This window comes from Anastrepha ludens, chromosome 6 (genome assembly GCF_028408465.1).
Source record: "Anastrepha ludens isolate Willacy chromosome 6, idAnaLude1.1, whole genome shotgun sequence".
NCBI classification, from domain to species: Eukaryota; Metazoa; Arthropoda; class Insecta; order Diptera; family Tephritidae; genus Anastrepha; species Anastrepha ludens.
Genome location: NC_071502.1, coordinates 183,285 through 310,974, shown reverse-complemented (window position 1 = coordinate 310,974; position 127,690 = coordinate 183,285). Strand labels below are relative to the sequence as shown.

At 35.8% G+C, this 127,690-nt stretch overlaps 6 protein-coding genes across 9 annotated transcripts in view; 4 read left to right on the top strand and 2 right to left on the bottom strand.

The window, feature by feature from the left end:
- Positions 1–6,348: 6,348 nt before the first annotated feature.
- LOC128867712 (uncharacterized) lies at positions 6,349–59,206 on the top strand. 4 transcript variants are annotated; one of them, XR_008455010.1, is made up of 5 exons: positions 6,349–6,584; positions 55,624–55,886; positions 57,948–58,329; positions 58,481–58,604; positions 58,668–59,206. XR_008455010.1 is itself a non-coding variant. In XM_054109163.1 (4 exons), the coding sequence occupies exons 2-4, from the start codon at positions 55,733–55,735 to the stop codon at positions 58,542–58,544; spliced, it is 600 nt and encodes a 199-aa protein (XP_053965138.1). In that variant the 5' UTR covers positions 6,349–6,584; positions 55,624–55,732; the 3' UTR covers positions 58,545–59,206. The 4 variants fall into 4 exon arrangements, 1 of the variants encoding a protein (XP_053965138.1); XR_008455009.1 differs by having other exon boundaries at positions 58,665–59,206; XR_008455008.1 differs by having other exon boundaries at positions 58,658–59,205.
- Positions 59,207–60,820: 1,614 nt separating this feature from the next.
- LOC128868720 (probable methyltransferase-like protein 25) lies at positions 60,821–67,078 on the bottom strand. Its single transcript, XM_054111145.1, has 3 exons — positions 67,030–67,078; positions 65,311–66,344; positions 60,821–60,976 (listed from the first exon to the last, which is right to left on the bottom strand). The coding sequence occupies exons 1-3, from the start codon at positions 67,076–67,078 to the stop codon at positions 60,821–60,823; spliced, it is 1,239 nt and encodes a 412-aa protein (XP_053967120.1).
- A 7,777-nt stretch (positions 67,079–74,855) lies between these two features.
- LOC128867711 (presequence protease, mitochondrial) lies at positions 74,856–78,981 on the bottom strand. The gene is made up of 3 exons (XM_054109162.1): positions 78,842–78,981; positions 77,946–78,605; positions 74,856–77,885 (listed from the first exon to the last, which is right to left on the bottom strand). Exons 2-3 carry the CDS (start codon positions 78,515–78,517, stop codon positions 75,353–75,355), a joined length of 3,105 nt encoding a protein of 1,034 aa, XP_053965137.1. The 5' UTR covers positions 78,518–78,605; positions 78,842–78,981; the 3' UTR covers positions 74,856–75,352.
- Positions 78,982–80,015: 1,034 nt separating this feature from the next.
- LOC128867713 (anaphase-promoting complex subunit 13) lies at positions 80,016–85,738 on the top strand. The gene is made up of 3 exons (XM_054109164.1): positions 80,016–80,254; positions 85,419–85,565; positions 85,648–85,738. Exons 1-3 carry the CDS (start codon positions 80,243–80,245, stop codon positions 85,729–85,731), a joined length of 243 nt encoding a protein of 80 aa, XP_053965139.1. The 5' UTR covers positions 80,016–80,242; the 3' UTR covers positions 85,732–85,738.
- A 56-nt stretch (positions 85,739–85,794) lies between these two features.
- Positions 85,795–92,972, top strand: LOC128867710 (putative 1-phosphatidylinositol 3-phosphate 5-kinase). Its single transcript, XM_054109160.1, has 12 exons — positions 85,795–86,283; positions 86,344–86,533; positions 86,600–87,104; positions 87,169–88,110; positions 88,185–88,843; positions 88,922–89,201; positions 89,273–90,574; positions 90,646–91,130; positions 91,192–91,354; positions 91,407–91,564; positions 92,505–92,666; positions 92,726–92,972. The coding sequence occupies exons 1-12, from the start codon at positions 85,795–85,797 to the stop codon at positions 92,911–92,913; spliced, it is 5,523 nt and encodes a 1,840-aa protein (XP_053965135.1). The 3' UTR covers positions 92,914–92,972.
- Positions 92,973–124,610: 31,638 nt separating this feature from the next.
- LOC128868719 (uncharacterized) overlaps positions 124,611–127,690 on the top strand; it is a gene marked incomplete at its 5' end in the record, with an annotated part of 5,249 nt that continues 2,169 nt past the window's right edge. The window contains 2 exons of the mRNA XM_054111143.1: positions 124,611–124,713; positions 124,873–124,971. Coding sequence (XP_053967118.1) covers positions 124,611–124,713; positions 124,873–124,971 — 202 coding nt within the window. The remainder of the gene's footprint in view (positions 124,714–124,872; positions 124,972–127,690) is intronic.

The following is a 127,690-nucleotide window of genomic DNA, read 5'->3' as shown; positions in this document are numbered from 1 at the left end:
GCCCCTCTATTTTGGGAACAATATCAAGACGCACACCACAAATAGGAGGAGGAGCCAGCCAAACTCCTAACAGAAGTGTACGCACCAATTATTTATTTTTTATTTTTATTGATTATTACTTATATTAAACAAATTATCTAAGTATACGCATTTGAAAAGTAATGTGTCCCGATTTTTATGTTCCCGACTGTATTTACCGCTCAAAGGAGGAGCAAATAATGAACGCAATGTAGATAATTAGATGCGACTAATTAGCAGGATGTGTGCGCGTCATGGAGAATGTTGCCTTGCAAAACTTGCATACATACATACGAATTTTTAAGTGTTGGTTGATATTATTGCATAGGCAATAAAAAATTGTTTAAACAAGTTCACCATAAACTCAAATTGAGTTCGAAATATTTTCTCCTTTCCCAAGGATGATACTAGATTGCGCCTTCCCAAGTTCCGTGGCGTCAGTAAGTAAACAAAAATAAGAGGAAGAAACATCGACACTGATTGGAAGGAATTATGCGCACATACATTTGTAGACAAAGGCTTACTTATTTTCCATACTATTGTCACGCAAACGTCGAATTCGCCATCTTCTTTAATCCCCCATTTCCGATGTGATCGAGCTTCAATTATTGCTTTTCATGAGAAAGCACCACGATCTATTCCAACAACAATAAATAAATTAAATATGGTCGAAACCCTTGAACTATATAATACAGAATTGCGCCCTCCGAATTCGCTGTGACGTCATCTCTTCAAATAACCAAATCAAACAAAATGGAAAAAAAATTACTTGTCTGTGAAGAGGAAGAGTAAAAGCAATGGAAACTGCCAAATACAAGAAATTATACGTCGCCTTCGATTAGAAAAAAACGCAAGTTAAAGCTACGATCTTACACAAAGGTGGCACCCTCCGAAAACCGCTGCTTTGCATTTCGCGATTTTGAAAACGGCTAACGTCATGCAGGACAATAATACAAAACAAATAAAAGGAGGAGAAATTATTTGTAAATATTCAGTGAATGGCTTGTCAATATTGTGATATGAAGATTAAAATTAAACGAACTAATGCAATTGAAGTACCGCGTGATAAATTGTTAAAGCACAAACGAATATAATGCCTCCATATGCAGTTTTTTTGCCTTTTTATGCCGATGGCGTCGTGGCAAGAAAGAAATGTATAATTTCTAGGTTTCAAAAAAAAAAAAAAAAAAAAAAATACACATCTTCGAATAAAATGGGGTTACTCTTAAGGGTTTTCCGTTTTTTGTAGTAATAATTGGCCAGCTATGAAACCAGATCGTTCCGGTAACGTAGAATCGACTGCCGTAATAGTTTAAGCCTAAGCCGTACTATTAAAATTTTCAGCTAAAAATCTCATTCAACGGAAAATTGTTCACGGAAATAAAATAATAATTTAGTTCGTATCATTTCATCTTTCGGTAAATATTCGAAAAACAAAACAAAGGAACAGATGACGAGATGTCGGAAGAAAAATGAATACTCCGGGATTTTTGGGATTGCTGATTACAATTGGTAGATGCAATATCAAACAATTGCGATAATGTCATCAAATAAAACACTCTGAGATTTTTGGACTCGCTTATTATAGCACATATGATGTGCAGGTACCAACATTTTTTTAAATGATAAAACTACGGGGAACGTGTTTTAACAGCTGAAAGCAAATAATGGAAAAATTGAAAACGGCTCTGATTGATTTATCGAAAATAGAGCTACAGAAGTGTTTCGGGAGCTTGATCGATCACTAGCATAAGTGCGTTGCAATTGATAAGGAGTACTTTGAAGGCGATAATATCACTTTTGAGGAATAAACTTGTATTTTGAATTTTCGGAATATATTCCGGGAACTTTTTGATCAAGGTGCGAATCGCTGTTAGTGCGAATCTTCTGTTGGTTCCGTCTTTAAGCCGTGGAAGCAAGTTTCCATTAACTTTTATGTTTGAAATAATTTCTGTCATTTAATCATTTTGGTATTTTGGACGTAATCCTATAAGTATAGCACCGTCCCGTGAATCTGAACTAGCCAATCTAACATTCAGGGAGCGTGAAAACCGCTTGGTCTCCATTTTATCTTATGCCTCTGTGCTCTTGTAAAATCTCTGGTAGAAATTTTGTGAGTTTAGCTGAGTCTGCTTAGGGACAACCCGGTACCTCCAATGGAAAACCTTTTATATATTTTTTATCTTTCCGTTAAGGAACTGCAAAAACCGTTTTTTGTTTTTGTTTTCCTCACCCAATCTACTTATTCCTTATTACAGATCGCCACTACACACATCGTCATTAAAAATAACCATTTTTTTGTTTAAAATAATTATAACTTCGCATACTAACGGGTGATTTTTTAGCTATTATCTTTTTAAACAGTTGGTTTAAACAGCTGTCGCACGTTTCGTGATACGTCACGTTTGGTCTATAATTTAACCATGAATCATCTTGCAAATCATTGAATTTTATTATAAAAATGCGTGTTGTATTAATAAAGTTTATCGCGCGCTTCTTCCATTTTATGGTCAGTTTAATCAACCCACGCCGTAGTGGAATGAGTTGGTGTGTGATTACCATTCGGAATTCACAGATAGAACGTTGGTTCGAATCTCGGTGAAACCAAAATTAATAAAAACATTTTTCCAATAGCGGTCGCCCCTCGGCAGGCAATGGCAAACCTCCGAGTGTATTTCTGCCATGAAAAAGTTCCTCATAAAAATATCTGCCGTTCGGAGTCGGCTTAAAACTGTAGGTCCCTCCATTTGTGGAACAACATCAAGACGCACACCACAAATAGGAGGAGGAGCTCGGCCAAACACCCAAAAAGGGTGTACGCGCCAATTATATATATATAATATATATAATCAACCCACTGAAGCGGCTATTCGAGCTTTTGTGACTAAATTTAGAACCAAATTTACATTATTGGACATCAAACCACCAACACGCTTACGTAGAGTGCGAACTGAAGAAAATATCGCAGCTGTATCGGCCAGTATTAATGATCAATTACCGATTCGTCGCCGTTCACAGCAACTGGGCCTCTCTTACTCAACAACGTGGAAAATTTTGCGAAAGAATTGAAGCCGAACGACCTACCGCAACGCAGAATTTTTGGTGAATGGGCTCTTGGAAAGTTGGCCGAAGATCCACTTTTTTAACGAAAAATTGTGCTCAGCGACGAAGCTCATTTTTAAATCAATGGGTACGTATGTAAATAAGCAGAATTGTCGATTTTGGAGTGAAGATCAGCTAGAAGTTTGGTGCGGTTTGTGGGCTGGAGGTATCATTGCACCGTACTTCTTCAAAGATGCTGCGAATCGTAACGAAACTGTGAATGGTGAGCGCTATGGTGAAATGATATCCAACTTTTGCCCAAAATGCAAGAGCTTGACTTGCCAGAAGAATTGCAAGGTCACAGTTTGGTGCGGTTTGTGGGCTGGAAGTACAAAATGCAAGAGCTTGACTTGCATGACATGTGGTTTCAGCAAGACGGTGCCACATGCCACACAGCACGCGTAACAATGGACTTGTTGAGAGGCGAGTTCGGTGAACATTTTATTTCACGTTCGCGGCCTGTCAATTGTCCACCCAGATCGTGCGATATAACGCCTTTAGATTATTTTTTGTGGCGCTATGTTAAAGCTCATGTCTATTCAGACAAGCCTGCTTCAATTAACGCATTGGAAGACAACATTAAAGCATTTAAATGTGAGATACCGGCCTAAACATTGGAAAGAGTATGCCATATGAAATAATCTTCAAACATTAAATTATATGGACTGTACTATCGATTTAAATAAAAATGTCATGCACTTTTCTGAATTTTACGTGTGTTTTTTTTAACTTTCCTATAGCTTTTGAAAAATCAACCTTTATATAAATATCATTTGCTGGTGTAGAAGGATTTGTTATAAAATAAAAATAAAATACAATGAACAAAATAAATCAAGCAAATCCGAAACCTTCAGGCGGTGGTGGTAATCGGAGTAGAACTACAATATCGTCTGACTTCAGAAAAGAACTTTGTCGTTTTTGAATACCTGGTTCGACTTAGGGCTGTGGACTTAGGGTGGATCAACCCATTTTCATTATCGTTTAGATTTTTAATCGATTGATTTAACTGATTTTAATCATGATTACATTAATTACTATGGCAATCGCAATTACAATTAAGAAAAGTAATTTGTAATCGTAATGTCTAATTTGATTAACCTTATTGCACGTTTAAGGGGTCTTTCATAACAAACGAAATTCAATTAAGATTTTATCAAATACGCCTATCTGTATCCAAGCAAATTAACTACACCCTCACAGGTCTTCCCTATTTGCTTAGGAAAGAGGTTTTTGAGCTCATCGCACTCTCTCCCTTGGGGTCGTAAACATACATATATGTATATGTTTTCTCAATTCTAGAGAATTTCCTCTTTCATTTGATATCTTTCGTTATTCAAAATAAAACTTTTTTTCTTACAGCTGCCACCCTTCGAACTTTGGCGGAAAATTACTTAAATGTTTTTGTACAAAACGTTGATCAACTTTTGTTGAAAACATTAAGACGCATATCACAACTAGGAGGGCGAGCTTGGCCAAATACTCACAAATGGTGTAAGCACCAATTACATATACATAAATATATAATGATACTAGTTTTAACCCGCGGCCCCGCTCGCGTAGGAGTAGTTTTGAGGGATTTAGGATATGTATTGTATATAAAAGAATTACAAACAATAATTTCATAGAAAATAATTTTTTATTAATAACCATAATATTACAATACATCCGTTGCTATGCCTCGTTGAATAAAATTAAAACAACCAATCAGAAAAATATCAAGCAAAATTATTTTTATTAATTTTCTATCTCAAACCGTGTAGAGTGTGCTATAGGAAAAACTAAGATTTTTTAAATTAAATTTAAGCAAATATTCGATTATTAGTGACGAATGAGAGTGGTGGCGCGGCCTGGGGGCTGTGGGAAGGGAGTTCCATCATAAAAACATGCCTATCATTGGGAGAAAATATGAATGTATAAAAATTTATAAAAACTCTGTACAAAAATATGCAATATTTCATGTGATTTTTATTGAATTTATTAGAAATCCTGTAAGAGGAATGCTATAGTTTTGGCCAAGGGTTTACTCATTCGGGTTCATTTCGCTATAAACCTGGACCTATATAATTGTGCGAAAGCTTCTAATAATTTATTGATGATTGTATAGTAAATTCATTTTTAATGTCTTTTATTAATGGCCACTTGAATTTCAATACAGGTGGAAAGTGTAAATAAAGGTATTCATAAATTAACATATGCCACTTCACACAAAGTTCATACGTAAAGTACATGCATACCAATCCGTTATATTGGATAAAATTTCGGTTATGAATAATTGGGTAAGATTAGATAAGGGTTTAAGTTTTCCAGATGGCATGACGTGTTCAAACATTACAAAAGTGTTATCAATTAAATTCCTATTTAGATTTGTACATGTATTGCATTTTATTGTTTTCGTTGTGTAATTGATGCAATATATGTATTTTAATGGAGCTGCAAACATTATACACGCTAGAGTGTGTACTGCGAAACACAAATTATTGTTAATGATGCTAGAAATTTTTCGGAGTCTTCTTTACTAATCCAAATCTTCATACACGGAGACATATTTCTTCAAAATAAATCTAACCACATACAAACGTTATTCATCGTCACTATCGACAATGTCAGTTTTGAAGCGCCTTATATGCACGAGTGGCCGACAAGACTATTCAATTCATCATTAACAGCTAGCAAAATTGCTGCTAGATAGAAAGCATACGTCTATCCATACATATGTACATGTATGCGTATTTATCTATGTGTTTATACTGGTTCGAGACACGTCCCCTAACTTTCGCTCAGGTACCAGCGAACATCAACTAGCCTTAAATCAGGAATCAAGCAACAACCACCCAAAAAACGTCAGTCGGCCTTAGTCAATACAGAAATATGGAAATGCATATACGTAAATATGTATGTGTGTGTGGAAGTCCGCGAAACGGTTTGACACGACGAACACCTTCGTTTGTCAGCACACCATATTTCGTCTGCTACGCAACTCGATGCCAGTGCTTGGACACTGCGCCAATGGCGACTGTTTCTGTTGTAAATATTGTTCCTGCTATTTTATGTTGCTGTAGTTGTAATTGCTGCTTGCTGTTTGCTGACAGAGTTACGCTACTTCGGGTTCTTCATCGATGTTGTTTTTGTGTTATTGTCCCTTTGTTGTCGACACAACGATTTACACGTTGTGGTAATATAAAAGCAAACCCTGACAGTCAACAGTTTTCATTCCGTTTAGTGCAGTGCAGTCGCGTAGTACGAAGGAATCAGCACTCCAACAGGTGTTCCTTCTTCCAATTCAATCTTTCAAATACGGGTAACAACAATTTAATTCGCCAGGAGCGCTCAAGCCGCCAAGAAAAAGAATTACAAAAGTTTATGTTTTTATTTCAAAAATATTTTGTGCAAAAATAAATTTTTTCCAAAGGAAGTAGGAGTGACGAAAAAAATCACACCTTTAACAAGCGGAAGTAAAACTAGATGTGAGTTTCATTAAAACTATAGACTTTTTATATATTTTTTAGTGAAGAAGGCCATATGTATGTACAGTTGGTGCATCGAGTAAATGCATTGAGAAGTAACATGAATACATTTGTGTGTGTGTTTTTTTAATTTTAATCATTTCATCGTGGTATATAAAATATCACCCATCGGCGACTATCGCAATCAGTGTAATCAAATAGTTTGTTTTAACAGCGCTTCTTCTTCAGCATGCAACCACGAATTTCCGGATGCATTTTTAGCATTAAAAAATCATCTGCTGCTCAAGATTCATTATTATGACAAATAAGTAGTATGATTGCGTTCTTGCATTTTAATATAGATTTATGCTGTTCATATTAAGTATTTTGATGGATTCTTTTAATTTCACTTGAAGGTTAAAAGGCTAGAAGTAAAAATAAAACGCAGTTATGAAAAACGAAACAGAAATTTCTCAAAATCACTCAAATACTTGCACTGTGAGTTACAAATTTCTCCTTAAACAATTCATTTTTTCCGAAATCAAAATAGCAAATGAAATCAATGAGCTATCAAAGCATGTAGAGGTTTATTCCATATAGTCCGCTTCTGAAACTAACGAAGTAACTTATAAATTAAACAAACTTATAATATTAGAGGGGCGAACGAAAATTGGATCTATTTGAGGCGAGGAGCAATAATATATGCATTAAGATTTGGCGACTTGTATTAGGCCGTTATCGAGATATCCGAATTTTTCCAAAAGTGACTGTGCCACGGTCCCTTTTTCAAAATTTTACTACCATTGTATTTATTTATTTGGGTTCATCATTTTTGCAAATTTTAATAATTGTTATTCATTTGTCCTTTTTGAAAATTGCTTTTATGTGACAAGTGGGCGTGGTTGTTAACCGATTTCGCCTATTTTCAATACCAAACTACCATGAACGTAGTGCTAGAAGGGTATCTAGTTTCATTGAGCTTTTATTTCAGCGCTGCCATGCTTCTGGGCAGTGTGTTCACAGTTAATAATTATTTGAGAAGCTACGGCAGAGGAAAATTAGTAAAAATTGAAAATAACGTACATACGTATGAATTTTCTTTTATTCGGATTTGAAACAATCGAGAACATAACTCATTATGTAAAAAGGCTTAAAGATGTGCCAATGTCACTAATTTTCAACCAAAACTAGGTGAAATGTGAAAAATGAAAGAAATGAAAAGTATGGTATAATTTTAGAAGACATTTTGTTTTACTTGAATTTGAATTGATTTCAAAATTTAGCTAAATTTTTTATAAGTTATCTTGTGCTATATTTGTGTGCCTACATCAATAATTTCTAGCTCGAGAAAGGTGATTGGCAGAAAAATTAAGACAAGTCAAAAAATATTTATGAAAATTAGTGTAAAAGTGCTGAGACCTATGTACTTATACAAACATATACAAAATGCAAATATATATATTACTAAATAAGTGAGGTTTTATGAAAACATTCAATATGCTTACAATGATGCCAAAAAGATAACTTATCATTTGTAAGCATGGCTCTTAATTGAACAAACTGATTTTTAGAGCAATGTTAATACAGTCGAACTTCCATATAGTGAATTCGCACGGGACCTGAAAATCACTTCACTATATAGAAACTTCATTATAAAGAAACATTGATTTTTTATGTAACTTTATTTAAAATAATCAGTGAGTTTGGTTTGAATTACAGTCTTCCATTTTTCATTTTCAATAAAAGCTTCCAAATCATGTAGAGAGTTGAAAACATTAATCGGCACGTCACTCCTCATTTCCACAAAGGTTCTAATTACGCTAATGGATGAAGCAGCTTGTATCAACGTAGGTAATGCCTCCTCAGTTTCTGCCAATTCTTCAACGGTCAAATCGTGTTCATCGTTATCTGAAATAATATTTACACATTAAATTTTTATTTGACTATAAAAAGATAAATGCTTACCAGGTTCAGCTGGACTTTCAAAAATGCTGTTGAGAATATCTTTTTCGGATGGGTTGTCCCAAGTCTGCACACCATTATCAACATTTACGTAGTCATCAAACGATGCTTCGATATTTGCTACTTTTTTAAATGAAGACTGTAAAGCAGCCAAATCCGATATTGAAAGAAGGTCCTTTTCATCCCAATGCTCAAATGGAATCTGCATAGCATCTTTTGAAAATCCAGCCTTTTTAAAACAGTTGGCAATTGTTTCTGGTTTAACATAGACATTCCATACATTGCTAAGATTTCGAACTGCTTGCAGCAAGTCTATGGCCATAACAGAATTTCCCTCATCCACTTGAGTCAATATATTCGTTAAAATTCGTTTTCTGTAATGTGGTTTCATGTTGTAGATAATGCCTTGGTCTATTAGTTGCAGTAACGAAGTCATGTTGGGAGGAAAATAAGCGAGATGAATGTTTCTCAACTTGTCTCTTACATCTTTAGGGTGGACAGTGCAGTTATCAACAAAAAACAACACCTTTCTGTTTTGATCACAAAATTTTTTGTCGAGTTTTACAATCCATTTCGTAAAAATCTCACTGGTCATCCATGCTTTTTTGTTAAACTCATAATCGACACCTAAAGATTTTATCCCCTTGAAGTACCTCGGATTTTTGGCCTTTCCGATTACCAGCAATTTTATCTTTTCTGATCCTGTCATATTGCTTCCCACCAGGACAGTTATTCTCTCCTTGCTTTGCTTCCCACCAAAGCATTTTTCATTTTTGAATGCCAGTGTTTTAGTTGGCAAGCATTTGAAAAACAAAGCAGTCTCGTCGGCATTAAAAATGTCGTTAATGTTGTAATTTTCAATTAATTTCGGTAAGACGTTCGTTACCCATTCATCATGGTTTTCTATGTTGGCGTCAGCACTTTCCCCACATAATGTCTTTTGAATAACGCCATGCCGACTTTTGAACTTGTCTAACCAACCTGTACTTGCCTCAAATTCGTGGTGTCCTAGTGCTTCCGCAAAATCTTTGGCCTTTTGCTTCAATAATGGTCCAGATAAAGGGAGATTCTTACCACGTGCAACGACTAACCATTTCAGCATTGCTTCATCAATATCCTCAAAATGACAAGGTCGAAGTCTTTTGCGTTTGGTATTTACTGCCAAATCCTCCGCATTTTTTAAAATCACTTCCTTATTTTTTAAAATATTTGATAAAGTGCTGGGAAGAACTCCGAATTCATTGGCAATATCTTTTTTTTTTTTTTTTCCTTCATTAACTTTGTTAATCATTAAAAACTTTTTTTCAAGCGAAATGCTGCTTCGATGCGTCATTTTAACTTCAATCACTGAATAAAACTGTAATAGCTCAGCTCTTTCTGTTTTAATTTTGGGATTCCCCTCATTACAGATTGTCCACATCTAACCGTAATTTTTTTCAACAGAAAACTTTTGAAAAAATTCACTATATGGAGACAAAAACTTAGGACGCTTGAATTTCCAGCTGTAAAATTTGTTCATTATATAGAAAACTTCACTATATAGAAATTCATTATAAGGAGACAAAAATACACCGAAAGTAGAACGAAAAAGCAGTGTCTTCGAAACCAGTTCATTATAAGGAGAGCTTCATTATATGGAAGTTCACTGTAGAGAAGTTCGACTGTAATATCTTTTCTAGTTTGCCTCCGTTTGTATATAATCTTTGTAATATGAGGAAATTTACTTATATTTATTACTCTGTTATTTTGCTTGTTTGCTTGCTTGTTTGTTTGCTTGTTATTTGTTTGTTTGCTACCGTCATAGCCGTAGTGATAACTTTTTCTAATAACGGTCGCCTCTCGGCAGGTAATGTTAAGGCTCCGAGTGTATTTCTGTCATGGATATGCTTCTCATAAAAATCCATCTGCAGTACAGAGGCAACATAAAAATATAGGCCACTCCATTTGTGGACCATTATGATATGAAGTACACCACAAATTGGAGGAGGAACTTGATCCAACACCCAATAAAGGGTGTATGCGCCAATTATATAAATTGCAAAAAAACCTAATCACGCTTGGTTGTACAATTTTTGTCTCCAAACACAGCGGCAGTAAGCCATCCCCTTAATCAAGGCATAGTTTAAAACTTACTTTTACAACATTCGCTTCGCTACACAGTCTCAGGTGTTGTCAAAATATATCAATGTACTTGAGGCTGCCTATATTTAAACATTTTGGGAAGAAGTAAAATAAACAACAATCCAAAACTTCTTCCGTAAAGCACGATTTTTGAAAATTGATGAGAGTCAGAAGATGATTTTGCTCCTGGTATTTGCTTAAATTCGGTAAGGTCTCGATTTGGCAAATAATTTCAACGGGTGTTTCCAAGTCGATCAAAATGTTTGCACTGAAAGCAACAAATAAAAAAGAAGAACAAAACGACAATATGGCCATAATTGATTCAACAGAAGAATCGTGCAACGAGACGTTAAAACCGGTTGAGTGTTTGAAACAACTGTCAAAAATGATTTTTTAGTTTTTCAACATATCAAAAATATCGGGAATCATCAATGATAAGCCACAAACTATTAAAAAAAATTTCAAAGTAGTATTATATATATTAAATAATAATATATATAAGGTCGGGTCGATTTGTGGGGAGGCAAAAAAATCGTCCATTGCTCTGTGAAAATCATATTCTAGGGATCAAAATAAGAAACTTTGCCGAAGGAACCATACCTCTAAAACGAATTCTAATGTCCCCCAATTTGGGTCGAACTTTTCAGTTTCTTTTCTATAACTCACTTAAATTAATTTTTTCATTTACATATGTTCTGACTAAATAAATTTCTTAAGAGAAAAAATAGATATTATTATAAATAAATAATAAATATTATTATGAATAAATAAAAATAAAGAAAAAACATAGCCATTTAGCTGATCTTTTCATGTAAAGGCCAAAAATGGTGATATTTTAAAATTCGTTTTAGAGGTATGGTTCCTTCGGCAAAGTTTCTTATTTTGATCCATAGAACACGATTTTCACAGAGCAAAGAGCGATTTTTAAATCGACTCGCCCTAATATATATATATAATTGGTGCGTACACCCGTTTTGGGTGTTTGGCCCCGCTCCACCATCTATTTGTGGCGTGCGTCTTGATATTGTTCCACAAATGGAGGGACCTACAGTTTCAAGCCGACTCCGAACGCAGATATTTTTATGAGGAACATTTTCATGGCAGAAATACACTCGGAGGTTTGTCATTGCCTGCAGAGGGGCGATCGTTAGCAGAAAAAACTTGTTTGCTGTTAAAACTTCAAAACTTAATCTGGAGATACACTTTTTGAATTGTGGCTAATGTATCCCACAGTATTGTTTACCATATATTATATTTAAGCTTTAGCATTAGTAATGTATTTGAGTTGTACTTTAATTGATGAAAGAATGAATAAATAAATAAAACACCTTTCCCGTAAAGTTCAAATAGAAAAAAATAACAGGGAGCCATACCACTTGAATTCAATGGTTGTTGGATGGTATTCGTTTCGTTCTTGGTCGACATTTCTCGGATAATGATGACACTGTGCGACGTTGTGTTATCATGATACAAAAAGAAACAGGTTTTCCCACAAATCCGTTCTCGTTTGGCGAATTGCTTCACGTAAACGTCTGATAACGCCCAAATAATAGTCCTTATTAATGTCTGACTTTCTAGCAAAAATTCGTGGTGTACAATATATGATAGTTGAAATCCATAAAAACCATTAACATATCTTTGAAAATGAGGTTTTTTTTTATTTGGTTCATTAGGAGCTCTCCACTCACTCGCCTGATGTCTGGATTGCGTGTCCTAGTCATAAACTTACATTTCGTCTCCATGTCTGTAGCGAAAACAACGCTTCCTTTTTTTGCATAAAATTCAGGTTCTTTGGGGCCAACTTTTCAGCAACACGGCGTTAACCCAATCATTAACTACAATGTCCACAATGGATCCATAAGTAATTTATCAGGTCCTCTGCCAGCTCTCTTATGGTTATTTAGCGGTTATTGATCAACTTTTCTTTCACCTTATTGAAGTTTTCATTAGTTGCCGATATCAATGGCCTGCCACTACGTAACGACTGTTATTTTTAGAGTATTATTACCGAAACAGTTTCCCAATATTTCTAAGGTTTTCGCACCATTGAATCCATTTTCCCGCAAAATTTTATACAAACTCGTTGTTGCAAATTCAAATCCACTTTTAAAACTGTAAAAATCGAAACACGTTCATAGGTAGATTTACTCAAGACGGCGTAACGTTTGCAAATGTCAAGCAATGGATATAGATGTGGCAACTTAAACAGAAATCAGTTGACTTAGAGCTTCACCTGGCGGTTGTTTCTGGAACTTTTTGATCAAGGCATGTTCTACGGTATGTGATAGTTGACATACTTTTATTTAACATAACTTGCTGGAAAAATATTTGATTGAACTGATGTGGAATATTAATGGAATGCTAAAGAAAAAAGAAAAGAAGTACTAAATTTGGTCCGAACCGAATTTATATACCCGCACTTATTTTAATACAAGTTTTTAAATTTAATTTAATAATAATTGGCGCTTACAACCTGTATTGGGTGTTTGGCTAAGCTCCTCCTCAAATTTGTGGTGTGCATGTTGATGCTGTTCTTAATTGAGGAACCTACAGTTTTACGTTGCCTTCGAACGGCAGATGGCTTCTTGTGAAGAGACTTTAGTGTGCTCTTAAATATAATAGCGCATAATCATAGTCATGATAGCGCCAGCTCTAAATAAGTTGGATCGTACCTCAATAAAAAGTGTACTTTATCTTAGTCATAATCGAGTTAGTGTCGGTTTTTCGGTTAGAGCCACCTCTAATCTAATTATTTGAGGAAATTGAAATTACGGCAAATTTATAAAATTTGAGTTTATTAGCTATTGAAGTGCGCCGATTTTCAGTCAAAATATCGTTTGTTTTTAATATGGTCTTTCATCTTCTATTAATGTTTCACTTCAATGCTGTCATGTTCGAGCCAGTTATAATTATTTTAACGTTTGAGTCCAAGTCTGTTTTTTGTCTTGAAATGAAATGATCGTCTAGATCTCGTTTTAAGTATCCGGAATGTATCTTTGACAACAACTTTTGTGGAAGAATGTAAGAAATTGTTTGTGTTTCTTCGTACTACTAAAACCGAAGTTTTATATCAGTGAGGCTAACACACATAAAAATGATGTGGATAATTCCAGTGAGAATTGATCGTGAAACTGAGCTGTATGATCCAAGGAAATAGGCTAAACGATATCCTTAGAAATAAAGAGGAGTTTGTCTATTTAGTATTATATATACATATATAGAATTGGCGCGTATACCCTTTTTGGGTGTTTGGCCGAGCTCCTCCTCCTATTTGTGGCTTGCGTCTTGATGTCGTTCCGCAAATGGAGGGACCTACAGTTTCAAGCCCACTCCGAACGGCATATATTTTTATGAGGAGCTTTTCCATGGCAGAAATACACTCGGAGGTTTGCCATTGCCTGCCGAGGGGCGACCGCTATTAGTATTACTCTATCTAAATTGTGCTCTAACTTAGGACTATGACTATGTGTTGGGCTACTTACATCACTCGGTGTGTTGAGCGCGGATTTTCGAGTCGAGATTGAGTATAGAATTAAGTACAGCTGCAACTTCGTTACCAGAAGCACAATCAAAACCTTTGCATATTTTAAATAATTAGATAAGACGTGTGGAAGGAGAGGGTCAAAAAATGAGCTGAACAAAAAACATAAGAATAAACATGTGCTGGCAGTATAAATATGTCCATGTGTACATTTTCCCGCATGTAAAATACATATCAGTATACAATAAATATGCATGCATGTGTGCATATATGTACATAGGTGGTACACACTTCTACCAAAGCAATAAAACGTTGGACCGTTTGTAACGTGCTCTCCTGTTTTCTTTCAATTCCCCTAAACGGCCAACAACTCTCGGATATTGTAACAAGACGTGATGCAAATCTTCTTCCGTGGGTGCCAGCCAACTGAAAGCTATAAAATGTGATTTAATTAAAGATTTAAAACCTAATGAAAAATATCCATATATGCGAATATGTCTTACATATGTATTATCTAACGTATCTTATATACATATAAATGTGAAAGTGTGTTTGTTTATTTGTAGTTTATCGACTCCTAAATCGTTCGTTTGATTGCGGTGAAATTTTGGTGAATTGAATTGTAGAAGGTTTTCAAATTTATTTGGACCCGTCTACATAAGTCGTGGTGAAGACATTTATAGTCTAATTAGTTTCACAACAGAAATATGTCTTAATTGCCTATCCAAATATGTTCCTAGGAACAATGGGAGCATATATATGTATAACTGAGGAGGGTTTTCAATTAATGCTACCAAATTAGAAATTTTCAAGTTTACCGTGTAAATTTAAATGAATATAAAAAATCCATTAAATATGCGAAACCTAACTCTTGGAGAGAGTTCTGCGAATCAATTGAATCCGTGAAGGATTCTGCCATACTAAGCAAGATCTCTTCCAGGAATCTTTTTTCACGACCATTCCTGTAGAACTCTTATAAAAAGTAAAGATGGGGAGTGGGCTGAATATGCAGAAGAATTCTTATATATCCTTGAATATACTCATTTTCTGGAAAATTCTATTGCCCCATTTGACATTGTTACTCGATGTTTCCCTGAAACCTATCCTATTTTTCACAGAATCACCTGAGCAATCAATCCGGTTTAAATCTCCTGGTTCTGACGATATCATGTCTATGTTGCTTCAGAAAATAAGAACCTTGGTGGTTCCTATCCTGCATGAAATACACATGGCGTGTATCGCTCTTAATTACGTCCCCGCCAACTCGAAAAAACAGAGGTGGTTTTCATACCCAAGACAGGTCATTTATCCTAAAGGTGATTGAAAGATTGATCGGTTATCACATCCGATAGGACATTGGATTCAAGTTATCAGCTCAGCATGCTTACCTGAAGGAAGCACCGAAACAGCCTTACGTGAGGTGGTAGGGACCTGTGGAAAAATCTCTGGAAAGCAACTTTCTTTGGCGGCCTTTATAGATATACAGGTTATTTTTAATAATGTTAGGGCAGATTGAATTGTCACTGCGTCCCCACTTTGCTGTAAAGAAGTTAATGCGCTTTTCTGTTGCTGTTTACGAAGTTCTCAGTAAGTTAAATAAGGGTGGGGTTAAGGTAGTACCATACACCGATAACTTGGTCCTAATGGTATTGGGACCGTTTCACTCAGTCTGGGCGGAGACCTTGGAAGGTTCATTCGTTGTATTCAGTCGTTGGGCTACCAGTTGCAGCATCAGTGTCAACTCTGATAAAATGGAGCTGATGCTATTTATCACTTTCTTCCATCGGATGTTAAGTATCTTGGAGTGATACTTGACTTCAAACTCCATTGGCAGCTACACATTGAAAATCGGGTGAAGAAGGCCAGCATAGCTTTCTACTCCTACAAATTGGTTAAAAATCGGGACTCAAGCCACAGGTCGCTCTTCGGATGTACTACGTAGTGAGTCTACCAATTTTTACGTACGGATGCCTGGTTTATTGGGAAGCTCTTCGGATAGGCTATGATATCACTAAACTGGGGAGGGTGCAAAGGACTGCTTGTATTGGTATCACCGGAGCGCCTAAAACTTGTTCAACTGCTGCCTTTAATGTCGCTTTGCACTTATTTCCCATCGACTTTTACGTTATTTCCATCGCTGCTCAAAGTGCAATCAGTTTAGAGGAGACTGGTCTCTGGAGGCAATCTCTCAAAGGACATGATAGAATTTTTAGACGGTTAACACCGCTTTTCTTTGAACTTCGTACTGATCTCTCTATCCGCAAACTGGAGTTTGAGGGTCGTGCCAGGACAATATTTTCAAGTAGGCAGGATTGGAACGAGGGTAAAACCTGTACCGATGCTGGTACTTCTGTCTTTACTGACAGTTCCAAGATGGAGTCGGCGCATGGATTTTCTCTAAATCGGTCATCGGCATCCCCCTGACTGTTGTTAAAGGGGAATTGCACAATTTATTTCTCAGAAAACTAAAGAACAGATGGAGCTCCATTTCCTGGCGTCCTATTTCGAAAAGCCTTTGGTCCCAGTATAATATACACAGGACGCAGACAATTCTGGGGACTCATCGCCATTCGATTTCCAAACTTGCAGCTGTGTTTCCCAGACATTGGACTTGTCGATCGTCGAAAAGCTAACTTAATTCCTATTGAAGAAGCTGTGGGGACTTTTCAGAGAAGGAGGCTGTTGCGTACTTTCTTCATAAATGTCTGGGTTTGGCAGCTAGCCGATAAGGCCACTGCGTCCTCCTTTCATTGACAGCCTGGGGCAGTGCTCCATCCTAAATCCCATCAACCTTCTCCATTACATCCATAGTTTTGATCGGCTGGTAATATCTGCCCATTGGAGGTCTCAAAATGGGCTTTAGTGCTGCTTGGGGAGTGCCAGACTGGCATTCACCTATTTTACCTCTGTATATAACTGATACTAACATTCTTTGTTGAATGGAGCAGAAATACAATCGGAGGTTTGGCATTGCATACCGAGAGGCAATCGCTACTAGAGAAATGCTTTTCCACTATTTGGTTGTAAACCTAATTTGACTACGATAAATTTGAAATGTTCTGTTGAAATATATTTATTAGGATAATATTCAGGATAAAAATTAGCATGATGTTTACCCCATGTAATATGGCGAAATAAGCTTAAAAGGCAAAGTCCGAATTTATAAAACATGCGTTCGACCAGTACTCATCTATGCAACTGAAAGCCCAGCAGATGTAAGTGTAACATAACAGGCAACGATTACGGTTTAGATTGCAATCAATCACAGGACATATTCGCAGAGATCGTATGCGAAACAAAGAGATTAGAGAGATATGTGACACGCAAGACATTGTCAGGTGGAGTCGAAGACGAAGAAGGGAAGGGAAAAACCACGTACTACGCATGCCTGTCAATATACATATATATAATTGGCGGGTACACCCTTTTTGGATGTTTGGCCGAGCTCCTCCTCCTATTTGTGGCGTGCGTCTTGATGTTGTTCCACAAATGGAGGGACCTACAGGTTCAAGCCGACTCTGAACGGCAATATTTTTATGAGGAGCTTTTCCGTGGCAGAAATACACTCGGAGGTTTGCCATTGCCTGCCGAGGGGTGACCGCTATTAAAAAAAAATTTTATTAATTTTGGTGTTTCACCGAGATTCGAACCTACGTTCTCTCTGCGAATTCCGAATGGTAGTCACGCACCAACCACCAATGCACCAATAGGTTTGCCAAATCTCTATTACGGGAAAACCGAGGACTACGATGCCACCCGGACACCCTCTCCGAACGGCAGATATTTTTTATGAGGAGCTTTTTTCATGACAGAAATGCACTCGGAGGTTTGCCATTACCTGCCGAGGGGCGACCGCTATTAGAAAAAACTTTTTCTTAATTTTGGTGTTTCACCGAGATTCGAACCTACATTCTCTCTGCGAATTCCGAATAGTAGTCACGCACCAACCACCAATGCACCAATAGGTTTGCTAAATCTGCAATTACGGGAAAACCGACGACTACGAGGCCCCCGCACACCCTCTCAAACGCTGGAATGAATGATGGACATTCAGCACAATCAATAATTCATTTTTATGTATATTACTTATTTTTACCTATTTTTTATTTATAACCGAAGAAATTCTATTTATTGTACAAAATTTTTGATGAACAGGATTTAATTCTATAATAAAGAAGGAGATATTCAGTATAGATATACATTCATATGTAGGTGGGACGGTGGTTGAGATGTTGCGATAAATCTGCCAAATGCGAAACAGCCTACGTTGCTGTAGCAAAAAGAATATTACAGAAACTTTGCACCTGATAGAAGTTAAAATCAAATGTTTATTCTGAGAGGGACAATTCTAAATTTTTATTCTGCCCATAAATTTTACCCTAAGATTATGGTTGAACTCAATTTTAGTTTTTTTTATATTATGGATAACATTTCATTGCTCCCGTTTAAATAATAAAATTTTAAATGTTTTGCTTAAGAGGTGCATAATGGGGGTTAGCAAGAGAAGAAGCTGACATTAAACAGAGAAGACCAAGAACGAATTGATTTCATGTGTTTTAGACTTGCGTTATACTAACTACAAGGCGGAGTTACCTATGATTGTCTAGTAAAAAATAAGCTCACGTGCTCAAATATTAAAAAAAAAAAAAAAAAATGAACGATAACGTAAAGGGATGAAAGTATTTATAATTGCATAATATACAATTCCTATGTACAATGCCAAATGCTGGTAGAAAAGCTCACCATCTGCTATAGTTCTTTTACTAACATATGCAACATGAAGTTTGTTATCATTATTTTGCATGAGGGCATCTCCATACCTAATCGAGCTTGCATTGAAGTGCAGCTCAACCATTATTTGAAAAAATTTTGGGACGAATTGTAGAAACCCTATAAATTATCGCAATTTTTAATAGACTTTGGTGGAAGTAAAACAATCAATGCTTCAATTTTCTTTGGGTTTGGGCTGATTTCCCCACTGCTTACTTCAAATTCTAGATACTCAACCTTTCGCTTCATAAAAAAATACTTCTTACTGTTGAGAGAAAAACCAGCCTTCCAAAGCATGTTCAAGGTAATATCCATACTTTCTAATTTTTCATCAACGACTGTTAGGGACTTCCCCAAGAACTTCTATTTTCTACTTTGGAATACAGCGGGAGCATTGCGTTACCTAAATGGCATAGCGAAATATTCGAAATAAACCCGAAGCGTTAGTTCTCGATAACCAACGCACATACGATCTGTTCTAAGAGGGCTTGAAAATGGTGAGCAACTAGGTCAACTCACATTGGTCTTTAAATGTTCTCCTCTATGTTCAGCCTGCAAAGTCGTCTGCCAACTGTTTTGTTTGGGGCTTCATCTTTGAATTTATTTAAACTTTTTTCCCATTTAGGTTTGAATTTACTGGGAATTTCAGTTTGAACTTCAATAAAATATAGGCCTTCGGTTTTAATCTCACGTATGTTTACTTTAGCACAATCGACTTTATAAAACTGAAAACTTTTCCAATTAATTTTCGCACATACAATTGTGTCAAAATTTCACACCCAATCATAATTTCATACTCAAAAACCTGTCAGGTAAAATATGAAAAGGTATTTATAATTTAATAAATTTATATCAACAATATTCAAAATTTGTAAAGTTGTATTAATGGTAGTTTGCTCAATAACGGTCATCGAAACTACGTTATGAAATTGTTTACCATTCAATTTGGAACTTATGGACTCCTTCAATAATGATCACTCTGTACTGGAGTCATAACAAAATAGCATTGGCATTGTGAAGCTGCTCGTAATGTCGATCCTTCCATTTTCGATATGCAACGATTCACCGGTGGCTACTCTATTCTGCACTTCACTTCGTTACTGACACACGCTTTTATTTCAATCAAGCTCCACAAAACTCCAATGATACCAAATGTGCTTTGGAATAATAATTTATCAGACGCCTTTTACTTTTCTAACTTACTTCTTACATTTCGCTTTTCATAGCCTTCTATGTTTTTACTTTCCGTAATTTCACAAGTGTTTTTTTAACAAGTAGTAAGTAGTTCAGCAGCGGCATAAAACTGAAGGCCCTCCATTTGTGGATTAAAATCAAGATGCTAACTTGATGAGAAATGGAACTCGGCCGAACGAGCAACAAAAGATGTAAGCGCCAATTACACACATATAATATATGTATATATATATTTATTTTCATATTTTTTTGCCCACATTCACAAATTTATATATGTAAGTAATGAAACAAATAAAACTTTAATACTCATAAAACTGGTAACAATACTTGTAGATCTTATTTTATATGCACGATTTTGAACATACTCGTATGAGCAATCCTGCATTTGTTGAAATGGAAAAAAGAAACGGCGAGTTAATGTAGATGTGAAAGAGTTCCACTAATAATTAAGATTTCTTTGAATAGAGTACAATGTACACAGATATAAAATGTTCTGTCGGCGATATTATATGATTTATACAGACACTTAAGTAACTGAATCATAACGAACATACAAGTAAAAGTCAACGCGTTGAATGCATTTGCTATTAGCGGTAAAACTCGTTAAGCTTCATTCAAGATATTTTCTTTGTTTTCTGCTTTGTAGTTACAATGTAACTCCAAGCAATTATTGATAATAAAAACTTTTGAAGCAACTTCAATATCTAAAAATACTTTCCTAATTGTTCAAATATATGAATATAAGAAGGATTCGAATTGTACACTACTCTGCAAGCCTGTGTTTTATTGAAAAAGGCTGAGAAAAGAAGCTTATAAGCATGTGAGGCAAATCGATATTCGTATTGACGAGGGGTTCTGAAAAAAAACCAATAAAGAGGAATTATTAAGCTCCAAGATGGGATTCCATACGTAACTTACCCGGGAAATGCTTAATAAATATGAGAAATATAATAAAAAATGTTGAAATTGACTTTCTGAAGTACTCGCGAAATTAGCAAATTTGAGCGAATGTACCAAGTGAACGAGGTAGCAAAAAATTTAATTGGGCAAACAATTGTTAGGGGAGACCAAAGCCACATCTAAATGCCAAAAACCTAAATTGTGCTGGTACGTAATAAATATTTAAAATAAATATGAATACTCACAATACCCCACCACCGGGTTGTGCAAATATAGAAGAAATGCTAAAACTCCAAATTGAAAACGAAGACTTAATACATGTATACCCTATAAGTATACGAGATAACTGCGCTAAAAGAAAACTTAAGATCATCTAAAAAAGTACAGAAAATAACCCATGAGGACGAACTTGCCAGAGAAGCCGACTGGATACTCAAAAAGAAAAGGCCAACACAGTGGGTTGGTTAAAGCGAACTCTTGGATTCTAATGTAAAAGAAAAAACTTTGCTAGGCCACCTCCAATTCTTATCAATGATGGAAATGAGTTTAAAAAATTGCATTCCCAACTTATCGCAACTATAAAAAGTTTTTGTAAAGATTATAAATAATGGTTCAGATATATCAACTGCCTTTGATGCTCTTGATTAACGCTCTGTTACAAAAATCGTATCTAATGGTTCCCTGGTTCAGTTATGAAGGCAAACAAACAAGGCTAATAGAAGTGATAGTAAAAAACCTTCATCACTCATGTGATCAAGATTCAATTGTAAATGATAGCAAAAATCAAGGTGTAAAAGCCGTTAGCGCAATCACCAAACTTAAATGGAAGTCCAAAAAACCGCTTGATGTGCTTCTTTTTAACATTTGATCCATCTGGAGATGTGAAAAAAGTTTATGAAATAAAAATTATTCTTAACACAACTATTAAGATCAAACCAATAAAATATTCTAATTAAACTCCCCAGTGTATAAAATGTCATTCCTTTGGTCATCCAAAAAATTTCTGTAGAAAATCCACGATGTGTGAAATGCGCTTGCAAACATGTGATGAATGATTTCCAAAAAGAGCTAGAAGATAAACCAAAATACTGCAAATGGGGCCAGCCACACCAAGCTAACTATCGCGATTGCGTCATTACAAAAGTATTGTCAAAGATTAGATCTAGAAAATCATCTCTAGCTGATAAATGAAAGATGAACGGAAAACTTGCACTGCTGAAGATAAAGCTATCAAATTCTTACCAATTTCTACTAGAGCAGTAATCTAAGCATCCAAATTACGAAAACACCCGCTCAAAATGTTACCCCAGAAAAGTCAGATGCATTGACATTGACTTGATTAAAACTAAATAAACTGGAAGAGGTCTTCAAAGCTTTTAAACTGCGCTTGGTCGCCTTGGAACATGCAAATTCAGATTATTACTAAATATCTTAAACGTATTCGATGGAATGCAAACGATTGATCGAAGCATAAAAATGAGCTAGAAGTGGTATTTCATTACGAAAATAGCGACATTGCTATAATCGCTGAAACTAACTTCATAAATAAACGTGTCTGAATTTCAAAAACTACACCCTGTACCATAGCATACATCCTAAATATTGCGCAAGGCATGGAATCGCTGTTTTAACAATAAATACAATAAAACCGTGTTTAGATGAAGAAATTTGCACAACAAAATTCCAAGCTACATCCGTTCCTGTTGAAATTTTAAAACAGCTACTGATGTTAATTGCTCTTTGCAGTCCACCCAGACACCTGCTAAGATCTGTAGACTATTTTGCCTTTTTAAATCGTTAAAGTCAATATTACAATCATTCTATTGGCAACTACCTATGTACAGAGGGTTATGAAAGGGAAGCAAAATGCATCCCACGCTTTTAACTCTAATTTGAATTACTCTATTTGTATCTTAATTTTTGTTATAATTCTGTTCTGAGGTAGTTGACTATGACTGATCGTTCGATTTGCTATTACTTCATTATAGGTCCTTTTGTCATTAAAATTTAGTTTCTACTTTTTAGTTCGATTAGCAATAAAAGCGAGTTTTTTAGTTTTTTTAAACTATTTTTTATTTTCTACTTTTTAGTTCGATTAGCAATAAAAGCGTGTTTTTTAGTTTTTTTTTAACTATTTTTCATTTTTAGTATATGTAGTAAATACTAACCTCAATGGTGGTGTTGAAACTAAAAATTCCCAATTTTTGTTTAAAAAAATACCCAATTCATGTTTCTACCGGTGTGGCAATATTGGCAAATGTTATAAAAAATGCACATTTTTCAGCGCTCTCACGAGAAAAAGAGTTTCCCGTCTAGTCATCTATGTTGTGTGTTCCGAATCGATCAGATTTTTAGAAGTCAGTGAAAATTAAGCTCAAAGATTCTGTTACATTCATTCATACATACAACCCGAGCTAATAAAAGTGTGTTAAAAAAAGAAAATATTAATCCTGGCAATCTTAATAAGGATAATGGAAAACTTTTATCAAATTATTGCATTGTCATCGGTCCTTGATAGGTGTGCAAAATTCCAAGTGGATCAGATTTTTAGAAGCCAGTGAAAATTAAGCTCAAAGATTCCGTTACATACATACCTACATACAACCCGAGCTAATAAAAGTGTGTTAATAAACAGCTGCACACTGCTGCACATTCACTCGATTTCCGTCTGTGCTCACAGCTGATAAAAGCATAGAATATTCCTTGTGGAAAGTGACTGTTAAAATTGACGAGAGAAATTGGGCCGAGAAAAGTAAGCAAAAAGCGAATATTTGGGAAAATCCTTTAGCCCTAATGAAGGCACTGATGAAGTAGAACCTATTGGGGGTTGAGTGATATGAGAGTTGTTGTTATTGTTGTTGTAGCAGCATAAAAATTCTCCCACATGTACAGGGAATGCTGATGGAGTGACAATCCTTGGTCGGATATAATCCACCAGAAAAAGTTGCAAGGAAATAAACAAAAAAAAAAAGAGCGGGCTGGAGTTATAGTTGTACAGTACTTTTAAAAACTGAATAAGAATGGTCAATAAAAAAAAAATAAAAAAATGTGAATGTAAGTTCTGTGCGCTACATATCCGAGCTAAGGATTGAATCTGTTGAAATATACTATACTAAATATACTAACTATAATAAATTATGCAATGTTAACTCGCGTATGGTGCAATAAACGTTTATTGCCATACGTTTCAGTAGCTGCTTTTCTCAATTTTTCGTAAATTTCATAAGAATTTGAGGCTCTTGTTGGTTATACTGATTGTTACACTTAACATTTTTCCGAGAAACATTGAAACATTGCTCAAATCGAATTTCATTTATTATAGTCTGTTCAATCCAAATTTGTTTGACATAGTGACACTTTGGTTTTTATACCATCAAATCTTATCTTTGCAAAGAAATTTTGATGCAACGCAGTCTGGAAAAGGCAGTGTTACTTCTTTGCTGATAATATCTGGATACAGTTGCAAATATAACCATAAGAAGGGTGATCTTGCAATATGTGCCAATTACCGTGGATTAAATAAAATAAATAAATAATTGGCGCGTACACTTCTGTTAGGTGCTTGGCCGAGCTCCTCCTCCTATTTGTGGTGTGCGTGTTGATGTTGTTCAACAAATGGAATTACCGTGGATTAGTCTTCTAAATATCGCCTATAAGGTTCTAGCGAGCGTATTGAGTGAAATGCTGAAGCCCACCGTCAACCAATTGATTGGACAGTGTGGACCTATCCTGGAAAGTCTACTATCGACCAAATATTCACAATACGCCAATTCTTGGAAAATACCCATGAAAGGAGAATCGACACACACCATTTTTTCGTCGATTTCAAAGCTGCATTCGACAGTATGAAAAGGAGTTATCTGTATGCCGCGATGCCTGAATTTGGTATCCCCACAAAACTAATACGGTTTTGCAAGATCACGTTGCTCAACACCAGCAGCGCCGTCAGAATTGGGGAGAGGTCCTCCGAGCAGTTTGATACCAAACGAGGTTTCAGACAAGGTGACTCGCTGTCGTGTGACTTCTTTAACCTGATGTTGGAGAGCATCGTACGAGCCGCAGAACATAATCGCTCAAGCACAATATTTTATAAGAGCGTACAGTTGTTGGCGTATGCCGATGATATTGACATCATCGACCTTAACAACCGCGCTGTTAGCTCTGCCTTCTTCAAACTGGATAAAGAGGCAAAGCGAATGGGTCTGGTGGTGATCGAGGACAAAACGAAGTACCTCCTGTCTTTAAACAAATAGTCGGTGCACTCGCGTATCGGCACCCACGTCACTGTTGACAGTTATAATTTCGAGGTTGTAAAAGACTTCGTTTATTTAGGAACCAGCATTAACACCGATAACAATGTCAGCTTTGAAATCAAATGTAGAATCTCTCTTGCCAAGAAGTGCTACTTTGGCAACTGAGCAGTAAAGTCCTCTCTTGACGAACAAAACTAACACTCTACAAGGCTCTCATTATTCCCGTCCTAACGTATAGCGCAGAAGCTTGGACGATGACAACATCCGATGAAGCGACGCTTGGAGTGTTTGAGAGAAAGATTCTGCGTAAGATTTTTTGATATTTGCACGTTGGTCACTGCAAATATCGCAGGCGATGGAACGATGAGCTGTATGAGCTTTACGACGACATAGACATAGCGCAGCGAATAAAGATCCAGCGGCTACGTTGGCTGGGTCATGTCGTCCGAATGGATACAAACGCTCCGGTTCTGAAAGTATTTGCTGTGGTACCGGTACCAGCTGGTGGTAGCAGAGGAAGAGGAAGGCCTCCTTTGCGTTGGAAAGGTCAGGTGGGGAAGGACTTGACTTCACTTGGTGTGTCCAACTGGCGCCGGTTAGCACGAGAAAAAACGACTGGCGCGCTTTGTTAAACTCGGCCAAAATCGTGTAAGCGTTATCGCACCAATTAAGAAGAAGAACAAGTTGTAAATATTGATTTGTATTATATGTATTCTCAGCGCATTTAATAATGCCTTTAAGATTCGACTACACTCAATGTTGCCAATGCCACAACTATTTTAATAAAGTTTTTGTTTTTTGTTTTTTTAATCGTGTATGCTCATTGTCATAATATTTTACTCCATCCTCGGATGCTTCCCAGACAAATATTCTAATATTCAAATAAACCACTGTTGTTTGTTATATTGATAATAAATTTGATAATTGTTGATATTATTACAAATTACCACCATAAATTGGAAGAGGAGCTCGACCAAACACACATATGTTCGTACATCCATGTGCATGTAGCATATGGATTTAAAACAATGTATGTAGCTGTACGCCTGATAACTGAAATACTTCCTACTTTAGGCCCTCACTTGCGACATCTGACTTGGTCCATCAGGTAAGCGGGCGTTTCAATCGGTCCAAGTCGAGAAGACCGCAAGAGCTTTCCATATCTACAAAAAAATGTTTTCATCAAAACTACTGCACAAGAAAGTCAAAATATTAATGTATCAATCCCTGGTATGACCGATACTCACATATGATTTGGTACAACATTTCACCCTCATATATGGAACGGCTAAGAAAGCTTGAGAGAAGAATACTACGATTATGTACTTTCTTATGCAGATCCCAAACAAGTAACTATACCAAATACATCTCGAATTCAAAACTTTATTACACGGCGAAAGTGCCCAGCATTGATTGTCATGTTATAAATTTAATAAGAAAACATATCCGGCGTTGCCTATACAATACCTATAACATAATAAGAGCGTTTTACTACGAAAGCGACGATTATTTCTCACTAGCTATTTCTAATGGATTTACACCTCCTGAATCCTTCTTATACCTCCACAAAAAAGGCTTTATACAAAACGAAAACCACACGCCAATAATATATCACATATTCAGAAGAGCGAACAATAAAATAGTCATATCAAAAGCACTTAAGGGCCAGATACCTGTAAACGGCCATATTTATTTAAAATGAAGAAGTCAATATATTTTTTTCAAAATTGGCATTCAGTTTATTTATACATTCAAATAATATAATTTTTTTTTATATTAATCATTTAAAATGGCGGATGTAAACTCAATTCTTCCAGGAAGGCCGCAGCGGGGCTTCTCAATCAGCAGACATTGTAGCACCGGCGTCAGTGACCTGAATACAAAAAACCAAAAATTTGTTTGGTCATTAATGTCATAATTTCTATATGAATTAAAAACAAATCGAAAAAAAAAATTCGCGGAATAAAATGCTACAAAAAAAAAAAAATGAATTTTGGGGCGAATTTTCCTACTATTTTTGTAAATTCACATAGACTGTAATATCAAAAAAAAGATGTATGCAAAATCTCAGGTCAATAACTTTTCGAGTTATCGTGTACGCCAATTCGAAAAATATAGTTTTGAGAAAAACGCGTCTAAAGTCGACAACGTAAATATACCTCTCCCAGCGCTCGAACGCAAAGAATAGAGTCAGTCGTCACGGTTGACGATCTATAATATAAGAAATACTTAAATTTACGTTCTAAAAATTATTTGACAATTCTTAAAGGATTATTTTAACATTTTATGAAAATTTATATTTTTCGAAATTTTACAGGTATCTGTCCCCTTAACGCAAATAATCAACGCTTTGATAGATACATATGTATATTTCAAGCTGCGAAAATATCGAATCCACTCTTACCATTAAAAACTGGTGGTGGTTAAGAAATGACTCGTAACACTAACTCACACCACTTTTCTAGTCTGACTACCTTCTTTTACTACTTTTAATCCTTTTATTATAAATAATCATCTATGCATCGTTTTTGTTCCCTTTTTCCCTGCATCAAAGATATAAAATATTTTAATAACTTCTAAGTTAAAACAAAACTAATTTCATTATTAAGGAAAAGTTACTCGACATCAGATAATATATGTACTTGAGAGCTTGTTTAGAGACATTGTACGACACATCATTACTATACTAATACTATTGTTTATTGCAGTACGTAATATTTTTAACTGGAAATAAATAAACAAATATAAAAAAAAAACAAAAAAAAAGGCTTTTCAAGCGGGTGAAGATCGTCAGTCACAGTTCGCGTTGTATGCTTAGCTATGTATGTTCAAACTCACCAATTAGCTGAAGGATTTAAGCTTTAAATTGCATCATTAAGTTCGGTGTTCATACACCTTCAATTTAGTTTACGCAATTAGTATTTGACAGCTGAAAGTATTTTGATTTTGTTGGTGGAAAATTCGGTGTGAAGAAAAAGAAGAAAAATTTAATAGTATAACAAATATATAACTTTCCCGGTCAATATAATCGAATTTTTTTTTCATCCCACTTTTGTTCAGAAAAAAGAGGGATAACTTGCTAATTTTTTAAAGTTTAAGTAGGCAGCTGCTATTGCTTCTTGGATCATTGGAACAAAATGTAACTCAAAGGTCTCTATTTGAATTATAATACAATATTGTGTTTGAAAATAAATTTGCAATATTTCCTAACATTATTCGAGCTTAAAACGATTCATTTTGTTCCACGATATGGGCTGACTTTCTGTCAACATTTCCCGCGGAAAAGAGTTGCCACTGTCAAAATAACATATGGCTCACAATAAAAAATAAATAAAAAGTTTATTTGTGGACATATACATACATATTTTAAATGCACTGAGAATTTTTGTATTTTTGTTTCGCCATTATTAAATAGGTATAAATAATAAGAGTGAACGGTTTCTATTCACGCGTTCTTGGTTTGCTTTTGCTGAAATACAGATAAGGAAGAAATGTTGTTGTTGTTGTCTGTTATAAATTCTATCTTTAACTCTCATATCGGATATCTTCAATCCGATGATAAGTTATTACAGTCGTCCGCCTAAATCATCATCAAATCAAACATCAAAATATTAACAAATTGGGAGGAGTCATTTAAAAAAATTAAAGACTTAAGTTTTTACACTCATCTTGCCTGCATTGAACATGGTTTATTCATCTACTTACTTATTTATTTATTTACTTACGAAGAATATAGATTTTCACTGCACAAATGCAAATTTCAAATTTCAAACTTAAACCATTGAGTAAGTAACGAGATAGAGTCCTAATCAATACATTTTTGGCAAACGGGCATATTGATGCAGTCAGTCGGGTGAAAAGACCAGGAAGCGAAAACATCGTGACGATGTCTTACCTCGCATACAGATAAAGAATGCGACACGAAGCAAGTGCATTGTCGATTTTTCTTTGCATGCACGCACAAATACAATTCAACAAAAACTATTTCATTCAAAAACGCTTGCGCATATTTCTCAAAGCAAGACTCGTTAAATTATCCAGTTAATAAAAAATGCACGAACTATGTTTTATAGTCGTGAAGTTGACAATTTGCTTTGAGCCAGATTGTTGCATCAGTGTTTATTTATCTATGTTTATATATACATACATGTTGCTTATAACAACGAATTCGAGCATTTTCAGCGAATCGCCTGCCATTTCTGTGCGCTCGGCGCAGAACGTGCTTGGCTGCATCGCACAGTGCTTTCTGAACGAGCATAAATCAAAAATATTGTTGAAATGATTCAGCAGAATCAAATTTAATTTTCATTTTAGATTTAACTTCATCGAGAATATAAAAGCTATTAAAAACCGAAAAAACTAACCCGAATATCGAGGGATCAGCCCACTAAGGAACACATTTTTAGCACAATTCATCCATTTGGCCATTTTTGCCTACTGTTTATATTGAGCAGCAGCACTCTGCGTCGTTTACTTATGTGTGTACGACTTTATTGATCGCCTTTATAACTCGACACGATGATTTGTCTATTCTATTATTTTCTTTACAGAAAGCAGCGCGACAACATAATTTTTATTAGATATTATGACTCTTAGTTATTATTTACTCAATGGTTTAATTGGCAATCTAGTTCGTAATTAGATCATGGATTCCAGCTGAGAATACAGTTAGCGAAATTTGCATTTCTCTCATAATATTTTGTTTATTACTGCAATATGACAGTTTCCTTTGGCATAACCTATTTGTTTATATTAATTACAGATTAGTTAATTCAATTGCTAAAGAGAAAGTATGGATAAATCTTACAACTTAGTCAATATTATATGGTAGAGTTAAAGAATTCGTTCATTCGGAAACCTAGTTGGAAGAATATAATGAAATTTTTTATTTCTATTAAGAATTATCAATTTAGAATGTGATATATTTCGGTAATGTCTAGTAAAATGATAGATGATAAGGCAGTAATCATTTTATAAGATATGAACAATGAGTTCTACAAATTGTCTTACCTACTGCTGTATTAAATTTTTCAAATACATATCGTTTACCATTCAAATTATGGATAGTTTGATCCGCACACAAAGAAATGGGTTTTCGGACCAAAACCCGCATCCAGAATGATTTTAAAGTGAAAAAAGGTCTTGTAGTTGATTAAGTAAAACAAGATTTTGGAACAAAAATTATGACAGCGAAATAGTTCATTGTCCATTATTTTCTCGGTAGATGGCTGTAGTGATCGATATTTCGCCGAAATTGTGAGTGGTGTTTATGCCGATACTGTGACAGCTAATTATGTACAATTTTCGTTTGGTCGATTTCGCTTAGGTATTTTTGATATTAAAGAAAATGTCGAAAAAAGCACAGAAATAAGCTAATAGTCCAGTCATCTGGTAGTTTGACCTGGAAAGTTTTGCGGGAGTTTTGAAACTGGATAATTTTTATAGATTTTGGGATGCTCTTTTCGAATTTCAACTTTGCCACCTCGTATCTGCGACGCTAGCGCAAAAATAGTGTTTTTACAATATCTCCATTCCGACGCATTTTATGAGAAAAACATATGTATATAAAATTAAACTAGAGATAATTTCCTACATTTTATGTTATTACGAGTTTTTTGTAAAATCAATAGTTTTTGGCGTATGAGCGCCGCAAAGTACATTTTAATATGCGTTTTCGAAAAAAACAAAACATACCACCTGGAAGTAGAGTAAGCGACCAATTTTTGTTTGTGTTAATATATACATCTATTAGTCGCCGAGATCCATACTTATGAAATAAAAATGCAGCTAGTCCAATCTGCACTGTTGATATAAAAGATTTTGGCCTTGCTGCTGCAATTATAGAATGGGCGAGAGCAATGCTTTTTTTCTTCCATTTCTCAAGGGACTCTCGTTTGTTTTTTAAAATCACTCCATCTAAGAAAATGCGTAGAGTTTCAGGTATATCAGACTCAGAGTCTTGAAAAAAATTATCTGATGGAGGATAATGCTTTGGCTCATAGATTGTAAAGCGAATATCTTCTATAACAATTTATGCAGCTGTCTTTACAATACGCCGACGTGCTTCTGCTTTGTCATCACTTTTTTGATTGTACCAGGCTTCCGTTAATAGCTTAAGTCCTGTATTTCGGAAACAAACCACTGGAGCCTTATTGGCAGTGATGACAATTAAAATATCATCACCGTATTTTTTTAGAAGTTGTGCTTTGACTGTTTTTATGTGTGGGCGGTAATCACCTTCAATTTTGGCTACCAATTCGTCCATGGACTGACACTCATCAGGATTCTGCTCAAGATAAGAATGAATGATCTGCATCGCAGTATCTATCTCATTCGCATACGGACCTTGTTTTTTATATTTTCAGTTGGTGGTGCTTGATAAATTTTTTTCATGCAGGAATTATGGTACTGTGCATCGGCTGCGACCAAATCATTCACATGTTGAAGACGCTCAACAATTGCTCGACCCCAATCATCATTACGAGCTCTAGCAAGTTCAGAAATACTATTTTTCACAATGGTCTTTGAAAGAAAATGTTGGGTGCGAGGATCGCAGTGGTAGTTGAGGTGTCGTAACATCACTTCCTCTACGCAATGATGCAGCGATTAACTTTTCATTGTTTTATCGTTTTCGACATACATCATGAACCACTATCGATTTTATTCCCGCCAAAAGTTTAACTTTATTGTCATTTCTTTTAACACTTGATTTACGAAAAGTCTCCAATTCTTTTTCCTTCACTTCAATTGTTTCATTTTCTAATAATGGATTATCACAAATAAAACAATTTCTTTCATCAGAAGCCATGACTCTAAAAACACAAACTACACTGTAAAAGAATAGACGTATACTGATGACTCAGTCTAAATTAAATACTTCTCTTCAGTTCTACCGACAAAAATTTCGTTGAAGGGACGGCAAATTACCCTTATAATTGCTTTTCTAAAACCTGTAGATTATTGTAGAGAAATATACGAAAAAACGTGGTGGTGTAGGTGAATATTACTTTGTGGCGCTCGTACGCCATTTTATAAAAAAATAATAACATAAAATGTAGGAAATTATCTCTAGTTTAATTTTGTATACATATATTTTTCTCATAAAATGCGTCGGAAGTGAGATATTGTAAAAAACTGTTTTTAGGCACCCTTTTTTCAATATGGCGGCGCTAGCGTCGCAGATACGAGGCGGCAAAGTTGAAATTCGAAAAGAGCATGCCAAAATCTATAAAAATTACCTAGTTTGAAAACTCCCGCAAAACTTTCCAGATAACTCCCTTTTTTTACCAAATGACTGGACTATATTTTAATAGTTGTAGCATCGCCCAGGAGCTAAAGATCAATCATAAAACACTTTTAAACCATTTGCGCAAACATTTTATGCGAAAATAATGCATTTCCTACGTCCGACATGAAGGAAAAACGTGGCGCACTGACAGAATAAGTATATATGCTTATCGCGTGATACACGGATCCTGATACGGAATATTTTTAAATATTTATTGATATGTTTCGTTTCATCTTCGCGTAAAAATATTCTTACTTAATTACTATTTTCAGATTGGTGGCAAAGCTATAGCAAAATAAATCTAGATTAAAACTTCTTTTGTTGTTATTATATAATAACGAATAATAAAAAAAAAATTTTTAATTTTAGTTTTGAAAGGCTGGTCCAAGCCAATGCAATTAAAGTGGTTGTCCAAACATACACATATGATCATCACGTTTATCCGGAAAAGGCAATTTTTTTAAATTAATTATAATATAAATATTATTATAATTATTAATTATAATATAAATAAAAATTAAAGGATCTTTTCAAACTTAAACCAGTGAAAGTGGGAACAAAATGAAATATTCATGTATTCATTAAAATAAGTGCGAAATTGAAATAGATACGACACAAAAAGAACTGATTTTACTAAAAATACTGTTTAAATTAGTGATGTTTAATCAATAACCACTGCGTCCGCCAGTGTCAATGTCAATGACTTTTGTATTCGATTTGGCATAGAATTGATAATCCTATGGCAGGTTTTTGTGGGAGTCGAACTCCAGCTCTTTGGTTTATTGACATGAGTCTTTCTTATTTTTGAATGTTTCCTTCCCGATTCACTTCCTAAAGGCTCTCAATCAGATTTATGTCATTCATTTATTTCGTTTCCAAATAAATTTATTTTTCACGTCACGTTAACGTATGTTATACCATTTTTTTCATACCCTCGTGCTCGTGAGCTAAATTTTTCCTCTTCTTTTCATTTAAATTTGCTTGTTTCAAAATAAGAACTTTATGAGCTATTCGATGCCGTACAGTTCTCGCTGATACCTTAGGGATTTTACGAAGAACTTATTAGTTACTTATTTTATTTTTCCCCCAATCTGGTGAACAGCTTTTCTTGCTTCCTCTTTTGTTGCGAACTTCTTGAGTGAAGCAGTTGACTGTAGTAACCTCCTGAAAACAATTGCCTTTAACCTGTTAAGTGATTATGTCGTATATATGCGTCAATTTCAAAAGTTCATTTTTTAGTTAATGTCGCATATATGCGTCCTGCCGAGTTCAGGTGGAAGGAAGCAAAAGACTCTTAAGAGAAATCATATCAAGCATCGTAAAGGCGAAAAACATGGTAAGGCTGATTCACTATCTCGGCGACTTGGTTATATAAAATGTGATGACTGTCATAAGATCGTGAGATCCAAGCGGATTGTTGACATTAGATCAATGCACCTGCAACCCGATGAAGAGTGAGAACCAAGTGCAATAAGAAGAAGTCAATTGAATCCAATCCAATGCCAACGAAATTGGGGCAAATACATCTGAAATTTGCTGTTGGTCTATCGCTCAGCTGTACATGAAACTACCGGCCAATCGTCTGCAAGGACTATCTTTGGAAGCGATTAAAGGCTTTCGGGAGATTTGGCGTTAGGAAGAGGGTCCACTCCTGCAACGGACGAAGGTTGTCGTTGGGAAACACTGTAGGGTGACCCTGATGTGAGACAACATACTCAGCTAATGAGTTATAAGTTGAAGGATTGGTTTGACCGGCCTGATATTGTGTATTACACAGGAAATCAAGACTGGACAGGGGAAAGTCAAAGTAGTTCATCTGGAGAGATTGGTTTCATTTGGATCGAAGAATTTGGTGTCCAATCGAAACGATCAGACTTAAGTGGAGGGCGCAAAACTGCCGGCAATCACTGAACATACCGAGTGAATGAGATACGAAAACGAAAACTTGAATGCTAGATGACAAGACAGAAGTTACCAGAAGAAACGAATTGCCACATATGGAAATTACGATATTTATTAATCACAAGTATGTGTATAAGCAGAAGTGCATGCGCCCAAGGTAATCAATCTTAAGTTGAGCGTGTGAACGTGTAAACGTCAGGTAAAGTGATTCAGTGTTGAAATTATATAAAGCGAGCGAGTTGTGTTGCCATTAGTTTGTGACTTTTATTTAGCAATCCAGTGATCGTACTAAGAGGACTTATAGAGAGATTTATATATTGGTATTACCATTTGTGAAACTAAAAATATAGTGTACAAAGAAGCATTTCAAATAAAAAAGTTTTTTATTTAACGTTTACTATATATAAGTACATATGTACATATTTAATTTTACATGGCGGATATCAGCTGGTATACTCTTAGATATGCATATATATATCTTCATATTTGTGTTCCAAGATTTGGCATATCACAGTTTGACACCGACTGAGGCGTCCCACCTGTCGTTAGCTCCGTTATGAATTTGGATGAATTTGTACAAACTTCATGTGACATTTCAATTTGACAGATAGACCATTTTCCGAAAACTGTGTTTTATTAATGAAATAATAGAGGTGTTCACTAATAAAAAAATATAAAATCTCAATACGGGTAAAGAATAATGAGAATATACAATAAACGAAATATTTGTGGAAAATTCACCGAAAAAATATATGCAAGAAATTTATCCTGGAAAATCGGTGTTATGACAGTGTATGAATTATATCGAGATCGAGCCAATATTCAAATTAAATGGTATGTACCAGAAATTTGTTGTGAAATGAGTGTCAATAGTTGGCAAAATAAGTCTTCATCTGAACAACAATTACATTTGGCGTTTGGTCTACCAATAATATGATTTGAATCTGACAGTCATAACAGTGTATCGTGTTATTTCTGCTTGAAAAATATTAAAACCATTTTAAAACAAGGTTTTGTGTACCTGTATGATAGATTCCTACCGAGCCATATATATAAATATATGCATATAATTGGCGCGTACACCCTTATTGGGTGTTTGGCCGATCTCCTCCTCCTATTTGTGGTGTGCGTCTTGATGTTGTTCCACAAATGGTGGGACCTACAGTTTCAAGCCGACTCCGAACGGCATATATTTTTATGAGGAGCTTTTTCATGGCAGAAATACACTCGGAGGTTTGCCATTGCCTGCCGAGGGGCGACCGGTATTAGAAAAATGTTTTTCTTAATTTTGGTGTTTCATCCAGATTCGAACCTACTTTCTCACTGTCAATTCCGAATGGTAGTCACGCACCCACTCATTTGGCTACGGCGGCCACCGAACCATGACATTCCTTTAAAACTTCTATTCGCAGATGCTCATTTCAAATTCTTCCCAGATGTTAGTGATGAACATGGCGAAAGGATCGATCGGAACATAATGCAACGTTATCTGGGAAAAAACAAACTCATGAGGATTACTGTTGGCATTTACAAGGAATAACTTATTACGGCGAACATAAAAGCCAAAAACCCATTTTTTAATATATTGTAAAATAAATACAAATAAATAAATAAAATAATTAATTTTTAAAGTTGTTTTTAAAATTAAAGATTACAAAGAAGAAAATAATATATATGCATTAAAATATATATTGGTACTATTTTATTCATAGAAATAACAAAATTTTTACAGTTTAAAGGTTTTCTATAGCTCTAATTAAGTATATAAGAAAGATTTGAAAATAAGATTTATAAAAATTTAAAATAGTTTTGGGAAATTTCAGGTAGGGTTTCATATAAAATTAAAAGTGTAAACATTGAGGCGGCAGAAAATTAAAAAAATTACTGATACAAATATTTTGTGAACAGGTGTTTTTTTTATTTTCCATAACCTCAGAAAAATTGTATGAGACCCCAGCAATTAAAATTGGTTGCACTGTGTATCTAAGCATTTATCCGCAGGTGAGCGCTAAATCTTCGTACGTTTTACTTAAAACTAATAATTGTTTGATGAAAATTGATTGAATAACTAAAAATAAAAAATAAAATTAGAATGGTATGTATGTATGAATGTATTTATGTAGATTTTTAAATAAAAATTATGTGTGTATGTATATGGTTTTTGTAAGACAAATACCAAAACTAAATAAGAAACAAATAAATTGTCAAAACTTATCAGTATCCCTGTGCTTTAATTATTAAACGCAATGTATGTATATATTATATATAAAACTAGTTGTATTTTCCCAACTACCCTTAGTTTCTGACACTATCAAGCTGTCAGTGAAACGCACATTTTTTCACTTCAAAATCTGGATATTTGGCATTGAATCTTGAGTGCGGTTAAATATCACCGGTTCGAGTGTACTTGACTTTGTTTGGCGCAAACTCCCATACCAAAATAAAAACGGTTTATAATTGCACACTTTATATATAAAAGCATGCATACGCATATACACATATAAGCAGAGGCGTTAATATCTTTTAAAATGTAGACGAACTACGTACATACATATATATTCACATTTAACTCGCGCTAAATTATCGTGACGCTGACACATTTCATTAAAAGTTCCCACGCTTATATGTATTTTTATCCTTTTCTCTACACATTAAAGATACACTAATGATAGCACGAATTAAAACAGGACGAAAGTGAGCATTACCGTTTATAGAATTTTATACATATAAATAAATGTACGAGTACTCTTTCCCTGCAGTAAGCACAAGGCAAGTGCAGCCAAATAAACACTTTCGTATACATTTGGTATCCACATTCATGACCACAAACCAATTAGCTAACGGTCTAGTTTCACCATCTTCTTTATTCGCTCAATATAAAATCTTGATAGATTGTTGACAGGTAAAAGGATAAACATCTTTACGTGTAACATTACATTTTGTTGTGCTGACGTTGTTTTTTTATTTATTTGGATTTTGTTCGCTTTCAACAGTTTCAATTAAAATGTTCTACAACTTTTTAACAATTTAATATGATTATTAACTTCATCTCATTTTCCATCACTAATTTTACCTTCGGTCTTACCCACGAGCATGAAAAGGCTGCACATATTGACAGCTGTGTATGTATGTGAAAGTTAGAAGGCATTAGCAATTCTCTAACGTTTCGTGAGATAAAATTTATTTGGAGAGTAGTCGATTTTCTTTATTTGGGCTATTGCGGAACAGTTTTACAATAAACCGTAAGCTTAAAGTAGAAGTACATACATACAAGTTTTTAATAAAAGCTACACACTTTTCAACAAACCATTTACAAACGTTTTATAATTCTATATCAAGAAGATCAGCATGAAGAGACTGAAAAACAGACAGACATCTTTCTAATACTTTAAAAACTCCTCTACTTTTAAATTTTCCATAAGTATTTTATTTTTACCTTGGGGATATAGGTATGTATATATGCATATTGATAACGGCAGAACATTAAAACTATGAATATACTGATGTACAGTATTTCCCGGATATACGCACCCGCTTGTACTTACTTTTGTGTATATTTTAATGGGTGATATTATCTTATGGTATAAACACATTGTCGACATTGTTAAGTTCTGCATATTAATAGATTACTAACAATTTTAAAGACATATTTGAAACTTAGAACTGTATAAATGAAGTAATGTGCAGTTGTCCACTGAAAAAATCTTTCTTCAGGAAGGAGATGAGGAAAAGAAGTTCTCTCATTTGATATTTCATGTACTATACACTATGTTTTGTGAGCCCGGTGTATGTACAGTGGCCGCAAGAGTAAGATAAAATCGGGTGAAAGAGGTGATTTTCCACAGTGTAATCAAATTGGGGATTCTGCTGAAACATTTACAACTCATACGCCCAAAAAATTATTTTGATTTACAATTTTTTTTATGATAAATGAGATTTCATGGTAACATAAAAATCGTCATACGTATATGTGTATATATGCATAAGGTTAGCCGCTGTAACACAAAGAAAAAGTAGCTACTAACAAAAGCAAACGCAATTTCTAATCAGTTATCGAAGGATATATGGATATACATACATATTTATGGCAGTGATACTCTCCCGATTACATGCTTTTTAACGAGGATTATTATTGGCTTAGGCCATTTTTCGGAGGCGTACGTGCGGCTTTCTATTTTTTACTGTTCTGATTATCTCTGCTATGAGTGTACGGTAATGCAATACATATTTACGCAAGTAGATAATTTAGTGGGAGTGCCGATTTGTACGTGTACACATGCACACATATGCAATAGCGGCGCATTAGTAAGTAATGTTGATGAAGTAACATATTTATAATAAATAAATTGAGCTGCAACAGAAATTTCATTATCTACCAAATTATTATATTTCAATGATGATATATCTACATATAAGTACATATGTGTGTTTATGCTTATGCTCGGGCATTCCTTAAGTAAATGCATTCTCACATATTTACAGCCTAAAAATGGTCGTAAATACGTTAGGTGCCTTCCAATTTAGTTCGATTTGAAAATTTTCGTAAAAGTATTGAGCTCGTTCTACAAATCAATAACGTTTCTCCTATACATAATATGTGGTCCTTAAAAATTAGTCAGGTTATCTAACATCCATAGAAAGTAGAAGAAACGCAATTGGATTCACTTTCAAGCCAAAAACAAAGACGTAAGAATTATATTGTCAATGGGTTTTGCTCATCCATTCATACTTTGACTGATGCAGCATCAAAGGAAATTTGTTAGTAGGGAGTAAGATTGTTTGTATGAATGTTTGTTACTGAAATGATTTTCCTAATTGGAATTTAGTGATTTAATTGTATTGACTAACCGTCACTAAGGGATACGTGCTATTAGAATTTATTATATTTGCCAAACATCAACTAACGCCCATGGCGGCAATTATTCACACTTTGTTCGTACTTATTTGGTGTCTTACAGATTTAGTGGTCGGTCAGTATTAAGAAGGCAAGCGACTCTGGTATTCGTTTTGAAAGCTTTGCGCGAAAATAATGAATGAAAATTAAAATTAATGACATACTCGTAGACCAAAATGAATTGCAAAACAAATAATCATATCGTCAAAAATGAAATATATGTAATTGGCGCTTACACCCTTTTTGGGTGTTTGGCCAAACTCCTTCTCCTATTTGTGGCGTACGTCTTTATATTTGTTCACAAATGGAGGGACCTACAGTAGCGTGGCAGTTATTTGACCTGTTTTTTTTATATACAATATTTTTTCGCGGGCTACCCTTCAGTTTGGTTCCATTCTATATAAAAGTGACCTCTGTGAAATTTGGTGCCAATCGGATAGGGGAAAGGTGTGCCCCCGAGCCTTTCAATATGAAAAAGTTACCCCAAAATGACAAAAATTTTAATTTCATTAAAAGTGTGTTTTTTATTTTACATGAGTATATATACAGCGTAAATAAGTAGTAACAGAATTTAATTGGTAAAGTATATTAAATTATACATATATAAATTGAAGAAGGAAATTATTATCCATACAGTATTTAGCATATATAGTTCCATATGACGCTTACTTCATTGCAATTTAGTTTAATAACAATATATAAAAAAAAACTAAAAAAAAAGAAATAACTCATTGAAGAAAAAAAAATAAAAATGAATTAAAACTCTTTATTTTTAGATATAGTTTGTTTATTGCTGTCTGGGAACTTCTGTCGATAGTCACTTACAACTTGGAGCACGTACTGCATTTGTCGCTCGTTTTTTGTATATAACTTATTAAAATCCTCTACTAGTTTAACACCTCTCTCCGCCATATCATTTGTTACTTTAAGTTTATTAACTACTTTTAAAGCTTGGACGAAATCTTCATGTTTGTGCCACCGGGCAGGATCTATGCATAGGAATTCGTCATTTATGTTAAATCTTGCAAAGAATCGTTTTGTTTTGGAGACAAATTGTTCAAGTCCTTGGTTTAATAATTCAGGAACTTGGCTTGTTTCCACGGTTATCCTTTTAATACTTTTTTCACATTCAGCATCAGTTTCACGGTTCAACGCCTTTACCATTTTAATTTTTGATTCTGCCGTCACATTTGGGTCAAAGCAGGCCGAGGCGATGGATTCAGCTGATAAATACCACAAATGATTTTTGATTTTTTGTAAAGCCACACGAGAGATGTCTTCGTCAACTGCCCGGTATTTATAAATTTTGGAAAGAACACTGAAATCCAAAAATGGTGCTTTGGCTGCAGAAGGTGTACAAAACTACGCTTCGATATATATACTGATAAGGAAAATGCAAATATCACAAATTGCATCGCGAAACATGAGTATCTTAAAGCAATAAATAGCCTTAGCCATCCACCTTGCGTGATGGATAGCTCCTGGAGCACGGAAGGATACTCCACGAGATGGTATTTCGCCAAGAAAAATAGCAGCCAATTGTAAAAATTCTCGATAATCCTCTCTCGGTTGTTGTTCTTGCAACGTGCTTCGTATAAAATCAAGAACTCGGGAAACATCGACCGGATCCAAATGTTTTCTGATCTTTTTATTCACGATTCCGGTTTTAAAATTATTTACATTTATTTTAGGCCAAGCAGTTTGGAACCTTTTTAAGATTAGTGCGGTTGGGCCGGTAGTTTTACCCATCTTCTCCTCGAAAACGGCTTTTAAAATGATTTCGTATATGTGATGGCGGCAAGGCAAATATAAGAGATCTTTTTCTAGAAAGCTTTCAATCAAAACACACGCACCATTAAAAGCGCCCGTATTAGAGGCAGTAGGGTCAAAAACCAATGCTTTTACGTAGTCCTGAAGGCCCCATTCCGCAAGGGTTTCGCAAACAGCTGTTGCCTGTTCTTTTCCACTCCCTGATTGCAATGCAGGTACACCAAAAAGTTGATCAGCACCGCAATTTGAAAGAATAACAGGAAGTCGGTCTACTGTCTCTTTACCTGTTAGTGATGGCAGTAATTTACTATCCCAATGTATCGTAGCGGCAGGCAATTCCTTATCCTTAAAGATATTTTTGATTGCGGTAGCTTTCTTTTCGCGGAGTTTCTCACGAGAATTGTTAATAGATCACCTGTTGATCGCAAAAGTCTCCACATCTTGAGTGTAGCTATAAGAATATGAACTGCATTCCTGTCATTGATCTTGCAATTATCCAAAGCAGCAGCAAGCTTAGGAGTTATTATTATTTGTCGTCTTCTTTTTTGTTTTGTTGGTACAGACAAATGCATTGAGCATTGCGGAATTTCCTCTGAAGCACGCGCTTCTAAATCTTCTCCGCTGCTTGATCATCAGTATATCAGATTGAGCTAGAAATAGTATTAACAATATAAGTACGATTTAGTTCTATATACATAAATATTCATGTGAAATAGGTAGCTAAAGAAGATGAAAATAAATACTTACTCAATTGAAGAACTTCATTATTGCTTCGTTCTTTTCTCTTCTCCTCTCGTAATTTTCGCTCAGAAACTCGAGTCTCTTTCGCACTTAGCTGGTAATCAATTCCATACATAAGCCCCGGGCATCCTTTCAATGCATTGGCGTGAGCAATATCGAAGAGATCCTCGAATTTTTCAACGAAATCTTTTTCTTTTTTCTTATGATCCATCGACGTTCTTGCAGCATGCTTTTGAAGTTGCCGCCACTGCTGATAGAGACCTTCTAACTTTGGTATACAGTTCTTTAGTTTTTGCGTCGGAATTCGGGCTTTCTCCCAATATATCATCACTTCCCGCACAGCTAGTGAAGCACTGCCTCGTATTGTTAACTTATACACCCGTAAATTCAAAAAAAAACTTGTAACGTTTGTTTTACAGATGGAAGTTTGTTTCCAAATTTTTCAAATTTTCCAAAAATTTCATTTGAATAATACCTGAGCAGATAAACTTTTTCTCGTAATCGAGATCGCGACATTGTACTACCGAATGTCTTCACTTCAAATGTTGTACGCAACTACTGGTTTTTTTTTTTAAACTTTAATACAACACTTTTTTAGCCATAGAACTTTGAATTACCGTTGTTATTTCAGAAACGAAATGCTCGACTACTTTATTTGATACTAGTACTAGTTTTTGATATTGATATTATCCAAGAAACGATGTGTACGTTAGTCAAAATGCGAACACAATTTTTTATGCGCGGAAATCTGTTTGAAGAAATCTATTTTTATTTCAAATTTCAAAATGTGATCAACATATTTTAACTTCCGTTTTGTTTTTGTAATTCAGAAATTGAAGAAAAATGGAAAATTTTTGACAGAGTTATCAAAAAGCAAGGGTCGAACGACTTGGTAGATTCTGCATTGAATAAATTTTTTTTAAGCGTAATAATTTGAATTATCATTGTAATGTGATAAACTAAGTGCGCGGCTACTTTACTTACTACTAGTACTTATGCTACGAATTTTCGGGTTTTTTGAAACTTTGAAGGCCCGGGGGCACACTTTCCACTTACCAGATTTACTTCAAACTTTTTTCCACCATTTTTATATATAAAGGAACCAATCCGGGGGGTAGCACCAATAAAAAAATAATCTTGCAAAATAACTGCCACCCTAACCTACAGTTTTAAGCCGACTACGAACGGTAAATACTTTTTATGAGGAGCTTTTGCTTCCGCTGAGGTAAATTTGATGGAAAAATAACATTACTAGCCGCACTTTCGTCTTACATTGTGCTGTACACAATAAAATTACTTTGTCCTCTATGCCGCTTTGGATACTAAAACAAAAAAAACAGTATATAGATCTCTTAGTAAAGGATCTTTTAAAAGACGTGCCTAGATGTTGTTTTAAAATACTTATAATATATCATGTAAATTGTAACATGTATTTTTTTCAAAATACGACTACTCACAATTATATGTGAAAACTGGCATAATTTAAATGTCCAACACGAGCATACCTACAGGTAAAATTCGCCAAGGACTCAATTCATGAATGTCTAATCCATGGGAACGTCAAGATATCGTTGTTGAAGATTGTTCGGCAATACAGACAAAGCAGTATTATTCTCAAAAGAACTTCCAGTTTTTGGTCTGCCAGCCCTTTCCTCGACAGAACCCGTTTCTTGATATTTTTTCACCAACCTTTGAATTGTCGACTCATTCGTACGATTATTTCTATCAAATAGATCACGAATTGTTGTTCTTAAAGATCGACCATTTTCATAATAAGTTTCAACGCAAGTTTCGTGTAAAATTGTACATCTATCTACTTGTCAAATGTCAAAGATGACATAAAACAACGTATAGGAATTATTTACTACTGAAATCTAGGCGCCACTTTTAAAATCCCCTTTATTACATGCAAGGAAGGATGCTGCGTTGTTTCCTATAATGTCAGATAACAAATTCAATCTTTAAAGTAAGTAAATGACACTTTGGACTGAATATGCAATTCAGCAGTAAAGTCTGCAGAAAATGTAAGGGACTGTGTATGTTGACGACCCCGAATATCGCCGATGATGGGATGAGATGCTGCATTATCTTTACGCAATTTAGATAAATATAAAGTTCCATCGGCTCTGCTAACTACTTCATGCAGTATATATAGATACAAATACTAAACTTTTGTAAACTTCCGAGACGATTACTTCTAGTGGTAGAAAGAGAAGTCTTGGCTTCACTTGCTGCCTTTGATTAACATAATTTAGCACGGCCGAAATCGCTTAGGCGGTTTCTTTACGGCTAATAAGACTAAGAAGAAGATAATTTATGATTTTGTAATAATATAATGAAGAAAGCCAAAAACTTGTATTATAATTTAAAAAAAATGAAGTATTAGGTATTTAACTTAACGGAAAAATCATCATCATTCTTTGTCTTTAGCTTTGAATATGTATGTAATGAATAATGGATGTACGTAAAATTAAAATAAAACTAAGCAAACACATTTGCAGCTATGTATACCGTCTCATATGAGGCATAACGACACTCACGTAAGGACGACTTTCAATGGCCAATTAATTACAACGAATGTATCAAGTCAAAAAGGCCATTCATGTTCGTCAATCCGACAGATGGAGTGCGTTACATATAGAAAGCTTTGTGCGAGTGGTTGAAGGGATCGAAACGCATTTGTGCATTTGTCATATGAACCGCGTTATCCGGTTACTCACTGCAGCGAAGGTTTGGTTGTTTTTCAATTTTCCTATGTTGGAGCCATAATAGAGGAAGAAAATGTTTTCTTTGTGGTTGAATTTGTAAAATGGAAAACCGAAAAACACTCACAACAAACGGAAATAACAAAGGTCTACGAAAAGTTCGAATTGCACGCATGCACGAACGATTTGATAACATTCTCATAAACCACTCCTCCATCCTGTCAGCCTGCCAATTTCATGTAAATTTCCTTCCAATGAATAAGCCATGTTTGCTTGCAAATGCGATAAAAATAGACCCAAAACTAGGCTATCTGCAATATGTGATAAACAAATCTTTTCCCAGGTGAAAAATTCCTTTAAACTACATATGTACATCCATACACAGTTGTATCTACAAACCTCAAATGACTGTTGTGACTGCCATGCAACCTCCTGCCCAATTGTCCAGTCGCATAACTTGTTGACTTAACGCCTTTACATCGACCAGGTGCCAGTTTAAAAATTTCCAATGAGTATATGTATGTTTATGTTAGTTGAAAAATGTTTAGGCGTGCCCATATTTTCTGACATTCGCCAAAGAGTATTCCCACGTGTGTAGGTGTTGAGCGAAAGTACGAATACCAACAAATGTAAGTTTTTAAATATATGGTGCATTTAACACGTCCCAGTTGACTACGGGGACGAAAAAAAGTAAGTAAATAAAAGTAGAAATAAATATGCATATGGATATGTAACAGACCATGTTCCTCAAAACAAAAGCAAGTTCACAGGAACATAGTACGTACACGGCATGTACGCGATACGCTCCAAGTTTCGACCTTGTCTTGCTCATTTGGGTATTTCCGCAGCAAAATAGTGTATACAACATACATTCACTTGTAAGAATACACGTAAGTCACCCATACCCAATATTCCATTAGTTTGTTAACACAACTATTTGTAATTTAATTAATTCAAAAACTTTGTAAAGGTGTAATCTTGGTAATAGAGGAGCGACCAATTTGCTACTGGCTTCAAAAATTTACACTGTGATATGTTTTTGAAAAATTTAGTATACTGGTAATAGAATAATCTAATTAGGTTAATAAGAGTGCAACTATTTAGTTTGTACTAAGATTCAGGATCCTCGAGTCAACGAGCACAATTACTTAGTTGACTGGTTAGGGTTAGTAGTAGCCAACTGAAATATGAAACTGATCCTTGACTCCTAATAGCATTTGTCATGTAACTTTGCAAAAAAAAAGTTATATTCTATTTAAATAGGTGGTTCAGGTGGATTTTTACAATTACTAACTTCGAATGCCTATGTTTCGATTTCGACTAACTTCGAAAATCGGAGAAACTCCTTTATACTTATAACTCAATCCGGTTAAAAAAATTAGCGGGCGCTGTACGGTGTTGAATTGTCGATCGCCTTTCTCGAAATAACAAGCACTCAAGACTTCTTAGGGCTAAGAATTAGAGCATTGTTGGATGCCCATTTGTTGATACGGCACAAGTTGCATAGTAAAATTGCGATTGGTCTGAATTCACCGTCGGCTTTAGTTATGGGCAAGATTTTAATGGTTTTCCAACATTTTGGACGTCAGATTGATCAACACACGAAAAACTTAAACTTAGAACATTTTGTAGATGGCAAGATAAATTTATGTTAGTGCTCGCGAATTGAGGTGCAGAAATATTAACAATTCTTTCATTTATAGAGTCAAGATCTACCAAGCGTTGACAATTTTTCACTTTCGAAAGTAGTAATAATAAATTCTTCTTCAAAACCATCAACTGATTGACAAAATCGCTTGTTTCGCATCTTTTCGAACGATCATACATTTCATTCCGCTTCTCTATAGCTTTTTAAATTTCCCAATTGATCCAAGCGTTATCTCGTTTAACCATTGTCTTGATGGGAACATGAGTGCAAAATAGGTACTAAATAAAATCTCAAAATATTGCATTTGGTCGTTAGTAGATATCAAGTTCTTTACACAGTGTTAATCAATTTTATTTACGTCAATTTTAATTATATCATCTTGACTTCATCAAGAGTCGGAGTTACTGAGTTCGAATGGGTTGGTACGTGACTACCATTTGGAATTCAGAGAGAACGTAGGTTCGAATCTCCGTGAAACACCAAAATGAAGGAAGTGTTTTCTAATAGCGGGCAAAAGGAAATCTCCGAGTGTATTTCTGCCATGAAAAAGCTCCTCATAAGAAACCATTTGCCGTTCGGAATCGGCTTAAAACTGTTAAAACCGTTAAAACCAAACACCCGAAAAAGGGTGTAAGTGCCACTTATAAATATATATATATATAGAATTAATATATGTATATATATATAATATATATGTATAAGTATATTAAGATGCGTTTAAAAATATACTCGTAGCAGGGTATCAAATTCCAGAACTTTTACTAAAGAATTACAAAGCCAGCCTGCATTAGGTCTGAACCACCCAAAAAGATGGTAAACGCCAGTTATATACACCCCGTTTCATAATTATAATCGCACAACAATATTACTTAATTTTGTATTGTGTTTGAGAGAAAAAATTTTTACATGTATTGTTTGGACAAGTGTGTTGAGAGAAACAAGTTCACATAACAAGCAACATAAACAACTAGCGAATGGATACAAACGCTCCGGCTCTGAAAGTATTCGATGCGGTACCACCTGGTGGTAGCAGAGGAATAGAAAGGCCTCCTCTGCGTTGGAAAGATCAGGTGAAGAAGGACTTGGCTTCACTTGGTATGCCAAACTGGCGCCGGTTAGCACAAGAAAGAAACGACTGGCGCGCTTTGTTAAGAATATAACAAATATAACTGTTGCAATATTGTACATGCACTTTGGGGATTCTTTAAAAATATTTTTTTTGCTCACCCTAGTAACGTATTATTTTCAATAACTTTAAAGACACTGAATCACACGACATTGAATCAAATAACTTTTGCACCAGTTCAATTTATACTTCGTCGTCTCCACTTCTTTCCATCAGACGACTTATTTCCCATTTCTGTAAGTTGTATATCATGTGGCACTTTGATATAAATGGCAAAACATGGCAAATTATGTCTTTTTATTTGCTTGTAATGTGAATTTCCTACTCATAAGGGGAAAGATGCCAGTAAACGGTCGTATTTTCCCTGATTTTCATTAAAATTATTTAAAATGAAGAAGTCAATATATTTTTTTCAAAATTGGCATACAGTTTATTTATAATATACATTAAAATAATATATTTTTTTTTTTATTTTAATCATTTAAAATGGCGGATGCGCACTCAATTCTTCCAGGAAGGTCGCAGCGGGGCTTCTCAATCGGCGGCCATTGTAGCATTGGCATCAGTGACTTGAAAACAAAAAACCAAAAACGTTTTTGCTTATTAATATCATAATTTCTATATGAATGAAACAAAAATGAAAGGAAAAAATTTGCGCAATAAAATGCTTAAAAAAATTAATTTTGGGGCGAATTTTCCTATTATTTTTGCATCGAAAAAATTATTTTTTTTGCAAAATTTTCGAAATTGTAAATTCACATAAAAAGTAATATCATAAAAAAGATGTGTGCAAAATTTCAGGGAGATCGTTTTTGCTTATTAATATCATAATTTCTATATGAATGAAACAAAAATGAAAGGAAAAAATTCGCGCAATAAAATGCTTAAAAAAATTAATTTTGGGGCGAATTTTCCTATTATTTTTGCATCGAAAAAATTATTTTTTTTGCAAAATTTTCGAAATTGTAAATTCACATAAAAAGTAATATCATAAAAAAGATGTGTGCAAAAATTTCAGGGAGATCGTTTTTGCTTATTAATATCATAATTTCTATATGAATGAAACAAAAATGAAAGAAAAAAATTCGCGCAATAAAATGCTTAAAAAGATTAATTTTGGGGCGAATTTTCCTATTTCAGGGAGATCGTTTTTGCTTATTAATATAATTTCTATATGAATGAAACAAAAATGAAAGAAAAAAATTCGCGCAATAAAATGCTTAAAAAAATTAATTTTGGGGCGAATTTTCCTATTATTTTTGCTTCGAAAAAATTATTTTTTTTGCAAAATTTTCGAAGTTGTAAATTCACATAGAAAGTAATATCATAAAAAAGATGTGTGCAAAATTTCAGGGAGATCGGTCAATAACTTTTCGAGTTATCGTGTACGCCAGTTAGAAAAATATAGTTTTGAGAAAAACGCGTATAAAGTTTGAATACATAACTATACCTCTCCCAGCGCTCGAACGCAAAAAGAAGTATAGGAAATACTTAAATTTACGTTTAAAATTTTTTTAACATATTCTTAAAGGATTATATTAACATTTTATGAAAAAACAAAAAAAATTGTTTCGAAATTTTACAGGTATCTGTCCCCTTAACATACTTTCCCAAACATTGCATGTAAAAATATTTTCTCTTAAATACAATAAAAAAATTAAGTAATATTATTGTCAGCTCATAATTATGCAACGGCGTATATACATACACAGTCACTCACACCTTATTTGATACAGATACGATTTTTTGTAAAGTATTCTACATTTCACAGTATTTTGCAAAAATGGAAAAATAGAGTATGCATACATCTTTTTTATTTTGCTTTATTTCATTTCTCAACATAAAATACACAAGAGTGTCCATTCGTTTCATTTTAATACAATACAAAAAAAATATAGAAAAATCCAACCGCCGCTTAAATGATACAGTTAAAAACGAGCAACTATTTATTTCTAATATTTTAAATGTTGTACTTTGTTGGGTACCCTTTATTAACAATTACGCCTTGGAATCTACGTGGCATGGAGTAAACCAGTTTTTTTATATTCTGGACTAATTGGGTTCCACTCTTCAAGTATCGGCTGCGAAACTCCACAAATATTGTATGGAGATTTTTAAAAACATTGGAATTGTAAAACATTAATAATCCTGTTGTGGAATAACAAATACGTGACGTCATATTTTCACTTTTTTACACTTCAATCTGCGCAATTTTGTATTTTATCATTCTTTTATCAAACAAAAAATGCGAAAAGTTGCGAGACGCGAATTTAAAACTCCCTTCCATCAGCAGTACCTCCGCGTCGCTGGCCTCAAAGAACATGTAAGTGCGCATATACAATTTCATTTCAGGACGTATGATTTAATTGAGGTCTATTCAAGCCGACAGCATGTCACTCATATGCCACATGTTCAAAGGTATGGTTTTTCCGACCACCGTGGTACTATGCGACGCTTTGTGGCCACAAACTATCAATTTGGTTTATTTTAATATTCTCTCTGCAGAATTCCAGTAGCCATGCGAAAACAAAAACAACTATGTGCACATTCTACATGTACCTACATAGTTTCCGTGTTTTTACTTCTTTGTCGTTTCAATTGACTTTTTGTCTGCGCCCTGATTGCATAGCACTTGGGTGGTAATTGAATTACACCAGTCATAATTGCTACATTAACGACAACGCTGCAGCTTCTCCGTGTAGTGTTTTTTTCACCGGAGTTCAATTGAAAAGTTGCACGGCGCAAGATAGCGGCAAACACCTGCCACATGTTGCACACTTTGCGATAGATTTCAACGCATCGAAGCTCGCGCAAACATTCAACAAAACTAGGTATTTTATACGCTTTCGATTATGTACGATAAAACAGTACTTTGAGCAGAAGAAAATGCGGCGCTGCGGCAATAAAATTTTATGCTGGCTGAATTGTTGATAATGGTCGTGGGCCACAAGTACAGTCGGGACACGTGAAATAGTCTTGAAACAACTTTTTTTTATTAATAATTCGTATTACGAAAAAATAAAAATACTTCACAAAACTAAAATTGGAAATATAGATATATACAATATGTAAATATATAATATATACTAGCAAACCCGGCCCGCTTCGCTGGGCACACTAAAATAGAATAGATATGGTTTAGAACAGAAAATATATGGTTTTCATATTATTTATTTCTTTATTCTTTATTCAAGCGCTTTGGCATAAACAATATTTTTTGTTTTTCTATTTGTTTTTGAGTAAATATAAAATATAAATTGAAAATCAGGAAAAAAGAAGATTGCTTTTAAATTTCAAATCAACACAAATGAATAACTAAGAAACAATCATCTTTTTTCCTGATCATCCATGAATTTTTCGTTTCAATTCATATGTTTTATTAAGCATTGGAGCCTTTTTAACCATTATCCATTTATATTTTTCAAAAAAAAAAACGAAAAAATTTTTTTTTTCCACGAACACATAATTTCATTTGAACATTCGGATTTCACATTAAATTCTCAAATTTCGTAAGAAATTATTCACTGTTCCAAAATCCACTCCAAAAAAATTCACAAAAAATTTTTACACTTTCAATACTTACTTAACAATGTGTGTAAGTTTGGTTTAATTCGGTGCAAAGACACGGCGGGTCCACGTTTTGGCATATATTTCGAGACCCTAGTCATCAATAGGTATGAAAATTACCCCGTATTAAAGCACTTATCAACAGCTTTCATTTGATACCCATATTGTACATACACAACCAAAGGTTACCTGGGTCCACGTTTTGACCTATATCTCGAGACCCCAGTCACGGAACGGCATGAAAAATACTCTGTACTAAAGCATTCACCAACAGCTTCAATTTTATATCCATATTGTACAAACACATTCTAGGTTCCACGTTTTGGTCTCTATATCGAGACCCTAGTCACGGAGCGGCATGAAGAATACTCTGAACTAAAGCATTTACCAACAGCTTCCATTTGATACCCATATTGTATATACACATCCGAAGTTTACCCGGGTCCACGTTTTGACCTATATCTCGAACCCTATCCACCAATAGGTATCCAAACTATACGGAAACCATCTTCAATACCTTCTTAACAATGTGTGTAAGTTTGGTTTAATTGGGTGCAAAGACACGGCCGGTTAGCGAACACACACAAAAAGTTGACTTTATTTTATATATAAGATATATATGTATTATGGTAAATAAAAATATACCAAACAAAAATGGAATAGAAACATGGAAAGAAATAGTTTGTAAACCTAGCAATACTTAATTACAACGTGTTATTGGTTACTTGCATACAGTGGCTCAAACGCTTACCCCTTTAAGCGTTTTCTTTTATTTTGAAAAGGTGCAAGGCTGTGCTTAAAATTTTTAGGCGATGGCGAGTTTTCACGACGAAAACGTTTTCAGATAGTTAAAATGAATTTAATTGAGTGATTTAATTAAGTTTATTCGATTGCGTATTTAATGTATTCTAAACTGTGTTAAAATAAAGTAATTAAATATTCAAATAATTAACAAAGCGAAGTTATTTTTCTTAATGTCGAGTATACTCGAAGTTTTAGGGCTTCCCTTGGTCCATTTGTGTTTCGATTCACTTCCCATTCTACTTACTTGAATTAAATTGTTTTTAGTTGTGAATAATACCTTGAAACAATAAAATAAGTACAAAAAGTAGTGATTAGGTTATATTTTACCGTTTTCCAGCAGTCTATATTCTTACATCTATATTCCAACGGACATTATTTAAATTTCTTCTCTTGGCCTATTTGCAATCGAAGAGTCACTTTTGTATCCATAAATTATGTATTGCACTATAGAATAGGTCCTGCTCATTAAATTTCCAATTTCTCTAAAAGTTGTTTCCTCTTTATGCAATTTAACATTCCGCCGGCATTCCTCTTAAGTGGAAATAAAAACGTCATTTTATGAACACGTAGCAGCCCATTATTAAATTCGTTATTTATTACAAGTATAAGGCATTGTTACAGTTAAGAGCCGTTTTCTCAAGTAGTTAAAAATGTATCTGCATTTTAAAAAGGTTTTTCAGAACAAAAAAATTGGTGTTCATCATAAAATTGTTTACATACTCATACATACATACATATACATATGGGCATTTTCACAAAAAGGTCAACCACGAGTGCAAAACTCGAACTGTTCCTGAGAACTTTTTGTTGATGAATAATAAATCTCAAATGTGTTTACTTTATAAATATAAAATAATTTTTCTTTTCTTTTAATTTTGAGCCGAAATATACAACGAATATACAAAATTTACAAAAATCTATATTACAATAACTCTTTTGACCAAATATACAAACTTTTTTCCTTGTAATATTCCCTTATTCAAAGCAATACTATGATGTTTTTATAATTTAAAAATCTTCTACTGATAGTAACATAATGTTTAACAAGCAGAGAGACTTAGTGGAGATCGAATAACGGTAGTTTTTTTTTTTTGATTACTTCTGCTTATATTCGTATGTCGCGCCCGTTACCGAAAAATAGCATTTATTGTTCTCATTCGTGCAAAAGCAAATAACTTATTTCACTTAAGAAAAGTAGCCATTGACTCTCGACAAAAACGATTAATAAAATTTATTGGTGTTTGAAATTCGTCGCGTCCGTTACCGCGAACCTTAAATTTTAAATAAAGTCGTAGAGATTGCACAAGATTAAAATTTTATAGATGGCAAAAACGGCAAAAGAAACAAGAAAAGCAATAACAACGAAATATAGAGAGAAAATGAAAGAAAACGTCGAGAAATGGCAGGAAGACAAGAAGAAAGAAGCTAAACGAAAGCAAGAGTACCGAAAAATATTATCGCAAAAAATGAAAAGTGATAGCAATTTATTATATTAGAAAAGAAGAAAGAAAAGGACCGTGTTAGGCAGCAAGTTTTGCGGCAAAAAAAGAGCGTCAATAATATTGTTAGTTTGAATTGCGAAATTTACAGCTGTAAGCAAACGATGGGAAAAGCAATAAAAAAAGTTGAGCGTGCGTTACCTAAAAACCTGAATAGAAAAATAGCTATCCTCAAATCTTTATGCAATAAATATCTTAGGCCAACAGAAACGATGGATGAAAATACTACGAAGTCATCAAAAAACCTGATGCGTGAAAAATTAATTAAAAATTCTTTTTGCAAGATGGAATCAGCGTTCAAGCTCCTGGGAGAAAGGATACAATGCTAGTCAATGGGGAAGTAGTCTCAAAACGTTTTATTCTTATGACCTTAACAGAAGCATATCAACTCTTCAAAGCCGAATATACCGAGGAAAAAGTCTGCAAAACTATTTTTATTCGTTCTAAGCCAACTTATGTACATTCAGTTAATCAATAATTTACGACACAATATTGTATCTGTAAGTACCATGCAAATTTTATTTTTTTACTAGAAGGCTGTGCAAAGATTATACCGCAGATTCCTGCCAAAGCTGATTTATTTCTTACATCAGTTTGCTGCGAGGTTATGAATGAAAAGTGCATGGCTAATACTTGTGACAGCTGTGTACGCGATATTAAAGACGATCTAGTTCCAATACAGTTTAATAATCAATTTGATACGCAAATCAAATGGAAACAGTGGAGAAAAGTAGACGATCGCATAACTTTAAACTATTGGTCTTTAAGCGACTTAATTCATGATGTAGAGATTCAGCTACCAGCTTTTAAAATGCGTTGTTTTATTAAACGTCACCAACAAAATTACTTTGAAATTAAAAAGAAAAATTTAGCAGCTAATGAAATTGTTATTCAAGTTGATTTTGCTGAAAATTATCGCTTGACATGCCAATACGAAATTCAAGATGCCCACTTTAGTTATAACCAATCAACAGTGTTTACGTGCACAGCTTGGGTTCTTGGTGAAACCAAGTCCTTTGCTGTTATCAGTGATAGATTGACTCACAGTAAATTCGACGTTTACTGCTTTATTTCCAAAATTATCAATATCTTACAAAACCAGTACAAAGGAGTTACCAGCATTTATATTTTCTCTGATGGAAGCACTTCCCAATTCAAAAATAAATTTATTCTTTCTAGTATTCCAAGACTTGCAGCTGAATTTCATTGCGGAATTTTAGAGTGGAATTTTTTCGCCACTTCACATGGCAAAGGTGCTGTAGACGGAATAGGTGCCGTAGTTAAACGAAAAGTCTGGCAAATCGTTAAAGCAAATCGGTGATGCCTTATGCTTCTATGAATGTGCTAAAAACAACATTGATGGAGTTAAAATTTTGTATATCTCTGGAACACAAATTGATAGTTTTTCTAATCAACTGTCAGAGTTATGGCAAAATGTTCCAAATATCAAAGGAGTTAAAAGTATGCATTGGTTTTCATATTTCGACAGTAAATGTATTGAAGTTGCTCGGACGGCCTATTCATTAAAGAAAATAATTAAAATAGACCATCCTAAAAACTAATAACTTTCTTCTTAATTTTTTAAGTCGTTTTTACTGTAATATTACTTGAGTTTTTATTTTCAATAAAATTGAAGTGTTATAATGACAAAAATTCTGTTTCCTAGCTCATGGAAAATTTTGTCGCGTCCGCTATGTCGCGTCCGTATTTCTTCTATACTCAATTAAAAAAAAACGAAGAGAAAATTATCATATTTCATAAACCTACGAATAACAGTCATCTGTTCGCATTTATTAACATATATATTGTATATATATAAAAATCCTTAATTTGCTGAATTTTGTATATTTCTGAATGCGCCTCAAAAAAACTTCTATTTTTTGTCGCGTCCGTATCACTTTATAATTGCTTATAACTACGTACTTATTTGTAAAAGATCTTTCCCGTATATATTAAAATCTAGCACTCCGTCAGCCCTTTAAAACAATATCAATATATATAAACTTTTACTTTGTCTTCATTGTTTTGGACGCACTTAAAAGCGTACAAATGTCGCGTCCGTTACCGTGAAAATGCCCATATATATTGTAGAAGTATATTGCATAGAAATAGCATTACTTACAATTTTGTAGCTAACGGGTGTATCCACTAGAGGAAAGTACTTTACACTTTCATATATTTTACCTTGCTAGTGAAACCAAAGGAAAAACACCTACGGCTATCAATTGTTTGTCTTGCTTTTCGCGCACCAAAATCCTTCGCCCAATTGAATTTTTCAATACGCTCATCTTTATTGTTATTTAATTTACATCTTCTTTAAATTTTGTATTATTGTGTTGCATTATTCTATAAGATCTAAACGCAAAACATAATAGCACATTTATTTATATTTTATTCACACATTCTATATCTTGCGTCATATTCTTCGATTACAGTGCTTGATAACAGCGGCAAGGAGGCGAGGCTTACGATTGAATCTACTATAACTAAGTAGTTGGCTTTCACCCCTTTTGGCTTCTCACCATTACAGCAAACACGATTAAAATGTCTCATCCGGCCGCCTGCTACAAGGGTATCATTTTGTTGGCCACATTCACTGTACTGGCGCATTACGCATTCGGACCAGTATTCGCTGGTAGTGGCGGAAGAGACGAGCCTAAACAATCAGAATATAATGTGCTGGATGAAAATAACTACGGTTCGTATATTTAAGGTTTCTTATATACTTACATACATATAAGTCGAAATAAATAAAAAACCAATTTAAATCCCTGAAAATGTGAGGAAATCGCTAATTTAATCCATAAGGTCATGCATCTGCAAACAACTTTTATGAGAATAACGTGTTGACTAAAGTGTACTTTCCGTCAAATAGTTTCAAAAGAAAAACTTATATGTACATATATAACTTATCGCGCGAAAAACGGTGTTCGTCCGTATTTAATCCACACGAAGAAAGGTAACCACACAGGATAATGTACACTTTTTTCCATGATGTTCTTCTTCAGCTTCTTTACCTCTTATTGTGTACTTACATATGTCTCACTTCCGTCGAGATATTTTAAAATACATATATTTGACTGTTTCGAAAATTCAAATCTTTTCCCTATATTATCATGGTGTCAAATATAGCGGCCGTTGTTGCCGAATGGGTTGTTTCGGGAAGTGTACGGTTTCGAAACCCCGATCACGAAACATTAAGTGACAGGAAAAGACATACCAGTTTCCGTTCGGAGACGGTATAAAACTGTATGTTCCTCCATATGTGGAAAAATATCAAGACTCACATCATCGGATTTTTGAGAAAATCAAGATAAACAAACCTATCCATATTGCTACTTATTCTCCGATTGGTCCAACTACATACTAGGAAAATGATCCCCAAACTTTCAAGTTATCCCGCCGTACTTTACGGTCTTTGTTGTCTACCGGGGCTTGAACTATAGTTATCTCCAGGGTTATCGCTCGAGAGGACTTAAAATTGTCACGCTTGCTTTACTTAACCTTGGTCTTCTCCTGCTGAATTGTGGCCTTTCGCGAAGGCGTCTTTCGAACTTTAATTCTTTTCAGCATATTTTGAACTGTAGTATCACATTTAATGCTATTGTGTAAAGGACCCAATAATGTTTTTTTTTCAAGTGAGGTCCTCTTATCATTTTCGTGCCCAATAAAGATTTTACAGGAAACAATTAAATTGAGCAAAAAAACGTAAAAATATCAATGAACTATGGCTAGGAGTATAAGAAGCGCTAATAGAAAGTTTACCTCGTAGGTATAACGCAGTTCTAAAAAATAATAATAACAAAATACTTAAAAAAAATAAATAAAACAAAAAATTTAATTATTATTAATTTTGTGTTTTCCGGTAATACTTAAATAATAAAATAACGTTTTTACTAGGCCATGCAGTAAAAATAATCATCAGTACGAGGTGTGTTCAAACAGTATCGCGAATTTTGTGTTTTTGTGTTTTTTTGTTTTAATTATTTATTTATTCATTAATATCTATTTTGCCCCCTTCAAAGTAATCCCCATGAGATGTTATGCCCTTGTGCCAACGTTTTTTCCATTCTTCGAAGCACTTCAAAAAATAATCTTTTTTTATCTTGTTCAACTCCTCCTTGGATGCCGTCTTTATCTTGTCAAATATGCTGGCTGTGGCATCATTAGTGTGTTGTTTTTGGCCAAAAAGTCGCGCACAATCGAAGAAAACGGTAAGCAAAACTTTTACGTTCGACCGAACTTGGCGAGCTTTTTTCGGTCTTGGTTCGTGCGGCAGCTTCCATTGAGATGATTGAGCTTTGGTTTTCACGTCATAACCATAAACCCACGATTCGTCACCAGTTATGACCTTCTGAAGCAAATTGGGGTCGTCGCGGACAGAGTCCAACATCTCATTAGCAATGTTCGTGCGATGCTGCTTTTGGTCGAAATTGAGCAGTTTTGGTAAGAATTTTGCGGCGACCCAACATATTGTCGCAAAAAAGTCGAAATTCGAATATACGTAACCTGCGAAAATTAAAAATTCGCGATACTTTTTGAACACACCTCGTATAAGCTGTAACTATCATTGACCATGAGTTTGTCTGATTCTGAAAATTAACAGTTAGCCTAAATTAAATTTATTATAATGTGCGAGGGTATATGAATCTCGATCTGGGCCTAATTGGCCTGCCTTACTTGTTTATTTTAGATACACTGTCATAAGTAATTAAGAAGTTAAAAAAATGTAAATGTCCCTTAATTCGTTACTTCACAGAACACCTAACACCACACAAGCGTCCTTCCTTTTTTGTGGGCAGCCGATATGGACGATCCGGCGGCGGTATAGGACTTAGCTCTTCAAAGATCCGTCGACTCAGTGTAGTCCCACGCAACGATCGCTTCTTCTTGGGCTCACGCTATGGTAAGCGAGCTGAAGGCAACTCGGCCGCTAAACTCTTTTCTCCCTACGAAAAACAAACCGCCGATGACAATGTAGATGGTTTTGCTTTGCAACATATGGGGGATAACAAACTAGCATACAGTGAACACGAAAATTTCTCAGAGAAGCAACAGCAACAACAACCCCAATTGCAATCATCTTCCATGATATCCTGTGTGTATACTGGTTTTAGAAACTACTATCGATGCCGCAATATGTGAGTAAATCAATCATTACATTCTCAAAGCGCAATGTATTGATTTCTTCATAAACTATAAACTATAAATTCTTATTTCCGAATACAATATCATAGTACAAAACTATTCATATTTCAACTCATTCCATTTTTGATTTACTTTTTGTTTTAGTGATGAGATTAACAACATCATCAACCAGTTGACGGTTGCGCATAGCATTGAGGAAGGAAAGTAAGCGATACGATTTATAGCAACAGCTTCAGTCTCAACTAACAATATCGCAAAACCAACAACGGTAACTAGATTCATAGAAGGCATGATATCAGTAGTAAAAAAAAACATTCATAGTTTACAGCAGAAAAAATACACCTTCTTGTGAAACGAAAATAAAAGCTGAGATACAAGAAAATGATGCGGGCAATCGGAAAAAACTACAAAAGGAAACGCTTGAAAATAAAGAAACATTTAACTAACAAAAAAAATAGCATATTTACACCGAAAGGTGAAATTAAAATTTAAAAAAGGGCTGGATAAATTTTAATTCTCACTACATACACAAACATAACCAAAAGACCAAGCTTACACAAGTATGTATATTTATACAGATATTTAATTTAAAAGGAGGAAATGTTATATATGTATGTATGTATATGTGTGCATATATATATGCATATATATACAATATTTATATTTTCCACATGGAATTGTAAAAAATAATAATATAAAAAGTACATATGTAATTATATTTATTATTATAAAAATATAGAAAAGCGAAAATCAATTAACAAAATGAAATTTAATTTTTAATTGAGTGATATATGTATGTGTAAAAACGTTATTTAACTATTAAACCAACTTTGTAATTTCGTTAAGTTAGAGCATACAAATATATATATAAATATTAAATGAAATATTTTCATTGATTGCCTTCTCGTTTTTATTTCAGTTAGATACATGACAATGCAATTATTTGAGTTTATACAGAAAAAACATAGTTCTGCGATTTAATGTTAATGTATGCTTAAATCTTTTATGCTGAGTGACGTGCTTTCAAAATAAATTATTGTTTTTTTGCTTATACAGAAAATAATAAAACTTAAGCGAAAATCGCAGCCAAAAGGAAATACATACATATATGTTAGTACTTGGCCTTTAAACGCAGAAAGTACTCCCAGCATTTTTTAGGAAGTTGACGCACAAATCTAGTAAAACATTAATTGATGCAATAGCAAAGTTTCATAGAGACATCTCGTGCAATTTCCTGTGCAGTTTCCTGTGCTCATAGAAATACATATACTCAAAACATATACAGGTGACCTTATGAAGCAGGTGAAAGGTGGAAGGTTTAATTTTTAAATCATAATTGAGTTTAAATCACATTTATTGTTAACAATATGTAGTAAAATGTAAAAAATATTTTGAATTCTTTGTAAGCCTTATGAATTGTTGGTATTCTAGGATATCAAACAAACAATCGTCGCACTCACATATCGGCACCCACGTCACTGTTGACAGTTATGATTTCGAGGTTGTAAAAGTCTTTGTTTATTTAGAAACCAACATTAACACCGATAACAATATCAGCCTGGAAATCCAACGTATTCTACGTATTCTCTCTTGCCAAGAAGTGCTACTTTGGACTAAGTAGGCAATTGAGTAGTAAAGTCCTCTCTTGGCGAACAAAACTAACACTCTACAAGGCTCTCATCATGCCAGTCCTAATGTATGACGTGGACGATGACAATATCCGATGGAGATTTTTAGACCTTTGCACGTTGGCCACGGCGAATATTGCAGGCGATGGAACGATGAACTGTATGAGCTTTACGACGACATAGACATAGCGCAGCGAATAAAGATCCAGCGGCTACGTTGACTGGGTCATTTCGTCCGAATGGATATAAACGCTCCGGCTCTGAAAGTATTTGCTGTGGTACCGGTACCAGCTGGTGGTAGCAGAGGAAGAGGAAAGCCTCCTTTGTGTTGGAAAGATCAGGTGGAGAAGGACTTGGCTTCACTTGGTGTGTCCAACTGGCGCCGGTTAGCACGAGAAAGAAACGACTGGCGCACTTTGTTAAACTCGGCCAAAATCGCGTTAGTGGTTATTCGCGCCAGGCAAGAAGAAGAAGAGAATAATCAGGAATGTCGCAGAACCCTACACGGTATTGATTTTAGTCGGGAATAAAAAAAATAAGCAAAAAAATATTCGAGTCAGTTGATTATATTTTCTTTTAACTTTCTATTGTCTTTAAAAATACGATAGGTTTTTACTTTAATAAACAACTTTCAAAGTTAAAAAAGCGGTCATTGTTTTCTAAGCGTCCTACTTAAATTAATTTGCACACAAGTAAAACACCGTAACATAAAAGCACACACATAAATGTTTTTTATACATCCTCTTGAATTTCGCTTAAAATGTGAATAAATGTACACTCTAAGCTTTTAACTTACAAACAAACACACATACAATGGTACATTCGGCCATTATTTTCACTTTCGCCGTCATTAATGCTATAATTTTTCCGCGATTAAGGCATAGCAGCGTGGTGATAACTTCTCATCCAAAATCTTTTGAATTTGTACATTTAGTTTTAAATTTGGTCGCTCCTCTGCGTATTCTTGCATATAACACAAACGATCGTAAAGCACAATATTCTCGCAGAGTTTCTGAAAATAAAAATTAAGTAATTATCCAATAAATTGGGATTAAGCTTTTTTAATTTTTGTAAATAAATATTAATCTTCAAATTATGTTAAGAGGTGCCAGCACTTGCGTTTAAGAAACGAGTAGCAGATGTTCTTGTTTTTTTAGTTTTCGGAACACAAAAAAAAAAAATTCTTGGCCTGAAGTTTTAGAAAAACTTAAAATAAACATTTTGTCAAGTCAAAATTCCCAACTTATTTCTTAAAGCTTAAAACATGAAATAATAAGCTGATGTAAATTGTCACAGGTAGAGTAAACACGTTTCTCAAAATTCAAAATATGGCTTGAAGTAAATTTTATGGCCACAAGCATCATTCAATTATTTGAATCACTTGTGACATTCGACTTTTGACACTCCCTAACAAAAGGTTGCATTTAAGATAGGTGAGGAAAGTGGAAAAATTAAATTTCTTTTGGTAAAAATGGTAGCAAAAAGTATTTTTTTTACTTAATTGGTTAAATGGGAACAAACTGCGAACGGTTTAAAAAAATATATTAAATTTGAAAGCAAATAATACAATATATTTTATGGGCAAGGTAAATTTATTTTATATACACATGTGTATAAATAAATATATGGTACCAATAGAAGTTATTAGTAGAACTTGTGAAGTGTGATATCAACAACAAGTGGTTTAACTTAATCCAAGAATTTTATTTTGTAAATTAATTTGAATTTTAATTTAAATCGATCCCGAAGTTGCGAAGTTTAGCTAATATGACGCTATTATGTTACCTAAGCATTATGACCCTAATTAATTCTTTCACAGAAGAAGCGGGTTCATTGTAAATTTAGTTTGCTATCGCTATCGTGTAATTTCTTTAACCTGATGCTAGAAAAGATCGTGGGAGCCGCAGATCTCATCATGCTCATCCTATGCTATGGCGCAGAAGCTTGGACGATGACATGAGCGTTTGTACCCACTCGGACGACGTAACCCAGCTAACGGAGCCGCTGTATCTTTATTTGTCGCACTATGTCTAGGTCGCTGTAAAGCTCATACAGCTCATTGTTCCGTCGCCTACGATATTCGCCATCGTCAAGGTGCAAAGATTGAAAAATTTTCCGCACAATCTTTCTCTCAAACACTCGAAGGGACGCCTCATCGGATATTGTCATCGTCCAAATTTCTCTGCCATACGATAGGGCGGGTATGATAAAAGACTTTTCCATTGGATTTCAAGGCTGATATTATTATCGGTATTAATCCTGGTTCCTAAATAAACGAAGTCTCTTACAACCTCGAAATCATAACTATCAACAGTGACGTGGGTGCCGATATGTGAGTGCGGCGACTGTTTGTTTCATGACAGGAGATACTTAGTCTTGTCCTTGTTTACCACCAGAACCATTCGTTTTGCTTCGTTATCTAATTTGGAAAAGGCAGAACTAACATCGCGGTTGTTGAGACCGATAATGTCAATATCTTCGGCATACGCCAGCAATTTTACGCTCTTATAATAAACTGTGCCTAAACTTAATATCTGCGGCTCGCACAATCAGATTAAAGAAGTCACAGTGGGTCATCCTGATGAAAACCTTGTTTGGTATCAAAAAGCTCGGAGAGGTTTTTCACAATTCTGACGGCGCTGCTGGTATTATTCAATGTCATATTGCACAGCCATATTAGTTTTACATTGTAACATAATGCAACTCCTTTTCATACTGTCGAATGCCGCTTTAAAATCGGTAAAGATGGTGTGTAGATTCATGGGCCTTTCATGGGCCTTTTCCAAGACTTGAAGGCAGTTAATTTGTCGAGGCGTACCACTTTTAACCAACCGGCACTTCCTATCTTTATATACTTATATTTAAAGAGTGATCAATTCATAGATATCGGATTTTAAATTGAAATAAAACAACGAAAATTCAAATTGATTGGATAATCTTTATTATTTTTGTGTAGGACCATTCATGACATTTATTTTTTAAAGATAATCCCTTTCAAATGTTGGCCGCATCTGCCCCATAATTCGGTCCTCCGTAAACACCAATTTTTAATGACTCGCTGGAGGACTTCCGTCGGTATCTCGTGAATAACTTTAGTAAGCACAAAGCATTTAAACCCACATAAATAATAGTCCAACGGGGTGATGTTTTCAATAGATGTAATGGCTGTTCTTGAATGGTTTCGCGTTACTCTCCAGGCCAAGTACGACAGTTTTAATTATTGGCGTAGCCATTAAACCAAAAATGGGCCTCATCGCTGAACAAAATTCGGGTCCCCTCGGCGAGTTTTTCAAGAACTCAACAACAGAAATTATGACTCTTTGGAAGATCGGCTGGCTTCAAATCTTGGACTAGCTGTATTTTAGACGCTTTCAAGCCAAGATTTTTGCGTAAAATCTCCCAAATAATGCCATAAGATAGGCCAAATTTTTGAGATCGGTGCGGCATCGATTATTCTGGGTCTTCGGCAAAACTCTAATTTACAGTCATAATATTATCTTCAATTCGGGCTGTACGTGGTCTAATCCACCGAGTCTCATCCAATCCGATGGTTTGCCCAATAGTGCGTTCGGTAGGACAGTTATGTACATCATAAGTTGACCTAAGAGCGCGATGAAAATTTTTCACAGAGCGTCAATTTTCGTAATAAACGATTTGTAAACGTTGTTGAGGCTCAACGCGATGAAATGTCTATGAATACTGAAAAAAATTATGTATTTAGTTTGACAGTAGTGACTCGTGATCTGTCAAAAAAACCCTATTGGGAAAAGTACCTCCGATCTGATCACCCTTTATTTATTTTATTGCATGAAAATACATACTCGTATATTAACTTTGGCTGTGCATAAAGTCTGATATAAGACGTATATTTAGTTATACCTTTATTTATATATATAAAAAACACAATTCTTATCTACATATGAATATAGGTATATATGTATATGTACATACCTATGTATTTACAAATGCACACTTGATGCCCTAACAAATGTACATATAGGATGTTTTTAAGAGCTTGAGTATGACGTTAAACGATTCATGATGACTTGCCACACCTTACCGAATAGAAATGTCAAAATAGTTTGCCCTTCTCAGCTATCAAAACTGAAGTGAACTTTCTTTTATTGGAAAAATCGTTTTTAAGGCGCAAATATTCAAGAATAGACTTATGAACGGAGAAATTCGCAATTTACAAAAATCACTGAGGGAAAGCGAGGACCGATCGGTATTATAGAATGACTGCAGATACATTCTGACAAATACATATATGATAGAAGACGCAATAAAAAGAAATCTAACCGCTAGCACTACGCCTGAAGAGATGTTATCTGTTACTTTCAGATAAGTAAAAATCAAAAAATATGTTTTATTTGATTGTTTATTCTGACTACCCAAAAAAAAATAGTGCTGTTTAAAAGAAATGTATTTTGTATATTTGAAATTGAATTACTAGGGTTCATTATTTCAAGAGCAATGTTGCTTACTTTCGGGCGAAATAGGACATTTCAGTTATATTTTTCATAACTGGAAGCAATCTGATAAGATAATTGTAATCACTATTATTCTTCATTTTTTGGTTATTTTGAATAATTTCTAACTTTTCTTGCTCTATTTCTAAGAAACGATCTTCATCAGTTGTTCTCTACCGATTTAGTTTCTTTGCTTTTTGTGATGATTGTGACTCGCTTTGGCTTGTGCTTGACACTAATTCAGTGACATCAACATCTTCTTGATGTTCTTCATTTTCGTTAGAAGTTATGATATCGTTGTTATTAAGGCTACCTGAAGCTAGCCTGCACCGTTAACTTTATTTGTTCATAATTACATACGAATAATACGCAACTGTTGTTATATTTAAGCAATTCAGTCTCTTGCTGTTTAATTTATAGTGAAAAACTGGCTTCTTTAAACCAGAGACTGTTAATGAACATTATTTGATCATACGTTTCTCCAATTGATACTTTTCTATACTAAATATTCTTTGCTCCTATTTTTGTGAACAAGATTTTTTGCGTTTTTGTCAATTTTCTCGTTTCATTGGAAGAAAGTGCAAAGAAAAAAATCTTTTTTTTAATTAAATTTGCCTTTAAAAAGTGGGAACCATTTAATATTTTATTCAATTTACTTTGGAGGAGGTCGTGTTTTTCCCCTTTAGAGATCGCACTGATTTTAATATGAACACAACTATACACATATACATGCATATGTAGGCAGATTATTTATTCGACAAAGCCAATATGAAGAGATTTTGCGATTAAAAGATATCTGTGAGATAATTTAGATTTTAAATGTGCATGCATGTATGTATGTATGTAGATGAATATTACTATTGCAAAAATCACTCACCTGTAACGCTGTTTGCAAACAAGTCAAAGCTTCCGCCAATTTGGGACCTGTATCAGAATACTTTTCTACGATTTCATTAAATTTCTCGTCGTGCTTATCATTCCACAAGGCACCAGGCAGATGCTGCACATCCGTTGCTTTTGATCTCAGCTCGTAGTGTTGGCAAAAATTGGCAAAACTTTCTGTTTTATATATATCTGCAGCAGGCCATTGACTTTTTACTAAAGTTCTGATTGTTTCGGTCTCATCATCAATGATGGCATCGGCTACAGCGCGCCAGAACATTTGTTTTCCATGCGCCAGGTGCTCATCCTCTGAACTATTACGCCAACGCGCACTGGTTTCTTGACAAGCCAGACGTAGAAAGGGACGATTTAAGTAACTCTCAATATCCTCTTTTTTCTCTGCAACAATTTTTTTTAACGATTTGCTCAGTGGAAAGTTTAAGAAGTTTCCATCGGTAGTCTGCTGTAGCTTATGATAGCAACATGGCATGATGACTAAGCACTTAACTTCTGCCAACTCAAGGAATAAGTTTATTGCCGTCACAGAGAGGTCAGCACATGCGTGTAATCCTATAATTGCCCATTTTCCGAGCATCGCCTGTGAGTCGTCGAATCTACTACAGGCAATATGTTGCTTAATAGCACTGCTAGAGTTCGCTTCAATGAGTTGTTGCACATAAATGACACGTCTGCTGGCTTCTGGCATCTGTTGTTGCAGACGTTTCCGTGCAGCCGTTACACGACACTTATCAGACTCCAGACCAAGTACACACCAACTCGTATTAACGCTGCACAATGACTCACTAAGGTATCCCAATCCAGCCCCAAAATCGAGCAACAAGGACGCATCATAACAATGCGTGAGTATAACTTTAGTTAGTTGAATGATTTCATGCTGCTTCTTGACTCTTATCTTTCGCAATTGACTTTTAAGTAGCACTTGCCTTGGGGCCAGATCACTGTGATCAGTGTAGTCATATGCTTGCTTAGGTATGAGTTTGCGGAGTGTTGAACGAAATGATTGTAGGGCTGGAGAGTCAATGCCATTATTGAAATCGTCACATTCGTGTAAAAATGGAAATTTATTTAAATCGCTATTATTCAATTTTAGAAAATATTCCACGAAATCTGGAGGAAACTTTTCAAATACGCCAGCTTTTATGAATCGGGTGTTAGCACTATGATAGATCCAGGAATGAGTTTGAAGGAAATTAACCGAAGCTCTAAAATAGTCATGAGCAGATAAAAATTCAGTAGGCAAAGACATTGCTGAAAGGAAATGAAAATGTCATTTTAAATGCTATTTCAATTATGGAAAATGAAGTAAACAAAACATGAAATTATAATAAATTTGCTTGCACAATATTAAAATCAATCTAAGTATGTACATTGTAATTGGAATTTCAAGTAAATATAGTATAGTATTTTACCATGATTCAATTAATAATTGAATCATGGTATTTTACTACTCGGCTTTTTCACTGCTACAAAGTGGCCGAGTTTATTAAAACATGCAAATCATTTTTCTTTCTCGCAACCCGTTTGAACCAAAATTAAGACCATATGCAAAGCAGTGATTCTCCTATGGAATCCTTTGAATGGAGTATATTTCAACCCTTTCACTAATAACATGCGATAATTCCGCAGTCATAACCATAGGACTAATTGAATTTTGGTTTTCGCCGTAACCATAACCAGTTGCATTGTGATTTACTGTATTGTGGTATACATGTTGTTCTTTTCTTTAGTTTCTGCTCTTCCATATGCACAAATATGTGATAGTATATGTAAATATGAGTTAAGGGGCCGCAATTCTGTTATATCTTTAGAAGGTTTTATTTCCGAATCTGCAGTCATATTCAACACTATTCACCTAGTACATATGTGCGCCACTCAATTGCCTATCATCATTTACACCCCAAAAATCGAGAAAATATGAAATCTCTATTATTACTTTTTATTTTGAACAATAACTTATTTTTATAAGTTCTCCATGTAAACTATATTTGCAGTATATTTCCTTTGGTCGTTAATTTTAATTTTCATATCTTTACAAGACTGTATTCTACTCTATGCTACACACAGCTGTCACGCGTAAAGATATTCTCTTTTGGGAAAACACCAACACTTGCCGATGTCTGACTTCGAACGCTACAATAATTGGAAATTTTCTATAATAATGCTTTTCTTCTCTGGGCAACATATAAACCTTTTCAGTATTAATTATCGAACAGTGCTAATTTTTTGCACACAAAATTTCCCGGTCCGTCGAATTATTTTCAAGAATTGCACCATATTGAAATTCAAGCATCCAATTGACTTAATTCATTTATGCATATATATATATACAGGTATCCCTCGTATAACGCGATAGTTACGTTCCAGAAGAATTGCGCGTTATGTAGTTCCGCGTTATCTAAAACATAGTTTTCATATAAATTTGGGGGTTATGTCCCAATATGTTTTTTTTCTTATACAATTAAAAACACAAGATATGAATAATAATACATATGTACATACATATTTCAAAATTCAAAAAACAAAATTTAAATAATTATGTGCACATTAAAAAATTTAAAAACAAACTAAAACAAATTAAAGGTTTATTAAAAACTTTATTGTTATTCTTCAAACTTCATATGGTAATTAATCTGTTTCACTGTCTTCAAAGATCTTTGCGCGTGGGCGTTTTGAGGGAGCAATAGCTTCATCAGAAGATATTTCTTTAACATAGTTTTCGCTATTGGATAAGAAACTAGTTGTGGGACCTTGTGGTTCTTCTACTGGTTTTATAATTGCAAAATCTGTTATCAGTTTTTGGTGGGTGGTTTTTTTAAGCTCCTTTTCAATTTCGTAATAAGGTGCTAGATTAATATCTATTCTATCTATCTAAGGCAAAAAAGGGTAATTCCCGGTTTACATTAAAAATACATTACATATTATAAATATGTGGTACGCAAATTAGTGTTACCAAACTTTATAATTATGTATTTTCCCCTTCGCATTATATAAGCCTAAATTTCGCGTTGTACTGAAATCTAATTTTTGCAAATCGCGTTATATCGAAACCGCGTTGTATAAGACCGCGTTATACAAGGGATACCTGTATATATATAATTGGCGCGTGCACCCTTTTTGGGTGTTTGGCCGAGCTCCTCCTCCTATTTGTGGTGCGCGTCTTGATGTTGTTTCACAAATGGAGGGACCTACAGTTTCAAGCCGACTCCGATCGGCAGATATTTTTATGAGGAGCTTTTTCATTGCAAAAATTACCATTGCCTGCCGAGGGGCGACCGCTATTAGAAAAATGTTTTTCTTATTTTTGGTGTTTCACCGAGATTCGAATCTATGTTCTCTCTGTGAATTCCGAATGGTAGTCACGCACCTACCAATTCGGCTACGGCGGCCGCTTTTTAGTGAATAATAATAACCGATCTAAGCATAGTAAAGCAGTTCCAGGAACCATACTTCGTTCCAAATTATTGGCAAAGAAGATCAATGGGGCTATATTCGAAAGTATATCCCATGTCGATTGGTCGTTCGTGTCCGGCCAATTCGTTGAGAAATCATGTATTTTTTATGAAACTACTGCACGGTGCATATTTCATTTATGATAAAATGTTGTTAAAGCTTAGAAGATACCTTATGAATTTTTTCTAATTTTCTGATGGTGTTATATAGTAGAAAGAAATAAGCGGCGGACGCGAACGACCCGTCGACATGGGATTATGGTGCCAACATGCCTTGACTTGGGATTAGGGTTAATCGATTTCTTTGAGCAAAAAGTTATCGCAATTTGAATGGTCTTGTGGTCTAATATCAGTTTTTTGATCCGTGTCAAGAATATACAACTGAGCATAGGATAATTCGGAGGTCGACAATGATTTCTTAAATCTTAATTTAGATTTTTTGTTATCGTTGAGAAAAATTGGCATATTAGCGCCTCTAGCGTAAACATTAGTTTAATGAAAAAAATGGCATGCGACACTTTGTTTTCAATAGTTTGTTTAGTTTAAATGTCACAATATTTCCAATTCATTCACTAAATTTTCACAAACATATAATTTCTGCTCCTTTTGTTTGTTTTGTTCTTTTGTTTTGACTTGTATTGGTGCCTAACGTCAGACGCCTCCTGCAGTATTCCATTTGCCTTGGGCTCTGGCGTCTGCGAACGTACTGTTAAAAATTTGCCAGGAAGAAAAGAGCTGACTAAACAATCAAACAAAGCACACTTCTTTTAATTACATACGCCCCTAGTCAAAGTTCATCAAAACAGCCAACTCTTGTTAGTAAAAAAGTGATGACATGTTTTGAGGAAAGTATCATAACTGAACTAATCAATCAAAGGTTTTTGAAGTGAAACTTCTTTAGGCGCGTCGGGGGCCCCAAGGCAGATTGAAAATAGGCGAGTGAAACGGTAAGTTCGGAGCGTTACCGAAATCCGTCAAATGGACGGGGCCAAGGAGCAGCTGCTCCTTCCCACTCTCGCCTATTCGCTCTGAACTGAAATGTAATAGGACTATGAATAAGTTCGTTACGGTTTTACAACAGATGGCGTAACTTGATTATTATTCCATCGATCCACATTTCCAAACATTCATTGGAGAGCTACTGTCGTAAGGCACACACGTCAGTATAAGTTTTTTATTTGAAGCGTAAACAACAATATTTTTACCACACTTGAAAATGTCGAATTTCGTGCCAAATAATGTGTTTTTGCGGGGAATTCTTCTTCATTATTTTAATATGAAGAAAAAAGCAGCCGAAAGTCATCGTATCTTGGTGGAAGTTTATGGTGAGCATGCTCTATCTGAGCGAACGTGCCAGAAGTGGTTTGCACGCTTTAAAAGTGGTGATTTTGGCTTGGAAGACGAAGAACGCGAGGGTGCGCCGCCAAAGTTCATGGATACCGAATTGGAGGAATTGCTCGATCAAGATCCGGCTCAAACGCAAGAAGAGGTTGCAAAAACTTTGGGAGTTGATCAATCAACCATTTCCAAACGTTTAAAAGCCATGGGAATGATCCGAAAGGTAGGCCATTGGGTGCCGTATGAATTGAAGCCAAGAGACGTTGAACGCCGTTTTATGGCATGCGAACAACTGCTTCAACGGCACAAAAGAAAGGGTTTTTTGCATCGAATTGTGACTGGCGATGAAAAGTGGGTCCATTACGACAATCCAAAACGTCGGGCAACGTATGGATACCCTGGCCATGCTTCAACATCGACGTCGGCGCAGAATATTCATGGCCTGAAGGTTATGCTGTGTATCTGGTGGGACCAGCTGGGTGTTGTGTATTATGAGCTACTGAAACCGAATGAAACGATTACGGGGGATGTCTACCGACGACAATTGATGCGTTTGAGCCGAGCACTGCGAGAAAAACGGCCGCAATACGCCGATAGACACGACAAAGTTATTTTGCAACATGACAATGCTCGGCCACATGTTGCACAAGTGGTCAAAACATACTTAGAAACGCTCAAATGGGATGTCCTACCCCACCCGCCGTATAGTCCAGACCTTGCGCCATCCGATTACTATCTCTTCCGATCGATGCAACATGGCCTGGCTGACCAGCACTTCCGTAATTACGATGAAGTCAAAAAATGGATCGATCCGTGGATTGCGGCAAAACCGACCGAATTTTTCACAAAGGGAATCCGTGAATTGCCAGAAAGATGGGAAAAAGTAGTAGTAAGCGATGGACAATATTTTGAATATTAAATTTGTAACCATTTTACGTCAATAAAGTTTCAAATTTCGAAAAAAAACCGCACGAACTTATTCATAGTCCTATTATATAGCACACAAGTAAGCATTGAAGTAGACTGGCGACATGCAGGCAACCGACAATCGACAACCGACAACGGGTATTATAGATAGCCATAGCCCGTGCAAATGAGTGCTGTGTGTGAGTATCAGATAAAGCGCCGATTGAATGTGTGTAAGCGGGAAAGCAATAAGAAACTGCTGTGAAGTAAATAGATGGTAGGTATGGAGGAGACGAAGCGATACAATGAGTGCGTTTGCCAAACGAGTGACGATAGTTGAAGTAGAAAGTTGTAAAATGACATTTCAACCGTTTCGGTGATCAAAGCAAATTGATTAACGCGCCAAAAGTAGGCAAAAAATACCATTGGAAGTGCAAAGAAATGTCAGCGTCAAGTGCAACACTGCACCCAAGTGTCAAATTTGAAGCTAATAAGGACAAAAATAAATAGTACAAATTTATGTGGAGTGATATAGAAAAAAAAATGAAAACCTGAATTTAACACGAGAGAGGGGGGAGAGATCTAAACCGGGGCTCCCATGCATGGAACAACCAACTTAGAAGTTTCACTTCTACCGTGCGTGAGTCTGACAGACCCTAGTTTTTTTTAACTGGGGAAATTTACCACAAAAGGTAGTTTTGTTGTTAAAAATCACTGTAAAATAAGTTTCAAAATACATTTTATGTTGTCATACTAAACGAAAGACGATTGTTATTATTATGAGGAGATTTAGCACTAAAATCTGAACAACCTAGCCATTAGTAAGCACAGCTATGCGTCTGTTGTTATAATTGAGTTCAAGGTTAAGATGAGCGCATCTTTCTTCTGCGTAAACTCCCACTTAAAATATACTTAAACGTCTCAAGTTGAGCGTGCGAGCGTTAAGTAAAGTGATTAAAAATTGAAATTCAATAAAGCAAGCACATTGTGTTGCAAATAGTTTGTGAGGAATTATAGAAAGACGACTAATTGGAGAAAAACGTAACAATTTCGTAGCAGTATTTACATTATGGAGTCGTTTTGGTTAGTTAGCTAAATATTTAAAGAATAGTAATCTATTCAGGAAATGACCTGCTAAAGCGTGGCTCTGATTTTTGAAGGGCATTTAATTCGCAATGATTTTGGATATTTCTTTTATTACATCTCCAACATCATTCTGGGATCAACCGTGCAGGTTCAAGGATAATATATTACCAGGTTTGGTCAGCCGAAGAAAAATTGTGAGAGTAACTTCGGCTACCACGTCACCAGGAACTCGGCAGCAGAATTCTGCACGCCCATTTGACAGGTGTTACCAAGACCAGACCTTTAAAACAAGGTTGATCGTTACCAAGAATGATAGATTACAATACCTCGCTTTTGAATATACAAACAAAGGAAGGGAAATTACTTGTATGTGAAAAGGAAGAGTAATAATACGTTCACATTTAAGTAGATGATCTACTTTTTCGTGCTTAACTCCCAATCCGTAATTAAAAAGCGATATTACCCATACAAAATTTCTCCCCCAAATTCTGAGATTATAAAATAATCCTAGATAAAGCCATATCTTTTGACATACAACCCTGTGTTATCGATAATTATTATTACGAATGTAAGGAGAAACATCAAAATAAAAAACTAAATGAAATAGACGCCGGCAGAGAAAAGAAGTTTGTATACATAACTTTAATACCATTTTTGTGAGATATTATTACTTATGCATTCATGTTACAGAAAAAGCACATGCTTATGGTAAAATGTATGTAATATCGAATTTCGTATGCGTATTGCTGCCATAATTTTTTGCAACCTCAGTAAACGTCGTTTACGGATTTCCTCCAACTGTTTATTATTAGCAGGCAATTGAGCAATTAAATTAACTATTCCTTCTTCTTGTCTTTTCTTCATATCGTTAATAATTACAAAACAAACCAAAAAAACCGGAATATGTATTCCACCAAAATAATTTCTATTAAGAAAAACTTTCACTTTGCAGGTAATCTGCCATATGTGAACGGGTAGATTAATTTTGTGGACTTATTGGAAATTAATGCATATATGAACGTACAGTGAGCCAAAAAAGTATTGGCACACTCGAAAAATCAAAGTTCTCAGGACTATAACTTTTCTTCTAATGAAAGAATAAAAAAATAGAAAACGGTATTTTCTAAATGTATTTATTTATTACGTGTCTGAACAAACAAAAATTAATTTCGACTTAGTTTTACAAGCTCAACCTTGAAAGGTAAAATATGGCACAAATTCACATCAAAAAAGTCGCGAAAGTCAAAATCGCGAAAAACAAAGTAACTGTTTTGGGAAGACGCTAACTATAGTACTCAACTCGCCTTGGTTATTAAGTACATGTATATATGTTTATAAACAGAGGCCGCCGTGGCCGAATGGTTGGTAATGACTACTATTCGGAATTTCAGAGAACGAATGTCGGTGAAACACCAAAATGAAGAAAACGTGTTTTCTAATAGCGGTCGCCCCTCCTCATAAAAATATCTGCCGTTCAGAGTCAGCTTGAAACTGTAGGTCCCTCCATTTGTGAAACAACATCAAGACGCACACCACAAATAGGAGGAGGTGCTCGAACAAACACCCAAAAAGGGTGAACGCGCCAATTATATATAGGTATATATATAAGTTTTTAGTACGAACTCTGCTTTGATCAAATAAATTTGTTTGTTTACATTTATTACCGTTATTAAGCTTACATTTATGCGAGGAATTTACCGTTCTATTTTATTTATGCTTATTGCTGTTTTGAAGTGGACACAAAAATAGCACATTTTAACATGTGCAGCTGAGAGTAAAACTTTAATATTGTTTCAGCGATTTTTAGTATATTTTTAAAGTAATTACTAAAAATGGGACGTGGAAAACATTGCACGCCGGAGAAAAGAGCTCTTATATACCGTATGAGGCCAAACTGAAAAAGCTATGCAGAAATAGCTGAAATGATAATGTGTCTCGGAAAATGGTTTATAATGCTCTAATGCAAAAAAACGGAAAGAAAACCAAAACCGCGAAAAACTGATGTTAAGTGGATAGCGCTATAACACGCAAGAGCGGCACGACAAAAAATGCTTGAAATAAACCAAGAATCTGGTCAACAGGTGTCCAGAAAGCTTGTAGGAAGGCGACTTAAAGAAGCCTAGCTGTTTGGCAGCATAAGAAAAAAAAAAAAAAACAACTCTTCTCAAAAAGACATATCAAACACCGACTTGCCTTTGCAAAGGCCCACAAAGACAAATCTATTCAGTTTTGGAAAAACGTACTTTGGACCGACGAAACCAAAATAAATAGGATGGGACCAGATGGGAACACTATAGTACGTTGTTCAAAAAATCAAGCGCTTAATCATAGGTTCACAAAAAAGACGATTAAACACGGCGGTGGAAGCATCATGGTTTGGGGAGCCAGGAATCCTTTGCTTAGTTTTTACTTTATTTTTTAAATGAAAGAAAAAACTTATTCGGGCATTTTCTGTAATTCTATTGCTAGGAAATTTCAATGAAATTCAATCGGAAGTTAGTTAAAGAACCTGCCCGAGTCTCACAATTTGATATAGTACAGTATTATTTTGAAATAATTTTTTCTCATTTTCAATTTGCACATTCTCTATTCACTATTACATTTATCAATATCAGCTTATACAATACATATATTCCCGATATAATTTTATACTTTCTTTTTTATTTTGCATTTTCTCATTATGAACTTGAAAAGGTGCAGTTCCCCGATGCGACAATTAAAAAATGTTCACCAAAACTCATAAATGATGATTTCCGAATTTTTATTATTATTCAACTTCCTCGTGAAGATATTTTAAAGAACTCCATTTCTATTTGTTAACAAGCCATAAATTACCTTAAATATCAACAGTTTGTGAAATTAATATATACAGAATTTCCTTTCTTTAGGAGTTAATTAATAGTATAGCGACATAACAGTTGTCGTAGTAATTTATTTAATAAATAAAATAATTAAGGAATAAATTTAATTCGCTCATAGTCGCTAAGTATAGTATTGCAAACAGGATACTCATTAGTCATGAATTTCACATTCAAAAATACAACATTATCGCACCAAGAAAAGAGGAAACAAAAACTAAAAGCCCTTTTTAGACAGACAAGTACTACTAAAAAAAAATGTTCGTGACCTGTGCGTTTACATATATACGAATGTATGTTTAAAATTTTTATAAGGTAACCTGCGCTTACGCTATGCGTATAAACGCTATGTTTCGTCAACCAATTGTCTAATATCCATTTAGGAAATGACTTTCCATTTCATATTCGTCTCCGCTTCCAACTCCTTGTTTTCAGGCCCAAGCAGACAATAACCAAAATGTGCAGGCTCATTCTTAAAGTAACGTTCAACCACTGATTTCAATTCATCTAATGACGTGGAGAGCATTCGTGCACGATACTTAGAGAACATTTCCTGAGAAACGCCGTAAAGGAAAAAGTCAATGCCAACATTTCCGGGTGCAATAGGTGCATCCAATTGCTGCAATACACCCAATTTGGCTTCAAACAAAGCTTGCTCAGTTATTTCCGTGTTGTGTTCCTGCAGCCACTGGTATGTATTGTTGAATGCCTGTAGTGTTTTAGTTGAATTTGGATCACGGTAGCTGAAAAAACTAAATATTCCGTCCGATCCAATCTTGGCTCCCGCTCCATAGGCACCATTCTGTTCGCGTACTACTGGTAACAGATATTTGGCGGAAATTAATTTAGCTAGCACACGCAGGGTTGGATGATCACGATGTGTGTATGGTACGGCAAAGAATGCCTTGGCGCAATAATTAACTGGGATGTTCATGACAAAGTGCTGTTGACTTGGTTCGAGCATACTGATGCTGTGCTCGTCACATTTCTTTGATATTGAATCGACTGGCATATTTCCAAGAAATAGTTCGTAGTGTTTTGTCAGTGAGGGGTAGAACTCTTCGGAAGTATTCAGGGCGCAGCGCATAACATTTTTCAAAAATAATTTCTGGCCCAACATCTTCAGCTTTTCTCTGATATCTTCAGTCTTGTTTTGTCTTACATAATTCTTCATGAATTCAATATGCTCTACTCCTGCAAGGTGGGACTTTAGTTTCGCAGCATTTGTTACCAAGCCAGCGCAACTCTGCATGGCGTACAAGTGGCCTGAGCTCGCAATGCCCACTGAGATATTGGATACGTAATTATCAATTAGCATACTCAGACGCTCAGTGTCCTCTAGTTTAAACTTTGTGAGTAATTCAGTAGTAAACTCAAACATGTCGCCCACATTATTATCTAGCGCATGTGTAGTCATATAAACTCCCAATAAGTACGATTTGCTATCGTAAATATTCTCCGCGAAATGCAGTTTAAAATCAATACCAGCAGTCTTCGACAACACAAGCTTGTCGAATTCTCTGAAGCTATAGTTGCTCGTACCCATATCGTTAATGACATTACAAAAAAGTGGCAACAACATAACTTCTTCGTCATTTAAGTTGTCTCCATTAAAATGCAATTTTAAGTACGAAATATCGTTTGTATGAACGTGACAAACCTGTGTCGGCACATTACGTATACGAAGAACTTCAATAGATGGCATTTTAGGCATTTCTTGCACATCCGCTAAATTCAAACAAGGTAAAAGTTCCAAATTTGGTGTGACCTTTTGTGCTTTTTCCAGTTTTATACCATTTTCATAGACTTCTTTGCGTTTTGTATCATCGAGAGCCATAATTTTCTGCTTCAATAAATCTAGTTCAGCGGTTTTAAAGTTGTCTTCGTAATGATCGTCAGGCGACATAGTTAATGTGAGGCGATGTGAATTGTTTGCAAAATACTGTTCCACCTTACGTTGCAAATATTTCTGATCTTTCGCTAGATTCTTGCGGAAATTAGCAACCATACTGGATACCCGTAAACTGGATACTACATCGCCTTCGTGATTCCACAATGGCGTGGAGTTAAATAGCAGACCCATGCCAAATTGTGGACTCTGATGTTTAAGTAGTAACTCAATATTGTGCAGCACGCTTTCCACGTGACTAGGTTCAAATCCATCGGCAATAACCCCTTTTATAGTTACATCAAAAAGTTCTTGAACACGTGCAAAATCCTCTACACGCAAATCTTGCAAGCCGACGCAGAAGAACGTGTCTTTTATTTGAGGATCATAACCCGTCGCCTGATTGTAGCCACCAGAGAAGTTGGGTTCGATGAGACTCTTATAGAAAGATGAGTTAGGTCCACGTACTAGCAATTCTGACAGCACGTGCAGCACGAATGTTTCTTGTGTATCTGTTACATCTGACATTAGCAAAGCAATGGCTATTTGATTTTGTTTTTCGAATGGTGCTCCCATGTTATCAAAACGGCTAGAAATATGAACATTACGCGGTTTATCCCAACGTGGCTGGCTTGGTATGCGGCTATAGGAGTTATCTATGGCATTGTATTGGCTCAGGTATTCACTGTTTACATAGTCTAGTGTCTTTTGTAGATCGAAATTTCCGTAAGTGTACATACGAGCATTGCTTGGATGATAATATTTTGTGTGAAAATCCACCAAATTTTTATGTGTTAGTTTTGGTATCTCGAGTGGATTACCGCCGGATACAAATCCATACGTGTGGTACGGTAACAAATTGTTAAGCAGGTTTTGGGAGAATAATGAACCATTCTCAGAGAATGCGCCTTTCATCTCATTATAAACGACTCCTTTTAATACGTACTCTGAAGATTTATCATGCACATTCGAGTGCTCCAATCGCCAACCCTCTTGCAGAAAATCCATGTATTCCAAATTCGGTCTACAAAATTAGAGGAAGCAGTTTATCAAAGCATTGAAACGGCAAACACAGTAACCTCACCTGAATACTGCATCCAAGTAAATTTTTTGTAAGTTCCTGAAATCTGTTTCGTTCATAGTAGAGAAGGGGTACATTGTGTAGTCTGGACCGGTCATAGCGTTCATAAAAGTGGCCACGGATCGATTCAGCATTTTGAAAAACGGATCTCGCACGGGATATTTTTTCGACCCGCATAATACACTGTGTTCCAGAATATGCGGCAATCCAGTCGAATCAAAGGGAGTTGTGCGAAAATTTACTGAGAACACATTATTTGAATCCTTGCGATCTAAGTACCACAGTTCCGTACCGCTTCCAATGTGCCTAAACGTATATGACATGATACCAAATTCTGGCACACATTCCACTCGTATACATTCAAATCCATGATACTGTTTCCCCTCATTAAATTTGTGCTCGTGCTGCTGAATAATATACGGTGCAACCATTACTTTAGTACGTCGCGGCATCCAGTCAGGCTTAGCGCGAATAGTGCTTCCAAAACTAAGTGCATTCGTGCCTGCCCCAAAATTAAGACCTGCATGTTTTACAACTTGTGCCACTGGACGCGCCCGTAAGACGTGAGATAACATTCCGATATAATTTGTTTCAAAACCACAATTTGTGTAATACTGTCTTTAATTGTGGATGCAGTGGTTGCACGACACCGCCAATTCAGCGCTGAGAATCACAAAAACACAAAGGCATGAAAGTGGCTGTTTTATGGATATATATTTCATCATACCTAAACTTATAAAAGATTTCACTTAAAGTCTTTGCGTTACATCAGTCATAATTGTTTAAAACCCGGAAATCGATATAAATGTGCGAAAGAATACTTGATATGTGATGTTACGCAATTGTCATTTTGTGATAGCTATCAAATGAAAAACTTAAATTGTTTATATGCCACTTACCTTTTAAAAACTGACTAATTATTAGTATTTATTTTAAAGTTTAATATCAATCGAACATTTATTGGAATGCACTCAAAAAGCAGCGGTAATAATAGAAGCAGAAACCAATAGGTTTGTTTCTTTTTTTAGTAGCTGATGCTGTCAAATAGTAAAAGTGACTAACTAACGTCTCGGCACTAAATTTTTGATGCTTTTCGATGTTCAATTTCTATGAAATTGCCAATCGAGACAGTGACAGCATGAAGTTTGCAGTTCATGTCATGTAATATTTAAAATCTAATATTGCCAACATCTGTGAAGCAATGCGTTGTCATTTTGTATGATTGAAATTAATTGGTTTCACATTTGCAACACCTTAACTAATTTTTTTCTGTTCCCAACTGTGCATTTGCTTCTTTGCTAAATAGGGTTCATGTAGAATCTCTTCTTTCCTCTTCAATGTATAAATCAAACAATACTTCCAAACAATCAAAAGCGGGAGCATAACGTACTGGTTTACATGAGATTTTCAAAATAACGATAACGTAACATAACAAAGCCCTCACGTAAAATATTGCCATCGCATTCTGTCAAATTTGACAATTGTTATTAAACGAACAATTGACTGTTATTTGGCATCAATGAAAATATGTTTGTTCTAAAGTTTCAAGGGCCGGCGTTGATTTTGAATAAAATACAATTTTTTTTTGGAAATTATTGCCATTTCTCTTTATTATAATAATATTGGTATGGCTCAATTACGTATGGAATAAAATATCGGCCAAATGGCCGCCGGCGGCACACCTCCATCTGATGGTCCAAATTTTCGACGACGCTCAGGCATACTTGAAGTTATATGCCGTTAATGTGCCGAATTATCTCATCCTTTAGCTCTTGAAATGTTGCTGGCTTATCGACGTACACCTTTTCCATCAGGGTTGTATGTAAAAAAGTATGGTAATAATCTGGGATTATTTTATAATCTCTATGTGCACAAACATGTAATTTCTCCCCATTTTGCTTGTTTTGCATTGGTAAGGGACCTGATGTCAGGCTTGGCAAAATTGCGAAAAATAAAGTACCTGTTTTGGGAAGACGCCATCTCCAGTACGTATTTCGCCTTGCACTGTGTATATATTACACTGACTGACAATGTTTGAATAATACGGCATCCCTCATTGAACTAATCAGCTGATAAGACTGATTAGTGGGATGACGGCCAACAAATTAATAAAAAGTTAGCAAGAGCGATTGTTTTAAACGAATTGATTGTATAAAATTGAATAAGTATTTTAAAGCTTATAAGTCAGTTAAGATTTTTCTATTTTACATAGAGGCTATCAATCTCGAATTCGCTCCCATTTAGCGTAAAGGGAACTCTGATCAGGAAACTGATAGTCCCGCATAGCATTGGAAAAAGTGATGGATAGTCAGGTGAGTTTACATTATGGTTTTTAGTTATTTGCTATTTTTACAGCACTGCTTGTGCTATTACAACATTATCGCTCTAAATAATAATTTATTAAAAATAGAAACCCGTGTTGGCAAATTTTCACATACGTAAATATATACAGTCGCATATTAATTTTGCTCGTACGTCATCTGTAAGGTGTTGGATATAGCTTCTGGAAAAAAAGTTATCCTCACCCGTTCCGCCAGCTTAGTTCACCTAGATTATTTCGCCACAAAACCAACTGTGGCAAGGGCCTACTAAAATTTAAGTTTTTTTGGAACATTTATATACATATACTCATGGTTAAAATAATATATACTCTTGTCGTGTATTTGACCAGTTTTGACTATTTTTCTTTTTTTAATATTGTATGAAATTTAGTATGAAAGATTTGACAATGCCCTATTGAAGGTGCGTGCCTCTGGGACTTTTTTAAAAAGGTAAACGAGAGAAATATACATATAAAATTTTACACTTTTCTACTATTAAAGGGGCAATTACTTGAATTTGTTGCAAATGTAACTATGTTAGATTATTAGATATGAGCTATTTAGTATTTATTTATTTTGGTTTGCTAATTTTCATGACATTTGACTTCCAACTGACCCATGACACTAAATACTATTCGTACAGTGATTTTCTACGCATAGATTATAAGCTTCTTGAAGGGGCTGTGGAGGAAATTGACTGGGAATGTATTCATAACTTAATATCTAGTAATGAGCAAATTAGCTTCATTGAAGAAAACATTAGCTCGCTCTTACACCGCTTCGTACCACTTGTACACAAACCAGTAATTGATAAAAACCGGCCATGGTTCAGCAACCATATTAAACTCTTGATTTGCAAACGCAACAAAGCGTATCGCAAATGGAAGAGCTGCAGAACCTCGGAAACTTATAACATCCTTAAGGCTTGCAGACGAGATGTTAACAAATCAATTAGATTGAGTAAACTTAAATACTATGAGCAGCAGTTTAGGACTCCTGTGGGTTCTAAGCAGACGTGGAACAAAATTCTCGCGATCGGGATTGGGAACAAAAATCAACCTATGCTAGATTTATGTGATGTTAATGTAAATGTACTAAATGAGAATTTTGTGTGCTTGCCCGGCTCTGTTAATAATATTTATTATGACAATTACAATTCTAATCTTAACGTTGTGATGTCCAGTTTTTGTTTCGAATGTGTCGATGATTGTGAGGTAGTACAGTCCATACATCAAGTCGAATGCAGCCGGTCTGGATGGAATTCATCCAAAATTTATAAAATGCCTGTTACCAAAGATCTTAAAATATCTTACCTATGCTCTGAATACCGTCTTAACCACGTCAATCTTTCCCAACTCTTGGAAGAAAGCCAAAATCATACCTGTTAAGAAAGCGAATGGAGACTACCGCCCGATTGCAATATTGCCGTTCTTATCCAAAGCTCTTGAGCGTATTATGCATCGCCAAATAAACACGTTTCTGAATAACAACGCCTTGGTGAACACATTGCAGTCGGAGTAGGAGCTGCACCACAGCACTCCTAAAAGTGTCTGATGACATAAGGCTCAACATTGACAAAAAGCATGTGACTTTTCTAACTCTACTTGACCATTCAAAGGCATTTGACTCCGTAGACCATAAACTCTTAATTTTGAAGCTTAAAAACTTATTTAGCTTTTCAACATCGGCTTTGACTCTTATAGAAACGTATCTTAGTGACCGATTACAAGCCGTATGTGGTGATAATACCATGTCAAACTTTCTCCCTGTAACCAGAGGTGTACCTCAAGGCTCTATCCTTGGCCCTCTTTTATTTGTCTTGTACATTAACGATTTGTTCGATGTGATTAAATATAGTGATGTCCATGTATATGCTGATGACGTTCAATTATATGTTAGTTGTCCCATTAGCTGTATTGATATTTGCATAAGTAATATGAATTCTGACTTGAGCCTCACAAGCAAGTGGGCTTCTGAAAACGGGTTAATTCTCAATCCTGATAAGTCCCAATGTATCGTTATTTACAAAAAATATATCAAGCTCGATGGCTATACACAAGTCAAACTAAATGGCGCTGTGATTAAATATGTGGACAATGTTAAAAATTTAGGGGTTACATTTAATAGAACTTTGACATGGAGCAACCACATCTTTACTGTCATAGGCAAAGTTTATGGTATGCTCCGAAATTTATGGGCAACTCAATATTTTACACCAGTAAACACTCGACTGCTACTAGCTAAAACGTATTTGTTGCCAACGTTGCTGTATGGTTGTGAGTTATATACTCCTTGTGATAGTGTGTGTCGTAGTAAGCTTAATGTTTTGTATGACAACATTGCAAGATACGTATACTGTAAAAAACGTTATCACAATATTTCTGTATTTGCGAAAAAAATTGCTTCCGTATCCTTTTACGACTGGCTTAGGTTTAAATGTTTAGTTTTACTCCACAAGATCATAAACACTCAGAAACCCAGATACCTCAAAGATCGACTTATGCCTTCAAAGTCCTGCCGTTCGTTAAACTTAGTCCCGATGAAATACAGTTGTTTGGTGACTGAACGTCAATACTTTGTGTTCTCTGTCCGTCTTTGGAATACCTTACCTTACAAAATTAAACGTATAAAAGAAAGTTCGTGTTTCAAAAATAAATTGCTTCGCTATCTTGCCGAAAATTGCTGAATGTACTCAAATGGATCCACATTATTTAAATCTCTTCCTATTAATCCCTACTCCTACTACTACTATTTTTACCTTACTTTCCTTTTAATACTTTCTCCAACTTATACTTCTTTACTACTATTTGTAATTTTAATTTTAATTTTGATTTTACTGTTAATCCTTTTATGTAAACTATTCTTAAGGTCAATCATTGTAAAAATAACCTATGGTTGTATGTTTTGACTTTAATAATAAATAAATAAATAAACTTGTTAACTTCGCTTTTAATGCAGCCTTCAGGGAACGATGCCAGCGTTAAATTATCCCGTTAGCTTTTGGATTGTAAGTCGTAGTTCTGAGATGCTTCACTCCGAGACACGAATTTAGCTCTTTGAATAAAACGGATTCGAATTGACGACCTTGGTTTACTGTAATGCGCTTAGATACGCCAAAGCGAAAAATTCACCCCGATTTCAAATTGTTCGCAATCATTTCGCCAGAAATGTTCGAAATAGGAAACGCCCTAGGCCAGCGGGTTACCCTATCGATGTGGGTATGTAAAGTTTTTCGATTCGGGTAATGGCCCCACAAGATCCACGGTGACGTATTGTTGTTGTTGTTGTTAACAGCATAGTTAGCCCTGTCAGTGTAGGCATATCATCGTTCGTCTTCGTCTAGCTCATCTAGGGGTAGGCCCAGGAAACATGCTGTTTCGACGGGTTGGGTCCAGAGGGAGAGGGGGGTTAGATGAGTCGGTTTAAGGGGGCATGTGAAGAGGTGGTTAGTGTCGTGCGGGGTACCTTCACATGCCGGACATGTGTTTGGTATGTCGGGGTCGATTCTGGATATGTAGGAGTTTAACCTGCTACAGTATCCAGAACGTAGTTGTGCCAGTGTTACACGGGTCTCACGGGGAAGCTGGAGCTCTTCATCTGCAATAGGTTGTGGTTGGACTCCGATTACGGCATTCACAGGACAGGAGTTCAAGAAGGTGGTAACGGTCTCCCGGTGAATGTCGTTTATTGACTGTCTAAATACTGTCCGGTCCAGTAGGTTACGGTCAGTTTTGTCCTGGATTTCGTCAGCGTAGTCTAGGAGGTGTCTCCCTACGTGCCTGGGAGGCGGCTCGGACTCAAGCAGGTGTCTGCAGTGATGAGACCTGCGGTAACATCCAAGCAGGAACTGGGAGCATTTGTGCCTCGTTATGAAGGTGTTGGATGGGTGACATCAGGAGGCACCCGGTCGCTGTCCGAATGACGGTATTTTGACAGGTCTGTAGCTTTGTTCACTGCGAATCACTAGTTCCAGGCGACCAGACAGGCGCAGCATAGTTAAGAACCGGCCGGCCAATTGCCTTAAATGTCGAAAGCAACAGTTCTTTGTCTTTGCCCCAAGTGCTGTCGGCCAGCGATTTGAGGACCTTGTTGCGATTTTGGACTTTTGTGGCAATTGCGGTTGTATGCGCAGAGAAGGAGAGCAAGCTGTCAAAGGTTACACCCAAAATTTTGGGGTTATTTACCGTCGGAATTGGTGTATCATCGACTTTTACCTTAAGGGACAGCTTGACCTCCTTTGTCCAGGTGGTAAAGAGGGTCGCCGTGGACTTGGTGGGGGAAAGTTTGAGATTCCTCGCAGTGAAAAAGCGAGAAAGGTCGGTGAGGTAGTTGTTCACTTTGGAACACAGGCCATCGATGTCATTGCCCGACGCCATTATCGTGCAGTCGTCAGCGTATGAGATCAGGGAAACTCCCGCTGGTGGTTGGGGGAGCTTCGAGATGTAGAAATTGAACAGCAAGGGAAAAAGAACACCACCGTACGCCTTGCTTAATCTTTCTCTGTTTTGAAGTTTGATCTCGGTGACGTATTCAAAGCGATTACATCTGGTATTGCTGTTGTTGTAGTGTAAATCTTCGTCGTCTTCGACTAGCTCATATAAAGGTAGGCCCAGGAAACATGCTGTTTCGACAGGTTGGGTCCAGATATTATTACCAACATATATATATATATATATAATTGGCGCGTACACCCTTTTTGGCAGTTTGGCCGAGCTCCTCCTCCTATTTGTGGTGAGCGTCTTGATGTTGTTTTACAAATGGAGGGACCTACAGTTTCAAGCCGACTCCGAACGGCAGATTTTTTTTGTTATGAGGAGTTTTTTCATGGCAGAAATACACTCGGAGGTTTTTAGGCTAATTAGGAGGCTATTAGAAAAAACTTTTTCTTAAATTTTGATCTTACATCGAGATTCGAACCGACGTTCTCTCTCTAAATTCCGAATGGTAGTCACGCACCAACCCATTCGGCCATGGCGGCCGCCAACAACTGAGGTATTATTTTGTTTTATTTTTAATGCCCTAGCTACACTACTATTGGTATTGTTATTGGATAACTTCATTACAGGAGCGATCATCTCGCCAGCGATCATCTCGCCAGCGATCAGTCTCGCTTATTTTAAAACTTTGATATATTGCCAGTGAGTTCTTATTTCAGCCACTAGCCGAAGGTCGATTATTGGATATTGTTGATAATAAGTGGCGCGAGGAGATTTTACCCTACGATCAGATACTTGTTCCAGCTGACAAATTGCCAGACCCAGAGGCGGATGGCGGTGACTCACATTTAACACTCAGCGAACAGGTGGGTTAATATCAACTCTTTAAATGAAATATTAAATCTCCCAAAATTTTTGATTGATTTTGTTGATTTTTGTTTGAAATAGGAGCAGAAATGGAGTGATTTAGCGCTAAGTTCCTTGGCACCTGAATCCTCTTTAAGTGATCAATTGAATGTAACCACAGTTTAGATCGTGACATTTTAAAATACGAATTAAATTATAAAGAACATTGGAAAATATTTCGTTTGTAAAATGAATCAACACTTACATTCACCTACTAAGCTTACTGAATTTGCTAGGGACTTCGAGGACGATGAACCTGAATCCTTACTCGGTCGCTTTGTTAACAAAATTCAAAATGTATACAATCAAAGCTATAACACCGTTAATGAAGTAGCAACGAGTGTTGCTGATGGCACCGTACCGGCACAAGTCTCAAAATCTGTATTTTATGCTGAACGAAAAATCGATCCTAATTCGGGCATTAGCTTTTTACGTGACAACTTCAATTCCAATGTGAATATAGTAACAACAAATGTTCAGCCAACAAACACGTTTAATGCACCCGCAAACAAAGATACTTCAGCAAGTTCCTCCACGCCGACAAGTAGCAGTACTCCAGATGAATTAAACGGTGATCCTGGTGAACGTATTCAGGATTTACCCGCTGAAGCAAGTGAAGGACGTACAATGGTCAATGTACTAAAGCGTATGAGCAGCTTAATGGCTACGAAGAACAGTGTAAGATTTTTAAAGCATACAATAATTGCTAAATCATGTCTTTCATATGTTATACAACAGGATTTACGAAACTATAGAGACACTGAGTTGCACCGATTTTGGATGCCTGATTCAAAGGCAAAAGAATGTTATGATTGTGCACAGAGGTTCTCCACCTTTCGACGAAAGCATCACTGCCGTCTTTGTGGGCAGATCTTCTGTTCTAAATGTTGCAACCAAGTTGTGCCTGGAAAAATTATTATGTGTGCTGGTGCGTTAGTGCAATAATAGTAATAATAATACTGCTAATAATAATAATGGTAATAATTCTTTGTAGGTGAACTGAAAGTTTGTAACTATTGCTCCAAAATAGTACTTAGCTATTTGAAATCTACAAACATAGCGGTTGATTTGCATGCTGATTTGCAAGCGTTGCAGCAAGATCTCACACAGAAACTTGAGGATAAAAATGAAAATAGCAAAAAAGAGAGTCTGCCGGTACGTGCAAACTTAGCTCGTAAGATATCGGTAGGCTATCAAGAAGAACGTTTTGCTACACATGTAGGCAGCAATTTGTCAATTGACGATCGAAAAAACATACTGCAGCAATCGAATTCCCTTATAACTCTACACGAGGAGATGCGACGTCAACTACCCGGGCAGGACTGTGGCACACACCTAATTGAATACTTGATTACGCATAACAAATCGTCGAATAAGGTGCAAGCAGTCGCAATTTTAAATGCAATGCTTGCTGCTGGTTTTCTACAGCCCATAGTGCCGGATTCCGACCAAATCGAATTCGACGAAAGCCTCCATTACAAATTTATTGAGCTACATAAGTAATAACAAGCATGCTTAATAACTTATATCATATTTAATATTGTTTATTCTTTTGTTTCACAGACAGTGCATTACCAACGTGCATATTAAGGGTCCCAATTTCATGTCTGAATCTAATAGTCCGCAGATTGATAGCAGTGGTGAACTTCAACCGCCCAAATCTTTAGATGTCTCTTTGAGTTTCCATTCTTTGCAGGACATGGAATTAGAATATTCTATGCGGTCCACAACAACTACAACTAAACTCCTGGAGTCCTATTGTGATTACGAAGAGCAATTGCTAACTCAGATGCTACGCACCTTTCAACTAGATCTGCGCTGGTCGAAGGTGTTAATGTCGTTGTGCTGTCGTGCAGCTAATCATTTCAAACCAGAATATTGCACCAACGACCTGATGGACATACGCAATTATGTGAACATCAAAAAAATACCGGGTGGAAAACGGCAGGAGTGCACGATTGTGGGTGGAGTTGTATTTTCGAAGAATATCGCGCACAAAGATATGGCAACGCGGGTTGAACATCCTCGCATTCTTCTTTTGCAGTGCCCTATTGTTTACGAACGTATAGAGGGAAAATTTGTCAGCATTTCCACAGTGCTGCTACAAGAAAAAGAGTATTTACGCCGTGTCTGCGATCGCATTATGAGCTTCAAACCAAATGTGGTTTTAGTACATAAGAATGTTGCGGGCGTTGCTCAGGATATGCTGCGATCACAAGGCATTACTTTGGTACTGGATTTAAAACTTTCAGTAATGGAGCGCATTTCTCGAACACTCCAATGTGACATCGTTACTTCTATAGAGTCGAATATTGCTCGGCCTCAGCTCGGCACTTGTGATGCTTTCTATATACGAAGTTTCAATGATGGCAGTGGTAGCAACAAGACGCTAATGTTTTTTGAAAAACTCAACAATCCACGTGGTTTCACTTGCTTACTAAGAGGAGGTACTAATAAAGAACTTGCTAAGGTGAAGAAAGTAGCATCGTTTTTGGTGTATGCCCGGTGAGTCCTTTGCAATGATTGAACTTAACTTTACAATATTAATTGTTTATTAATATTATTGTTTATAATTTCAGCTATAACTGGCGTTTGGAAATGTCCTTTCTCTTGGATGAGTTTGCTGATCCTCTCATTCCAAAACCACCCATCTTTAATTCCAAAGAGCCCAGTCCTGTTGATTTGCCATCTGATGAGGATGATCAAATAATACATGCCAAACCTGCAATAGAACGAAAAGTGGAGGAAAAAATACTGTTACAACGCAAAGAAATAATTTCAGTATCAGAAAATGTTGCTGACTTTACTGATCCACTACGTTCGGCGGAAATCACAACAAATAAGGTGTCTGTCGACCGATCCGTTATTGGATTGGCAGTTGAGTCACGCTACGACAACCGCTTTCGCACTGCACTCAGCTCCACTTTACTCTCTGTCAGTCCGTTTCTCAGTTTTCCATTGCCATATTTGGAAACTGAACAGGGGCGTAAATGTTCATTACGCCCGCTTTTCCCAACTGAGTTGTACTATTCGAAATTATGGTCGGATAGGAGCAACCTGCATTTAGATCGTCACGAAAGTTTGGAACAGCTTAAAAATACCATTAATGAAAATATGCTAAAAGCGCCACATCCATTTTTAAAAATTAAAATTACAACGCCATGGGATAATCGCGATATACAAACGCTGCTGGCTGAGTTTCGTGCTTGTGGAGGACGCTACCCCAAGAAGAAAAAAAGTAGTTAACCATTTATAGTTTTTAATCGACGTTTTATTATCTATTTAATTTGTTTCTTTGTTTTTTTTGTTTAACAAGTGTTGAAAGAGTTAATCAAAGTTCCACAAAAAGTAGCTGAAGATTATTCGTATAAGGACGCTCTCGATTTGGAAAACCATCAACGGCTGCCGGTTCTGTTCTGTAGCTTTTATTTCAATCCAAAATCAGCATCTTCTTTTTGTGCACCACCAACTTTGTTGGATATGAAATTCTATGGTCAACACGACATTATGCTTGGGCAGTTTTTACAGCGCTACTGTTGTCGTTTAAATTCGATGTGCAGGCTCTGCAACTTGCCAATGCTAGGACATGTACGGCGGTTAGTTTAATGAAATATTAATCGAAAAATTTTCAGATATTGAATAATTTATTTTCTTTAATTTTTTATAGCTACGTTCATTCCATGGGCTGTGTACAGGTTTTCCTCAGCGAGGATAATATAAAAACTGATCCGAATCGTATTTACTTTACGGCATGGTGTACGATTTGTAATGAAATGACGCCTAGCGTACCGCTTTCCGACAATACTAAATGCCTTTCTTTCGCTAAATATCTTGAGCTTCGTTTCCATGGCCACGCTTACAAGAAACGTCAAGTTATTGGCAGCAATTCACCGGGAATAACTCCAAGCTGTAGTGAAGTAAGTCGATGTCAGCATTCGCTACATCGTGATTATGTGCACTATTTCACCTATCGGGGTGTGGGCGCAAAATTTCAGTACACGCCTATCGAAGTTTGGGACATTGGCTTGCCTGAACTGGTATTGGGTTTACAACCTTCAAAAGTATCAGACCAATTCAAATACTTAGAAGAGATAAAGAACTTTTCTATGAAGGGTCACGAAGTGTATACGCGCATTCATGAGCGTATTGCTGATTTGGCTACCGAGGATGATACTTTGGCGATAGTGCTCAACCTAAAGACAGCACTGAGCAAGGATCAATTTATTTTCAAGCAACATATCGAAATCGTTCAAACTCTACTTGCAGATCCAAAATCAAGTGTTCACGACGTGAATGATGCTCTCCTTATGTCTAAACGTGTACTTGCCGAGAGTATTGATTTGTGGGGGCCACGGGTACATGATATTGCGTTGGCGCAAAAGGCCGCAGCGAAACAGTCGCACACAGATTCAGGTACAATTTGCACAGAAGATTTACGTCCGGAATATTCAGATGCTCCTCAAGTTGTACCAGAACTGTCTCACTTGATCACCACTACCATGGTGCATGATGACACGTCTTCGAATGCAGAGGATAACGTCGGTGAGTCTGAGAGTGAATCGCAGAACAATGTACATATAATGATGGAAAAAAAGTCGTCAGTAGATCAATTGCTCACGACGTCAGCAAGTACAGACAAAAAATCGATCAAAAAAATACTTACACAGCTTCTGCCTTCTGCGGGACCATCCAATTTGCTACAGTCGCCCTTTTCAGCACAAGAACATTATACGCTTTCGCTAGGCGCATTCCCGATTCTCGTTCACGATCAAGACTTAAGTTCACTTATTGCATACAGCCTGACATCAAGTGACTATCAGCGCTTTGTAGCTAACTTAGCCAGTAATAGTTACATGGTTAACAACGCAGGAGCAGCAGTTCAAGTGGCTAATATAGATGATGCAAATAATACTCCTGCTGCCAATCAAAATAATCCTAGCCCCAATTTGAAGCGGAAATCACAAGAAAGGTGGGTTAAAATTAAAAAAATAAAAGTAGTAGACCTGGTAAAAGCCAACTGTTAAAATTTTCAAATTTCAGTTCACAGGAGGGGGATGAAAATGACAAAAAAGAATTTTCAAATAACAATGTCAACGCAGATGAGGAGCGCAACAAGTTAAAAGCGCACACTTCACATATTGAGTTAACATTCCAGGATAACGGCACACAATTTACATGCAAAATTTATTTTGCAAGAGAATTTGATTTGATGCGGGCTAAAACGTTAAAACCTCCGAGCATTGATAAATCGCTGTACAAGGAGATTGAGCAGAGCAAAAAACGCGAAGAGTTAAAAGTATCCCAAAGTCGTAGTGGTCCTGAGATGGAATTGGTGCGCAAGCCCAGCGACGTGGGTATGCAAACAGACACAAATAAGCCAAATAGCAGTCGACGTGGCGACGATAAGACTTCATTGCAATCGGAAATTGAGAAATGTCGTAATTATCTGGCTCGCTCACTTTGCAGCAGTGTACAGTGGGAGGCCAGGGGCGGCAAGTCTGGTTCGAGGTTTTGTAAAACATTAGGTATATATATATATATTGTTCTTGTTATAAGTTCAACATATATACTTGAGTTTTTTGTCAGATGACCGTTTTGTTTTGAAGGAGATGACAAAAAGTGATATCAACATCTTTGAAAATTTTGCACCAAATTATTTTGAGTATATCAGTAAATGTCAGCAACAAAACCAACCAACTCTGTTGGCGAAAATATTTGGAGTTTTTAAAGTTATTATCAAAAAGAAGGAGTAAGTGAAAAATATCCATTAGATACATATGTTTTCACGTTTCTTATTTCAGTTCTTCTGTGGAAAAATCACTGCTTGTTATGGAGAATCTCTTTTTCGGTTGTGATATCAAAAATAAATTCGACTTGAAAGGCTCTGAACGGAACCGCTTAGTGGATCCATCCGATCAGCAAGGTGAAATAGTATTGCTGGATGAAAATTTAGTGCAAAGTAAGTTAAAACTGCACATCAAATACCTTTTATTATAAGCAGTCTGCATGAACCAAATTAATCCGAACGGAAGCGTGTTTTGTAAAACGAAAGCTTTCGTAATTTTAGAAATCGTAGTTGATTGAACCAAAAGTTAACTTTTCAGTTGACAATTGACAAATTAAGAATACTAAATACTAAAATTTTGAATAATAAAAATGAAAAATGAGTGCTATTTTTTATAAATAATTCATTTATTATACAATATATAAAATGACGGATATGCAGGAGAAGCCGTTAATAGAGGAATCTTACAGACGCATTATACATTAGATTGTGTTCATGTTCAGCTACCGGTTTAACAAAAGTTAATTTCATATCTTATTGACCATTGTTGCTCCCTTCGCTTTTATAAGAGTCCATTGCATTGAGTTAGTACGATTGAAAACAACGAAGTATTTAAAAAAATTCACGTGTACCACGAATGATAAAGTTAAGTTTAACTACTGGTTGCATTCTTATGGTTTTTACTTAAAAATATAGTATTTTATTTTGAATTTCTTATTCTAATGATATAATATCGCCGTAGCCGAATGGGTTGGTGCGTGATTACCATTCTGAATTCACAGAGAGAACGTAGGTTCGAATCTCGGTGAAACACCAAAATCAAGAAAATGTTTTTTTCTAATAGCGGTCGCCCCTCGGCAGGCAATGGCAAACCTCCGAGTGTATTTCTGCCATGAAAAAAACTCCTTATAAAAAAATCTGCCGTTCGGAGTCGGCTTGAAATTGTAGGTCCCTCCATTTATGGAACAACATCAAAACGCACACCACAAATAGGAGGAGGAGCTCGGCCAAACACCCAAAAAGGGTGTACGCCAATTATATATATATGAATATGCATATAATATATAAAAGTTTGAAAATATTTAACAATGTTATTTATTGAAATTATTTTCAGTGTCTTGGTCTAAGCCACTATACATTTTATCACACAGCAAGTCGGTTCTCAAAGATGCGATTAATAGAGACGCTACCTTTTTGGAAAAGAATCAAGTTATGGACTACTCACTACTCGTAGGTTTGGATCACAAAACTAATGTTCTAGTGTTGGGCATAATTGGTGGGTACAATTACATAATAAATTTATTAAAAACTGATTTTTCTTTTACTAATTTTCAGACTACATACGCACATTTACGTTTGATAAAAAGGTTGAGTCATTTGTTAAACAAACTGGTATACTCGGCGGTATGGGAAAATTGCCAACTGTTATATCACCAGAGCGTTATAGGCAACGTTTTATTGATGCCATGGATCGCTATTTCTACACAGTGCCAGATCGTTGGGAAGGTCTTTCGAAAACTTGATTGTCCAGTTTGTTAAAAGCAAGAAATTAAATTCACTGATATTTTAATGTTAAAATATATATATGTCCTCCAGTATTTATTATTGTTGTTGGGGAAGCTCAAATAAACTCTCTCATGGTTGGGGTGGCTTCGAAATATTGTGTATAAAGCTGAAATATAAGGCAGAAAGGACACCGTCATGCGGCAGCACTTGCTTTATTCTACTTCTATTTGGAATTTTGACCACGAGTGCCGACCACACAGGTAGTCCGCGGACCATCTCTTCAGTTCTGGCATAGCGTGGAATGGCTAACTGTATCGAAAGCCTTCGATTGGTCTAACGTTACTAGGACAATTCTCTCGTAGAGGCAGTTTTGGTTAAGCCCACGATTTATCCGTGCGTTAAGGGCCGTATTGGTACGGTGTGTACTGATGTGAAGATGGGCCCTGAAGTGCCTTCGCTATTGGGGAAAATGGAGTTATCAGGCGATAAGACTCTCTTTGGTTGGCGGGTTTCCCAGGTTGCAGTAGTGGGACCACTCTCCCACTCTTTCCACTTCTCGGGAATGATAAGAGTACCCATGACAGGCTGAAAACTCTCGTGATAAAAGCTATTCTCGTCGGACCCAAATTTTTTAATGCCGTCGGAGCTAATGGCTCGATTTTCTGATAACCACCTGGAATTCATCGCTGGAAGAAGACAGCGGTGCACTATTGTTTGGCAATCTGTCAACCGAAGAATACAATATAAATTGTTGGCTGAAAAGCTCGCGTATTACTTCGGGTTCGAGGAAATACAATAACCAAAAGTGATTGATACCCTGTGCTCGTCCTTCGACAGGGACGTTACGCTAGACCAGAGTTTGCTCATACCAGAGGTGGAGTTACAGGTCTTCAAGTGCTCTATCCATTTCGTCCGCTTTAGCGGATTTGCCAGTGCCGAATGTCAAAATTGAGATCCAAGCTCTTTTGTTAAAACAGCTGTTTCAGCTTGGAAATTAGTACGTATGTCCCAGAGTCTTCCAGCAGGGATGAAGCGAGTTGGAGCAGAAATGATCACCCCGCGAGAACGGTTATGTCGGCAATCTTGCTCGAGGGCCCGCTGCAGTTGAATTAGAAAAGCTTGAATTTCCTCAGAAGGAGTGAGTCGAGGATGTGAGAGACGCGAGAAGTTGGTCCTGCTGTGCATGCCGTTGTTGTGACCTGATGGTGGGAGTTGGCCGAGCCAAACCGGGGATTGCGGGTGTAGAGCTATACAGCATGGGGTAACATAGCCATTTGTGGCCACAAGCCGTATGGTCTATTCCCTGTGAGTCTTAAGTACTGAGCATGTATTACGATAACTACATCCGTTACAGTATTGCAGTACTTATAAATATTTGCAACCCTCTTGTAAATGCTAAGCTGATAGATGCATAGATAGGTGAAAGTAAAAATAAAATAAAAATATTGGAGCTTACTATAAATATTTTCCTGTATAATTTCGGTATTGACGGTAATTTACTATTGAAAATGACAAACAAAAAAAAAAAACTAGGGTCTGTCAGACTCACACACGGTAGAAGTGAAACTTCTAAGTTGGTTGTTCCATGCATGGGAGCCCCGGTTTAGATCTCTCCCCCCTCTCTCGTGTTAAATTCAGGTTTTCATATTTTTTTTTCTATATCACTCCACATAAATTTGTATTATTTATTTTTGTCCTTATTAGCTTCAAATTTGACACTTGGGTGCAGTGTTGCACTTGACGCTGACATTTCTTTGCACTTCCAATGGTATTTTTTGCCTACTTTTGGCGCGTTAATCAATTTGCTTTGATCACCGAAACGGTTGAAATGTCATTTTACAACTTTCTACTTCAACTATCGTCACTCGTTTGGCAAACGCACTCATTGTATCGCTTCGTCTCCTCCATACCTACCATCTATTTACTTCACAGCAGTTTCTTATTGCTTTCCCGCTTACACTCATTCAATCGGCGCTTTATCTGATACTCACACACAGCACTCATTTGCACGGGCTATGGCTATCTATAATACCCGTTGTCGGTTGTCGATTGTCGGTTGTCGATTGTCGGTTGCCTGCATGTCGCCAGTCTACTTCAATGCTTACTTGTGTGCTATATACATTTCAGTTCAGAGCGAATAGGCGAGAGTGGGAAGGAGCAGCTGCTCCTTGGCCCCGTCCATTTGACGGATTTCGGTAACGCTCCGAACTTACCGTTTCACTCGCCTATTTTCAATCTGCCTTGGGGCCCCCGACGCGCCAAAAGAAGTTTCACTTCAATAAAGCAATCGTGTCTATTTAAAACACTTTGCCCGCAACAATTGCCGAATTTTTGGGAGTTAGAACGCTACACTTTTTCCAAAGTTTCCGGAATTCCACATCGAAACTTTGATACTTTAAACAATCGTGCAACATAATGGTTGTGATTGCAACTCGAACAATCCCTATGACTAGCAGCAACGATCCAGTTTCTGCCCCCATTGATGACCTTATATATATGTAAGTACGAGTGTATGTTGGATAAACTCGAGCACAGCAAGACCGGATCATGTTCACGACCAACTAACTACCCTTATATTAGGTGCTTTCAAGCAAATAGCTAGAAATGATATACATATGTTGATACCACGGTATCTTCGGTGTTCAAGCCAGCATATAGCGGTTACCCTTCGGCTTTATGCCACCACGTATTGGGTCCTTCTGTTCAAAGCAGCTACAACGTAGGCAACAATAATATGCAGTGGGTTTTCTGCAAGAATTTTACATACTTATTGACATGCGGCCTCGGTAGTCTAACGTAAGTGCACTAGCCTGCCATCCCAGAGGTTGTGGGTTCGAATCCCAAGTAAAGCACGGCCCTCGCACTTTTCCAAACTTACCTACTTTCCTAGTTTCTCAGAAAAAAAAAAATTCATTCCTCAACCCCAACAACCTTATCCTTCCAATCCTTACTCCCGTACAAAACGTCAGCGCATTACTTGCATTGTGGCTGCTAAAACAAGCAGAAAACCAAAAGTGCGTCTAGCGTAGTACACATAACAAAAGTGAAACTTTCACACAAACCGTGGCAACAAGGCACACTACTCCGAGCGTTTATCACCCGCATAAACGCAGCGACTCCAGGACCGCAGCAACGGCACAAATTACCGCAAGGCAATACCAATAAATCCGACGCCGGAATGGATAGCACTTTATAGTACGCACAAGCACTAGCCAGGAAACTGAAATAAGCGCGAAAAAGGAGGTACCGAAAAAAAACGACAAGAAAATTGGGACCAAAAAACGCCCCAAACAGTAGGCACCAAGGAAATATAACGCCAAAAAGTAGGCACCAAAAATATATTTCGTACAAGTTTGCACCAAAAAACGTTGCTTAGGAACAGCGCCTTCTTACTGCTTGGAGCGCCATCTGTGGCTCATATTTCTCTGGCAGAAGGATCGCACAGGTGGTTGAGGACTTCGCTAAATTTGGTGTGTCTACGCTATTACCCGCTTCCTCGAGCTGGCGCCACTGATGCATTGTGCAACTGTGTGTTGTTCTTTGTTTTTTTGAAGTGAAACTTCTTAGGCGTCGATGGACGAGCGAGAATGGAGAGTAAAACTTCAAGGCCATGTAACGTTTTGGGCATTTTCGTTCGTTTATTTTGTAGGAATATTAGAAGGCAAGTAAGTATGTGTGTATGTATGCGTGCTACTACTTAAAGTGTGTATACATACACGCCTACGTAGGCTTTAGAGCATAATTGTTTTTGCACTTGTTAGGAAAAAACTCGTTCACTAGTGCGTATGTGTATCTGATTTCTTGTAGGATTGTGATGTGCCGTTACATGTGAGTAAATAAGTCAAGGTTATTTGGGCATACATACATATGTACATATGAAAGGAAGATTATAGCAGCTACGCAAGCACTCATGCTACACATGAAAGAAAATTTCAAATTAGGCGACCTCACCGGTCACCTAAGTATCCTAAATAAAATCAAAAACACCATAAGGATGGCTCCCTCTGTTTGGATCTGTTCTGGATACACAGTTACCTTTCCTGAGAGGATCGAGTGGAAAACAAACCCAAAATGGATGAATGATGATTCACAAAAATGGTACACTGATGGATCAAAAACACCTTATGGTGTAGGAGCAGGAGTAATGGGCCCCAGAATCCACAAATCATTCACTCTCACCAGGGACACCACCATCTTCCAAGCGGAACTATGTATACACAATAATGGAAGCAGCAAACATCATGCTACGTAGAAACCACAAGAGAGTAAAGATCAAAATACTCTCGGACAGCCAATCAGTTCTAAAAGCTTTAGATAGTTTACCTACAACTCAAAAATTCTCTTAGAATGCCACAAGGCACTCAATAACCTGGCATCCAAAAACAATGTCTCATTAATTTGGGTACCAGGACATTAGGGATATGACGGCAACGAAAAGGCAGACTTTCAAGCCAAAAAAGGGGCAGATGTAAACTTCCTCGGACCTAGTCCCATATTCGGATTCAACAAAAACAGTAGTAAACAAAAAGTAAAATACTGGGCCAAAACTCTATTGAATCAGCATTGAAACAACGTAGACGGTCTTAGACACTCCAAAAAGTTCCTAAGTTTCAACGCTAAAAGAGCTAACACGGCCCTCACGTTAAACAAAAAGAGCATTCGCACTCTCACTGGCCCCCTCACGGGTCACTTCACCTGCAACAAACACTTACATAAATTAGGCATAACTAACACCAGCACCTGCAGATTTTGCTGCGAAGATGAGGAGTCTATAGAACATCTCATTATCGAATGTCCGGGGTTGACGCATAGAAGGAAAAGGTTTTTAAACAAGTTCATGCTTACAGATGAAGACCTTCAATCACTCTCTCAGAAGGAGCTGGTATAATTCATAAGCATACTTAACAGTCAATAGACAGCATAGGGTGCACAATAGATCAATATGATCGCAGTGCTAAAGGGCCATACCTTAACCCTTTACTACCATTAACCATTAACCATTACGTTCTCTCTGAATTCCGAATGGTAGTCACCCACCAACCCATTCGGCTACGGTGGCCGCCGTTTTTAGACTGTTTTAGACTATGCAAATTTCTGAGAGGTATTCCAAAGGCCATGTTCTCCAATTCTGACCACAAACTGTAGTCCAATGGTTTCAGATCTGGACTTAAAGACGGCCAAGCGGCTATGAACCCAGGAATATTTTTTTAGCCACTGCTGGGTGATTTTTGCCTTATGGGCTGGAGCGGAAGAAGAGAGTAATTTAACTAACTTAAATTAAGATTCTGCGGAAAATGTTAGGACCTTTGCACGTTGGCAACGGCGAATATCGCAGACGATGGAACGATGAGCTGTATAAGCTTACGACGACATAGACATAGCGCAGCGAATAAAGATCCAGCGGCTACGTTGGCTGGGTCATGATACAAACGATATGCGAAATATAAGAAACGCAGATATAGATCTTGTTCGCGATCACCGTCTTGTCATAGAAACAATATGCCTATGCACCGCAAGGAATACCCCTTAAGGTAAAATGCAATGGATGCGCCACGAAACTTGGGAGAATATATGCGAATGAAAGACCATCAGGGAAAAATTAGCATCGGTGACGGACCGAAACGGCGACCAAGCTTAACAGCTAGAAGAACGGAGATGGCGATAAGTGCAGAAGACGGTCCAGCGCTTCGTGCGTGACGTCAAGAGGAGCTACATAAACAATTTGGCAGATGAAACTGAAACAGCAGCTAGAACCGGTGATTCTCGTGTGTTATTCAAGATCACAAAGAAAATGGTGAACAAAAGTTTGAGCGTTGAGCATCCCATCAAAGACCTAAATGGAAATCTCTTAATGGCGGAGGACGATCAGCTACGACGTTAGAAAGAGCATTTCTCAGCCGTGCTTAACAACATTTAGGCCCTGCTTTAGATAAATATTCCATCTCCAGTAGAATATTAGAAATGAATGATATAATCAAAACTGCACCACCCGACATGTCGGAAATTGCTGCTGCGATAAAACAACTTCCCAATAATAAGGGCGCGGGCATTGATGGCATCCCAGTTGAGCTTTTTAAATCCAATGTAGTGCTCTCTGCCGAAATATTGCTCCCACTTATAACATCTGTGTGGGACAATGTAGCCTATCCGTAAGAATAGAATGCAGGAACTATTGTAAAACTGGCAAAAAACAGGTGACTTATAAGATTGTAATAACTGGAGAGGCGTCTGTGTTCTCCCTGCTGTTGCAAAAATAATAGCGTGCATCATACTTGACCGATTAAAATTTCACCTTGAAGCATCGATTCGTCCCTGCCAAGCTGGATTTCGTAGCGGTTTTTCCTGTGCAGACCATATCAACACACTTCATATTGTCATAGAACACTGCATCGAGTATAACTCCAAACTCCACCTGCTGTTCATCGATTTTGAAAAGGCATTCGATAGTGTAAACAGGGAGTGTATCTGGGCTGCTTTGCGAAGGAGAGGAGTACAAGTTAAACTTGTAGTCCTTATCAAGGAAAGCTATAGCGACGCTTGTTGCCACACCTTCCATAAAGGCAAATTATCGGAAACCTTTCACCTGTCCCCAATCATTTTCCTGCTGGTAACTGAAGACGTTCTTAACTCTCCTTTTGTTAACGAAAACCACCAAAGGGGCATTCAGTGGCAGATCCACAACACATCATAAACTATTTAGCATATGCCGACGACATTTCCCTACTGTCGTATAGAATGTGCGATCTAAAACTGATGACACAGTCAATGCAGGAACAGTTACAAACAACGGGACTTAAAACAGCAGACAAAAGCATTTAACCTGAATTTCCCCCATCAGATTCTTTAAAAGTGGCACACCAAACTCCGAGTTTTTAACACTTGACGCATGCGTTGCAGTAGCGAAATTATTGACATTCGAGCTTCTATTAAACTCCAAGACTTTTTAGACCTTACCACAGTTCGGATTCTTCAAATTAACTCAGTATACAAATATGATACAGAAATATGAAGTTATATGTATGTTAAATGGGGCTGTGACGGATCTTTTAGTCAGAGCTCTTGCCAGGTGAGACCCAATAAATATCAGATGCCAATTATTCATTGTTTCTCTAGTACCTATAGAAGCTCCAAGCACCTATAGAACCACCAAGGTGTTTCTGTCCTGCAAGAAATCTACATGGCGTGTATCGCTCTTAATCACGTCCCTGCCAATTGGAAGGAAACGAGGGTTCTTTTCATACCCACCCAAAGCAGGGAGGAGATATGGCGACTCAGGAGGAGGTTGGCCTCTGTAGGTAATTTTTCAAGGGACATGGTAGCATTTTTGGGCAGTTAACACCGTATTTCTCCGAGCTTCGGACAGATCTCTCCATCCACAAACTGGAATTTGAGGGTCGTACTAGAGCAATCTTTCCAGATAGCCAAGATTGGATAGAGGAGAAAATCTGCTCCGAAGCTTGCACCTCTGCCTTCACTGACGGTTCCAAGATGGAATCGGGAGTCGGAGCGGAGGTTTTCTCTAAATCATCCAATTTACCTATCTCTTTTAAACTGCCGAATACTGCTAGTGTTTTTCAGGCAGAAGTCTTTGCGATCCTGCAGGCATGCAAAATGCTTAGGGAACGTGGGACCAAGAGAGGGAACATAGAGGGAAATAAAATTGGTGATGAGCTTGCCAGGAAGGGAACTGAATTGGCCTCAGGGCCCTCCTACCCGGTCATCGGCATTCCCCTGATAGTGGTTAAAGGGGAACTGAACAAATTATTTCTCAGAAAAGCGCAGAAAAGATGGAGCTTCATTTCTTCATGTGCTATTTCGAAAACCCTTTGGCCCCAGTACAATATACGGAGGACTTAAAAAGTCTTGGGGATTCCACGTCATTAAATTTCCAAACTCGTAGCTGTGATAACCAGTCACTGCACGATAGGCACACACGCGGAAAAGTAGGGTTTAGCATTTAACCCCCATTGCAGAAGCTGTGGGGACTTGGGGCAGTGCATCAACCTAAATCCCATCAATCTTCTTCATTACATCAACAGCTCTGGTTGGCCTGTTGTAGGTCTCAGAATGGTATCAAAACGCCAGTGCGGTTGGTAGGTGGGTGAAATTGTTGAAGTGTCAGTCTGGCACTCCTCAAGTAACACTAAAGCGCCGTTGTGGTACAATTTTGAGACTTCCAACAGAAAGATATCAGTGTGGTACTTCCGCCATTTCACCTTTCTTCCTACCAAACAGACTAAAATACTATTGATAATATGAAGAGACAATTTGAAGAGCTTACACCAGCACAGATAAGCAAATATGACTTTGCAATTGAAGTCAAATATGCACTATTTATGACCATGATTGATGGAAATATTGCCTAACTACTAATTGTTACATGATCACGTTCTGTGGGTACTATATATTTGTGGCGCTAGACCTGTAGATATGAATGATTTGAACAAATTTTGTTCTAAACTCGAAAATGAAGAACCATTCTAATATGGCCTTCCACACTATTTTTGTATTAGATATATTGAAACCATTTTGAAATGGTAAGTCTAAAATCTCTAGAGCTTGGCCTCCATATAGACAAGCCCCAACAAGGAACTGTCAACAGTAATAATGGTAATAATAGGCGAAAAATTTGTTTCAAACTATCAGCCAGTTTCATTGGTATTAACGAAGAGTTGATAAAACGGCTATATATAATATATTACGAGTATACGCTGAACAAAGGTTAATACGATACCGATTACATCATTCCAGGAAGAGTTCTCGTTCGGCAAATATTGAAGATGCTCTACTTACATTAAATATTGTTCCCATCAGATCTATAGGGTTTCCAAATAACAGGAGTTATTGGTGAATGGATTGCGCTATAGAGAAATGATTAACGATTTTTATGGCCGGAATTGGATGGTATTGATCTGGACAACGTTTATTTTTAACAAGATGGCGGTACGTGCCACACAACCAACGAAACCATTGCTCTTTTACGGAAAAAGTTGTCGGACCGTGTTATCTCTCGAAGAGGTGATCACAATTGGCCACCGAGCTCTTGTGATTTAACACCTTGTGATTTTTTTCTTTCTTTGGGACCACGTGAAATAGAACAACAGCCCAGGGTCGATTCAAGACCTCAAAGATGGAATTCGTGGGACTATCGAGGACATAGGGCAGCCACATTTACCTGATGTTATTTTCCACTATTAACGGCATACCTTCCTTTTTGTAATGAAATAAACATCCGATCATTTATATTAAAAAATAGCATTTTTCTTTGAATATCAAAATAACATATCTGTTTGGAAAAACCCCTACATATATTTTAATCCTAAGGGCACCAAACGTCACTTTAGAAAAGGAATTACATGATGATGCCTAAATGCTTTTGGATCTGCCTTAAATCCAAAAGACAATAAAAAATATTCTTTGCTCTGACTATTAAAAAAATCCATGATTGTCTTTATATATACATAGGTAGTCATTATTTCATATTTTTTTATTTATTTTTTCAGGCTTATCAATTTTTTATCAAACCTGTAGGTGCCTTCATTTGTGAAACAACATCAAGACGCACGGCACATTATATACATATATTATATATAAATGGCGCTTACACTCTTTTTTGGTGTTTGGCGAGCTCCTCCTATTTGTGGCGTGCGTCTGATATTGTTTCACAAACGGAGGCACCTACAGTTTTACTCCGAACGGCAAATATTTTTATGAGCAGCTTTTTCATGACAGAAATACACTCGAAGGTTTGCCATTGCCTGCCAACGGGCGACGGCTATTAGAAAAACTTGTTGCTGTTTCACGGAGATTCAAATGTTCTCCGAATTCCGAATGATCACGCATCAACCCATTTGGCTACGGCGACCGAATTTTTATAATACAGTTTAATGTTATTTGCATTAAATTGTATTCCATTAAAAAATCCACATATTCAATAACATATGCACAAATTTTCAAGTTATTTAGCACTTAAAACAACAGAGATACACATTTTTAAGGCAGTGAGCCCGTTTTCGTCTCACTGTGTACCGTTCAAGTTCAATTACATTAAGTTTGTGCTTAGAAGCATCACCCAGACTTCGTTCGCGTTTCCATATCTGGATGATGTGTTATTCCAGTTTCACCGGAAGAGCGTTTCAGTCCTTTACAATAGCTTTTCGATCGCAATCGCGAGAGGGCTCTAGTCATCAACATGGAGAAGTGTCAGATGCCATTCTGACAGTAAGATTCCTGGACTTAGCACACAATGTGAAGGCGATTTCTGCCGCATATCGCAACCAAAGTGCCACTTCCAGAAATGATGGGACCTTACAAAAAATTGTAGGACGAAGTTGAAGTGGACGCCCGAATCCGAAAAAGCTCAAAACACAACTTGCAAAAGAGGCATTCATTACGATTACAGCTAGAGGAATCACCTTTGCTACTGAATACTGTGCTGCAACAGTTAATTAGTGGGCAGTAAAACCACTAGATTTCTCTTCCCAAAAGCTCAACAAACCGAAGTTAAGTACAATACGTACGACCGCGAGCTGCTGGCGATGCACAGGGCAATTCGACACTTCCGTACCACATGTCGTTGTTGCAAGCCTTCGAGTAGAGCTGGTTATCTTTCTCACAGACTTGGCAATTGAATTTCGTTAGTAAGTTTTCTACCGCCATCAATTTTATTATCGAACCCGACAATCTTACAGCGGGCGTGCTATCGAAGATTGACACTTGCAGACATAACGACTGAAACGGTTGAAATGGAGCTGCTGTGTGAGTAGATTTGGAGTCCCTAAGTATTTTTAGCGAGTGCGCAAAATTATTTGGTGCCAAGCACATCCACACCAAAAACTATCAGCAACAGTCGAATGTCGTAGTAGAGAGATGGCATCGGGTGCTGAAGGCTGTGCTAAGCTGTCACACAGCCGATGTGAATTGGGTCGACATTTTATCAGCCATATTTCAGGTGCTACGTTCAGCTGTTAAAGAGGATCTTTGGGTTTTCATAGCTGAAATTAGAGAGACGACAGAAGAAGAAACTGGGATCATGTTTCTTAAAAAATTTCAAGCAAAATTTTGAATAGTTAAAGCAACATGGAAAGTCCGTTGTTTTCGTATCCAAAGATCTTCGCTTCTGTAATCATATCCTTTTAGGAGGATACCATCTACAAACCTATTTAGTGGGCAACAGGTTTTCGAAGACACACACTATTTTGAGTAAGATGAAGCAGGTTACTGTCTCGACCGAGCCTTATTTTTTTCTTGAGCCTTATTTTCGTAGAGAAGAAGCACTGACTGTGCATTGAGAAATGGTAGCTATTCAGCTTTTATCTTTTTTAGGAAGGCCAGAGATGTAGAGTCAAATACTATATTACATTACCGTCTTGTCAAGGTGGCAACGCTGTGAACTTGTCAACTTACTAACAGCGACAGTTGGAGTTAGAACCGTACGACGATGGTGTTAACGGAATGGCTTTTCGTAATTTCCAATCAGCCGGCCCTTTAATAGATTCGCCTTGGAGCGGCCAATTTAACATATCTTATCACATACATTTTCTTACACATTTTTATACTCTTGCTTATTACATTAAATAAAGATGGAAGTATAAAATATTTATAACTCCCTCGTGTATATTTGGCACGTATTTCCCTTGTTCAAGTGTTTCTCCGAGCTACTCCCAGTTGTGACAAGTGTATTCATACTGTAAGGTTCTTATGAGAAGCTTTTCAGTGGGAACGATTATTATAAAACAATTTGGGTTCCCTGTATATATAAGTACATATAATGTAAATGAACTCGATTTTATTTTGATAACAATATCAAATGCATTTTAACTACCCCCGACAGTTTGAAAGCCATTCTTTTACTTCAACCTAATTAAAAGGAAAGTTTCACACAAATGCCTTATCATCAAAAAACGACTATTCACTTCCGTTAACGAATTGCCGCCGCATTGCCTTGACCCAATTATATGTGTTAAACGAATAAGTCGCCATTCACTCACCAAAAACAACCAATTTGTTGTCGATTTTTAATGGAAAGACAAGTCATTTGATGTGCATTAAAGCATGGAAATTGAATAACGTTGGAAGCAAAAACCAGAAAAACAAATAATGTGGATAGTGTATTAAACACGCAATTCCGCAGCACGTTTGGCCAAGTCAGACGATTTCAAACAAAAGCTTTTTTACATAAGGATTTGCATTGGGTAAATTAAGGATAATATGTAAACAGGTAACTACAGGCGCCGATTCATATATGATTAACCAAAAGAGTGAACTAAAAATTAGATAAATTTTGTACACCGGATTCTAAAGAGTAAATCCAACCAATCTTTATTATGGTATAAACAGAATCAAAGCAATGCCGTCGGGTGATATTTGCCGCATCACTTCGCCTAGTAAAAGAGAACCAAAACGAAATGCCCTTAAGGCCGGCGGGCCAATTAGATGTCCTAAATTCAGTAGTTTTCGCGAAGCGTTGTAGGATGAGAAAAAAAACAATTAGCCAAATGAAGTTTTGGGGATAGTTTAATATATATTTGAACTAAAAAAAAAAAATTTGTACAATCTCCAACAATATATTGTAAGCCGAGTTATCAATAGATTCCCAGAGCGCCTTGCCACTGAAGTATCCAACTTCTGTACAAGATACAATTTGCAATTTTCATCTGAAAACAAAAAAAAAAAAGATTATTAATTTTGATGTAATTATCTTCGATGTGAACTAAGAAAATTGGGAGAAACACGTAAAATTCGAATTTTTGGGGAAGGTAGAAAAGAAAAGTGGTTTTTCAAGGAAAAAAAAACTCTTCAACTGGGTAAAAAAGTCGCTTAAAAAAAGTTTTTGGATGTTTTTTTTAGTTCACATAGAAGAGAAAACAATACTGAAGATAACGCATTTTGAATGAAATGGATAGCTCGTTTAGTTTTTTTGCAATCGTGTACATAAATTAGGTAAAATCGTGAAAATGAAAAGCCGAGAAACAAACACTTACAGAGACGTACACAGAAACAATACACTACAACAATAAGCGCACGGTTGCTCGACGCCGCACTACGCTCGGCTCTGTAGCTCTGCAAATACTTGGAATTTTACTCTGAAAATTTGTGTCTCATGTTCTTGAATATCTAAGCTATTGATTTCAGGAAAAAAAAAATCGATTTTTTTGACTTTTAATTGGCCCGCCGGCCTTAAAGTTTCAACAATGATAGAGATTGCAAAGAAATTTTATAAATCTATAATTATAAAAGGTATAGAAATAAGGACATGAAACAAGTTTTTTTTAAAAGCGGTCGCCCCCGGCAGGTTATGCCACACCTCAGAGGGTATATCTGAGATGAAAATGATCCTCATAAAGACGTTCCGACCTTCGGAAGTGGTATAAAATTGCAGTTCCCTCCATTTGTAAAAAAGCTTCAATACGATTACCGCAAATAGGAGGTGGAGCTCTGCCAAACATTTACAGAGGTGTACGCAGCAATTGTACGGGTGTTTTTTAACTGTGACTGTTTTATTTCTCTGTCCATAGCTGTATATAATTGAAAAAGGACAATGCACACAATCCTAGAAATTTTTTTCTTATTGTTATCCTGCAGTAACACTCTTAAAACATGCCCCTTATTGTTTTTACTGAACAAAAATATATCATTTGAGCAACTTTGGATCTTCTAAAACGAAGGACGACTGATAATATTATTACGTAAGGTACTTTCAAAGACTCATTTGCCAGTTTTTTATGCGCATATATACATATGTAGCTGCTCTTAAACTGAAAAAGCGCTCATTGGAATAGGCAATCGCCGATAAAAAAAAATTGGTTTTATGAGAAACTATTTTATAAACGCATATAAAACTGTACGCTTCTTGATTCATATAAACGTCGAGCGTAGATACAAATGGTCGTAAAAAAGTTCTCATTTTAAACATATTTACACACAAAAGCAAAGCCATTAAGTACCTTAATTCACGAACTTATCGGTCGCCCCTTTTATTTTAAACTAGAGCAATATGTACGAAATATTTTCATATTCAATTCAGACATAAGAACTTAGAAAGGGATTAAATTAATTAACTTTATTATTAATTTCGGTAATTTTCTATATTTTTATTAAAGTTTCAACAAGTTTTATTGTACGACAACTATAATTGTTCTGCCTTCGGAAAATTTCGATTTAATTTATCAGTGTATTTTCGGAAATCAATATAAAGCTTAAAATAAAAAAAATTCCGTAACTAGGAAGCTAAGAGTTAACCTGTTATTTTGTAAAATATAATATTTTGGATATTAGAATAAATAAAATACATATAGTGGAAGAAATAAGGAGTTAACTAGCCCTCAAGAGTAAATTATGCCTTCATATAAAACATTACAAGTAATATATTATACCTATAACTACGCTGTTTTTGTTTTGTGTACACTTCCATTCATGGCAGGCATTTACAAATAACTGAATTTCATGTAATTACTTGCCGAAGTTAAGAATAGTTTGCTAAAAATACCTACATATGTACATACATATGTACATAACATATTCATGCATGTATTTTCTGTTTTTACAAATGGGAATCTACTGAGCTGAATTTTCGGATTCAGTTAAAGGGGCCAAAATATGCTGACAGGTGTGAACTTAAGCTGGTCAATTGTAACTATTGCTACGCACGGTTACCCAAACTCAATTCTCACAACGAACTGCATAAATATTCCACGCTAACGATAAACACAGCAAATTTCATAGACCAAATAAACCAAAGCTTTGAGAGCCTTGAAAGTGAGCTTATCTACAAACGAGGCTATGACCCGTAACAGCGGTGTAAGACCGCCCAAGCACGATGGGTGAATAACTTAAGTGAGAAGTACTCGTACCTCGTAAAGTTTGATTGTATGTGAGAATGTGCGCCAAAGGACAAAGCGACCGCTCACCTAAGGATATGTTATGTGCATCTTACAGATGTTTATGCTTCTAACGACTTGAGCGCCGTACTCTGAATTAGTCGATTACTGAAGTTGACGCGACAAGCACAAGCGGTTGCGCTTTATTATTTTTTTTTTCAAAATCGAGTTTCACTTTCAATACCGCCATGGCAGAAAGTTAATTACTCTGGATAGTGTAGTAATGTGTATTGCTATATGAATTTTGAGTTATACATATATTCAGATTTTTCATTGATACAAATATTGATTTCTTAATTTACTTTTTTATTATACCGGTCTATGTGTTAATATGTGTCTGACGCGAGTGTATACATATGTAAAATTAGAGGGCCATTTAAAAATACATATTTTTGCTATTTAAATGGGAAAGGACCTTGAAGAGGTGATTGAATTAAAGTAACTGGAAAAATGGCACAGTGTGTCAAGAGTTAAGCAATTATCAAATCAGTTTTATAATATGTAAAATTGTTCGTAATGGTAAACAAATTGGCAAGAAAATATTTATATGAACTGCAGTATGAATATTAGAAAGTGACGACGCGATGGGTTGGCGCAATGCGAACAGGTATGGAACGTTTTAAAAGTAAAAAGTACCGGTAGTTGTTTATTTTATTTTATTATGCATTGGTACGATGTATGAATGTATGAAGTGACATGCTAGTGAATTATCGTAATTTTTAAAATTTATCTCATTGGATGGTGAAAACTTCGGTTTTAATATAAAAAATATATCCCATATCAAATTACATTAGAGCTCAAACGAATTACTTAAGCTTCAACTTGCCAGATCGTACAAAATAAGAAAATTGAACAGGTCACAGTTTTCGTTCGAATGTGTATTTTCATAAGAACGTGCGTATTTTAATATTTGACAATGTGTTTATACTATGAACGAGTTTAAAATAGAACGGTAAATTTGGTAAAATTAAAGAGTTGCTGAAGATGACTTCTGATTGAGATCAAAACATCGCGTAATAAATATAAGCAAACATCTACAATAATTTGTTGCAATGGCGCTAAATTTTGTTAACTGTTGAACTATTTAATATTTTTCGATATTTATATGTACTTTATTTAGTGAAATATACCTATACAGGTATAAATAATTTTTTTAGTGAAATGTGCCTTTCTATTTACTTAATATTTAACACTGGGTTCTTTTTACTAACTAGTTTTCCCAAAATATGGTTTTTCAAGGCACCGAAATATTCGGGTATCGCATACTGCATCAACCTTCCACGAATATTTGCTGCAATGGTTAAGTGTACCCATTCAACACTATACAATAACATTCTTGTAGAATCGGCATTCACACCACTAGGCACAATCAAGAATGGAATCACCTCGAAATACCTTCGAATCGCGGATTGTAGATGGAGGGATCAGACAGCATGCAAAGTTAGCAGAACGTTATGACCCACCTACAACCACAAACAAATGTCAACATTGATAAATATCAAGCCTGTAGACTCACGGCAAAATATGTATCCCTCTATACATACGAAAAAGGAAACTATCTTACACTTCCTCTGTGAATGCCCTGCCCTATGAAAGGCGAAGATGTTAACCATTGGCAAACCGCTTTTTGTAAACCTCGAAGAGCTGGCTGGTATAGGAGGAAACAACCTTATAAGGTTTCTTAATCGGACAGACTGGATATAGTCCTAAAGCAATAACCCGTATAACTTGTTGGTAACGAGAATGTGCAGACAAAATGGTGCGAAAGTGCTTATTGGATTCTTGAAGTTCGCTAAAGAATTTAAGTAAACAACGAAATAGGTATTTGAAAATGTTAGCAATGATTCTTAATTGAATACATTTTAATAATTGAGAAGACGAAGAAGAAGAGGAATTTATGTGTCGTCCAAATCAGCAATAACCCGTATAACTTGTTGGTAACGAGAATGTGCAGACAAAATGGTGCGAAAGTGCTTATTGGATTCTTGAAGTTCGCTAAAAAATTTAAGTAAACAACGAAATAGGTATTTGAAAATGTTGGCAATGATTCTTAATTGAATACATTTTAATAATTGAGAAGACGAAGAAGAAGAGGAATTTATGTGTCGTCCAAAGCAGTGTGGTACTAATGTATTTATTTTGGAAATGTGAAATTCCGTGTTAAGTATTTTTTTCATCAGACGTAGTAAGAAAAATACCACCCCTCTTATTTACAAGAATTTTGAAAATGCAGTGCTAAGTTATGCAATTACAATATATTTTTTTAAATTTATTTGAGCCAGGTTTGTTTTAATGCAATCAATTACTTTTGTTTGAAAATGGTAGACCGGTTCTCTACACTGCTCATTATTTTCTGAAGTTGAAACAGAATTGCCAAATTTCACATAATTATAACTATATCAGTCAGGCTTATAAATTATAAACGCAAGGGGAATCCATACAAGAATTAGAGTAAAAAATATTATCATACGCCCAACGCGGGGCGTGCATAATGCCTTTTTACCTCTACGATGGTAGTCACCTTACCGCGGTGTAGGAGCTTAACTACTGATTGCTGGCAAACGGGGGATTGCAGACGGTGTTATGGACCAGCACACAAACTAAGAACTATCTACAACGCACAGGCTGAAAGTAGACTAGTCAGTCGTTATGCTAGCTAGTATAAATTATTACCTCGAGAAAACCCCCCCAAACTCACGGGTTTTCTGTAACTTGGTTTAAAAAGTGTCGCTCTTTGGTGCAACCTTTTACACTAATTTTTAACATTCCTTGGCTGAAGGAATGTTTATCGATGATTGGAAGGTGAATTCATTCAGTCCTATTTTCAAAAGCAGTAATAAAAGCGATATTGTAAATTACAGACCAATTTCCAAATTATCTGCTGTATCTAAACTTTTTGAATGCATCGTTAAAGACAAGTTATATTTTAGCGTTAAACATCTAATTAGTCCTCGACAGCATGGTTTTGTAGCTGCAAGATCTACGTTATCTGACTTATCCGTATCTGATGATTGCCACGCAAGCTTCCAGAATGGTTTCCAAACTGACGCGATATACACGGATTTCTCTAAAGCCTTTGATAAAATCTCCCATACGATTTTAGTAACTAAATTGGCTTGTCTCGGTTTTCATTCTACTTTCTTTGATTGGATTCGGTCCTATTTAATAAAGAGATGCTGCACTGTAGTTATCGATGGAGTTTCTCCGAAACAGTACATTGCCACCTCTGGTGTATCTCAGGGTAGTATTTTAGGACCTTTGTTATTTGTTTTGTTTATTAGAGATATTTGTTTGTGTTTTTCCTTCTCTATGCTGATGATCTAAAAGTGTACGCTGAAATAAGAAATTCTAGTGATTCAGCCGCCCTACAATCCGAGTTGAATAATTTATTTTCCTGGTGCCTTATGAATCGTATTGTATATTTCTTAATATTGAAAAATGTCAGAAAATCTCATTTTCTAAGCTTCAAAACCCCCTTTATACCTCTTAATATATCAATCATACATACCTTGATTCGTCTGATGTGAAAAAAGATTTAGGGTTTTTGTTTTTATTCTAAGCTTAATTTCATCACGCACCTAAATTATGCCGTTTCCAATTCTCTTGCTATGCTCTTAAGATATTATACTCTGCGTTTGTTCGGTCCAAATTAGATTATGCACCTTTTATTTGGGGACCTTATCATGCAGTCCATATAAATCGAGTGGAGAAAGTTCAAAAAATCTTTGTGCGTTTCGCACTACATTCACTCAATTTCTCAGACCCGAAACCATCATACGAATCTCGCTGTCGTTTGATTAGTCTCTTTCCATTAAGTGACAGAGGTACTTTTCAGGCAGTATCATTTATCTTTGATCTCATGAATGGACAAATTGATTGCCCGGTCCTTCTAGAAAGAATACAGTTTAATGTTCTTTGCAGAAATTTTCGCCGTTGCAAAATTTTTCGCGTTGGCTTTAGTAGGACATTATATAATGCCAATGCGCCTCTCGTTAGAACGTTGTCTGACTTTAATTATCTCACCTCCCTTTTAGATTTAGACTTTTCTAGGGCCAAACATGTATTACAAACGCAATTAAAAAATTACTTTCTATGTAGGAAATCTAAATAATATCTAGTATATATGTGTTACTAGCTTTAACCCGCGGCCCCGCTCGCGTAGGAGTAGTTTTGAGGGACTCAGGATATGTATATAAAAGAATTACAAACAATAATTTTTTATTAATAACCATAATATTACAATACCCGGCATCCGTTGCTATACCTCGTTGAATAAAATCAAAACAACCAATCAGAAAAATATCAAGCAAAATTAATTTTATTAATTTTCTATCTCAAACCGTTTTTGAACTTTGCATTTGGGTCATAGTTGAACAGCTTATGCGGATTATGAAGTCTAGAGTGTGCTATAAATAGCGGGAAATAGGAACAACTAAGATTTTTTAGATTAAATTTAAGCAAATATTCGATTATTAGTGACGAATGAGAGTGGTGGCGCGGCCTGGGGGCTGTGGGAAGGGAGTTTCATCATAAAAACATGCCTATAACCTTCATTGGGTGAAAATATGAATGTATAAAAATTGTTACGTCATTTGGTGTTGTCGTTTCGTAGTGATGCGTGGACAACGTACAGACATTCACCTTTATAGTATAGATTTTAGTTTTTTAAGTATTAATTTTGTTAATAACTTCTATACATTTTTAGCAATTTAATATTTTCTTATGTGGTTAATCTAAGTTTTCTACCCTGTTTAATATCACATATTGTAAACTTCTATTTTAGTTCTGAAATTTATATCTTAAATGTATGTCCTGAATTTTGGCAGACATTAAACAAATAAATAAAATAAATAAATAAGTACGAAGCCTGCAGACTCACGGCAAAATAGGTATCCCTTACAATACATACTGCTGTCGTTGTAATCAACCGGAGAAAAAGGAAACTATCTTCCACTTCTTATGTGAATGCCCTGCCCTATGAAAGGCGAAGATGCTAACCATTGGCAAACAGCTTTTTGTAAACCTCGAAAAGCTCGCTGGTATAGGAGGAATCAACCTTATAAGGTTTCTTAATCGGACAGACTGGATATAGTGGTGAAGCAATACCCCGTATAATATGTTGGTAACGAGAATGTGGAAACAAAATGGTGCGGAAGTGCTAATTGGATTCTTGAAGAATCACCACTTCAGCCAACCAACTAATATCTTGCAACTGGATTATTTTAGTAACATACGAAATTTTCGGAAGTATTATTATTAGATATATAAATGTAGTATGTATATGTATGTATGTGAAGATATTTATGTTTAATGTTATTTTATTACATTTAAAAATTTATTAAGATTTTAATTTAACAAAAATATTTGCAGTCATAATATAAACTAGTAAAGTTGTACTTTTTGTTGTAAATAAAGGCACTTAACTTTTTTAATCCAAATATTTTATTCGGCGCCTTCGATTCACCACTTCTCCGCTCGCTATTGCTATGCTCAGCGCACTTGACGAAAAATTTGCATATGTAAGCAACAATAAAGCTATTTAGCAAGATTCACTGCTAACGAGTATGGTTATACCTCATAAAACCGGTATAAATCACTATTTTACAAATACATACAATTTTAGGCTGTTCCAGCCTTGCCAATATATGTTTATTTATACCAGTCGTTTCATCTATTCTCCACTTGCTAACGCTTGGCAAAAAGAAATTAACTTCTAAACGTCATCGGAAAACGTCATAAGAAAAACATTAAACATAAGAAATTATACGTACACACGCATACTTTCTAGCCACGACGTCTTCCGCAAAAAACTGCATTTGGAGGCTTTATATTCATTTGTGCTTTAGCAATTTGAAACGCGGTTCTTCGTTTGCATTAGTTTGCATTTGTTTTAATGTCACAAATCACAATATTACCAAGCCATTCACTGAATTTTCACAAACATGTACAGTGGTCACACATTTGATTCGTACACTCACAGTTTATAAATAGATCAGGTGTATCTTAGCACGATTTATATAAAAGAACAAAATTTTAATACAATCGAACTTCTCTACAGTGAACTTCCATATAATGAAGCTCTCCTTATAATGAACTGGTTTCGAAGACACTGCTTTTTCGTTCTACTTTCGGTGTATTTTTGTCTCCTTATAATGAATTTCTATATAGTGAAGTTTTCTATATAATGAACAAATTTTACAGCTGGAAATTCAAGCGCCCTAAGTTTTTGTCTCCATATAGTGAATTTTTTCAAAAGTTTTCTGTTGCAAAAAATTACAGTTAGATGTGGAAATTAAAACAGAAAGAGCTGAGCTATTACAGTTTTATTCCGTGATTGAAGTTAAAATGATGCATCGAAGCAGCATTTCGCTTGAAAAAAAGTTATTAATGATTAACAAAGTTAATGAAGGAAAGAAAAAAAAAAAGATATTGCCAATGAATTCGGAGTTCTTCCCAGCACTTTATCAAATATTTTAAAAAATAAGGAAGTGATTTTAAAAAATGCGGAGGATGTGGCAGTAAATACCAAACGCAAAAGACTTCGACCTTGTCATTTTGAGGATATTGACGAAGCAATGCTGAAATGGTTACTCGTTGCACGTGGTAAGAATCTCCCTTTATCTGGACCATTATTGAAGCAAAAGGCCAAAGATTTTGCGGAAGCACTAGGACACCACGAATTTGAGGCAAGTACAGGTTGGTTAGACAAGTTCAAAAGTCGGCATGGCGTTATTCAAAAGACATTATGTGGGGAAAGTGCTGACACCAACATAGAAAACCGTGATGAATGGGTGACGAACGTCTTACCGAAATTAATTGAAAATTACAACATTAACAACATTTTTAATGCCGACGAGACTGCTTTGTTTTTCAAATGCTTGCCAACTAAAACACTGGCATTCAAAAATGAAAAATGCTTTGGTGGGAAGCAAAGCAAGGAGAGAATAACTGTCCTGGTGGGAAGCAATATGACTGGATCAGAAAAGCTAAAATTGCTGGTAATCGGAAAGGCCAAAAATCCGAGGTACTTCAAGGGAATAAAATCTTTAGGTGTCGATTATGAGTTTAACAAAAAAGCATGGATGACCAGTGAGATTTTTACGAAATGGATTGTAAAACTCGACAAAAAATTTTGTGATCAAAACAGAAAGGTGTTGTTTTTTGTTGATAACTGCACTGCCCACCCTAAAGATGTAAGAGACAAGTTGAGAAACATTCATCTCGCTTATTTTCCTCCCAACATGACTTCGTTACTGCAACCAATGGACCAAGGCATTATCTACAACATGAAACAACATTACAGAAAACGAATTTTAACGAATATATTGACTCAAGTGGATGAGGGAAATTCTGTTATGGCCATAGACTTGCTGCAAGCAGTTCGAAATCTTAGCAATATATGGAATGTCTATGTTAAACCGGAAACAGTTGCCAACTGTTTTAAAAAGGCTGGATTTTCAAAAGATGTTATGCAGATTCCATTTGAGCATTGGGATGAAGAGGACCTTCTTTTAATATCGGATTAGGCCGCTTTACAGTCTTCATTTAAAAAAGTAGCAAATATCGAAGCATCGTTTGATGACTACGTAAATGTTGATAATGGTGTGCAGACTTGGGACAAACCATCTGAAGAAGATATTCTCAACAGCATTTTTGAAAGTCGCGGAGTTCCAGCTGAACCTGGTAAGCATTTATCTTTTTATAGTCAAACAAAAATTTAATATGTAAATATTATTTCAGATAACGATGAACACGATTTGACCGTTGAAGAATTGGCAGAAACTGAGGAGGCATTACCTACGTTGATACAAGCTGCTTCATCCATTAGCGTAATTAGAGCCTTTGTGGAAATGAGGAATGACGTGCCGATTAATGTTTTCAACTCTCTACATGATTTGGAAGCTTTTATTGAAAATGAAAAATGGAAGACTGTAATTCAAACCAAACTCACTGATTATTTTAAATAAAATTACATAAAAAATCAATGTTTCTTTATAATGAAGTTTCTATATAGTGAAGTGATTTTCAGGTCCCGTGCGAATTCACTATATGGAAGTTCGACTGTATATTCGTGAAAAATAACATTTGTATTCAATATTTAATGAGCAAAAACTTCCAAACTCATTTCTGGAATTAAAGAACTTAAATTAATAACTAAATAAGGCACAACTTTATGCAAATATATTATTCCTACATAGCCATATAAAAAATATTTTATTAAGAAAATATTGTACTAGAAAAAACGAGACATTTCAAAATGACACTTCAATTTGAAGGTAAGTTGCAAGTTTCTACTGGATAAACTTTTACTTGTAAGAATTTGAAAGTGAGAAAAACAGCTGACCGCAAAGTAAAAATAAACACGAATTAAAATTTGCGAATTGCAATTGCTAATGGAATGTGATTCCGCTCCTCGTTATTTTGCATTCTATTTGCACTCAAAGCTGTCTTTAATGACGCCTTTGATGTTATTTTGTGCCTTCTGATCTTCCTTTTTAAGAGCTCCCAGAGCTCTCAATTGGGTTCAGATCCGGTTGTGTGGGAGTTTTAAGCTGCTTACAGTAGTAAATAAGCCATTCTTGCACGAGATAAGATGAGTGTTTTGGGCCTTTGTCTTGTTGAAATAAGAGCTCTTTAGCATCCAGTCCAAGTTTAACGGCACTATCATGCAAATTATTCTTAAAAATTTTTAAATACAAATGTTTGTCCATTTAATCATCAATAAAAAACATTTTTCCTACTCCAAATGCAGCTATGCCCCCTCAAACCATTGCATTCCCTCTCCATGTTTAATGGTAGAAATACGATTTTTTTATTCAGCTCTGTATTTTCATTTCGCCAAACTTTTAGAGGGTCATCTGATCCGAAAATATTAAATTTCGACTCATTACTGAATTTGACGTTCTCCCTAAAAGAATCTGGCTTATTTATATAGTGTTTGGCGAACTGTAATTTCTTCTTTCTGTTAATATCTGAAATGTAGGGCTTTCGGCGTGACACTCTGCTATGATAACCAGCGTTATGACTTACTTTTTCATGCAAAGTCTCTTGAATATTTCGGCACAGTATCGTGGAGGTTATTTTTGGGTTTTGCGCGACTGATGCTACTATGTTGCGTTCCTTTCGCGGGGTCAGTATTGTTCGGCTTGCGGCTTGGTGGTGATTAGTTTCCAATTTACTAGTATTAACGTGATTAGTAATAACTCTTTGCACCGTAGAATGCGATTTGCCAATTGTTTTGCCGATTTTGCGCAGAGATTTGATTTCCAAGTGCAATTTAATAACAATTTTACGCATTTCTAATGGTAAATCCGCACTTCGTCCCGTTTTGCCGCTTTCAATCGAGATGTTACGCGCAACTGAAACTGAATTGGCGATAAAAAACTAAGAAAATATCAACAATATTAGTTAAAACACAAACGATTTTTACTGTTACTTTTGCAGCGGCAATATAATGAGCTGAAAGTGTACGAATTAATATTTGCAGCATTTTACTACGTTTTCCTGCTTTCCTTGGAATCCTTCAGTGTGAGATGAAATAACGTTCCTTTTTCTATTGTGATTAATCGGGAGTTCGAGTAGTCTAGTATCTGCACCTCTGCGAGACATAGTGTTAAAAAAAAATCTGAAAAAGAAAATTTGTATTGTAGTAGTTAGTTTCGTACACTGCTTTTATGAATGATTTGTGCTCTTTCAGTCCTCTTTGTCCTCTTTCAGTCACTCCTTACTGTATAATTTACTTAATTTTGTTCCTGACCTCCTATTTTTTTTTTTTATAAAAATAACCTGTCCTGGCAAGTAAAATTTGGCAAGCTTTTGCAAATTCTCGTATCTTGTTTTTTCTATGTCTTCGGGTGTGAAGTTCGTATTTCTTCCGAAAAATATGTCGACTGGTCTGCGTAACTGAGTGAATGGAATGGTTGTATTCGGATACTGCCCTTTCTAACAGTTTCTCAAAATTTCGATGTCCCCCATTATCCTTAACACAACGCATTATTTCGCTTAAGGCGGAGTGGAATATTTCCACTTGGCCGTTAGCCTGACTCTTATATGGGGGTGTAGTATAGACTTCGATGCCTAATTCATCTTTCATCATAAATTTCATTGAAATGGAATTTAACGATGGGTCTTTATCGATTACTATTATTTTCGGAACGCTGAAGAAAAATATTATATCTCTTAAGGGTCTCCTAACATCCTCTATGGCCCTACTATCTAATATTCTTGTTACTGCATATTTCGGAAATTTATATAATGCAGTCATAACTATCTTCCCTTCTGTTAAAAAGATGGACAGTGTGTCCTGGGAAGGTTGGCAATGGGGTTGCTGCTATTTTTGGGTTATTAGTTTTACCACGACGGTATACGAGATCTACCAGAAAGATGGGGAAAAGTAATAGTCAGCGATGGGCAATACTTTCAATGATAAGCTTGTAACCATTTTTATACTTTAAAACTATTTCGGTCTGTATCATATACTTCGTAATGACACTCCCCAAGTAGCACTAAAGCGCCGTTTTGATACCATTTTGAGACCTCCAACGGGCAGATATCTGCAGCTAACCAGAACTGTTGATGTAATGGAGAAAGTTGAAGGGATTTAGGATCGAGTACTGCCCCAGGCTGTCGATGAAAGGAGCACCCAGTGGTCTTAACCGTCTAGCTGCCAAACCCAGACATTTACGGAGAAAGTGTTCCAATGTCCGGTAAACACACGGTACAGATTTTTCCCACGTTCCAATCCAGCCTACTTGGAACGATTACCCTGGCACGAACCTCAAACTAGAGCTTGCGGATAGAGAGATCTGTACGAAGTTCAAAGAAATGCGGCGTTAACTGTCTAAAAATGTTACCATGTGTCTAGGTCTCTGGAGACAGGCCGCCATCCTTTAACCTGATTGCACTTTGAGCAGGGACGGAAATAACGGGAAAGTCGAGGGGAAGTAAGTGTAAAACGACATTAAGAGCAGTACTGGGGCAAGTTCTACATGTCTCGGTGATGCCAAAATAAACTGTCATTTGCACCCTCCTCACTTAGTGACGTTATAGCCTTTCCTAAAAGATTCCCACCAAACCAGACATTCGTACGTTAATAGTGGCAGAACTACTGCGATGTACACCTAAAGAACGAGTTGTCGCTTGAGTCCCCATTTATAACGTAGTCAATCACTGATTATTGTCCAAGTGCGTTACTAAAAGTGTAATTATAGTTGAAGCTGTGGCAGAAAAACGTATTGTTTATTCTTAAACTATTTGAGTACAAAAATTTGTTAGTAGCTCGTCATTTTCATTGATAACATACTCGTTAAAACGTTGTTTTAATAATTTGGAAAATACAGAATTGTGAGCCAAAGGAATTTACGTTATTTAAAACTTATTTCACAATTATTGCAAAATTTCTCCTAATATTTTAGAGCAGAATTGAGGACGGCTTCCGGATATGACAATTCCATTATCACCGCTTTAAAGTTGTCGTTTAGCATGAGGGGCACAGAAAAGTGGTCGAAAACTTGAAAGCCATGCGAAATGACTTGAAGAAATTTGCAAATGTCGAACAAAAAAAGCTATTGTATATTTAATGTTTTTTTACTATAATCTAATTTTCAATTTGTTTTAAAATGTTCCCTTTGTGTAGATAAAATCGATTGTGTACTCATCGAAGCAAGATTATATGTAGTCTGAGTGATACTACTTAACAAGGAATATTGTGAACTTTTATAAAAAAAAACATAAATAATGACAATTTTAAGCAGTTATTTTCGTTGGAAAAGTTATTCACAACATTTACAAGGAATATTGACATACAGGTAAAATTCTTAAAAGTATGATGACACTTTTCGCTAGATTCCAACGTTTACTTATTTTAAATATTGCTCACACCGTTACCACGAATATCTTCAAGGTTTCGGAAAACTTGTAAAAATGCTCTAAAAGAATTCTTATCATTGCACACAGGATATTTTTATTTTGCCAAATTTTCGGAAAATGTATACTTTAGTCTTTAATCGAATATGATTCCTTTAAAACTATAAGTTAAAAAAACAACCAACCTTTCTAATATTATTAACAATGAAAATATTGATTATAATTGTCAAGCCTTAAAGAAAGTTGTTTATCTTATATATAAAATAAAGTCAACTTTTTGTGTGTGTTCGCTAACCGGCCGTTTCTTTGCACCGAATTAAACCAAACTTACACACATTGTTAAGAAGGTATTGATGATGGTTTCCGTATAGTTTGGATACCTACTGGTGAATAGGGTTCGAGATATAGGTCAAAACGTGGACCCGGGTAACCTTCGGATGTGTATGTACAATATGGGTATCAAATGGAAGCTGTTGGTGAATGCTTTAGTTCAGAGTATTTTTCATGCCGCTCCGTGACTAGGGTATCAATATGGGTATCAAATGAAAGCCGTTGATAAGTGCTTTAATACGGGGTAATTTTCATACCTATTGATGACTAGGGTCTCGAAATATATGCCAAAGCGTGAACCAGCCGTGTCTTTGCACCGAATTAAACCAAACTTACACACATTGTAAAGTAAGTATTGAAAATGAGTTTCGTAAAGTTTGGTTGTAATTCGGAACACTGGCAACGCGTACAGCGTTCTTTTGAACCAGCCATAATGTCGTTTACTTTTTTAACGCTTAACTGTCAAATTGACAGTGTGAGTTACAATGTGTCAATATTTCTTTCTGATTTGTATGCCATAAGGAGAAGACATAAGTGCAAAGTGTAAAAATTTTTTGTGAATTTTATTGTTAATTTTTTTGGAGTGGACTTTGGAACAGTGAATAATTTCTTACGAAATTTGAGAATTTAATGTGAAATCCGAATGTTCAAATGAAATTATGTGTTCGTGAAAAAAAAATTTTTTTTCGTGTTTTTTTTTTTTGAAAAATATAAATTGATAATGGTTAAAAAAGCTCCAATGCTTAATAAAACATATAAATTGAAACGAAAAATTCATGGATGATCAGGAAAATAGACGATTGCTTCTTAGTTACTCATTTGCGTTGATTTGAAATTTAAAAACAATCTTCTTTTTTCCTGATTTTCAATTTATATTTTATATTTACTCAAAAAAAAATAGAAAAACAAAAAATATTGTTTATGCCAAAGCGCTTGAATAAAGAATAAAGAAATAAATAATATGAAAACCATATCTTTTCTGTTCTAAACCATATCTATTCTATTTTAGTGTGCCCAGCGAAGCGGGCCGGGTTTGCTAGTAAAAATGTAAAATATAAAACAATCTCTTGTTAAGCTTTATATTTAAACTATATATAATAAATATACAAAATTTTGCGTATCAAAACAGAAAGGTCTACTCGTATGTGTTATAATATCCATATAAAAAATATACGTAGTTAGAATTTTCTTGTACAATCATTCAGAGTAGGCAATAAAATTGATTATTAATTATATTAAATGAATTATTGAAATATCCAAATTTGTAAGTAAGCCATTCCTACTGCCTTGGATAAATACTTGGTTGACATATGGACATACATTAATATATGCATTTCGTAAAAAGAAGTTCAGTCTAAATACGCCTTAACCTACAAAAAAAAATATTGATTCAGAATTCAAAATTTATACCATTCTCCAATCACTTCATAAATTACTTTTTAACAATTTCTTGGAAATCATTATTATGAAGCTTAGTGGATATAAAATTTGTAATACTGCTGATTCAATTCGCAGTACAAAACTGTTGCCAAAATTTCAACTATATATTTTATGAAGTTTCACCAATTTTGGAAATATATAAAGATGCTTTCCATTTCAATTCAACCGGGCTATTCGGGTAATGTTCTTCAATTTCGATGTAACTCAAATATGTTGCTCTCTGGTCAAAATAATGAGACACGTATTTTTTTGTTCGCCCGAAAAAAATTTTTTTCAAGAGTTATCGGCAATTTTGTTTTTCAGCTCAAAATCGATTGTTTTTAATTATATAAGAAAAAAATTTTTTTAAATGCCCATAACTTAGTCAAAAATGAACCGATTTTAATAATTCTGGGTTCAAAATGATCGTCATTACTTACAACAGCGACTTCATGTAGAAACAATTGCAAAAAAGTAGTTGAAATTTTTTTATTTAGCAAAAAAAAAAAATTTAACTTTTTCGAAATTCAATATTTCAAAAAGTGTATTTTTTTTTATAACTTTTTCCAAATCAAGAGGACACCTCAAACTTCAATTGAGCTGAATGCCCAGTAGCTAAAATGAGTTGTTTTTGAGTAATGAATTTTTGAGTAAAAAACCTATTTCGCACTTTTTGTTTTTTGCAAAATAAAAAATGTTCAACTACTTTTTTGCAATTGTTTCTATATGAAGTCGTTCGTGTAAGTAATGACGATTATTTTGAACCCAGAATCATTAAAATCGGTTCAACTTTGGTTAAAAATAACCAAAACGTCAACACTTTTCAATTAATGTGTCCTTGTAAAATATTTTTGGATTCCGCTAAGTTTTATTCCAACTTAGATGTAGATGGACCAAATCTCATTGGGATATATTCATTGTTAAACAAAGTTTTATGTTGTCGACAAACTGGATTTCATGTACCAATTTCCAGTTCCTATTTTTTATTGTTGTTGTTATTTTATCATATTAAACTAAACTAACTAAACTAACCAAGCATTCTTTTTTTTTGCATTTGTTTAGTTTATACTCTCACATATTATTTTTTAATTTAGTTCTTATATCTAGTTTTTTCTGAAACTTTTTATGATGATGCACTCAAAAGTACAGTGGTTCTCTAAAAATATCATTCGATTTTATACATTACTTAAAGTGAAAATAATATCCGCGGTTTTAATGCCTTCTGTCAGTGGCTTTATTTGCCTTTCGAAAGAGAAATAACGCTACTGTCCATTATTTCCGAGGGAGTTATTACACTGCACTCCACACAGCGCCACATTGGATTGGAGGTTTAATCGGATTACCAAGCATTTGCAAAAATTTTGTGTTCAGTACAAAATTGGCCTGATAAAAAGCATGTTGAAAAGAGGTCTGAAATTGTAAAAGTTAACGGAAAAAGACACATATTTCATCTAAATCATATAAACCTCAAGTTAATTTCGTCATGGAATGTTCAGAGCTTTTTACATGCTCTCAGTTTAAAAACTTAATCCATTAGATATCAAAACAAAAGTACAAATAAAGGGTTAAAGCATTTAAACAAATCACAGCATGGGCGAAATTTCGTTGTAATTAAAATAGTTTAGATGGCTTACATACATATATTCTATGTGCAGTAGTTGAAATAAAATATCTTTATGACATATTTCATTTATACATACATATCCCTGGCAACTGTAATACACAACTAAAAAACAAATTGTGGTATGCTTACGTAAGCAATTAGATTAATAAATAAGGTAACACCACTCAGCCGTTTTTCGTTGAGTATTCGCTAAAGTAGCATCAGCTATAATAAACTCTAATTTTAGTTTTAATTTGATATCAGTAAAAGTATTAAAATATAAGAATCCTGGAATCCTATTTAGATAATACAACGATTTAGCTGATATTATCTTGCCTAATATCAGCTAAATCGTTGTATGTAATGTAATGTATTCGTAAGTCAGAAAAATTGTATTATTAATGCTTTAGAAAATATAGCAAAAGCAAGTATTTCGCTTCTTGATTATGATCAATGAGTACAATGTGGCTTCAGAAATTCATATCTGCAAAAAACAAAAAAATAGAATTGAACCGTGAACATTTTCGTGAGATTATTTTTTTCTACATTCGACGTGAAGTAACAAGGCAATAAAACAACAAAAAACCATTCATTAGCACCGTAAAAACAGGAACAATGAATTATGTCGAACATCAATCACCTTGTGGTAAAAAAGGAGTGTTCGCATTGAATCCCACACAATTTAAAAAACGCCCTAGACACGCGACTGGATAAGTGCTTTGAAAATTGGTTTGCAAAAGTGTATTGATCATCATGGAGAATATTTTGAAAAACAATAAGACCATTTTCAATCACCTATGTTCATTTTTTCATTGTTAAGCCAGGAATAAAAATAGCAACCCTCGTATATAACCGCATTTGTATGCTTTTACTAATATTTGAGTATATCTTTGGACGCCTTAGCGTTAGATTTTAATTGTTTGTTGCATTTTGGCCAGAATATATCTATAGGTGATTCTTGATAATAATGTACACCTAATTCTCTTTTTACTCCACTTTTTTGGGAACGTATCTATCGTGTAGAAAGAGAATTAGGTGTATATCGATTTATATAATATAGTACTAGCTTTAATCCGCGGCCCCGCTCGCGTAGTAGTAGTTTTGAGGGACTCAGGATATGTATATAAAAGAATTACAAACAATAATTTTTTATTAATAACCATAATATTACAATACCCGGCATCCGTTGCTATGCCTCGTTGAAAAAAATCAAAACAACCAATCAGAAAAATATCAAGCAAAATTATTTTTATTAATTTTCTATCTCAAACCGTTTTTGAACTTTGCATTTGGGTCATAGTTGAACAGCTTATGCGGATTATGAAGTCTAGAGTGTGCTATAAATAGTGGGAAATAGGAAAAACTAAGATTTTTTAGATTAAATTTAAGCAAATATTCGATTATTAGTGACGAATGAGAGTGGTGGCGCGGCCTGGGGGCTGTGGGAAGGGAGTTTCATCATAAAAACATGCCTATAACCTTCATTGGGTGAAAATATGAATGTATAAAATTTTTTACGTCATTTGGTGTTGTCGTTTCGTAGTGATGCGCGGACAACGTACAGACATTCACCTTTATAGTATAGATTTACACTTCTATTGAAAATAATTGAATACTGCTTGGCGCCAATACTTTGAAGCGGTTACTAAACAACCAAATATTGTTTACTTGCAGTAATAACTACGATAGGAATCGTTCATTTTCCGAACCAGATTTAACAAGTAAGATTACTGAAAACTTCTTATAAAATATCATTACGTATTAAGCATATTTATATATTGTGAATCGCGTGAAAATGATTCGTGTTTAAAAAATATGTGTCAAATACATACATACATACATATGTACGCATAATAAAAATATTTATCTCTTTCTAATAGATCCATGTAAGCTTTTGAATCGCTTTACCATTAAATATCCACATGAGTATATTTCGATCGATGATTTGAAATTCTTCAGACGAAAGGCATACCCACCGGGTAAGTTCAGTGTTCAATGCCGAATTAACGTAAGTGAAGAAAACTAGAATTGAAAAAAATGTTGATGTATACCTATGTAGCCGTCGTGGCTGAATAGGTTGGTGCGTGACTATCATTCGGAATTCACAGAGAACGTAGGTTCGAATCTCGATGAAACACCAAAATTAAGAAAAAGTTTTTTTCTAATAGCCATGAAAAAGCTCGTCAGCTTGAAACTGTAGGTCCCTCCATTTGTGGAACAAGACGCACGCCACAAATGGGAGGAGGAGCTCGGCCAAACACCCAAAAAAAAAGAGTGTACGCGCCACTTATATATACATATATATATGTGTACTTGTATATGCACAACGCATTTTATTTACATTTTTTCATGGCCGCCCGTTACTACTTACATACATATACATATATATACGTTAAAAATATCCGTTGCGGCTTACTTTGATAATAACATTTACAATAATGATTACATAATCCATTTACTTAGTGTGCATTATGGAGTCTTTTCAATCTGAAGTAATTATTATATGTTAATACGAAATATGTAGAAAAATTGGAAATTTTTTATTCTCAAATATTTAATGGCATCTCAATATTTTTATTTTAGTTTGCAAAGAAATCTGTTCTCGTCCCATATAGTGACAGTGAGTGTGATATTTCTTTCGAAAAAGAAACTTTTGTGAGATATAAAGGTTTCAAAAAGCAAAAAATGTTGCGAAATAGGTCGTTGCTAAGAGGAAGATGGGGTCTTCAACCTAAGCATACATTATGGCTATATAAGGCGGTTATACGACCTATTTTATCGTATGGTTCAGTAGTTTGGTGGAAAGCTCTAAGGAGAGAGTACAATACCAAATTACTCGGCAGAATACAAAGATCAGCCTGTGCATTAACGGTCGGTGCAATCAAATCATGTCATAGAGAGGCTCTTAATGGACTGATACACGTTATTCCAATAGACCTACATATTAAGAAGACGGCAACCATGAGTGCTCAGTCAACCTCGGAGAGGACTGACTTCATCGTCCCGACGGTAACATTCAATAGGAATTTTGCCACTCTCTTTCCATCTAAAATATTATTGATTGTGGTGTTGGACCTGGTATATATTCTCACAGACTTAAAATTGAGAAATATGTGCGTCTCCCTAATACCAGCAGTACCTTCCAGGCGGAAGCCTGTATGCTATTAATCGTAGATTTCTATTTTAAGGGCAATATCGCTATCCTTTCGGATAGCCAAGCTGCAATCCAGGCACTGGGTTCGGTTACAACAACCTCTAAAGTGGTGGAACATAGTAGGAATACCCTCACCACCTTGAGCGAAAACCATAAAGTTACATTAATCTGGGTCCCGGGACATCGGAACATTGAAGGTAACGAAAAAGCAAATGAACTGGCAAGAGGGGGATCTGCCATGAATAACGCTCTTGCAGAATCGGTATTCACACCATTAGGTGAAGTCAAGAATTTAATTTCCCTAAAATACCTCCGAATCGCGGATTGTAGATGGAAAGACTAGACGAAATGCAAAATGCGGAACGTTAAGGCCCACCTACAACCTCAAGCAATCGTCGACATTGATAAACATGAAACGATGGGACGCCTGGAGACTAAAGGCAGTCATAACTGGTTTTTGGTCTATCCGAGAACAAACGGCCAAAATGGGTATCCCTCACAATACATACTGTAATAGTTGTAAACAAGCGGAGAAAAGGGAAACAATCTTCCATTTCCTTTGTGAATGCCCTGCCGTATGGAAGGACAGAATGTTAACCCTGGGCCAACCGCTGTTCGAGAGTCTCGAACAACTGTCTGGCTTAGATGCCACCAACCTAATAAGGTTCTTGAGCCGCACAGACTGGATATAGTCATGCCAGGCCCGTGCGCAGACCCTCAGATTTAGGGGGGGTTCCAACTTTTGTTGCAGTCTGATATGACTTTGCTTGTGTTTATAAATTTATGACACAGTACACGCTTAAGTCACAGTTTTGGATATGATGAATCATTGATTGGTGATAAGGATAAATAATAATCAAAAAATTCGTATATAAATAAATAAAAATTGTGGAAAGTCATGTACAGACAAATTTAGTGCGATAGATCGTGCCATAAATTAACATTTTTGGGGTGTGGGTAATGAAATAAGGCAACAAGACCGGTTACTATCGCGTATGACGCGCAAGTGCGATCAACGAAGAAAATCTGTAAGCAGCAGTTTTGAATGCACAACTAATTTTAGTAATACAAAAGCAAAAATATGCCAAAAAATTTTACAACAAAAGTTGCAAACTTTATTGACTAATTTAGACATATGTGAATATAGCAATATTCATAAGGAATTAAAAAATGTATCTTTAACCTTTGGTAGACCCACTGGGGCAGGACTCACCCCATAAAATGTTTCATAGGTTGTAGTTTGTTTGTTTGTAACACCTGGAAATATCCTGTTAGCTGTATTTTAGCAATTTACCCCCGATTTTACTATTCGACAGTTGCGCCGTAATAGCTATGGTCGCTTATTTTATGAAAAGCTGTAAGTATAAAAACTACATTATGATGCCAGTAGACTCTATTCATAGCTCTATAGAGTCTTTTACTCGGCAAAGAAATGTGTGGGTTCCTGGTGATTGGTTCACCATTATTTCAAACACGAGAACAAATCCAAGAAGTTATGAGTGTAAAGTAATGGAAATTTTGAATTGAAAAACTGGACAAATTCC

Coding starts and splice junctions, on each gene's coding strand:
- LOC128867712 (XM_054109163.1), top strand. CDS start 55,733: ATGTCTCATCCGGCCGCCTGCTACAAGGGTATCATTTTGTTGGCCACA. Junction 55,887..57,947: donor GCTGGATGAAAATAACTACG/GTTCGTATATTT, acceptor GTTACTTCACAG/AACACCTAACACCACACAAG. Junction 58,330..58,480: donor TACTATCGATGCCGCAATAT/GTGAGTAAATCA, acceptor TTTTTGTTTTAG/TGATGAGATTAACAACATCA.
- LOC128868720 (XM_054111145.1), bottom strand. CDS start 67,078: ATGGAAGAGCAGAAACTAAAGAAAAGAACAACATGTATACCACAATAC. Junction 66,345..67,029: donor AACATGTATACCACAATACA/GTAAATCACAAT, acceptor TTGACTCTCCAG/CCCTACAATCATTTCGTTCA. Junction 60,977..65,310: donor GTTTGCAAACAGCGTTACAG/GTGAGTGATTTT, acceptor TTTTATTTTCAG/AAACTCTGCGAGAATATTGT.
- LOC128867711 (XM_054109162.1), bottom strand. CDS start 78,517: ATGTTATCTCACGTCTTACGGGCGCGTCCAGTGGCACAAGTTGTAAAA. Junction 77,886..77,945: donor TACTTGGATGCAGTATTCAG/GTGAGGTTACTG, acceptor CTAATTTTGTAG/ACCGAATTTGGAATACATGG.
- LOC128867713 (XM_054109164.1), top strand. Junction 85,566..85,647: donor ATTTAACACTCAGCGAACAG/GTGGGTTAATAT, acceptor TGTTTGAAATAG/GAGCAGAAATGGAGTGATTT.
- LOC128867710 (XM_054109160.1), top strand. CDS start 85,795: ATGAATCAACACTTACATTCACCTACTAAGCTTACTGAATTTGCTAGG. Junction 89,202..89,272: donor ATGCTAGGACATGTACGGCG/GTTAGTTTAATG, acceptor AATTTTTTATAG/CTACGTTCATTCCATGGGCT. Junction 91,131..91,191: donor GAGGTTTTGTAAAACATTAG/GTATATATATAT, acceptor GTTTTTTGTCAG/ATGACCGTTTTGTTTTGAAG.